The 144,179-nt window shown below is 46.0% G+C and overlaps 2 protein-coding genes and 1 non-coding gene across 5 annotated transcripts; all 3 read left to right on the forward strand.

Annotated features, from left to right (window-relative positions):
- The first annotated feature begins 53,739 nt into the window (after positions 1–53,739).
- Positions 53,740–97,963, forward strand: STK35 (serine/threonine kinase 35). 3 transcript variants are annotated; one of them, XR_003103116.3, is made up of 5 exons: positions 53,740–54,269; positions 54,861–55,461; positions 66,760–67,509; positions 89,071–89,277; positions 93,513–97,963. XR_003103116.3 is itself a non-coding variant. In XM_006042052.4 (4 exons), the coding sequence occupies exons 1-3, from the start codon at positions 53,964–53,966 to the stop codon at positions 67,470–67,472; spliced, it is 1,620 nt and encodes a 539-aa protein (XP_006042114.1). In that variant the 5' UTR covers positions 53,740–53,963; the 3' UTR covers positions 67,473–67,509; positions 93,513–97,963. The 3 variants fall into 3 exon arrangements, 2 of the variants coding, with proteins under 2 accessions (XP_006042114.1, XP_044783787.1); XM_006042052.4 differs by lacking the exon at positions 89,071–89,277; XM_044927852.2 differs by lacking the exons at positions 89,071–89,277; positions 93,513–97,963 and having other exon boundaries at positions 66,760–67,807.
- Positions 86,558–87,285, forward strand: LOC102408014 (60S ribosomal protein L10-like). The gene has a single exon (XM_006042051.4). It carries the CDS (start codon positions 86,771–86,773, stop codon positions 87,179–87,181), a length of 411 nt encoding a protein of 136 aa, XP_006042113.2. The 5' UTR covers positions 86,558–86,770; the 3' UTR covers positions 87,182–87,285.
- On the forward strand, positions 86,685–86,820 carry LOC112579010. Its single transcript, XR_003103442.1, has one exon. It is a non-coding gene; the product is annotated as a small nucleolar RNA SNORA70 (small nucleolar RNA).
- Positions 97,964–144,179: the final 46,216 nt, after the last annotated feature.

Genomic DNA, 144,179 nt, shown 5'->3' on the forward strand with positions numbered 1-144,179 from the left:
TATTTCAGAGCATGGATGCCAGATGTCTCAGTCAGCACCCTCCCTTGTCAGACATGACCCAGATTAGCTTCGGGAGAAGCAGCTGCTGGGAACTGGCATGTCTGCTGCTGCTCTGCCTTCTTAATTGGTATCCCACCAAGATAGGTCAGGTGGGTGGGAGAAAGTCTTCCTCCCTTCTGCCTCAGGCTTTGCCTCTTTGGCCCACACATGTCCCAGAGGCAGGGGCATCTCGAAGCACCTCCTTGGGGGAATGAATTTTGAACCTAGGCCTCAAGGCTTGCAGAGACGAGCGACATGGCAAGGCTCTTTGTTCTGTCAAATTAGTTCATCCAAGCACAGAAGGAATTGACATCCTGCCCACTTTCTGTCTGTCTGCCCTGGAAGACCCAAGCCATGGCTGCTCATCTTTTCCTCTTTGGGTTCTTGGTCTAGCAGGAGCAGACATGCTTAGGGTACCAGCAAAGCAGGGCACCCAGAAGACAGTAAATAGGTGCAAAGCATGGGCACTAAGCAGGAAAAGTGATTCCAATATTTGGTGTGTTTCTGACATCACAGTTTGGCCCACTCATCTCCACTGGTACATGCTTTAAGTTCAGTTCAGTTCAGTTGCTCAGTCATGTCCGACTCTTTGTGACCCCATGAATCGCAGCACACCAGGCCTCCCTGTCCATCACCAACTCCTGGAGTTCACCCAAACTCATGTGCATCGAGTCCGTGATGCCATCCAGCCATCTCATCCTCTGTCGTCCCCTTCTCCTCCTGCCCCCAATCCCTCCCAGCATCAGGGTCTTTTCCAGTGAGTCAACTTTTCGTATGAGGTGTCCAAAGTATTGGAATTTCAGCCTCAGCATCAGTCCTTCCAGTGAACACCCAGGACTGGTCTTCTTTAGGATGGACTGGTTGGATCTCCTTGCAGTCCAAGGGACTCTCAAGAGTCTTCTCCAACACCACAGTTCAAAAGCATCAATTCTTCAGTGCTCAGCTTTCTTCACAGTTCAACTTTCATATCCATACATGACTACTAGAAAAACCATAGCCTTGACTAGATGGACCTTTGTTGGCAAAGTAATGTCTCTGCATTTCAATATGCTATCTAGGTTGGTCATAACTTTCCTTCCAAGGAGTAAGCATCTTTTAATTTCATGGCTGCAGTCACCATCTGCAGTGATTTTGGAGCCCCCAGAATAAAGTCTGACACTGTTTCCACTGTTTCCCCATCTATTTCCCATGAAGTGATGGGACCAGATGCCATGATCTTAGTTTTCTGAATGTTGAGCTGTAAGCCAACTTTTTCACTCTCCACTTTCACTTTCATCAAGAGGCTTTTGAGTTCCTCTTCACTTTCTGCCATAAGGGTGGTATCATCTGCACATCTGAGGTTATTGATATTTCTCCTGGCAATCTTGATTCCAGCTTGTGTTTCTTCCAGTCCAGCGTTTCTCATGATGTACTCTGCATAGAAGTTAAATAAGCAGGGTGGCAATATACAGCCTTGACGTACTCCTTTTCCTATTTGGAACCAGTCTGTTGTTCCATGTTGAGTTCTAACTGTTGCTTCCTGACCTGCATACAGGTTTCTCAAGAGGCATGTCAGGTGGTCTGGTATTTCCATCTCTTTCAGAATATTCCACAGTTTATTGTGATCCACATAGTCAAAAGCTTTGGCATAGTCAATAAAGCAGAAATAGATGTTTTTCTGGAACTCTCTTGCTTTTTTGATGATCCAGCTGATGTTGGCAATTTGATCTCTGGTTCCTCTGTCTTTCCTAAAACCAGCTTGAACATCTGGAAGTTCATGGTTCATGTATTGCTGAAGCCTGGCTTAGAGAATTTTGAGCATTACTTTACTAGCATGTGAGATGAGTGCAATTGTGCGGTAGTTTGAGCATTCTTTGGCATTGCCTTTCTTTGGGATTGGAATGAAAACTGACCTTTTCCAGTCCTGTGGCCACTGCTGAGTTTTCCAAATTTGCTGGCATATTGAGTGCAGCACTTTCACAGCATCATCATTTAGGATTTGAAATAGCTCAACTGGAATTCCATCACCTCCACTAGCTTTGTTTGTAGTGATGCTTTCTAAGGCTCACTTGACTTCACATTCCAGGATGTGTGACTCTAGGTAAGTGATCACACCATCGTGATTATCTCGGTCATGAAGATCTTTTTTGTACAGTTCTTCTGTGTATTCTTGCCACCTCTTCTTAATATCTTCTGCTTCTGTTAGGTCCATACCATTTCTGTCCTTTATTGAGCCCATCTTTGCAGGAAATGTTCCCTTAGTATCTCTAATTTTCTTGAAGAGATCTCTAGTCTTTCCCATTCTGTTGTTTTCCTCTGTTTCTTTGCATTGATCGCTGAGGAAGGCTTTCTTATCTCTCCTTGCTATTCTTTGGAACTCTGCATTCAGATAGGAATATCTTTCCTTTCCTCCTTTGCTTTTCATTTCTCTTCTTTTCACAGCTATTTGTAAGGCCTCCTCAGACAGCCATTTTGCTTTTTTGCATTTCTTTTCCATGGGGATGGTCTTGATCCCTGTCTCCTGTACAATGTCACGAACCTCCGTCCATAGTTCATCAGGTACTCTGTCTATCAGATCTAGCCCCTTAAATCTATTTCTCATTTCCACTGTATAATCATAAGGGATTTGATTTAGGTCATACCTGAATGGTCTAGTGGTTTTCCCTACTTTCTTCAATTTAACTCTAAATTGGACAATAAGGAGTTCATGAGCCACTGTCAGCTCCCAGTCTTGTTTTTGCCGATTGTATAGAGCTTCTCCATCATTGGCTGCAAAGAATATAATCAATCTGATTTTGGTGTTGACCATCTGGTGATGTCCATGTGTAGAGTCTTCTCTTGTGTTGTTGGAAGAGGGCGTTTGCTATGACCAGTGCATTCTCTTGGCAAAACTCTACTAGCCTTTGCCTTGCTTTATTTCATATTCCAAGGACAAATTTGCCTGTTACTCCAAGTGTTCCTTGAATTCCTACTTTTGCATTCCAGTCCCCTATAATGAAAAGGACATCTTTTTTGGGTGTTAGTTCTAAAAGGTCTTGCAAGTCTTCATAGAGCCATTCAACTTCAGCTTCTTCAGTGTTACTGGTTGGGGCATAGGCTTGGATCACCATGATATTGAATGGTTTGCCTTGGAAACGAGCAGAAATCATTCTGTCATTTTTGAGATTGCATCCAAGTACTGCATTTCAGACTCTTTTGTTGACCATGATGGCTACTCCATCTCTTCTAAAGGATTCCTGCCACAGTAGTAGATATAATGGTCATCTGAGTTAAATTCACCCATTCCAGTCCATTTAAATTTGCTGATTCCTAGAATGTCAATGTTCACTATTGCCATCTCCTGTTTGACTACTTCCAATTTGCCTTGATTCATGGACCTAACATTCCAGGTCCCTAAGCAATATTGCTCTTTACAGCATAGGACCTTGCCTCTATCACCAGTCACTTCCACAACTGGGTATTGTTCTTGCTTTGGCTCCATCCCTTCATTTTTTCTGGAGTTATTTCTCCACTGATCTCCTGTAGCATATTGGGCACCTACCGACCTGGGGAGTTTCTCTTTCAGTATCCTATCATTTTGCCTTTTCATACTGTTCATGGGGTTCTCAAGGTAAGAATACTGAAGTGGTTTGCCATTCCCTTCTCCAGTGGACCACATTCTGTCAGACCTCTCCACCATGACCCATCCACCTTGGGTGGCCCCACAAGACATAGATTAGCTTCATTGAGTTAGACAAGGCTGTGGTCCATGTGATCAGATTGGCTAGTTTTCTGTAATTATGGTTTCAGTGTGTCTGCCCTCTGATGCCCTCTCACAACACCTACCGTCTTATTTGGGTTTCTCTTACCTTGGACGTGGGTTATCTCTTCACGGCTGCTCCAGCAAAGCGCAGCCACTGCTCCTTACCTTGGACGAGGTCACCCCTCCTGACCTTGAACGTGGAGTAGCTCCTCTTGGCCCTCGTGCGCCCCTGCAGCCACTGCTCCTTGGACGGAGTACATGCTTTACTGCAGACCAAAAACCTGGCAAGTTCAAGTCTACAGACTGGGTGCTTGATACACCTATCTTCCAAAAATGGATGCACTGTTGCAAAGCCAGAAGTGCAGTAGAGAATGTATTTCCGTTCTCTGCTTTGGAAGCATATGCTGTGAGCATTTGTTTTTTCCTGTAGTGGTGATAGCAGAAGTCCAGGGATGGATATTTCGTTCTGTATTACTGAGAGGAAGGTCATGCACATATGTTGTCTTGCCATCAATCAAGGCAGAGGCAGTGTGGCCCTGGAAACAACAGCAGTAACACAATTTCCTGATCTGTGCCTCTCAGCTGAGGCGACATGGTCATGGAGCCAGCAATGGGGACAGAGACTTCTTGAAATCCATCCTTCTCATCATAGAAGATTTAGAAGGTCCCTTGGTGCACCAATCTTGTTGATATATTCTGGGAGACATTCCTGAAAGTTCTTCCTAGAATTTGTTCATCCAACACGTCCAACAATCCTGCAAGCACCTAATCCCCTGTATTAAGTCTCTTTCAGCTTAACCTAGTCTGAGTTATCTGCAGCAGAATCTGACTAATACTGGGTGCTTGTGATATACCCCACCTGTGCTAAGTCTTTGTATTTAATCTTCACAGTGGCCTGAGTTCACTATAGTCCAGGACTTGGTAGCAAGCACAAGAACCAACTTTGACTAATTTAAGCAGAAAACGAACTTACTAAAAAGATATTGATTAACTCAGTGAAGTCACTAGGAAGGGGAAGCCTAGAGAACGAGGCTTGGAAACTCTGCAACCAAAAATTGTGCCGTTGAACTGGTCAAATGAGAACACGCTTCCATGTGGTTCCCGGTCCTGCACGGCACGGCACCTGACGGAACTGCTCACAGGAAACACTGCAGTCTTGGAATGCTCCACTTTCCCCAGAAACATGGCACTGTAGTCATGGCTGCCTCTGCCCCTCAGCAAGTTCGCCACCCCTCCCTCACCTCTGTGTTCCTAGCCCCTGATTCGAAGCATAGCACACATCTTATTTCTGAGCCAGTGCAGATGCTCAAACTCAGCTCCAAAGTGCCTGAGACCCAGACACCAGTCTTTCTGGCTTCCTAGGCCATTCACAAGGTAAGCCCTGCTCTCCTTTGTTCTCTTCCGCTCTACAGTGCCTCATGTATCTTCATTTAATGAGGACTGTTGTTCCCATCTGGGTTAAGCACTGCCCTTGCCTGTTGGCTCTTTAGAAATGAAAATATGCTAGATTTCCTGTTGGCAACTCAGCACCGCTCCCCCTCTTCCACGCTCTCCCCCCGTGGCAGGGACTAGATGCGTGGACGGGACATTCCCAGGACTCCCTGGCCAGCAGGTTTGTAGGTTGGATGTGCCAACAAAAGGCACTCACAGCAGTGCTGGGAGGCAGAAGAGAAGCAGAAGGCATGTGCTCCTCTGCACTAGTGGACAGAAACGTGGGCTCCAGTGATGGCCTCGCAGGGGCCTGCAGCAGCCTCTAGACTTTCTCTCACAAGTGTGGGAGCTACGGGCAGTTGTGGAGCGACAGGCAAACAGGCAACAAGGCTTACTCTGAAGGGAGTCCCGAGAAACACATACACTGCCTCAGTTAATCCTCACAACAACCTGACGAGGAAAAGGTTATTCAAAACCCCATTTTACAGGTAAGTAAGTAGGGGTTCAGAGAGGTTAAGTAGTTGCCCTAGGGCACATGCCTATGTGACAGTAGAGCTCATGGTCACTTTCTCTTATCCCTGACATTCTGCCCAGCTCACCCCCATTCCTCATTTGCAGAGCAGACAGAGGAAGGTGCAGGAAAGGCCAGGGACCAGCAGGAAGGGCGAGAGGTCTAGAGCCAGGCTGTGCTCAAAGCACAGAGTAGCTTTGGAATGTTGGAAAGTTCTACTGGAAAGTCCTTCTGAGCCTGAGGCACATTCTTCTAAAGAATTTTCTTGATTGGAAAAATCCTGTGCTTTGAGGATGGAATTAAATGTGTGGGAACAGCCAAAGGTCACTGGGGACCACAGCTGCAGAGTAAGGACGCAGATCAAGCTAAGGGATACCAACGAAGATTGAGAGACAGCTGTGTCTCATACAGACATAAGCCCAAAAGGGCAGGCAGTGCTGTCAGGGCCATTGCGGCTTCAATGGAGGAAGCCAGAGAATAAGTGGTTCAAAATCTCCCATTAGCTGTGCAACCTTGGGGAAGTCACTTCACCTCTATGAGGGGGTCTTCTCATCAACCTTCTGTCAGAGGCAAACAATTACAGTAATTGGATTGCTGGCTTTCAAATCAGGTTATTGAATCCTTGGCTCTACCACCTTCTGCATGGTTTGGGGCAAGTTCTTCCATTTCTCTGTTCCTGTATATCTGTAAAAGGAGGATAAGAATACCTATAAAAAGAGTTATTAGAACAACAAAATTAAGTGAATTGCAAAAGGATTTGGAATTGCAGTAGGCATATAGCATGCAGTCAGTAAATGTTAGCTATTGTCTTTCTTACCTTGGTGGGAAGTATGAGGATTAAAGGAGGCAGCATGTGTAAAAGGTTTCACATATAATTTGGCTTATTAGATCAGCTCAGAAAACAATGGTGTTCTGGTTATCTAATACTGCATAATAAACCATTTCAAAATGTAGCGGCTTAACATAACAATAGTCAATTACTTTGCCCACAAATCTGTGATTTGTGTGGGGATTAGCAGAGTTGGCTCATCTCTGCTCCATGAAGCATGAGCTGGAGTGGTTAGAATAGAAGTGAAGGATTCACTTCCAAGATGCCTCACTCCTGTGGGTAGCAGGTTGGTGCTGGCTGATGGTTAGGGGTTCAGCTGGGGCTACAGACCAGTGGCCCACATTATCTCTACCTGGGTCTCTCTACACGACTGCTTGGGCTTCCTCACAGCATGGCAGCTGCATTCTAAGGGCAAGTGCAAACGAATGTGCAGCTTCCAGTCTCTTGCGGTCTCGGCCTACAAACAGGCACAATTTCACTTCTACTGCATTCTGTTAGTCAAGCAATCATTGAACCTGCCAGGCTCAAGGGGAGGCACATAGATCCCTCCTCTTGAATGGAAAGAATGTCAAAGAATTTTCAGCCATCTTTAATTTATTACAAATAGTTTGTGTTTTCACTCCAGTACTGGCCCCAGGCACACGTACACAGACATAAACGGGTGAACTCTGCTTTCCTAAACCATGCTCCAACAGTGATGTAGGTGACCAAAAGGGGAAAGAGAGAGAGACACACACACACCCCCAAAAAACTGGATAAGTCCTACTTGCTCTTTAGGATTCCCCAGAAGAGAATCTGGGAGTCTCTCATTTTCCAAGAACCCTGGGTGAAGAGTCTGCTCTGCATCCCCAGTATCTCTGTCTCCCCCTCCTCAGAGCTGGTCACAGAGCCGATCATTGTATTAGGGGCTGTACGTCAGAGTAGAGAAGCTCATAGTTTATGGAACCTCTAGCTAGCTTCCTGCACTCCCTCAGCCTTAGATGTCTCACCTGGAAAATGAGCATGATAGACTCTACATCATAAAGTCTCCCTGAGGATTAATTGAGGTCACAAATAGTTAGAGTAGGGTAAATTAACAAGCCACCAATCAGGCTCATCAGGGCTTCCCTGGTAGCTCAGGAGGTAAAGAACCTGCCTGCAATGCAGAAGACCTGGGTTTGATCCCTGGGTTTGGAAGATCTCCTGGAGGAGGAAATGGCAACCTACTCCAGTATTTTTGCCTGGAGAATCCCCATGGTCAGAAGAGCCTGGCAGGCTATGGTCCCTGGGGTCACTAAAAGTAGGACACGACTGAGCGACTAAGCACAATCAGGCTCATTATTTAAAATGTGGCATGTTGTTCATTTTAGAAACAGATCTCTTACTCTCCAGGCCTTCAACCTACTAGGTGGTGTGAGTGGACAGGAGTCAGGAGACTTTTGATAGAAGTCTAAGATAGAAATTGAATATGTATGATCTCATCAAACATGGTTTGATCTCAACTATGTAAAAACACAGAGGCTAGAAGGAAATAAGGCCAAGTGTTCACAGTGGTTGATCCTGGAGGGTAGGATTATAGCTGATTTTTTTCCTGCTGTTTCTTTGTAATCTTGTTGAATGTATGTCCTCATATCTTAGGGCACCTTCCTTGGTGGCTCTTCTTGGTAAAGAATCTGTCTGCGATGCAGGAGACCTGGGTTCGACCCCTGGGTTGGGAGGGTCCCCTGGAGAAGGGAATGACAACCCACTCCAGTGTTCTTGCCTGGAGAATTCCACGGAGAGAGGAGCCTGGAGGGCTATGGTCCATGGGGTCACAAAGAGTCAGGCATTACTGAGCGACTAACACACACACAAAAAAAACATACACACACACCTAATATTTTATCAGTTTGTGTGTGACTTTTATGAATAAATATAGGATAGCACCTGTCCTACCTGCGCCGCCCCCTCCCACACACACACACTGCCACACAAGTGTGTCTTTCCGTGGAGCAGGCTTTCCACAAGGTGACGCTGTCCGAGTTTTGGGTAGACAATTCTTCCCTGAGCTGAGGTGAACCCAGCACTGTCCCTCACCCATGTTGCCTCCAGGAGCACTCTCCACTGTCATCAAAGAAGACCCCCGCATTATGCAGAAAAATGTCCTTATTTTTCAGAGATGTATTTGGGGTGAAATGTCAAACTGTTTGTAATTTACTGTAAACTACTTCAGAGAAAATAGATAAAACAATTATGGCCCCAAAAATCCCCATAACAATTGAGAGATCTAAGTGATGGATGTATATGCATTTGTTCAATTATTGTTTTTACATTTCTGTTTGAAAATTTTCAGGACAAAAAGTTGTGGGGGGTGGGAATGCTCCACCTATTTCCAAATGTCCCTTATTGGTGTGTTAACATCTCTGGTTGAAAACCTATATTTTTATTTTGTATCAGCTTCATTTTCATAAATGTTGTGGTCTGGTTTTTAATTTTAAACTGCCATGGGGCTGCTATTTTTTCTTCAAATTGTTTCCTCTTTGGCTTCCTTCTCCTGAAGACAACATCTGGATGTAGGGAAATGTCCTCATGGCAATGGGGAGAGGTGGCCCTCCTCTTGCTTTTGAGTCCTTGCTGGTTTCATGAGGTACCCCTTGCCCTGCCTGCTTGTCATGAGTTGTTACAGCCCGCAGCCACTAAAACTCGTGATCTGTTCTCACTGGCCTTGACCCAATGCCACTGCCTCTCTCCTGGGCACCTGAGCACCTCTGAGTCTCAGCTGCATCCTCCATCCAGCTCTGCCTTGGCTGGCTACCATACAGTAGCTCTTCACACTCACTGCTGTTTATGCCTCTCAGCAATCTCCTTCATTCCTCACTGTGAGCATATAAGGTCTTCCAGACCTCTTTCATGCTGTGTGCAACCTGAGATGATCCCTAACACAGGTGACAAAAGTGGGATGGGATAAGATGCAGTAACGGGGAGTCCAGCCGTCCATCCTTACCTTACATGTATATGGCGTTTTACAGACTTCAGATACACTCTCCTTTTAACACCAAACTCTTTCTGATGCCTACTCTATGCCAGACACTGTTCTGAGGGTCTAGGACTCCCCCACCCTACTACACATACACACCAAGTATCTGTTGATATATAAAAGGGCAAACAAGTCACAATGCAGCTGTATCAGTGAATATCAAGCAGATGTTAAAAAGAATGAAATTAATTGATATGTTCTAAGGAAAGATACAGAGAAGGCAATGGCAACCCACTCCAGTACTCTTGCCTGGAAAATCCCATGGGTGGAGGAGCCTGGTAGGCTGCACTCCATGGGGTCGCTAAGAGTCGGACATGACTGAGCGACTTCACTTTCACTTTTCACTTTCATGCATTGGAGAAGGAAATGGCAACCCAGTCCAGTGTTCTTGCCTGGAGAATCCCAGGGACAGGGGAGCCTGGTGAGCTGCCGTCTATGGGGTTGCACAGAGTTGGACACGACTGAAGCAACTTAGCAGCAGCAGCAGCAAGGAAAGATATCCAAGATATGTTGTTCAATGAAAAGGAACGTTTCAATGTAATGAGTTGGGAAGACTATGAGCCCTTTTCCATGAAAAAAAGTAATTAATGGGAACTGAAAGCAACACACTTTTCTGTTCCACTGTTAAATAATACTAAGACCAAGTAATAGTTTAGGGGTTTGCTCCAAGAAGTATCCATTCTTTGAAGATAAGACAGAGAAAAATTAAACACTTTACTTATCAAAACAGAAAACTTGCTCATCTAGACTCACTTTAAGTGAGTCTAGGGGGCAGTCTCCCTTGCCCTTCTGTGTTCACCAATCTGAAGCTCTTATGTCACAAATTCTGCCCAATCCCAACCAGTTACTTGCCTTGTATGACCCACCTTAAAACCATCCAGTGCAGCCTTCAAAACCCAGTAAGTATCATTCCTTAACATTTTCATTTGGAGATACTACTGAGACTTCTTTCAAGATGTTATTCTCCCTTTCTGTGGTTAAGTTTAATATACTTAGTTTTGTTCGATCATCAAGTTTTTTCTGGTGGTCTTTGAGGGAATTGGTGATCAAAAACTATAATAATTTAATATGTGCTGAGAACTAAGCTGATTGTTTTGTAGACCAATCCAACTCTGTAAGACTTTTAATATTATTCCCATTTTACAGATGAAAAAACTGAGGATTTGAATTCGAGCAACTTGCCAAATATTACACAGGGAATAAGTGACAGAGGTCACATTGAAGCCGCAAAGTCTAGTGCCACAGCCTGAGATCACAACTTTCTAATATTGCCTCTATTCTAGTTATTATTACTATGTAACAAAGCACTCAAAATCTCAGTGGCTTAGAAAACACACACAACATTTACTGTGCTCACAAACCTTCCATCTGTGATGGGCTTGATGGGGATACATGCCTTGGCCCCATGCAGCATCAGCTGAAGTGGCTCAAAGCCTGGAAGCTGGGGTCATCTAGAGGCCCATCCTTTTGCTCATCCAGCAATTAATGCTGAATGGCAGCTGGGGCCTCAGCTGGCAATCAGCCAGAATACTTGCATGTGGCATTTCATGTGCCCTGGGCTTCCTCACAACGTGGTGGTGTGTTCACGTGGTAAGCATCCCGAGAGAAAGAGATTTCCAGGTGAATCCATTTTGCCTTTTATGACCTGGCCTTTGAAGCCATGCAGCATCATTTCTGCCTCATCCCATCTGTCAAGTCCATCACAAGGCCCTCCCCAGGCTCAAAGAGAGAGCATACACATTGACTTCGTGATGGGGAGTGCCAGTATCAGAAAGACCACACAAGATCAGAAATATTGCTGTGGTAATTTTTGGAAATACAATCTTCCACAGACCCACATATTCAGTGTGCATGCTAAGTCACTTCAGTCATGTGCAACTCTTTGAGACCCCATGGACTGTAGCCCACCAGTCTTCTCTGTCCATGGGATTCTCCAGGCAAGAATACTGGAATGGGTTGCCATTCCCTTCGCCAGGGGATTTTCCCAACCCAGGGATTGAACCCTCATCTCTTATGTCTCATGCGCTGGCAGGCAGGTTCTTTAAACTAGGGCCACCTGGGAAGTGTGAATGTACATTAAGTCTGAAATGGTATATAACAAATAGGTAGCTATTGTTATTTCTCAGCATTATAAAGAAAGAAAGAGCACTAAGTTGTGTCTTTGTGACCCTATGGACTGTAGTCTGCCAGGCCCCTCTGTCCATGGGATTCTCCAGGCAAGAACACTGGAGTGGGTTGCCATTTCCTTCTCCAGGGGAACTTCCTGACCCAGGAACTGAACCCAGGTCTCTAGCATTACAGGCAGATACTTTACCGACTGAGCTATGCGGGAAGTAAGGGCCTTTTATTTTCTATGATATGTTCAGATTTTTGTTAACAGGTGTATGAAAAACTATGGCAACATTATTTTTCTGTCCTTTCTCAAGAAGCTTATGCTTAAGATGAGTATACTAATCATTACCTGTTTCATCTCCTATATCCATTCTCTGCCTCTTGCTGCTTTATTTGTGCCCCAGGAGGCTGATCTCTACAACCATATCACTTGGACTCTTTTGCCTTCTCTCTCTGGTTGGGTTGACCGAATGAGAGCTGAAGGAAATCGGAGGATGACAGAGGGGATTGGGTATTTATTCTCCCCTCTCTAACTGCCCATGGTTCTCCCAACAGCTATGTTCCCCTATAGCTCATAGCACCTGTCAGACAGCCCCTCCCCCATAGCTACAGGTCTCACTGTGTTCCAATAATACTTCCTTTATCTCAATCCTTCAGACCCAAGAATGGTAATGACTTGCCTCTGTGGCTAGTCCCTGGGGTTCCTCATCATCCCGTGTGGATTTGCTTAATCCTGTCTATTCCTCTATAATTGTCCCTTCATTAAACTCTCTTCAATTAAGCCCTTTAAGCACACCCTCTGTTCCCTGATTAGTAAGGTACTGATGGAGACAAGTACGCAAGCAATGATATTACAGTGTACTGATTGCTTTGAAAGGCATGCATAGAAAAAAATATCTAGGAAGTTTTACTGGAAGAATCAAAAGAGACATTCCAAAGAAAATGATACTTAAATTGAGACAAAAAATATGAGTCAGAATTCACTAGTTTGTGAAAAAGAGAAGAACTTTCCAACCCTATGAGATTTCCATGGATAAGGAAATAGGCCCAGAGAGGTTAGGTGGCTTACCATGGCCACACAGGGAGTAGCACTGATTCAAGCCTTCTACTTAATCAATCCATCACACCACAGAGCAAGAATGTCATATCACTTGGGATGTTTTTAGCTACAAGTAACCAGAAAAAATGCCTTAAGCAGTAATTCAAAAATATATATTACATTTATATAATCTTGTTTATAATAACAAGAAAAAGGTGAGGTAACTCCATGGTTGAGTAAATAAAATCAGATGTTCAACAAAGCCATCGAGAAGATCTAAATAAATGGATTGGAAGACAATATTGTTAGATCAGTCCTCCTTACATTGACTTGTAGATTTATTACAATCACAGTCAAATTTCCTAAGTTTATATTAGAAATTATCAAGTCAATTCTAAAACTTATATGGGAATACAAAGGACCTAGAGCAACCTATACAATCTTGAAGAAGAATATACATCACCAGATATGAATGCTTAATATCAAGCTATAATTAAACCAGGGTGGTATTGATACAAGGATAGATAAATAGACCAATGGAACAGAATTGGGAGTCCAGGAATAGAGCAAAACATGCACGTTCATTTGATTTACAGCAAGGGTGCCAGCGCAATTAGTGGTGCTAGAGAAACTGGGTATCCATACAGAAAATAATATGTATTAGAAAAATTAACCTTTACCCAACACTGTACCTAAAAATTAATGTGGTATGGATCACCAACCTAAATATGAATGTTAAAATGAATCAGGCTTGCAGAGGAAATGAGGAAACTATCTCTATGATCTTAAGAGTAAGCAAATACCTCCAAAACTGAGCACAAAAAACACCATACTAAAAACATGGATCATTTGAACTTCATTAAATATAAGAACTTATACTCATCAGAACACATTATTAAGCAACTGAAGAAGCAATCTACAGACTGAGAGAAGATATTGCATTTCGTATATATGACCAAAGACTTATATGCAGAATGTAAACAAACTCCTACAAATTGATAGCAGAAGGCAAAATTTTAAGAAGAGGAAAAGACTTAAACAGGCACCTCTTAGGAGAGGGAATGACCAAAAGGCACTTGAAAAGGTCTTCAGAGAAATGCAAACTAAAACTATAATCAGATACTACTATTCATCCACCAGAACGGACAAAATCAAAGACTGACTATACCAAGTGTTGCTAAGGTAGTAGAACAATGGAAAATCTCACACATCTGGTGGAAATGTAAATTGGTTAAATGACTCTGGAAAACTGTTTGGCTGTATCTAACTAAAGCTAAATAAATAGCTGTTTACCCCAAGTCCTAGCAATTTCACTCCCAGGTATATGCACAAGAGAAACAAGGACGTATATTCACTCAAAGACAGGTGCATAGATGTTCATTGCACCTTTAAAAAAAAATAACAGCCAAAACCTGGAAATAAATGCCCATCCACAGGAAATGGATAAATTGTGGTACCAATGGAATATCACACAGTGGTTTGATAAGCTATTGACATACATAAAAACATGAATGTACTTTATGAATCCATTCATGTGAAGTTCAAGAACAGTTAGATAATGTATGAAGACAGGAATCAGTACAGTAGGTATTGGCTATTTATTGTTGGCTGGGAAGGGGCAGGAGAGAGCTCTCTGGGGTGCTAGAAATGTTCTGAATCTTGATCTTGTAGTGGTTACATGGATGTGTACAAGCAAAATTTCACCAAACTGTACACTTAAGATTTTTGTAATTTATTGTATGAAATTATATTTAGGGTTTAAAAACGTAACCAAGGATTTTCACCCAGTTAACCCTAGCATGTGGACTTTGTCCCCACATAACCATAAGATGATGGCTGCAATATCCAGGCATCATATATAGTTAAGAATATGTTTTGGGGAAGAAGAGACCCTTTACTCCTGAGTCTTTTTGAAAAGTAAAGAAATATTTCCTAGAAACACACACCATATCCCCAGCTGATGCCTCCTGACATTTTATTGGCTACAACTGCATCATAGGTCCTGGCTTAACCCAATCACTGGCAAGGCAAATGAGGCTGTCCAGATGAGAGTTTATTTTTCTCCTGGTCAGGTAGGAAAGAGAAGTGTCCTTACTGGGTCAGTAATAAATCCTAAGCTCCTAGCAACAAGTTGTTGAACAAGAAACAGGGCTTGCTCCATAGTGGTTACCCTACAGAGGGAAAAACAGCATTTCATTCCTTACAATGGCTTTTTATTTCTTAAAAAAAAATTTTTTTTTCCCCAAAATGCATGTATCTTCATTGTTTTCCTGATTGTGATTAATGCTCATGGTAAAAGTTCAACTAAATGGAAATCAGCTGTAATTAATTCTCTCCCTTATCACACCATGATAGTAACTATTAAAAGTTTGATCCATGGTCTTCCACAATTTTTTCTTGGCATATATGTCTTATTATACATGAAATAGGAGCACACCCTAAATGTCAAACACTATCATTTGCCTACACAACAAACACTCCATCATTTTCCTTGCTAACAACCTTACTATTCTCCAGGTGTCTAATGGCCACATGCTTCAGGGAAAATACACCTTCCCTAGCTCCAGAAGGTGAATTACGTTTAGTGTAAAAGAGTGGTTCTGACCCCTGCTGCCCATCAAAAATACCTAGGGAATTAAAAATACTAATATATACAAAGCCCCAGGTCCAATCCTCAGAGGCACTACTCATAACTGGCCTGCTAGGAGCTCAGAGTACTGCTAATATGCCCCAGGCATTGAGAACTACTGGACTCATTCCCCTTGCCACTGACTGGCTTAAGAGTGGGACATACAACTCAGTTCTTGCCGTGAGCAATGACGGGAAAGCTGATGGAGGTTCTGGGGAAGTTTTCCTCAATCTCAGAGAAGGATATGCTTAAGGTTTCTGTTGCCTCTACACACTAACAGCAGAATGGCGATCTGTACAATGACAGTCATCCTGAGATCATGAGGGGAATGAAACTAAGAGGATGGCAGTGACCTGGAGATGACAGAGCAGGACTATGGAAAGATCTGAGTTCTTTATAATGTCGTTTTGTGGTGCCAGCTTAGCCAACTGCAGAAATACTCTACTTCTCAACTTCTTAAGTGAGATAATCAGTTCAGTTCAGTGCAGACAGTCATGTCAGACTCCCTGAGACCCCATGGACTCCAGCATGCCAGGCCTCCCTGTCCATCACCAACTCCCAGAGCTTACTCAAACTCATGTCCATTGAGTCAGTGATGCCATCCAACCATCTCACCCTCTCTCGTCTCCTTCTCCTCCCACCTTCAATTTTTCCCAGCATCAGGGTCTTTTCAAATAAGTCAGTTCTTCACATCAGGTGGCCAAAGTATTGGAGTTTCAGCTTCAACATCAGTCCTTCCAATGAATATTCAGGACTAGTTTCCTGTAGGATGGACTGGTTGGATCTCCTTGCAGTCCAAGGGACTCTCAAAAGTCTTCTCCAACACCACAGTTCAAAAGCATCAATTCTATGGCACTCACCTTTCTTTATAGTCCAACTCTCACATCCATACATGACTACTGAAAAACCATAGCCTTGACTAGATGGACCTTTGTTGACAAAGTAATGTCTCTGCTTTTCAATATGCTGTCTAGGTTGGTCATAACTTTCCTTCCAAGGAGTAAGCATCTTTTAATTTCATGGCTGCAATCACCATCTGCAGTGATTTTGGAGTCCCCCAAAATAAAGTCTCCCACTGTTTCCACTGTTTCCCCATCCATTTGCCATGAAGTGATGGGACCGGATGCCATGATCTTAGTTTTCTGAATGTTGAGTTTTAAGCCAACTTTTTCACTCTCCTCTTTCACTTTCATCAAGAGACTCTTTAGTTCTTCACTTTCTGCCATAAGGGTGGTGTCATCTGCACATCTGAGGTTATTGATATTTCTCCTGGCAATCTTGATTCCAGCTTGTGCTTCATCCAGCCCAGCGTTTCTCATGATGTGCTCTGCATATAAGTTAAAAAGGCAGGGTGACAGTATACAGCCTTGATGTACTCCTTTTCCTATTTGGAACCAGTCTGTTGTTCCATGTCCAGTTCTAACTGTTGCTTCCTGACCTGCATATAGGTTTCTCAAGAGGCAGGTCAGGTGGTCTGGTATTCCCATCTCTTTCAGAATTTTCCACAGTTTGTTGTGATCCACACAGTCAAAGGCTTTGGCATAGTCAATGAAGCAGAAATATATGTTTTTCCTAGAACTCTCTTTCTTTTTTGATGATCCAACAGATGTTGGCAATTTGATCTCTGGTTCCTCTGTCTTTCCTAAAACCAGCTTGAACATCTGGAAGTTCATGGTTCATGTACTGTTGAAGCCTGGCTTGGAGAATTTTGAGCATTACTTTACTAGCGTGTGAGATGACTGCAATTGTGCAGTAGTTTGAGCATTCTTTGGCATTGCCTTTCTTTGGGATTGGAATGAAAACTGACCTTTTCCAGTCCTGTGGCACTGCTGCATTTTCCAAATTTGCTGGCATATTGAGTGCAGCACTTTCACAGCATCATCTTTCAGGATTTGAAAGAGCTCAACTGGAATTCCATCATTTCCACTAGCTTCGTTTATAGTGATGCTTCCTAAAGCCCACTTGACTTCACATTCCAGGATGTCAGGCTCTAGATGAGTGGTCACACCATCGTGATTATCTGAGTTGTGAAGATCTTTTTTGTTCAGTTCTTCTGTGTATTCTTGCCACATCTTCTTAATATCTTCTGCTTCTGTTAGGTCCATACCATTTCTGTCCTTTATAGAGCCCATCTTTGCAGGAAATGTTCCCTTGGTATCGCTAATTTTCTTGAAGAGATCTCTGGTCTTTCACATTCCATTTTTTTCCTCTATTTCTTTGCACCGGTCACTGTGGAAGGCTTGTTTACCTCTCCTTGCTATTCTTTGGAATTCTTTATTCAAATGTGTATATCTTTTCTTTTCTCTTTTGCTTTTCGCTTCTCTTCTTCTCACAGCTATTTGTAAGGCCTCCTCAGGCAGCCATTTTGCTTTTTTGCATTTCTTTTTCTCGGGGATTGTCTTGATCCTTGTCTCCTGTACAATGTCACAACCCTCTGTCCATAGTTCATCAGGCACTGTGTCTATCAGATTTAATCCCATAAATCTATTTCTCACTTCCACTGTATAATCGTAAGGGATTTGATTTAGGGCATACCTGAGTGTTCTAGTGGCTTTTGCTACTTTCTTCAATTTAAGTCTGAATTTGACAATAAGGAGTTCATGATCTGAACCACAGTCAGCTCCCGGTCTTGTTTTTGCTGACTGTATAGAGTTTCTCCATCTTTGGCTGCAAAGAATATAATCAATCTGATTTTGGTGTTGACCTTCTGGTGATGTCCGTGTATAGAGTCTTCTTTTGTGTTGTTGGAAGAGGGTGTTTGCTATGACCAGTGCGTTCTCTTGGCAAAACTCTATTAGCCTTTGCCTTGCTTCTTTCTGTCCTCCAAGGCCAAATTTGCCTATTACCCCAGGTGTTTCTTGGCTTCCTACTTTTGCATTCCAGTCCCCTATAATGAAAAGGACATCTTTTTTGGCTGTTAGTTCTAGAAGGTCTTGTAGGTCTTCATAGAACCATTCAACTTCAGCTTCTTCAGCATTACTGGTCAGGACATATACTTGGATTACCATGATATTGAACATTTGCCTTGGAAATGAACAGAGATCATTCTGTCATTTTTGAGGCTGCATCCAAGTACTGCATTTTGGACTCTTGTTATGGCTACTCCATTTCTTCTAAGGGATTCTTGCCCACAGTAGTAGATATAATGGTCATCTGAGTTAAATTCACCCATTCCAGTCCATTTTAGTTCACTGATTCCAAAAATGTCAATGTTCACTCTTGCCATCTCCTGTTTGACCACTTCCAATTTGCCTTGATTCATGGACCTAACATTCCAGGTTCCTATGCAATATTGTTCTTTACAGCATCAGAATTTACTTCCTTCACCAGTCACATCCATGACTGGGTGTTCTTTTTGTTTGGCTCTGCCTCTTCATTCTTTCTGGAGTTATTTCTCCACTGATCCCCAGTAGCACATTGGGCACCTACTGACCTGGGGAGTTCATCCTTCAGTGTCCTATCTTTTTGCCTTTTCATACTGTTCATGGGGTTCTCAAGGCAAGAATACTGAAGTGGTTTGCCATTCCCTTTCCCGTGGACCACATTTTGTCAGAACTCTCCACCATGACCTGTCCATCTTGGGTGGCCCTACACGGCATGGCTCATAGTTTCATTGAGTTAGACAAGGCTGTGGTCCATGTGATCAGATTGGTTAGTTCTCTGTGATTGTGGTTTTCAGTCTGTCTGCCCTCTGATGGAGAAGGATGTGAGGGTTATGGAAGCTTCCTGATGGGAGAGACTGACTGAGGGGGTAACTGGGTCTTGTTCTGATGGGTGGGGCCATGCTCAGTAAATCTTCAATCCAATTTCCTGTTGATCAGTGGAGCTGTGTTCCCTCCCTGCTATTTACCTGGGGTGAAACTATGGTGGAGGTAATGAAGATAACCTCCTTCAAAAGATCCTATGCATGTACTGCTACACTCAGCACCCCTAACCCTGCAACAGGTCACCACTGATCCATGCCTCCACTATGAAGTGAGATAATAAGATTTCACTAATGTTTCTACCATTTTAAGTTACATACAGCCAAAAGTCCATACAGCCATACAGCCACTCGATCATTGAAAAAGCAAGAGAATACCAGAAAAAACATCTATTTCTGCTTCATTGACTATGCCAAAGCCTTTGACTGTGTGGATCACAACAAACTGGAAAATTCTGAAAGAGATGGGAATACCAGACCACCTGACCTGCCTCTTGAGAAACCTATATGCAGGTCAGGAAGCAACAGTTAGAACTGGACATGGAACAACAGACTGGTTCCAAATAGGAAAAGGAGTACATCAAGGCTGTATATTGTCACCCTGCCTTTTTAACTTATATGCAGAGCACATCATGAGAAACGCTGGGCTGGATGAAGCACAAGCTGGAATCAAGATTGCCAGGAGAAATATCAATAACCTCAGATGTGCAGATGACACCACCCTTATGGCAGAAAGTGAAGAACTAAAGAGTCTCTTGATGAAAGTGAAAGAGGAGAGTGAAAAAGTTGGCTTAAAACTCAACATTCAGAAAACTAAGATCATGGCATCCGGTCCCATCACTTCATGGCAAATGGATGGGGAAACAGTGGAAACAGTGGGAGACTTTATTTTGGGGGACTCCAAAATCACTGCAGATGGTGATTGCAGCCATGAAATTAAAAGATGCTTACTCCTTGGAAGGAAAGTTATGACCAACCTAGACAGCATATTGAAAAGCAGAGACATTACTTTGTCAACAAAGGTCCATCTAGTCAAGGCTATGGTTTTTCAGTAGTCATGTATGGATGTGAGAGTTGGACTATAAAGAAAGGTGAGTGCCATAGAATTGATGCTTTTGAACTGTGGTGTTGGAGAAGACTTTTGAGAGTCCCTTGGACTGCAAGGAGATCCAACCAGTCCATCCTACAGGAAACTAGTCCTGAATATTCATTGGAAGGACTGATGTTGAAGCTGAAACTCCAATACTTTGGCCACCTGATGTGAAGAACTGACTTATTTGAAAAGACCCTGATATTGGGAGAGATTGAGGGTGGGAGGAGAAGGTGACAGTAGAGGGTGAGATGGTTGGATGGCATCACCGACTCAATGGACATAAGTTTGGGTAAACTCCGGGAGTTGGTGATGGACAGGGAGGCCTCATGTGCTGTGGTTCATGGTGTCGCAAAGAGTCCAACTCGACTGAGAGACTGAACTGAACTGAATTGAACAGCCAAAAGCTTCCTGACTAGTTCAGTATAAAAGTTGTTTATAACGTGCTTTTTAACTTAGTTTTTACAAAACTTTTATTGCAGTTTTGCATTTCTTACTCATTTGCTCCCAGTCCCCCATTCTAAAGGAGTATTACTCAGCCATTAAAAAGAATACATTTGAATCAGTTCTAATGAGGTGGATGAAACTGGAGCGTGTTATACAGAGTGAAGTAAGCCAGAAAGAAAAACACTAATACAGTATACTAACGCATATATATGGAATTTAGAAAGATGGTAATGATAACCCTGTATGCTAGAGAGCAAAAGAGACACAGATGTATAGAACAGCCTTTTGGACTCTTGGGAAAGGGAGAGGGTGGGATGATTTGGGAGAATGGCATTGAATCATGTATAATATCATATATGAAATGAATCACCAGTCCAGGTTCGATGCACAATACAGGATGCTTGGGGCTGGTGCACTGGGACGACCCAGAGGGATGGTACAGGGAGGGTGGTGGGAAGGGGGTTCAGGACAGGGAACACGTGTACACCCGTGGCAGATTCATGTTGATGTACGGCAAAACCAATACAAAATTGTGGAGTAATTAGCCTCCAATTAAAATAAATAAATTTAAATTAAAAAAAAAAAGAAGGGAGGATTAATAACTGGTCAGGTAGGGTTCCAGTGACTAAAACTCCACACTCCCAATGCAGGGAGCCTTGGTTCTTTCCCTGGTCAGGCAACTAGATCCCACGTGGTGCAACTAAAGATCCTGCGTACTACAACTAAGGCCTGGCACAGCCAAATTAATTAATTAAAAAAACAAAAAACAAAAAACTGTTCAGGCAACTGCCGGGCTCCAGCAGGGAATCTGGAGAGTAGCTACTCTCCCCAGATTAGGGCCACTGGAGGGCAGAAGGGAGAGATCCTAGAAAGGGGAAGGCCCTGCACAGCTGTAGGAGCAAGTGCCAGATGAGGTCAGGGTCTAGAGAGAACCTGCAAAGGCCAGTAGGTAGGCAGATTCAGGGCCCTGAGGGAGGGAAAGGGTGGAAACTGGAACTGGGGACAAGAGAGCCTATGCAGATAAGAATTGGCTTCAGGGCAGCAGGGTCCCCTCCAGACCTGGCATGTCTCACTTAGTATCAGTAATCAGGTCCTTAAAAAAAGGTATTCTTAATGAAAATGCTGAAAGGAAACCTATTTCCATTATATTGAATAGGAAAAATCGTACACATATTAGCTCAAAACCCTCAGCCAATTGCCTGAAATTTTACTAAAACTCCGTAAAATGTATACACACACACACAGACACACACAGATACCACACATACACTTTTTTGAACCTTTTATTTTGTATTGGGTGCAGCCGATTAACAAAATGTGATGGTTTCAGATGAACAGTGACACATGTTTTTTTAAAACTATACACATTAGGTTGTAAGACGCGTAGCATTACTTCCAGATCATGAACAAACTTGTTGTTAGACATTTGCTAAGGGTATGGTAACATGGCCTCCCTCTCTGCTAATGACAGCCAAGGTGCACAAAATGCTTTGTTATCACTCCGTTGACTTTTAAAATTATATCTTCTTTTATTTCATTAGCCAGATATATTTATTGGTACATGATTTTTATCATCTGTTGTTAGAAAGAGAAAGAGGGAACTGAAAACAATTGTGTCGGGATTGTGTTTGGAAGTATATGATAGAAGATAAGAAAACAGAGGAACGGGGGCTTCCTTGGTGGTCCTGTGGCTAAGACTCTTGGCTCCAGTGCAGGGGGCTGGAGTCCAACCCTTGGCCAGAGAACTAGATCCCACATGCACAGCTAAGACCCAGCTCAGCCAAATAAATAAATATTAGAAAGTAAATAAATAAGGTGAAGATTTTTTAAAAAGAAAAAAAGAGGAATGAACGACTGCAGGCTTGTATGTCTCATGTAACAAGGAGCCCTGGGTATGCCTCTCTTTCTTTCTTTCCCCTCTGTCAGAGTGCAAAGACTTTCATCTTCAGCATTGTAGCCTCAGAATTATTCGATGTTTGCTGTACCTCTAGGCATCATGTCAGTGTTCCAGGCAGGAAGAATGGCCAAAGGGCTCAAGAAAGTGGGGTCTGTTCCTCTACAAAGGCCTTCCTGGGAGTCTCACCCAGTGACCTCTGCACTTATCAACCAGAATCTCCCAGTACTAGAGGTTCTGGGTCACTTGTTTAATTTTTCAATACTTCTACATGTAATTCTGAGCTATCAATTTTATTTGGGATAAAACACAAGACATTTTTCTCCCAAGTAATTTGGTTTAAAATGCTCTATTGAGTTAGAGGGATGTCAATAGATATTCTTTCCTATAAAAACATTTGCCAAAAAAAGTTGCTATGAAGAGACACATAAACCCTAAGTTTGTGTGCTATAAATGAACAGTCATTCTACTGGGCAAACATTAACCAGGAAAACGTTCTGCAGGATAAGCCTTAATACTGTGGAGGTTTCCCCTTACATACAACTCTACGTCAACTTTGGCAACAGTTCCAGAGTAAATATGTCACTGTTTATGTCATAATGGATATAAACTGTTCTCTATTGCTGGACATTTAGAATGTTTCCAATTTTTTACAATTATAAACACAACCTCATTTGAACATCTTTGTGCAAACATCCTTACCCATTTATCCAATTACTTCTTTGAGATAAATTAAATCCTTGAAATGAAATGGCTGGGCTGAAGTTTCTGCAAATTAATATTTTTGATTCATATTGCAGAACTGTCCTCCAGAAAGGTGGTACCAACTCCACTACATCTTCACTACTGGAGCAAGGAAAATGCATCACAGTGGCAGGCTGGCCCACCTAGATGGGCAAGAGGATGGGTGGCTCTTAAACACAGCATTTGGAAGCAGAGAGCTTCCTAGTTACTTGTCAATTACATTTGGAAATGAGATTAGTACATGGAATCTTCCCACTCATCTCTCTGGAGTTTCAAGGTTCCATTCCTGGGCAGATGAAACAATAAAACAAAACTGCTGGAATGAGGTTAATGTGAACCTACCACATTTACACTCATAAATGTTTCCATTTAGGACAGACTTTCAGGGCAGCTTCCTCAGCTCTGACTTGAAGAAGCATCAACATCACAGTCCCCAGTTTTTCCTGATCACTGACCCTTCCTTCTTAAAACATGTTGATCTCATCAGCTCCCTTCAAAAAGTATGTTATGATCAGTTCAGTTCAGTTCAGTGTCTCAGTCATGTCCAACTCTTGTCGACCCCATGGACTGCAGAATGCCAGGCTTCCCTGTCCACCACCATCTCCTGGAGCTTGCTCAAACTCATGTCCTTCGAGTCGGTGATGCCATCCAACCATCTCATCCTCTGTCGTCCCCTTCTCCTGCCTTCAATCTCTCCCAGCATCAATCTTTGCCAATGAGTCAGATCTTCACATCAGGTGGCCAAGGAATTGGAGCTTCAGCTTCAGCATCAGTCCTTCCAATGAATATTCAGGGTTGATTTCCTTTAGGATTGACTGGTTTGATCTGCTTGCAGTCCAAGGGAATCTCAAGAGTCTTCTCCAACACCACAGTTCAAAAGTGATCTATTCTTTCGTGCTCAGCTTTCTTTATGGTCCAACTCTCACATCCATATTAGATGGACCTTTATCGGTAATGTCATGTCTCAGCTTTCTAATATGCTCTCTAGCTTTGTCATAGCTTTTCTTTCAAGCTTTTCCATAAAGTGATGGGACCGGATGCCATGATCTTAGTTTTTTTAATGTTGAGCTCTAAGCCAGCTTTTTCATTCTCCTCTTTCACCTTCATCAAGAGGCTCTTTAGTTCCTCTTTGCTTTCTGCCATAAGAGTGGTGTCATCTGCATATCTGAGATTATTGATATTTCTCCCTGCAAACTTGATTCCAGCTTGTGCTTCATCTAGCCCAGCATTTTGCATATGTACTCTGCATATAAGTTAAATAAGCAGGGTGACAATATACAGCCTTGACATACTCCTTTCTCTATTTGGAACCAGTCTGTTGTTCCATGTCCGGTTCTAAATGTTGCTTCCTGACCTGCATACAGATTTCTCAGGAGGCAGGTAAGGTGGGTTGGTATTCCCATCTCTTTAAGTTATGATGCCCCACTCCAAATGTTCTTGAGAACGATGCCTAACAACCTAATAGAACAATTGCTGTTTCACTACATAATCTGATGAAGGTGAAAGAGGAGAGTGAAAAAGCTGGCTTAGAGCTCAACATTCAAAAAACTGAGATCATGGCATCCGGTCCCATCACTTTATGGAAAATAGGTGGGGAAATGATGGAAACATTGTAAAGTGACAGACTTTATTTTTGGGGGATCCAAAATCACTGCAGATGGTGACTGCAGCCATGAAATTAGAAGACACTCGCTCCTTGGAAGAAAAGCTATGACAAACCTAGACAGCATATTACAAAGCAAAGACATTGCTGACAAAGGTCCATAGAGTCAAAGCTATGGATTTTCCAGTAGTCACGTATGGATGTGAGAGTTGGACCATAAAAAAGGCTGAGTGCTGAAAAATTGATGCTTAAACTGTGGTATTAGAGAAGACTCTTGAGAGTCCCTTGGACTGCAAGCAGATCAAACCAGTCAATCCTAAAGGAAATCAACCCTAAATATTCTCAGAAGCACTGATGCTAAAGCTGAAGCTCCAATACTTTGGCCACCTGATGCAAAGAGCTGACTCATTGGAAAAGACCCTGATGCTGGGAAAGATTGAAGGCAGGAGGGGAGGGGGATGACAGAGAACCAGATGGTTGGATGGCATCACCGACTCGAAGGACATGAGTTTGAGCAAGCTCCAGGAGATGGTGATGGACAGGGAGGCCTGGCATGCTGCAGTCCATGGGGTCACAAAGGTCACGCTCAGACACGACTGAGCAACTGAACAACAACACTACATAATAACAACTATAGCATCAAGAATAATATAAAAGCCAGCACTTTATATAACGGGGAGTTATTGCTTAATGAAAACAGGGTTTCAGTTTGGGATGATGAGAAAGTTCTGAGGATGAATGGTGGTAACAGTTGCACAACACTGTGAATGTACTGAACGCCTCTGAATGGTTCACTTGAGAATAGTTCAAATGATAAGTTTTATGCTACGTGTTTTTTACCACAATGAAAAAAATGTAAAAAAAAAATCACTGACTTCGTTTCCAGTCTAGCACACAAGAAACTCAGAAGTTGTCACTGTCCTAACAGAAAGTAAAAAGCCAAAAAATCAACATGTCTTCTTAGGTCTGTATGAGAAATGAGGTCACAGGGAAAATTTCAGCCCCTAAAATTGAAGAGACAGGCAGATACAGAGGGTTAGACTTACTGGAGCAGAAACCTCCACAGAAACCTTTGGTAGGAAAACCTGAACTGTAATCGACAGATAGCTGGAGACTCCACGTGGATGAGACTGAGAGATACAAACTCTAGTGGAATCTAGTCATCAGGAGACCCCTCACTTTTGTGAACTTCACCTCTGGGAGCCTGACCAAGCTTTCACAGTGAATACTGGAATTTCAGTGAATGTGAGAGAGAAATTCCTTAATGCCTCTGACAGGGGAAGAGGAAATATATGGTATTTTTAAATATGCTAGAGCATTCTGTTCTTCTTAAAAAGACCTGCCTTCAGGAGAAACTATTTTACCAGAGCCTAAAGGGATTGGATCATGGAAAAGGCAAGAGAGTTCCAGAAAAGCATCTATTTCTGCTTTATTGACTATGCCAAAGCCTTTGACTGTGTGGATCACAATAAACTGGAAAATTCTGAAAGAGATGGGAATACCAGACCACCTGATCTACCTCTTGAGAAATTTGTATGCAGGTCAGGAAGCAACAGTTAGAACTGGACATGGAACAACAGACTGGTCCCAAATAGGAAAAGGAGTTCGTCAAGGCTGTATATTGTCACCCTGTTTATTTAACTTATATGCAGAGTACCTCATGAGAAACGCTGGACTGGAAGAAACACAAGCTGGAATCAAGATTGCTGGGAGAAATATAAATAACCTCAGATATGCAGATGACACCACCCTTATGGCAGAAAGTGAAGAGGAGCTCAAAAGCCTCTTGATGAAAGTGAAAGAGGAGAGTGAAAAAGTTGGCTTAAAGCTCAACATTCAGAAAATGAAGATTATGGCATCTGGTCCCATCACTTCATGGGAAATAGATGGGGAAACAGTGGAAACAGTGTCAGACTTTATTTTTCTGGGCTCCAAAATCACTACAGATGGTGACTGCAGCCATGAAATTAAAAGACACCTACTCCTTGGAAGGAAAGTTATGACCAACCTAGATAGCATATTAAAAAGCAGAGACATTACTTTGCCAACAAAGGTCCATCTAGTCAAGGCTATGGTTTTTCCAGTGGTCATGTATGGATGTAAGAGTTGGACTGTGAAGAAGGCTGGGTGCCGAAGAATTGATGCTTTTGAACTGTGGTGTTGGAGAAGACTCCTGAGAGTCCCTTGGACTGCAAGAAGATCCAACCAGTCCATTCTGAAGGAGATCAGCCCTGGGATTTCTTTGGAAGGAATGATGCTAAAGCTGAAACTCCAGTACTTTGGCCACCTCATGCGAAGAGTTGACTCATTGGAAAAGACTCTGATGCTGGGAGGGATTGGGGGCAAGAGAAGGGGACGACAGAGGATGAGATGGCTGGATGCATCACTGACTCGATGGACATGAGTCTGGGTGAACTCTGGGAGTTGGTGATGGACAGGGAGGCCTGGTGTGCTGCGATTCATGGGGTCGCAAAGAGTTGGACACGACTGAGCAAATGATCTGATCTAAAGGGATTGGGGGCAAGAGGAGAAGGGGACGACAGAGGATGAGATGACTGGATGGCATCACTGACTCGATGGACATGAGTCTGAGTGAACTCCAGGAGTTGGTGATGGACAGGGAGGCCTGGCGTGCTGCAATTCATGGGGTTGCAACAAGTCGGACATGACTGAGCGACTGAACTGAACTGAACTGAACCTATTTGGGTTTTATCAGAGCCTAATTGGCCTGGGAGAAGGAAAATACCCAACTCCAGTCCTCTCTACCCATTCTGCCCCATCTAAGGGAGGGAAAAACAGACATGTTTATGAAGCTCATGGCCCAGAGACACAGCCTCACTAGAAGACTGAGACCCATTCATAAGACTGTGGAATGCTTCCCCTCACCCTACACCTTATCACCACTTCACTATAAACCTGTTTACTAGAGTTCCTTTTATGCAGCTTGGCTTTCAACTAAAAAAACTACAAGGCATACTAAAAGGCAAAAACACAGTTTGATGATACAGGCAAAACATCAGAACCAGACTCAGAAAGAGCAGGGATATTGGAATGACCAGATTGGGAACACAAATAACTTTGATTAATATGCTAAGGATTCTAATGGGAAAAGTAGACAACCTGCAAGAATAGATGGGCAATGTAAGAAAAGAGATGGAAATTCTAAGAAAGAATGAAACAGAAACGTTAGAGATTAAAAAGTCTGTAACAGAAATGAAATGGTCTCTGCCCTCCATGAAGACTCACAACATAAGAAACTTTCCAAATAGAACAAAAGGGTTCAGATAGAGGGAAACCCCCCAATAAAATGTCTGTTCCACATATCATGTGGGTTCAGGCTGGACCAACTCAGACATGTCTCACCCTTCTCCTGACAGATGCTAGAAGGGCTGAATCAGAGGATGGAGGTATTGCCTTGACCTTGATTTTCCTTCACCAAGTTTAAGTTCATGTTCACAGTATTCAAAAGAGGCTCAGAAAGCCCAGCCTAGTAGGTAACCTAAGGACAGAGGCAAAAAGAGTTTTAATAATTGTCCTATCTTTTCCTGTTCCTTTTTCCAGTCAGCTCACTCTGCCTTCTGCTGCACTTTGAAGTGTATCACAAAGGCTGGAGCTGATTTACTCCTGAGCATCCATCCAGTCCAGCTCTCAACCCAATTAACAAGTGCTTTGCCCTGGGACTGGGCAGGTGGGTGCTGCTAGGATATTATTACTCAGCTCTCCAGCCAGGCTCTTGAGAGAAGAGCGGCCTTTGCATCCAGAAGCAGCAGACACATCTCTTTAAGGGAGATGAGGACGGTGTACAGAGGTCTGAGGAAACCCAAGGGGTTGGTCACCCAACCCAGAAGGGAGGCTAAAGTCAAGGAAGACTTCCTAGAAAACCCAATATTTCTGATAAGTCTAGAAGAAAGAATAGGAATTAACTCCATTGTGAAGGAAAAGGTACTCCATTCAAAGTACCCGTGTGTGCAGAGTTCCCAAGGTGTGAGAGGGCAAAATATACTCAAGGAATAAGTGCTGGGAGAGAGCTCAGAAATCCAGTCAATAGGTGGCTTATCACTTCTTAGTGCATCTCAGACCCCCTGGGGACCTGGTGCGTGCTACCTTAGATTTGAGCTCATACGCACACACACAGAAACTGACATCCACTGTCCAAGGATCTCCAGTTAAGAATTCTTTATGTAAGTCAATTCTTCATTCACAGATGCCCAAATAGGCCAAGAGAATGTCAAGGTGGCAGTCACAGCAAAGCATTGCCTCTGCAGCAGTATTTTCTTTGGTCTCTCTTGTTCAGACTCGAAACTCACCTTAAGTGACTAATGATCTTTATTTCAAAGCGAAGCAGGTGAAAGCTGACTGCAAGCTTGGCAAGCATGGAGACAGCTTGACAGCTGATGTGCTTCACTGCGGGGTAATTAAGTGCCAAGTTAGATTTTTCTGAGAAGTCCCAAACACCACAATAGCCAGTCTTTTCTCTGAGGCAGTTGGTTTTCTTCATACAGGGAAGCTCAAATCCCCTCCTGGTGGCAAGGGGGTGGGGGTGGGGGTGGGGGTGGGCAGGGCATGTTGCAGAATAAGCTTAGGAGTAAATATTCTGGAGCTTGTCTGGGAATGAACCCAGGGTGTCATCATTCAGGGTGCAGATTTCCAGTTAATCCCTAAGTCGCAGTCCAGCCTCTACCACACCCTCACCTTTTCCCTATGCTGTGGCCACTAAATCTGGGCCCTCGCAGATGCAGTTTCTGTAGATATTCGATCCCGGGTATCCTCTGAGGGGTGAGTGCCTGACTGCAATAGGTCAAAATGCCACAGAGGCTTGGGGTCAATCCTCTGCCTCCTCTTCACTTCCTCCACTACCTGGTTCTCCCAGCGCCTGAGCCCTCCGGGGTTCCGGGATGAATGGGCTGTTCCTGGATACACGCCCCTCCTTAGGTAGGACGGTTGACTCTCCTCCATTTTGCCAAATCGTTTGCCACTCCCCAGCCAAGTTACTGTCTCCATTTGCTGTCTCGGGGTTGGAGTGGTCTCCTGGTTTCATCAAAGATAGAGAGGGTGCTTGCACGTCCTCCCTGTGGTCTGGAATGGCTTTTATATTTTATAAAGAGAGAACAGCATAGACACAAGACTCAGCTACTCTTAAATATGCTTAACAATATTGAACTGCACACTGAAGAATGGTGAAGATGCTAAATTTAACGTTATGTGTTCTTTTGCCAAAATTAAAAACAAAACAAAACTCAGCCATCTTAAAAACAGAAGTCTCCCTGTTCGGTTTTCTATGAATTTTGAAAAACAACAAGCCATTTCCTTGAACATCTACTTACGCGTAGAATGTGGATACTTTTTTTCCTTCTATACAATTTATTGAGATAATTACAGGGAATATCTAAAGCTGTGGTTCTCCAAGTGTGGTCTTCAGACCAGCTACATCAGCATCACCTAGAAATTTGTTGAAATGCAAATTCTCTGGTTCTACTATAGACCTAATAAATCAGAAATTCTACAATCTGTGTTTTAAAAGCCTCTCCACAACTAAATATTGAGTGTTAGCTTTGTGACTGCTGATACATAGTTAAATTGTGAGAATCACTCATCTAGAGCAATATGGGGGGAAAGAATGAAATTAAGCATAGGTTGAACATCAAAGGGAGGATATAACTCCATCACATGGAGAAAAGGTAAAGGAAATCATGAAAGTGGGGTAGTAGGTAATTCATAGACTGGCAACCATGTGTCAGGCACCATGCTTGCCCATTTACATATTTATTTAATCTTCAGCTTCCTTGAAAAGAATTATTCCCCCATTTTGCAGATAAGAAAACTGAGGCTTAAGGAAGGTAACTTAGCTACTTAAGAAGGATTTCAACCAAGATCTGCCTGATTTCTTAGGTCCTTCTCTTTATTTTCCACATCTCCCTCTTTTAAAATTAACCCCAACACTGAGACTATCTCTGGATATGGGAGACAGAGAAAACCAATAACCCTATCCAGCCTTCAAAGTAGAACTCAAATGTCACCTCTTTTGGGAAGTCTTCCAATACTACCTTGCTCAAAGTTAACCTTCCCATAGCTCTTTGTACTTACCTGTTTCAGAGTATCTTATACACCTTATTGTAGAAGTTCTCAAATCTTTGGTCCCAGGATCCCTTATGAATTATTGACATTCATAGCAAATGAAGCTTCACCTAAACCCCACAACTTATGCAAAAATTAACTCAAAATGTATGAAAGATTGGATGTAAAATGTTACACTACAAAACTTTTAGAGGAAAAAAAAAGAGAATCTTGAGGACCTAGGGCTGAGTAAAGAGTTCTTAGATTTAACACCAAAAGCATGATCCATTAAGAAAAAAAAAAAGATAAATTGGATCATTCAAAATGAAAACTTTTTGTTCTGAGAAAGAGACTGTGAAGGGGATAAAAATACTAGGAGAAAATATTTGCTGATCACATAACTGAAAAGGCCTGGTATCTAGAATACATAAAGGACTCTCAAAACTCAAGAGTGAAAACAAATAATCCAACCAATTAGAAAATGAGCAAAAGACATGAACAGATATAGAAATGAAAAGGATATACAGTTGGCAAATAAACTCCTTTCTGGATCATAGCCTTGTTGTGGCAAAGGGGCTTGCATAACTCAATGAAGCTATGAGCCATGCCGTGCAGGGCCACCCAAGACAGTACCAGACCACCTTACCTGTGTCCTGAGAAACCTGTATGCAGGACAAGAAGCAACAGTTAGAACCGGATATGGAACCACAGACTAGTTCAAAATTGAGAAAGAAGCACGAGAAGGGTATATAGTGTCATCCTAATTATTTAACTCATATGTAGAGTACATCATATGAAATGCTGGACTGGATGAATCACAAACTGGAATCAAGATTGCCAGGAGAAATATCAACAACCTCAGATATGCAGATGATACCACTCTAATGGCAGAAAGTGAAGAGTAACTAGAGCCTCTTGATGAAGGTGAAAGAGGAGAGGAAAAGCTGGCTTAAAACTCAACATTCAAAAATCTAAGATCATGGCATCCAGTCCCATCATTTCATGGCAAATAGAAGGGGAAAAAGTAGAAGCAGTGACGTTTTATTTTCTTGGGCTCCAAATTCACTGAAGACAGGGATTGCAGCCATGAAAAATAACGCTTGCTCCTTGGAAGAAAAGCAATGAGCAACCTAGACAGAATATTAAAAAGCAGAGACATCACTTTGCTGACAAAGGTCCCTATAGTCAAAGCTATGAATTTTCTGGTAGTCACATATGGATGTAAGAACTGAATGTAAAGGCTGAGCACTAAAGAATTGATGTTTTCAAATTGCAGTGCTGGAGAAGACTCTTGAGAGTCCTTTGGACAGCAAGGAGATCAAATCAGTCAACCCTAAAGGAAATTAACCCTGAATATTCATTGGAAGGAGTGATGCTAAAGCTGAAGCTCCAATACTTTGGCCACCTGATGCGAAGAGCAGCCTCACTGGAAAAGACCCTGATGCTGTTGCCAAAATCTTGGCTCCCTGTCCACCAATGCCAAATTGAAATATGGAGACAGAGTTTGGAGGAAATAGAAAAGAATAGCTTTATTATTTTCACCAGGCAAAAGGGAAACACAGCAGGCTAACACCTCAAGAACTGTGCCCTCCTTTCTCAGGAAAAGGAAGAGGTTTTTTTTTTTTTTTTTGGAAGAGGTTTTATATCCTCTTGAAGGTCTTGCTTAATTTTCTCTCCTGCAAAATTTCTGAACGGCCGCAGCTGGCATCAGGCAACTCAGCAACTGGTTCTTGTGTCCCTGAAGTTATTGGCCCATGACCTTTCCAAAATGCAGAATGCTACAAGAGAGTGTAGGGGGGAAAGTATGCCAGGGGCAGAGTATAATCTATATGGAGTCAGAGTAATTAGCTTTGTGAAGGACAAGTCCAGCTACAAGTATTTGTTTGTAGTAACAGTTAAAGAATAACCAAGATTGTTTAACCCTCTTAGGCCTGTTTGACTTGTATGTGCCAAAGATTGTTCACTCATTTCTGTTTTGCTGCAACAAATTCCCCCCGTTAGTTATTGCCTCCGTATCAATGGAGGAAAGGAAACAAGCATTGTTCTTGTCTGACTACAGACAAAAACTTCAGTTTTGCTCCATTTGACAAACATCAGATGCCTGGCCCAGGGGCCCATCTATCTCCTACAACAATGCTGAGAAAGATTGAAGGCAAAAGGAGAAGGGGGAGGCAGAGAAAGAGATGGTTGGATAGCATCACTGACTCAATGGACATGAATTTGAGCAAACTTTGGAAGATAGTGAAGGACAGGAAAGCCTGGTGTGCTGCAATCTATGGGGTGGCCAGGAGCCGGACATAACTTAGGGAAGGAACAACATGTGAAGGTATTTTCAACATTATTACCATCAGGAAATACAAATTAATATCACAATGAAATATCCCTACACGACTATCAGAATGGCTAAAATAAAAAATACCGATGACACTATATGCTGGTAAGAATGCAGAGAAATCAGATCACTCATAAATTCCTGGTAGGAATGTAAATGGTATAGCCACTCAGGAAAAGTTGCTGTGCTTTGTTACAAAATTAATCATGTGCTTACCATACCACCCAGTAACTGTACTTTGGGGCATTTATCCCAGAGAAGAGAACTTATGTTCATACAAAAGTCTGTACATGAATTATGAACATTCAGGTACTTTATTCATAATAAAGCAACTTTATTCATAATAGCCAGAAATCAGAAACAACCCTAATGTAGAACAATTAAACCAACGGTGGTACTTCTGTGCCTGGAACAGTCCTAAGCTGTAGCAGGAAACACGCTATTAACACTTGCAACAACATGGATAGGTTGCAAAGGAATTATACTGAGAAGACCAACCTCAAAACGTTACATAATGTAAATGAATTATTCCATTTATATAATATTCTTGAACTGACAGAATTACAGAGTGGGAGAATAGGGGTTAGGGAGGGGAGGGAAGGAGGTGGCTGTGTCTGCAAAAGGGCACTGATGCACCCTTGTCACGGAACTGTTCTGTGTCTTGACTCTGGGGGTGGTCACACCAATCTCCACACATGATAGAGCCGCACAGTACTGAACACACTCACAAATACAAGGAAAATGGGTGAAATCTGGAAAAGATGGGTGCAGGGGCCAGTTTCCCATTTGTGATACTGTACTGAAGTTATACAAGACATTACCATTCAGGGAAACTGGAGGAAGGGTACTCAGATATCACCATATTATTTCTCATGATTGCATGTGAACCTACAATGATCTCAAAATTAAAAGTTTAAAAAAAGAACTAAAGGCCATAAGAGTCTTTTGTTTATCTAGGCTTTGCTCTGCTGTGCTTAATCGTGTCTGACTTTGTGTGACCCCGTACACTGTAGCCTGCCAGGTTTCTCTATCCATGGGATTCTCCAGGCAAGAATACTGGAATGGGTTGCCATTTCCTCCTCCAGGGGATTTTCCCAACCCAGGGATCCAACCCAGGTCTCCTACATTGCAGGCAGATTCTTTACCATCTGAGCCACCAGGGAAGTAATATTACCAAACTTCAAATTACCAAATTTGAAGTTAAAAAGGGGGACATTTTAACAGTATTTATTTAGTGACTTATCTTTGAAACAATAATATGCATAAATTTAAAATGTATAAATACATAACAAAACATTCTTGTAAAACACAAGTCTATTTTCAAAAATATTGAGAAGAATGACCGTATTTTACAAGTTGACACACAACTTAAAAGTCTGACTTCAGAGACAACTGGAATTCTCATGTCCATTTCTATATGCTGTGATATCACATATCATGCAGCTTCTGGAAAATTCCATTGTACACACATGGAAAATTGAGAGTAAAAGGGGCAAACAGAGTCAATATTCTTATGAAAATAATACAGATCCCCTAAAAGCGTCTCAGGGACCACAGCTGAGAAACCCCTGCACGTGTGTGACACATGTGTTCCTGCACAGAGTGAGGACCAGAGAACATCTTCATCTCTATGTCCAAGCACCTTGCACGGTGACTGGCACAAGGCTGACACTGAACGACTATTTGATGAACCAATGGAACGGTAACGATTTGTTAGCCCTGCAGGGTGGGGGACGGGGCGGGGAGGGGTGGGGAAGAGAGGAGGGGAAGGAGAAAGGAGTGGGCCAGGGGACAGATATCGCCAATCTGGTTGACCGTGTATTACTTCAGACATTCAGTTGAGTCAGAATAAAGGTCAGCATGTTCTGGTGTAGCTTGGCCCCATGGAACAAACATTGCTCTGAGAAATCAGTTGGCTCCCGGAGCATGAAACCTGGGTGTGCAATGACTGATTGGCCTTTTGAGAAAGGTCTCGCAGTGTCAGTTTCTCACAGTCTTGAACTTGAGGTCTCTCCACGCCGCTTAGCCTTAGCATGGTGAGGACATGGCTAAATGGGCTGTGCAGAGGCACAGTAAACGCTTCTCTCTTGCCTTCTTTCTTCCCCTCATGCCCCTGACTCCCTAGGTCACCCCCCCCCCCACCCCCACCAGCATCCTCAGTGGCCCGTCTCGGTCCACTTGGTCCACAGCTGCTCTGGGGAGAGGAAAACAGCTTCTAGTCACCAGGCTGCCGATTGTTCTCAGTCTCATCCAAGGTATTCACCAAAGCACAGTTTATCAGAGAACGTAGAAAAGGCAGAGGCTGGCTTAAAACTGCCTCTAAAAAATGTTTTTTGGTATCTGCTTTGTGCCAGACACTCAATCAGATGGTGGGATAGTTTCAGATGATGACCCTTGCCCCCACTTCAGGAAGCCCCGGCTCTAGTGGGGATATGACTTGACTCCACACTGGCTGGGAACAGGGACTCTGAAGTGAAACGAGTTCCTGCTGAGGAGAAATCACCTCTCATAGGATCCAGGAGAGAGGTGGATTGTGTCCTTGAAAGGAAAGAGAAGACTGTTGCCAGGCAGGTGGAGGAACAGCACACCAGAAAGCACTGTATTAGGGAAGATGGTCGACGGTGATCAAGCCAACCTCAGGGAACAGTGGGGTAAGTAAAATGAAAGTCTATCTCTTTCTACCATCACAGTCTAGGCTTAAGTGGTCTTCTGGCTCCGATAGTGACCCCACAGGGTCAGGGACCCAGGCCTATCCCTCCTGATGCCCCCAACACCTGAGGCCTGGCCCTCATCTGTTTTGTGGTTCAGAACCATCAAGTCAGCCAGTGGGAGTGCACAAGCAGAAGGTTAGGCATGCTCCTTCCTTCTGAAGGCACAATTCGGAAGTTGTACACTTTACTTCCCATTTGCCAGAGCGTAGTTGCAAGGGAGTCTGGGAAATGCAATTTTAAAATGCAACCGTCTATTGCTCTATAAGAAATTGGGAGACAACTAGAGTTCCTGCAGGAACAACTCTGTTCCTGCCCCAAGCACAGAGGTGAGAAAGTGGAGGGAGTTTTGAGAAGCCAATAACTAGGTGTGTTTAGAAGTTGTAGGACAGAGTAGGAACGGTACGTTTGAGTCACAAGTTAGAAAGGGGCCACTTCATTCTGTAAGTCAGGGGTTTCAAACTTGAGCTCACAGCAGCATCACCCTTGTTGGAGCTTAGCCCCTCTTCCAGAGTGTCTGATTTAGTAGGTCTGCAGAGGAGTCTGAAAATGTACATTTCCAACCAGTTCAAGGGCACTGCTGGTTCAAGAACTTTGGTAAATGTGGAGCCACGGTAAGTTTAGACAGAAGAGCAAGAGAAGAGCAAGAAGAGCAAGTCTGTATTTCAGAAAGCTGATTCTGTTACAGTGACAGGGAACAAACTGTACCAGAACTTCCCAGAGTACTAGAGCTTCTCACCCTCTTGATCCTTAATGTTCCTGAGAAATTTCATTCAAGAAAAATGGAGATGATAAAGAGCCTGCAAAGCAGAGTTCATGGAACTCCAGTGCCCAAGTGCCACTCCCACACCTAAGTTTTTCCATCAATAATAATAATGAGGACCATTTATGTGCCCAGGTTGCCAGATGAGACAGATCAAAAAGTTGGACAATGTCCCGAGGCTGTAGGGATTCGCACTCACCTATTGGAGAGAAAAGCGGTACAACTCTTGAAAGGCAGTTGACAATCAAACCAGAATTCTAAACGCCTATACTCTTTGACCCAATGGTTCCATTTCCAGGAATTGAGCATATAGATACACTCATGTTTATGTGCAAAAGACAGGTTATTTAATGCTCATTGTACTGGCAAGAGATGAAAAACAATCTGAATATCACCCACAGAAGGTTGGTTAAATAACCCATGGTGCATCTAAAAATGGAATAATGGCAACCCTTAAAAATAACATTAGGGCTTCCCTGGTGGCTCAGTGATAAAGAATCGGCCTATCAATGCAGGAGACATGGGTTCAATCCCTGCTCTGGGAAGACCCCACAAGCCACGTGGCAACTAAGCCTGTGTGCCATAACCACTGACCCTGTGGTCTAGAGCCCGTGAGCTGAAACAAGAGAAGCCACCGCGACTAGAAGCCCGTGCACTGCAATTAGAGAGGAGTCTCCCCTACTCAACGAAACTATAGAAAAGCTGGAGCAGAAATGAAGACCCAAATAAAAAAATAATTAAAAAAAAAACCAGATCTTAGAAGCCAGTTTAGAATAATCACAGTTAGAGATAAAATATATGTCTCAGTATGTGTGTCAAGGGGCAGAACACACACACATTGAGACATATATTTTATCTCTATCTGTGATTATTCTAAACTGGCTTATAGATCTACATTTGTATACCTGTCTATATGCTTATGGGCTTCCCTGGTGGCTCAGATGGTAAAGCATCTGCCTGCAATGCAGGAGACCTGGGTTCGATCCCTGGGTTGGGAAGATCCCCTGGAGAAGGAAATGGCAACCCACTCCAGTACTCTTGCCTGGAAAATTCCACGGACGGAGGAACCTGGTAGTCTACAGTCCATGGGATTGCAAAGAATTGAACACAACTGAGTGACTTCACGTTCCTTTTTCACTATATGCTTATAAATGCAGAATACATTTCTGAAAGGATTTCAAGAAACAGTCTGCCTCTCAGGATAGGAATTGGAATGGAAGTCCAGGTTGGGAAGGAAACTTACTTTTCACTGTAGCCTTTTTTGTTTGACTATTTCAACCCTGCATATGCATTATTTATCTAAATAAATAAACATAGAAGCATTGCCATGTTTTATTTCACTAAATCTTCAGAAAACCTGGAAAGAAAGTACTCTTACTATTCACAATGTACAGGGAGCTTAAATCATTTGGGGAAGGGGCAGAGGGGGAATGGAAGGACTTTCTTTGTAAGGTTTACCAATTTCCATGGTGTAAATACTCCCCTTGGCTGATTTCCAGCTACCACCCTGACATCACTGAGCAGAGCTTGGGAGAGATGTGCACGAACAGCTCTCATGAGCCTTGAGGAGACAGCTCCAGCACAGCCTTGTAGTGAAACTTGCACTCCCAAACCAGGCACCATTGACTCTTCCCACTTCATACCTGAGGTGATTATTTTACAACAACAAAACAAATGTAAGCAAATAAACCATTTCAGGACCTAAGAGCAGCTTCCAGGGATCTTTATAGACACTAGGGCATTTACTTACAATATAAACAACCTGCCTTGCACTAAATTTGAAACAGAAACCCAGAAATTAAAATTAAGCATCTGGGTTTTATATTTGCAAATTGCTTTGCCATTCTCTTTATGAAATACTGCATACAGCTATACAAACATAAGGCAATAAGAGAACAATAAATAAATCAGTGTTAGTATTCTGTCAACACAGCCCCACATTCTTACCAGGGCCAGCCATCTAAATTAGGAAGTTGGTTTAGAAACTCTCCCGGTGGCTTTATTTTTTTTTTTTCCCGGTGGCTTTAATGGGAGAAGGTGAGTGAGAGGATCAGACAGACTCTGGTTTGAGTTGTGTTCCAGTTCTGCCATTTGTGAGGTGCCTCGGGCAAGTCACCTCACCTCTGAGTCTCAGATTACTCATGTGTTAAGTGAGGATACGGAGAAGGCAATGGCACCCCACTCCAGTACTCTTGCCTGGAAAATCCCATGGATGAAGGGGCCTGGTGGGCTGCAGTCCATGGGTCGCTAGGAGTCGGACACAACTGAGCGACTTCACTTTATTTTTTCACTTTCATGCATTGGAGAAGGAAATGGCAATCCACTCCAGTGTTCTTGCCTGGAGAATCCCAGGTACAGGGGAGCCTGGTGGGCTGCCGTCTATGGGGTTGCACAGAGTCAGACATGACTGAAGTGACTTAGCAGCAAGTGAGGATAGGGCCCACTATACAGATTTGTACAGGCAAGTTTGCCAAGTTTAATAGATAAGGTTAATGTGTGGTCTACACCTGGATATAAGGCAGGTGGTTTTCCCCATAAATTATCCCTCAGAGAAAAGTGGGAATTGCTTTGTATTTCAGTTTTTACAAAGCCTCACAGTCTTTCGTATTACCTTGACTATCTCATGGAGAAGGCAATGGCACCCTACTCCAGTACTCTTGCCTGGAAAATCCCATGGACGGAGGAGCCTGGTGGGCTGCAGTCCGTGAGGTCGCTAGGAGTCGGACACGACTGAGCGACTTCACTTTCACTTTTCACTTTCATGCATTGGAGAAGGAAATGGCAACCCACTCCAGTATTCTGGCCTGGAGAATCCCAGGGACAGAGGAGCCTGGTAGGAGGCCGTCTCTGGGGTCACACAGAGTCGGACACAACTGAAGCGACTTAGCAGCAGCAGCAGCAGACTATCTCAACTACTATATTTTTTAAGTTATTTTCTATGTATTTGTTCAGCTTCACCAGGTCTTGGTTGTGGCACATAGAATCTTTAGCTGCAGCATGCGAACTCTTAGCCGTGGCAGGTGGGATCTATTTCCCTGACCAGCAAGTCTTAGCCATTGGACCATCAAGGAAGTCCCTCTTCAATTACTTTAAACAACAAAGTATTGTTTGCAAAAGGCTAATTTACAGAAGTCACCTGACGAAGGGGTTTAAAAAACGTTTTTGACACAGATGTAGTCGTTATACTGGAGAAGGCAATGGCACCCCACTCCAGTACTCTTGCCTGGAAAATCCCATGGATGGAGGAGCCTGGTGGGCTGCAGTCCATGGGGTCACTGAGAGTTGGACACAACTGAGTGACTTCACTTTCACTTTTCACTTTCATGCATTGGAGAAGGAAATGGCAACCCACTCCAGTGTTCTTACCTGGAGAATCTCAGGGATGGGGGTAACCCTAGTGGGCTGCCGTCTATGGGGTCACACAGAGTCGGACACGACTGAAGCGACTTAGCAAAGATGCAAGCCTCATAAAGAGGACTTTAAAAAGGATGTTGTGATCACAAATATAAACCAATAGGACACACACAAAAAAACAATACTGTCCTAAGATTAAGTGAACTGGGACTTTAAGTATAAAATATCTCAGTGACAACATCATACAAAGCTCAGAAAGTTCTGGATAACAAACAAATTATATAGGAGTGAAATGTATGTCTTCTAGAAAGTGAGTTGGGTGATTCAGAAGCCATCTGCCCATGAAATTTTCCAGGTAAGAATACTGGAGTGGGTTGCTATTTCCTATTCCAGGGGTAATAAAGATATGAGGTCAAAGATGCACAGGATGAGATGCGATAAAGACGTTTTGTAAAGTGTCAGATTAGGGGGAAAAAACAGTATTTCTAAATTAATATATAACATATTTAAATAACATTTAAATATATTAACAATATTAAAAACATGTACATACCTAAAATAATAAATATTATACATAGACATTTGATAATTTCATCGACAGTCTTAAGAAGTTATACATTCAAGATGGGCCTCCAAATATTTTCTTCTTTGCAAACTTCTCATTGTGAAAAATGGGAGGATCATTTTATATTGGGGATCACCTATCATGGAGACATGTATTCACAAGCACTTAAAACTCACAAAGCTCTGTGTAGTTGTGACAGGTACTATTAGGGCTGATAATACAATTTTTTTATCATGATTGTTCTCCCACACATTGGGTTCTTTAGTTGTGCTCTTCTAAGCACTTACCTGGATTGGAATTCCCTAGTCTTCAGTGGAATTTCTTAGTTGTGTGATTTTGGGCAAATTGCCTAAACTCTTTCTGCCTCAGTTTCCTCATCCGTAAAATAGAGATAAAGACAGTATCTCAGAGGGTTAAGAATTCAACAAATTGGTACATGTAAGAAATGTATGGGGAGTATGGAGCATAGGTGCAAGTTATTACACATAAAGTGGATGGACAATGAGGTCCTACTGGGAACTATAGGTCCTACAGAGAACTATATTCAGTGTCCTGGGACAAACCATAATGAAAAAGACTACAAAAAAGAATGCATCTATAACTGAGACACCATGCTATGCAACAGAAATTAGCACAACATTGTAAATCAACTATACTTCAATTAAAAAAAAAAACACCTAAAAATGTATATGAACCAGTGTCTAGTGAGTACTTCTTAAGTGTTAGTTATTATCATTATTTTCACCAGTGGGGAACTGTAACTATTTAGAAAAATAGCAGTTTTCCTCACAATACCAGATTTTGCCAGCAGAAAGTGTGCTTTATTCATAACGAGATCCTGAAAGTGTATTATGTTCAGGTCTCCACACTGTACCCGGTACCGTAAGTTGAAAGAGGCAACACTTTGAAAGTTGATACCAACGCCGCAACCTCATTGCTCTCTGGCCAACCAAAGTCTCCAGGAAAGTCTCAGTGCAATACAGCCGGAAGACTGAGGACCCAGTGCTTCTTTCTGGTCCTCCCGAGATCCTATGTTCCTCTATGACAGGAACTGGGTTTCATTCATCTCAGTCCCTAATCCAGCAGACAGTAGGAGCTTAATCAATATTCACTAAGCAAGTGAGCAAGGAAGTACAGTCTACATTATTGCACATTCTAGTGAACTGAATTTTATTTCTTTTTATAACTACAAAAAAGTACTTAAAAACGAATACCAAAGATTAAATGCATAAAAAGTTCAAATAATACAGAAATGTTGAAAGAATCACCTAGAGAGAATTCTTTTTGGCATGTAGAGTATTATTTATCCAAATGTTTCCTTTATGTATATAGAAACTAACATGAGTACATATAAGTACCACCAGCTTTGGAATCAGATATACCTCAGTTTAAAACCAAGCTCCATCACTTCTTAGTGCTATGGCTTTGAGAAAGTAACCTAACCTCTCTGAGCCTCAGTTTCTATGGAAAATGGAGATAATAATGAAAAAACCTATAGGTGTATTGGAATAAATTAATATTTATTTATTTATTTAGTATTTATTTATAGCACCTACTGCTGCTGCTACTAAGTCACTTCAGTCATGTCCGACTCTGTGCGACCCCATAGATGGCAGCCCACCAGGCTCCCCCATCCCTGGGATTCTCCAGGCAAGAATACTGGAGTGGGTTGCCATTTCCTTCTCCAATGAATAAAAGTGAAAAGTAAAAGTGAAGTCACTCAGTCATGTCCAACTCTTAGCGACCCCATGGACTGAAGCCTACCAGGCTCCTCCATCCATGGGATTTTCCAGGCAAGAGTACTGGAGTGGGGTGTCATTGCCTTCTCCCTTATAGCACAGAGGACAGTCCCAAATACAGAGAAAAACTCAGTGAAGGCTAGCAGCCATGTATATATATTTCAACAAAATTTGAGGTTATGCTAGTTTCCAGTTTATATTTGCATTTTATGTAACAATATGTTCAGTTTCCTGATAGCTCAGTTGGTAAAGAATCTGCCTGCAATGCAGGAGACCTGGGTTCTATCCCTGGGATGGGAAAATCCCCTGGAGAAGGAAAAGGCTACCCACTCAAGTATTCTGGCCTGGAGAATTCCATGGACTGTATAGTGCAAGGGGTCACAAAGAGTCAGACACAACTGACTGACTTTTCTTCTTTCTATGTTCTGTTCAGCCACTCAGTCCTGTCCAACTCTTTGCGACCCCATGGACTGCAGAATACCAGGCCTCCCTGTCCATCACCAACTCCCAGAGCTTACTCAAACTCATGTCCATTGAGTCGGTGATGCCATCTAATCATCTCATCCTCTGTCCCCGCTTCTCCTCCTGCCTTCAATCTTTCCCAGCATCAGGTGAGTCAGTTCTTCACATCAGGTGGCCCAAGTATTGGAGCTCAGCTTCAGCATCAGTCCTTCCAGTGAATGTTCAGGGTTGATTTCCTTTAGGATTGACTGGTTTGATCTGCTTGCAGTCCAAGGGACTCTCAAGAGTCTACTCCAATACCACATTTCAAAAGCATCAATTCTTTAGCACTCAATTTTCTTTATCGTTCAACTCTCACATCCATAAATGACTACTGGAAAAACCATAGCTTTGGTTAGATGGACCTTCATAGGCAAAGTAATGTGTCTGTTTTTTAATATTTTGTCTAGGTTGGTCATAGCTTTTCTTCCAAGGAGCAAGTGTCTTTTAATTTCATGGCTGCAGTCACCATCTGCAGTGATTTTGGAGCCCAATAAAGTCTCTTACTGTTTCCATTGTTCCCCCATTTATTTGGCATGAAGTGATGGGACCAGATGCCATGATCTTTGTTTTCTGAATGTTGAGTTTTAAGCCAGCTTTTTCACTCTTCTTTCACTTTCATCAAGAAGCTCTTTAGTTCCTCTTCACTTTCTGCCATAAGGGTGGTGTTATCTGCACATCTAAGGTTATTAATATTTCTCCCAGCAGTATTGATTCCAGCTCATGTTTTATCCAGCCCAGCATTTTGCATGATGTACTCTGCATATAAGTTAAATAAGCAGAGTGACAATATACAGCCTTGACATACTCCTTTCCCAATTTGGAACCAGCCTGTTGTTCCACATCCAGTTCTAACTGTTGCTTCCTGACCTGCATACAGGTTTCTCAGGAGGCAGGGAAGGTGGTCTGGTATTTCCACCTCTTGAAGAATGTTTCACAGTTTGTTATAATCCACACAGTCAAGGGCTTTGACATAGTCAATAAAAGCAGAAGTAGATGTTTTTCTGGAACTCTCTTGCTTTTGCTATGATCCATTGGATGTTGGCAATTTGATGTCTGGTTCCTCTGCCTTTTCAAATCCAGCTTGAACATCTGGAAGTTCTTAGTTTATATACTATTGAAGCCTAGCTTGGAGAATTTTAAGCATTACTTTGCTAGTGTGTAAGATAAGTGCAATTGTGCAGTAGTTTGAACATTCCTTGGCATTGCCTTTCTTTGGGACTGGAATGAAAACTGACCTTTTCCAGTCCTGTGGCCACTGCTGCATTTTCCAAATTTGCTGGCATATTGAGTGCAGCACTTTCACAGCATCATCTTTTAGGATTTGAAATTGCTCAGCTATTTGTTGTGAATTCTTATTCTGTGGCAGCATACAGGAGATAACTCATTCATTTTGGGCTACATTATATTCAAATGTGTGGCTGTATGTAACTAATCCCCTGTCTCTGGCCTTTGAATATTTCTAATATTTTACTATTACAAATGACTAGAATAAAGATCCTTGTAGCATACATACTCTTCCACGCATGGGCATGTATTTCTATAGGATAAATTCTAGAAATGAAATCCCTGGTTCAAAGTTTATGAATTTTTAAATATATTAATAAACAATGAATTTTCAAATTCCCTTCCTAAAAGGCTGTATGCTTCACACTTTGATCATTTTGTGTACTTTGGTGCCTTCCAGTCATGTGCATTTCAACTAGACTCCTCAATAGTTTATTTTGAATGTCCCATAGTAGTTATAGAATCAAGGACTTTGCCCTGCTAGCTGATTGTATTCCTTTATCTTTCGAAGAATCAAAAACAACTCCTGAGAAATTAACAGCAAATTTTCTGCAGCAAATACTCAGATGAGAGCTGAACAAAGAATTTCTATGCCATTCCCAGAAGAGAGAAGTGGAAAATCTGAACACTGATAGGAAGAACATTTGAAATGAGAACAATCCATTAAGTTTGGGAAACAGAGTGGCTGTATCTGCTTCCATCTTTGTTTTCTGACTCAGGTCCTCAATAGACAAGAGGCCTCCTCTGTTGAGTCTCACTGGATGTAAAGTCTCCAGTGTAGCATCCCCAGGGTGTGATTTGGATACTTACTGCTTGTAGCCCTCCAGATGCTTCTAGGCAATTTAAGGACAAGAGGTGGGTATTGTGGCCAGAAGCTGAACAGCGCCACCAAGCTGACAGGCTGTTTCAGTGGTGGCTAAATCCACTTTTATTTTTAATTTCAATTTTAATCTTGGTAATAAATATATATAATGTTTAAGAGTCAGTTATTGCTACAAGTTAGATAGTACTACAAGGCTTAAAACAAAAATCCCTTTCTCGCCACTGAAACCCATCCTATAAAGCAACAACTCATTCTGTGGTTACTTTCCGGAGGCGAGGAGCTGTGCTAGGTCTTAGTTGTGGTGCTTGAGGGTAGTATCTTTTGTTGAGGTGCACAGACTCTCGAGTCAAGGTGCGTGGGCTCAATAGTTTCAGTGCTCAGCTTAGTTGCCCTGTGGCATGTGGGATCTTAGTTCCCTGACCAGGGATCAAACCCAAGTCTCCTGCATTGCAGGGTATCCACCTGCCACCTGGGAAGTCCCTGCTTACTTCTTTATACCTGATTATGGTGTCACGTTAAGATTTTAAAATTTTAGACTTTTCTATTTCTTACAGCTGTAAAGAATAAAGATACAGTTTTTCTCTACACACACACACACACACACACGTGCGCACGCGTGTGCATGCACGCACTCACACGTACACATGCTCCCACTTCAATTTTCCCCAAATAATTATATCATAATTTCTGGTTAAATCAATGTACTGTTTTTACATGATAATGACAATGTAATATTATTTCCAGCTGAGTGTTATAGTTTATGATGATTATAATGTTTTTCTTAAAAATTGTTTTTATTTTCTTGGCTTCAATAATCACCTCATGACTTATTTGCTTACGTTTTCAATGTAATAGCTCCAAACCATCCCCAAATTCTTTGCCAGAACTCCAGTCCTCTACAACTGCATCATTGTTGTGTTCAGTCCAGGGGCAGTATAGTTTGCACATTAGTTTTCAAAGTGTGGTTCCTGGACCAGCAACATCAACATCAGCATCACCTGGGACCAGTGAGATGTAAATAATCAAGCCCAATCTAGGACCCACTGGTTAGTGGCTCTGGGGGTGGGGCCCAGCAATCTAGGTGATACTGAGTTGCACTCAAGCTGGAGAACCTTGGTTTGTATAACAGTTAAGAGTTTAGATGGAAACAGTGACAGACTTTATTTTCTTGGGCTCCAAAATCACTGCAGATGGTGACTGCAGCCATGAAATTAAAAGACTCTTGCTCTTTAGAAGAAAAGCTTTGACCAACCTAGACAGCATATTAAAAAGCAGAGACATTACTCTGCCTACAAAGGTCTGTTTAGTCAAAGCCATGGTTTTTCCAGTAGTCATATATGGATGTGAGAGTTGGACTATGAGGAAAGCTGAGTGCCAAAGAATTGATGCTTTTGAAGTGTGGTGTTAGAGAAGGGACTCTTGAGAGTCCCTTGGACTGCAAGCAGATCAAACCAGTCAATCCTAAAGGAAATCAACCCTGAATATTCATTGGAAGGACTGATGCTAAAGCTGAAGCTCCAATACTTGGGCTACCACGCGAAGAGCCGACTCATTAGAAAAGACCCTGGTGCTGGGAAAGATTGAAGGCAGGAGGAGAAGGGGATGACAGAGGATCAGATGGCTGGATGGCATCACCGACTCGATGGACAGGAGTTTGAGTAAGTTTCGGGAGTTGGTGATGGACAGGAAAGCCTTATATGCTGCAGTCCATGGGGTGGCAAAGAGTTGGACAGGACTGAGCAACTGAACTAAGTAACTAAGAGTTTGGATACCAAAACACAAGGCTGTTGGGGATCAGATTTCAGCCATTCAGCTTGTTTGTGATGTGACAGCTTCTGAAGCTCTGTCTTCCCATTTATAAAATGGAGTCAACCATCTTTCCCTGTAGTTGCGAGAGACTTAGTTAGAAAGCATGACAGGCTCCGGTTTTTCTTGGGGACAGAGCTCCTGGAGCCTCAGAAATACAGTTCTGTCAAGGGAGGGGAATTCAAGCCAACTGCATAGCCTTCCCCCCAGCTCTTCCCAGTGTCCCTGGCTCAGAGTACATCCTCTACCTGAGGCATCCATCTCAAGCTTCTGTCCTTCAGCACCTCCACAGTCCTCTCCCATACCCTGTATCAGCTTCTCCCCCCTTATGAAACCCCCTGAGCTGCCCTGTTACAATTTATTTCAGATAATTCTCCACCATGGCCCCCTGCCACCTCCTGCCCCCAACCCTCAACCCCCAAGCTTTCTCCTCATTCTCACTACCCTCTCACACAGCCCACTGGAGCAGCCTCAGCCTTCTGTCAGCTTCCATCCCTTCTACACTTCTCCACTCACCCAACCTTTCCCTCTCAGGCCAGAGCCTAATGCTTTCCTCACAGAATCACTCCCCACCAACTCAGGGTCGGCCGCCCCTTGGGTATTCTCAACCTTGCTTTTGAACTGTGGTGTTGGAGAAGACTCTTGAGAGTCCCTTGGACTGCAAGGAGATCCAACTAGTCCATTCTGAAGGAGATCAGCCCTGGGATTTCTTTGGAAGAAATGATGCTAAAGCTGAAACTCCAGTACTTTGGCCACCTCATGCGAAGAGTTGACTCATTGGAAAAGACCCTGATGCTGGGAGGGATTGGGGGCAGGAGGAGAAGGGGATGACAGAGGATGAGATGGCTGGATGGCATCACTGATTCAATGGACGTGAGTTTGAGTGAACTCCGGGAGTTGGTGATGGACAGGGAGGCCTGTTGTGCTGCGATTCATGGGGTCGCAAAGAGTCGGACACGACTGAGCGACTGATCTGAACTGAACTGAGCTGAAAGTTCAGGTAGGAAAACTACAGGAAGGGAGACTCCACTGGGCTTGTTCAACACATGAGGCCAGTGAGGACAGGAGTGGAGCCAGGGCTGTGCCTGAGCACGATGCAGCCATCTGCCCTTAGAAACTCTAAGTAGGACTTTCCTGGTGGTCCAGTGGTTAAGAATTTGCCAGCCAATGCAGGGGACTCAGGTTCGGTCCCTGGTCCAGGAAGATTCCACATGCTGTGGGGCAACCTAGCCTGGGCAACGCAACTACTAAGCTAAGCCCACATGCTGCAACTGCTGAAGCCAGCGCACCCTGGAGGCCACGCTCTGCAACAAGAGAAGCCATCGCAGTGAGACACCTGTGTGCTGCAGCTAGAGAAAGCCTGCTGGTAGCAACAAGGAACCAGTGCAGCCGAAAATAAAATAATCTTAAAAATAAAAATAAATTATTTAATAAAAAAGAAGCTCTAAGTAAAGATGGGTGTTCATGGTGGCACAGTCACCCAGAAAATTCCCTTGTGCCCCTAAGCAGTCAGTTCCCACCCAAAGATGACCACTGATATGATTTCTGCTACCATAGATCAGTGCAGCTTGCGTTTACATTAATGGAATTACACAGTATGTACTCTTCCCCTCCGCCCCCATTTATAAAGTAGCTTTATTTAGGTAAAGCTGTAAACTTGATGTACAAAAACTGCATTTATTTAAAGCGGACAGTTTTTTTTTTTTAAACATATTCCCCTCTTGAAAGTATAGTAAGATAATTTCATGGTCACGAATATATCCACCCCTTCAAAAAGTTTATCAAGTCCCTTTATATTCCATCTCCTCCTCCCTACTCCAACTACTAATCTGCTTTCTTAGTCACCATAAATTAGTTTGCATTTTCAAGAATTATATATAGAATTACCCAGCATATACACTTTTGTACCTGACTTCTTTCACTTGGCATAATTATTTTGGTTCAGCCATGTTGTTGTATCAATATTGCATTCCTTTTTTTCACCCAATGAACAGCATTTCTTGGTACAAGAATACAGCAATCTGGTTATTCATTCAAATATTGTTGAACATTGGAGTGCTTTCTAATTTGGGACTCTTAAAGAAAAAGCCACTATAAACACTCTTATGTAAGTGTATTAATGAATTCTTACTGGGCTATAGGGTAAATAAAAGAAACTGCTAAACTTTTTTCTCCAAAGTGGTTGTACCATTTCACATTCTCACCCACTGGCTTACATTTGACATCAATCATGTTGCTGTCTCACAGCTTCTGTACTTATTCCCTCTTCCTGAAATGCCTTTCCACGAGCACAGCTACCTCGAGGTTCCAGTTCCTGTCACTGTCAAAGATGTAATTGTGTCACTCTCCCCTCCACACACTTGCCAAACTCATGTGTGGAATTTACAGTCTCCCAGTACCTTTCTTGTTCAGTCTTTCAGTCATGTCCGACTCTCTGTGATCCCATGGACTGCAGCATGCCAGGTTTCCCTGTACTTCACCATGGAATTCACAATCCCCCAGTACCTTAGAATATTTGGAGATAAAGACTTTAATGGGGTGATTAAGCCAAATGAGCCAGTCAGGGTAGGCCCAAACACAGTATGACTGTGTCCTTTCTAGAGGACGAAAAGATAACCAACACAGAGGGATGGTCTTGTGCCTCATAGCCAGAAGGCAGCATCTACAAACTAAGGACAGAGGTTTCAGGAGAAGCCAAAATGCCCACACTTTGATCTTGGACTTTCAGTCTCCACAACTGTGAGAAAATAAATTTATTAAGCCACCCAGTCAGTGGTATTTTGTTATGGCAGCCCTAGCAAACTAAACTAGAGGCTCTCCAACCACCATTTTGTAACCATTGGAAAAACTGATTCAGGCAAGAATCATCAATGAATGGTAAAAAAAACTGGGTGAGGATCTGAGGCAGAACAGGATAGTCTCAGAATATCATCCCGTGAGATACTTAAAAACTAAAAAGGGGGAAACAGTAACTTTTCAGTGGAGTACCTTGGCAGAGACCAAGTGATCAAAGTGAACATCATCAGTACTGGGATAAAACAAGGTCACCTGACCAAGTGATCAAAGTGGACATCATCAGTACTGGGATAAAATGATGTCACGTGCCTCCTGATGCGGTCCCTGGAGGACTTGACTTCTTTTGGTACCATTCCTACCAAAAATGCATAACCTGATTCTAATCATGAGAAAATATCAGACATATCTAAATGGCACCCCACTCCAGTACTCTTGCCTGGAAAATCCCATGGACGGAGGGCCTGGTGGGCTGTAGTCCATGGGGTCGCTAAGAGTCAGACACGACTGAGCAACTTCACTTTCTCTTTTCACTTTCATGCATTGGAGAAGGAAATGGCAACCCACTCCAGTGTTCTTGCCTGGAGAATCCCAGGGACGGGGGAGCCTCGTGAGCTGCCATCTATGGGGTTGCACAGAGTCAGACATGACTGAAGCGACTTAGCAGCAGCAGCAAAAAATAACTCACCAGTCCTCTTCAAAAACGTTAAGGTCACAAAGACAAAGAAAAGCTGAGTAATTAACTGCTTTTCTGAAGAAACTGAAGAGGCATGGGGAATCCCTGGTGGCTCAGTGGTAACCTGCCAGCAATGTAGGAGACTCCGGTTCAATCCCTAGGTCGGGAAGATCCACAGGAGGAGGAAATGGACACCTACTCCAGTATTCTTGCCTGGGAAATTTCATGGACAGAAGAGCCTGGTAGGCTACAGTCCATGCAGGTTACAAAGAGTCTAATACGACTTAGCAATTAAACCACCACCACCAAAGAGGCATGACAACTAAATGTAAATATGTGATCCTGATTGGATCGCGGGAATAGCTATATTATTAGGACAAGTGGCAACATTTAATTATGGAAGATGTATTAAAAATCGTTTTATTGTCAAAATTCTTGATTTTGATAGTTGTACCAAGGTTTTGCAAGACAATATTCATGTTCTTAGGAAATACACACAGACGTATTTGGGATTAAAGGGGCATGATGTCTGAAACATAAAGTGGTGTGGGGGAAAAAGTACACCCACGTCTATATATAATACATATACAAATATACAAGTGAATACGACAATGCAAATGTAGTAAAATATAGCAAACTATTATCCTGGTTAAAAAATGTATGAGAATCTTTACCATGCTTGCAATTTATATGTAAATTTGAAATTTTACCCCCAAAATTTATTTTAGTGATCACACCAACAAAAGTGGCCTATCGCCAGCCCCCTGGCACTCCTTAGCTCATTCTTTTCATCTATCACACTTACATTGTAAAATTATTCTGTGTATTAATTTATCAAATTGCCAACATCCGCTGCATTGTAAAATGATTCTGTGTATTAATTTATCAAATTGCCAACATCCGCTGGATCATGGAAAAAGGAAGAGAGTTCCAGAAAAACATCTATTTCTGCTTTATTGACTATGCCAAAGCCTTTGACTGTGTGGATCACAATAAACTGTGGAAAATTCTGAAAGAGATGGGAATACCAGAACACCTGATCTGCCTCCTGAGAAATTTGTATGCAGGTCAGGAAGCAACAGTTAGAACTGGACATGGAACAACAGACTGGTTCCAAATAGGAAAAGGAGTTCGTCAAGGCTGCATATTGTCACCCTATTTATTTAACTTATATGCAGAGTACATCATGAGAAACGCTGGTCTGGAAGAAACACAAACTGGAATCAAGATTGCCGGGAGAAATATCAATAACCTCTGATATGCAGATGACACCACCCTTATGGCAGAAAGTGAAGAGGAACTCAAAAGCCTCTTGATGAAAGTGAAAGTGGAGAGTGAAAAAGTTGGAAATGAAGATCATGGCATCCGGTCCCACCACTTCATGGGAAATAGATGGGGAAACAGTGGAAACAGTGTCAGACTTTATTTTTCTGGGCTCCAAAATCACTGCAGATGGTGACTGCAGCCATGAAATTAAAAGACGCTTACTCCTTGGAAGGAAAGTTATGACCAACCTAGATAGCATATTCAAAAGCAGAGACATTACTTTGCCAACAAAGGTTCGTCTAGTCAAGGCTATGGTTTTTCCTGTGGTCATGTAGGGATGTGAGAGTTGGACTGTGAAGAAGGCTGAGCACCGAAGAATTGATGCTTTTGAACTGTGGTGTTGGAGAAGACTCTTGAGAGTCCCTTGGACTGCAAGGAGATCCAACTAGTCCATTCTGAAGGAGATCAGCCCTGGGATTTCTTTGGAAGGAATGATGCTAAAGCTGAAACTCCAGTACTTTGGCCACCTCATGCGAAGAGTTGACTCATTGGAAAAGACTCTGATGCTGGGAGGGATTGGGGGCAGGAGGAGAAGGGGATGACAGAGGATGAGATGGCTGGATGGCATCACTGACTCGATGGACGTGAGTCTCAGTGAACTCCGGGAGTTGGTGATGGACAGGGAGGCCTGGTGTGCTGCGATTCATGGGGTCGCAAAGAGTCGGACACGACTGAGCGACTGATCTGATCTGATCTGATTAATTTATTTAATAATATCTAACATTTAATGTGTGCGAAGGCCCTGTCCTAAGTGCTTTAACCTTCTAAACTCAGTGAATTCTCACATATTGCTCTTCTCATTTTACAGATAAGGAGGAGAGACACAAAGTGTGTTAACTAATTTGCAGTCACCCATATGATTTGATACCCACTCCAGTGTTCTTGCCTGGAGAATCCCAGGGACGGGGGAGCCTGGTGGGCTGCCATCTATGGGGTTGCACAGAGTCGGACACAACTGAAGCGACTTAGCAGCAGCAGCAGCATATGATTTGATGAGGCACAGAACCTCAACTAAGGTAGAGATTGTCTTGTTCAGTGCTCTTTCCCCGGGGAGAATGCAGTGCTAAGTCGCTTCAGTCTTGTCGAACTCTTTGCGGCCCTATGGACCCTAGACCAGCACGCTCCTCTGTCTATGGGCTTTTCCAGGCAAGAATACTGGAGTGGGTTGCGTGCCCTCCTCAATGAAGTCTTCCCCACTCAGGGATCAAACCAGCATCTCTTATGTCTCTAGCATTGGCAGGCAGGTTCTTTATCATAGCTACCTGGGAAGCAACTTAAAAAACGGGCGCCTCACGCATTATGGAAGATTCCCTGGTGGCTCAGATGGTAAAGCGTCTGCCTGCAAGGCGGCAGACCCGGGTTCAATCCCTGGGTCGGGAAGATCCTCCTCTGGAGAAGGAAATGGCAATCCACTCCAGTACTCATGCCTGTTAAATTCCATGGAGAAGCCTGGTGGGCTACAGTCTATGGGGTCGCAAAGAGCCGGACACGTCTGAGCAACTTCACTTTCACACATTATAGGCACTCCATAAATATCTGTAGATTCAGTTTACAAATACAGAGCACCTATTAGGCACCACTAGTGAACAAGAGGAGAAAGCAATGGCAATCCACTCCAGTACTCTTGCCTGGAAAATCCCATGGACGGAGGAGCCTGGTAGGCTGCAGTCAATGGGGTCGCTAAGAGTCGGACACGACTGGGTGACTTCACTTTGACTTTTCACTTTCATGCATTGGAGGAGGAAATGGCAACCCACTCCAGTGTTCTTGCCTGGAGAATCCCAGGGACGGTGGGGCCTGGTGGGCTGCCGTCTATGGGGTCGCACAGGGTAGGACACGACTGAAGCGACTTAGCAGCAGCAGCAGCAGTGAACAAGATATTTTGAAATTCCTGCCTAAACGGAGCTTACATTCAGGGCTCTCAGCCCTCCAATTAGCCACTTTCTATTTACATCTAAATATTTACATATTAACATTTTATACAAAATATACTTATTTAATTTGGGACTATCAATCCTGGGACGTAAGGGCCAGTCTACCCATTTTGCAGAAGAGGAAACGGAGGCTCCAAGTGGAGGCAATGGTTTGCCCAAGATCAACAGGTTTAATAGGAGACTGGGTATGGAGTCCAACCCAGTCCGGGCGGTTCCCAGGCAAGACCCATGAATCAATTAAACGGACCAATCCAATCGACCAATCAGTATTTATTAGGGCCTACTGCGTGCAGCTCTTCTCGCAGCGCGGACGGAGAGAGGAGGTTGCGGTGCACAAGCGGCTGCGGAGACCAGAGGCCACAGCCGAATCGCGGGAATTTGGCGCCTATTTTTTGTTGGTTGGGTGTTCTCGTCTGTGATTGGGCCCCCGCCCCGCGTGGGTGCGCCGGGCTGCGGCTGGCCGGCCGACCCTGGCAAGACGCCGGCGGCGCAGCACTCAGCCGGCCTTCCGGGGGATGGGCCACCAGGAGCCTCCGCTGGCCCGACTGAGGGCCGGACGTGCGGCTTATATAAAAAGGTTACGTAAAGGGCTCAGCTGGCGCGAACACGTGGAGAGCCGCGGGAGCCCGGACGCCCAGCTGTCCCTCGAGAGCACTGCTGCCATCACTCGTGCAGTAGCAGGCGCCGTCGCACGCCCGACTCGGGCCGCGGCCTCCCGCGCCGCTCCGTACCCGAGGCAGCCCTGTCCAGGGGCGGACCATCCCCAACCGGGGGCCTTAGGAGGGAAACGCGCTGCCCGGAAGTGGAAGGGCGCCGGCCAGGTAAGCGCGCTGTCCACGGCGTAAAAGCTAGCACCGAAGCTGGAACTACGCCTGCCGCCTCGGGGGTCTGTGAGGGCAGTTGGGCCCCAGGTTGGGCGCGTTCAGGGACGCCGAACTTTTAAGCCACCCTCTTACACCCGCAGTCCGGCGGGACTTGGGTCGGTCCGCGGGGCTCTGCTAGGGCTTAATTCAATGGACTGTTTACACCCGGGAGAACTCTGGGCGGGACGCGGGGAGGGGCATCCCAGAGGGAGCCAAGCAGCGGAAAAAGATTTCCACAGTCTGAATTGCTTCTGAAGGCTATTTTCATCAGTCATGGAAACTGCGGGTCCTTGTTTTTTGTACTGCTACACGATAAATTAACTGAAAAGGCGGGGACTTTTTGCTCTTTTCTCCGGCTCCCCCCTCTGAGCCAGTGCCCCGTGGTTTCGTCTTTCCCGCTTTCCCCTCCCCTCCCCCGTTCGCTCTGCAGCCGTGGCTTCCGTCTTAAAGGGGCCGCAACGGCCGGAGGAGGAGGTGGGACGCCCTCAGGCTTACGCTCCAGGCCTCCCCGCCTAGGCCTGGTCGTTTAACTGACTTTTTCGCCCGCAGGTCACAATCCAAGGTCCCGCTCTTCCGCGTCCCGGGGCCGGACGGAGGGATGAGGCAGGGGGGTCCCGGGCAGCACCGTTGCTGCTCCCCCCGCCGCCCGCAGCCATGGAAACGGGGGAGGAGGACGGCGCTCGCAGAGGTACACAAAGCCCCGAGCGGAAAAGGCGAAGCCCAGTGCCGCGGGCGCTCAGCGCGAAGCTGAGGCCGGCGGCGGCGGCCCAGGCCATGGATCCGGTGGCGGCCGAGGCCCCGGGCGAGGCCTACCTGGCGCGGCGGCGGCCAGAGGGCGGCGGCGGGTCGGCGCGGCCGCGCTACAGCCTGTTGGCGGAGATCGGGCGCGGCAGCTACGGCGTGGTGTACGAGGCAGTGGCCGGGCGCAGCGGGGCCCGGGTGGCGGTCAAGAAGATCCGCTGCGACGCCCCCGAGAACGTGGAGCTGGCGCTGGCCGAATTCTGGGCCCTGACCAGCCTCAAGCGGCGCCACCAGAATGTCGTGCAGTTTGAAGAGTGCGTCCTGCAGCGCAACGGGCTCGCCCAGCGCATGAGCCACGGCAACAAGAGCTCGCAGCTTTACCTGCGCCTGGTGGAGACCTCGCTCAAAGGTAGGAGCGCCGAGGGCCGCCCGGGCCACGCCGGGCCTGGGCCCAAGAGTCTGGTGGCCAGACCCAAACTGACCCCTGGACCCCTAGAACCTGGTCCCAGTCCTGTCACCCTGGACCCGACACACCCTCCTTTCTGCGCCAGGCAAAAAGTCCTCCCTCCCCTCTCCTGATCCGGAATCAGTTCCCAGCCCTAATGTTAGCTGGAATTTTCATAACAAGGGCTCATTAAGTGCTAACCATTGTGGTAATAGTGCTCCTTTAGTGTGAGCCATTATTATGAAACGTCTAGCACTTTGAAGGTCGGATTTGGAAGTGGAGGGGGTTGGGTTCAGAGTTAGTGGAAGAACTACCGAGCCCTTTTACAGGCTTGGGCCCCTTCTCTTTCCCTCCCAAAGCAAACAAAAAGAAAAAAACTCAGCTGGACCTACCCACACCCACTCCTTGTCTGGTTCCAAAAATCCCCGAACCCTCGGGCTCCACCCTGCAGACTCTGGTTCGTCTTTTTCCTCTGAGACCCCCAGCTCTTCTTCCCAGGGCACTCAAGCTAACTGGTGGTTTTTAGGCTAGGTCCTCTTGGGACCTGCAGCATAATAACCCCACAGGTGGGCCAGAACTGTCACACAACAACATCGAATATCTTTTTCCTCTTGTTTTACACGTTCTTAACTTTCTGAGGCTGACTTGTAAGTGGTTTTATTTCTAGAAAAGGTAGGGCTCAGTGAGGCAAAGGGGTTTTGCAGTCCTGGGGAGGGCAAGTCCTGGTTTGGTGGTTTTAACTGCAGTTAGGGGGTGTGTGCATCCTGAGTGCTCACGTGTCTTGTTCACACTACAAGTAGCCAGGGGTCTCTTCCTAGCCAGTGGGCTAGGAAGGCCTGAGCAGTGTTCTCAGGGGAGAGGTTGCTAATCTGAGCCCCAGCTCTGCCCTAGATCTCTTACAGTGACTGGAGGTAATAACTTTAAAAGTAAATCCTCTCCTCTTTCTATAAACAGAGAAACTAAGGATTAGAGATGAACTTGAAGGTAAGTTGATGAAGGTTAATCAGCTTGTAAGGGAGGTAGGGTTGTCCTCCTGCTTTCTTTACAATTTTTCATAGCTTAAGGGATGTGATCCCAGATTTGTCTTGATTCAAGGTCTCAATCCTTTTAAGAGGGGTAACAATTTGCTCTTCTCCCCTGAAGATGAACTAGACCTGACCTTAGGATGGGTAGAATCTGGGGTGGGGTGGGATCAGCTAGTGCATTTTGTTTGGAGCTTTTGCCTGATCTCAAGATTCTGCAAGGCCCATCTCAAGAGAACTCCTTGACCCACTTCAGATCAGTTTGATAGTGGATTGAGAACATGCTCAATATTACCTGGGGTCCTTTTTCAAAATAGGCTTCCACTTTTTATGCCCATCTCTGCCCCATCTGTCCTGAAAAGCCCACCCTCTCTCCACGGTGAATATATTTGTTTTGAAAAGACTTTCTAGGAGATTCTTCCAGCTCTTCAGTTCACTCTTAGACTGTCTTCTCTGTGGTTAATGAATGGTCTGGACTTCGTCTTACACCACTCCTTGGGATGTAGCAATTTGCTTTGCCAAAGGGTCCCCTATGTCAGTCTTGAAACTTCAGCCTGGGTTGGAAGTCTTGGCTTTGTCAACTCCACAGTAAACAGTGGCAGCCTAGCATGGGCTTTGGGGTTTAGATTTGCTTTTAGACATGGCTTGTCTAAGCTGACTGCATGAAACATGGGACAGGTTGTTTCAAATCTGTGGAGAGCAGTCCTTTATTCATAGGGAGAGGGTTCCTCTGTCATAGGGTTGCTGTGCAGCCTGGGAATGTCCACGAGTGCTCCAGATGAGAGAGCCACTGCTTCAATAAATTCAGGCTACATTGTGAACCTTCCAGTGTCATCCCCTTCAAGATTCACAAAGTTCCTGTACAAGTTTCCCCAAGTGGACCGTGGAACACTTTGTCTTTCCTGGGTTGTCTGCAGCACCAAGTTGACAGAAACAGTGATATTTTCTTCCTCCCTTTGTGACTAAAACTGAGACCTAAAAGAAATGAAATATTTTGCTTTAGGCCACATACTTAATACATCCCTTTCAGTTATTTGAAGTCTTAAATATATGAGCCTCTGCTATGGGTCAGTTAATGTTCTGGGCCCAGGGAAAGAATAGTAAAGGCAGTGTATATTGCCTCTGCTTATAGGCTGATGCTCAGAGTGTTAATTTAATAAGCAGTTAATAAGCCTGTTTTTTACTGTCAGTATTAAAGTGGAGAACAATAAGTATCCAGATTACCCCAAATTAAGTTTCCCTGACTTCAACTTCCAAAATTTAGCAGTCCTGATATACCCCGGGGCAGATTCCTTCAGTTTGCAGATAATCTGGTTCAGCTCTGTCTGTAAACAGAATGTCCTTTGTGGTCACCTCTTGACCAGTCTCCTGTAATTTAGAATAAATAACAGACTAAAAAGTGTTAATCTCCCTTAAAGTCTCAATGAACCAAACCCGCAAACTTACTGAGGTCCGTATAGTGATATTTGCAGGGGGCGCGGGGCACAACTCTTAGCCCCAAGGGAACTTAATTTGAAAAGTTTGAGGAGCTGTAGAAAACTCAAATGCTAATCAGGGTCACCCGAGGAGGAAAAGGCCGGTTGGCTCATTAACAACAGCTTTGTACTGTGTTGTGCAAATTAGCAAGACTGGGAACCGGGAGGTAGCAGGGAAGGTGGGCTTTGAAAGAAGGGAGCCTGAGAACACACGGATAGGTAGAGAGAATGTGCATTTTATTTCATAATTCGGCTGAATAGAGACTGGTTCGTCCCTGTCCCCAAGCCCCACTTCAGTGTCAACTCTACCCGAAGACGTTTCTATAGTTTTAAAAAGTTACGTATGAATAAACCAGTGTCAGAAAAGGGGTAGAGGACTTCTTAATACAGTTCTTCATCTTGTCCAACTTTGGTAGACTTCTGTGTTTTATGTCCTTCCTTTCTCTCTCTGAATATAGACCAAAAGGTCCTACCCAGAGCATTGGATAGAGAACAGAAGTTTGACAGTCAGCGGTGAGCCATCTTAGGTGTCTCATCTGGCCTTCTGTTTCACAGGGGAGGAAATTGAAGCCCAGAAAAGGGACAGGACTTACCCCAAGTGAGTTAGTGGTAGTATTCAAACCAGTCTGTCAGGCTTTTTCTTTTAAAAAAAACAAATTAACAGTCTCGTAAATTATTTGGTTGATGGGTTGGTGGCTTTGTTTAGCTTTTAAGGACTTTTCGTTAAAAAGGAGTTTACAGTTTGCTTTTTATCCCCTTGTTTTCATTGCCAAAGCACCCTGTCTTTTGCACCTAAAACTAAATTCAAGGTTACTGCCACTTAAAAGATGTCAGCCAAGCCTGAGCTCACTGTCAAACTCAGAAATTCTGATGCTGTCTCTAAGGTACACACTGATCCTTCTAAGAAATAGCAACAAAAAGGACCAAAAAGAAAATCCAGGACAAACCCTCAAGATTCATAAAACTGAAGAATTAGAAGTTTGGAAAAGCTAGGAACCTAGCTTATCCCAGCTTGGTAAAACTTGTTCCATTTGACCGATTATTTGCTGGAGAATCCCAGGGACAGCGGAGCCTGGTGGGCTGCTGTCTATGGGGTCGCACAGAGTCGGACACGACTGAAGCGACTTAGCAGCAGCAGCAGCAGCAGTGGTACTCAAGATACCTTGAGGGTCTTCAGGTGGGTGGGAATCTTGGCTCCTGGGAGGTAATCTTGTCTGCACCCTGATGCCTAGTGATGACCATGAGCCACATACTGTTCTAGAAGAAGCTATACAAAGTTTCCTCCACAAGGCATGCAGAAGACTTCCCCATAACGTCTTACTCTTAAGGGCGAAAGGTGAAAGGTCACAAATGGTGGGTTTCCTGGAAAATAGTAGAGGTTCCCTCTGGGAGCAGAGAGGCCTGAGGAAGCAAGGGAAGGAGGTGGACCTCAGTAAGCTGAGGGGGAGCCAGGATCCCCGGGGGAGGGCCCAGGATCTTAGTGGATATGTTGTCGGCCTGCAGACTCCTCTCAGGCATTGAGAACCCAGGGAAACCTTGGGTTCAGAGCTGGGTTGCCCTCTTCCAGGCCCCTAGAAAGCAGCTCTGAATTCTCTACTGCAGCTTTGGGGCCTCAGAGTATAGAGAATCCCCTAGGTAGAGGCAGAGAGCTGACTGGTAATCTTTGGCTACTCTGACATAGATAAAAAGGCGGCATTAGGGGCCCTGGAAATAAGTGGGATACAGTAGAACATTGGTATTGTCAGAAGTTGTTAGCCCCAGTTTCACCCTGTTCAACAAAACGCTAAACCTCACCGATTGCTGTGTGCGCAGAGCTGTTCTGAAGGCTTACCAATTAACTGATTTAGTCCTCACAAGTACCTTTTGAAGTGTATACTGTGATTATCCCTATTTTACAGGTAGGACAGTTGAGGCACTGAAGTTAGTGAAATTGCCCGATATAAAGCAGCTAAGCAGATAGCAAAGTCAGGCTCAAAGCCCTGGCGTTCTGGATCAAGCCTGATTTCCTTCACAAAGCTGTGCTGCACTTTGAGACAGGTGGCTTATGTCTGAGGTCTCTTATTTCTCTTGGTTGTTAAATGGGTGTAATGATATTTTACTGAAAAACTAATGACTACTGTGTATTTCAGATTCTGTATTAACCAGTACTTGTGGCACTGCTTATTTCGACTGGTGCCGCCCCTATGTCTCAGCTGCCAGGGACCCTCTACTTCCTTTCTGTTCTCTTGATTGTCTTGGGACAGCCATGCAAACTTTTATTTTCTCTTGCTACTGGCAGACTGCCTTCCTTCTGTGTGCAGTGGGGGTTTTAGATACCAGCCCCAGGAGATAGAAGCAGCCCTTACTTGAGAGGTTTGATTAATTAGGATCATGTTGGGTAGGGCCTTTTATGGCATAAATAAACTGTCAAGGAGAGCTTAGGGTCCCAATAGAACATCACTTTATTTTCAACTTGAACTTGGCTTTCAGTGGTATTTAACCAGTGGCCCTCCTCACGGACTCACAAATTCTGGATGCTTGCTTAGTTGTCTTAATCTACATATTCTGCAGGTCCTATACTAGAACGTTCTGTTATTTCTCGTTTTACGCCTTTTCAGCTAAGAGCTCTCATCTTGATTCATTTCACCCAGTTATTGATCACCTACTCAGTGTGTTGAGGTACATCGTGGGAGCCCAGAGACTTGGCCTTGTTCCACTGTGGTGCCCAGTCTAAGGGAGGAGACAGACGGGCACAGCACAGCTGGTGATACTTGACTGCAGCCCGTGAGAGGCGCTCTGGGAGGACAGCTGGCAGGAATGTGGACTAAGTTGAGAGGAGGGAAGGCTGAGTTATAAAGGGGCAAATCAGAAGGCGGCCTGGCAGGGCCCATTGCACACGGAGAGAGAAACCACCAGGGCTGCCCTGGGTTACTGGCCCGTCTTCATGGCCAATGGGATCTGCATTTTTAACAAGATCCTTGGAATGTTCCGAGTCCTAATAACTAACCTTAGATTTTCATGGTTCATCCTCTCATTTAATCCTCTCCACTTTGGGTTAGAGTTTCTGTTACCTAGTTTTACACACAAGAAAATCAAGATCCATCAAGCTGAGTAACTTACAGTATTGTAGCGTTACTTGAGTAACTTGTCATACTACTAGTAACTTGTAGCGGTGTAGGGTCAGGGTCTAGGTTTATATCCAAATGTTCTTCCAGTTCTTGACCTGCTGCTGTATGACTATCCTGCTTCTTGACACATTAACATGATTAATATTGGATAGTTATCTGCCCTGGTGTCCAGGCACCTTGCAAGATGCTTTGTGTGTCACAGTTAAGCCTTATTCCCGCCTATTGGGGTACGTGTGTCTTCCAAGTTTATGAGAAAGGAACCATTCATGGGGTCTTTTTTGGAAGTTGGCCTGGGGTGACATAGCCATGAAAGTGTCGGAGTGGGTGATTTTGACCCCAGGAGGGCCACTGGGCCAAAGACTTCAGCATTGGTCTCGTGGCCTCTGTTGGACACTGTATCTTGCCCTGGCAGCCACTCGGAGGGGGTCTGTTCTCTAGTGCACAGTGACATTTGATTAATGAAGTACTTTGAATTGAACAGAGCCTGTGGTGTTGACACTGGACCCAACCTCTTTATAGTGACACAGCTCAAGGTCATTGAGGCCGGGACCAGGGCTTGGTCTATGAGCTCATCTTGGGAGTACGTGCTGGGTGGTCCTCATCTTCAGCATCTTCTTGGGACTGATCTTCTGAGCCACTTCTTCAGTTAAAAGTTATATATTAAATTTTGTATTTAATACAAAGTAGGGATGGCTATGGTCATAACAAATTTTCAAACCTCAATTCTGGCTTCCTTTATAATGTTTTTTGAACATAACTTAAAAATTTTGTACCTTATTTCCTATTTCACATTAACTGTGCTTATGATGTGTTACATGACCTTTCTCTTTTGGCTAAGTAAATTTTGTTGAAGTAAAGCATGACCCTGTAAGCATTCAACTAAGTTGGCAATGCCATTACTAATCATTACCTACTACTCGTGGACGGTCGTTCTGCCTCCTCACTTTTACTGTGCTGTGTGGAGATCAGCTCTGCATGTTTTAGTGCTTGGTGTGCTGCTTTTTTGATGCTGGTAGATTTTTGTTTTGTCATTTTGGTTCTCTTCTCTTAGAATAAATTCCTGGAATGGGATTTTTATGTCACATTGACTGAGCATTTTGAAGACTTGTGATAAATATTGCTGAATTATCTCAGCATACTTATCAAAATCATAATTAATCCTTTATGAAAAATGCATCAGCGTGTTGTGTGATTGGCCTTGATGAATATTAAACTCCTTGGGGGCATACGTAAGAGTACTCAAGGAGCTGCATCCAAGTGGGAAATGGGACATCCAGGTGTTAACTTCTGCTGCTGGCAGCAAGAGGTGGCAGGAAAGCATCACCATTAGAAACCCAGGCTGTGGAGACGCTGAGGTCTGCCTCTGTGAGACTGCAGTGAGACCGTAGCCTCCTTTTCCTCACTTGTGAAAGGATCGTGTGAATAGATGCGAGTTTGGAGTGAGGAGAGGCTTGGCTTCTTCCTTCCTGTCACATGTGACAGACACATGATACATTGCTAAGTTCTGTTGATTCTAAATATCCAAGACCTTTTCCCATCCCCTTCTTGCCTCCTCCCTTGCGCTCGCTTCTTCTGATGTGTCTCTTGGCCGCTAGTCTATCTTCCATTTCTAACTCCTGCCTCCAGAGGGAACCTGGTTCTCAGATGTGTTCTTCCACATGTTGACATCTCTGAAATCAGCACTTAGTGGCAAGCCAGAGTGTTGCCAGCTTGGATGTCTTACCTAAATGGTATGCCTTACTTAACATTAGTGACTTCTTAATTTCAATAAGCAGCTTATTTTTCTAAAATAGTTCAAGAACATTTAGTCACTTGCCGTTTCTTAGAGTTCACATTCTTTGTCTGCCAGACGCCCTTTCTTTTGACCTGACTCCAGGCCATCTCCAGCCTCATTTCTCCCCGTCTCCTACCACATCTCTTCCGTGATTACCCCAGATTACGTGGGTCCCTCGCTGCAAGTATGCAGCCCTCTGAGCTGGGTGCTCTCACTCTCTCCATCCTGGGAGACACAATACATAAATCCACTTACTCTCAGCCTTCCTGTCTCTTATCCTAACCACCTTTCCCTACTCCTCAGGCAGAACTGCCTCCTATTTATTCACATAGCTGCAGTCATTCTGCTTCTAGGGACTGGAAGCCTTCATAAGGGCAGAGACTGCCCCTTATCACATCTCTGGTGTCTGAGAAGCAGTATGTACTCTAGTATGACCATGTACTTATACTAGAGCATAGCAGATATAAATAAATTATTATATATAGGATGGATAAACAAGTCCCTATTGTATAGAACAGGGAATTATATTCAGTCTCCTGTGATAAACTATAATAGAAAAGAATATTAAAAGAATGTATGTGTATAACAGTCACTTTGCTATATAGCAGAGATTGGCACACATTGTAAATCAACTATATTTCAATTTTTTAAAAAAAAGTCTAATTTCTGGAGGATGCTTGGAAACAGGCTCATAAAATTCTGGGTATTTTGTATCCCTTTCCAGGACGTGCTTGCCTTTCCATAGCTCATATTGATTTATCCTTATGCCTAGTCTGCTGGCCTCAAGTTTCTCGATAGAGCCCATTTTTTTGGACGATTTGAACACTACTTATGCCCATGAGTAATGAGATGTGAGACACCTTCTTGATTTTTTTTTTTTTAATTATATCCCTGTGAACTGTGGCATAGGTTATGTTTTGAAGTACAAAGTTTATCTTGTGGTCTTCTGGCTACTGGACTCGGAGGAGGTAATAAAATGCCCGTGAAAGTGGCCTGCTCTAGGTAGCATATGAGTTTTAGCTGTTAGAGCCTGAGAAATGTGATGTAATCACCACTGTCATTTTCTGGTCTCCGTTTCCTCTTTGCCTAATATGTGAGAGGTGAATTCTCTGGCCTCCAGCACTTGGGAGGACTGAAATCAGTGACTTGCGGGGCCCTGGCTGAGGTCTGCGGGGATGATGGTGCAGGAGATGGCAAGGGTGTGATTCCCCCAAAGCACTTGAAACTCTGCTGACTGTGGCTTCCCTCAGGAATATGTGGCGTGGCGTTCTCATCTCACGGATGAGAAGATGGAGGCTGAGCGGTTCAGGGACTCACCCCCAGTTCAAGCCAACTGCACATCATACTCGGTCTCAAAGTCACCCCGTAAACCACGGAGCAGAATTGGGGTCTAAGCTGGACCTTACTTCCAGCCCTCTCTTACTCTGCTGCTGCAGGCTTCTCGACAGAAATGCGCCCAACGCGTCCAGTGCCCGCCCTCCAGCTTGCTGTGATGTGAGGTCACTGAAAAGAGGCCCAGGGAGGCAGTCTGCCTAAAGGAAGGGACCAGAATTCTGACATGCCTCTCCTAGTTTTTGAGGGCAGCTGGGATTGCTGCATGAAAACATGCTGCACCTTCTCATAAAATGAGCCCAAGGCCCTTGCCTGCGCAGAGAAGTGCTTTTTGTCCCTGGGACATGTCGCCGTGTCCCCCCACCTTCCATTCCGTCACGCTCACTGATGTGTCTGCTTCCTGTCCAGCACTGGCATCTTAACAGACAGGCCCCTCCTCAGGTGTCTCCTGACCTTAGCTTATTCTCCAGAGCAAGTGCCTCAGTCTTGGGTGTCTCTACCCACCCATCCACTGACCGAGGGCACTTTTTCACCTTTTGTTTTCTTTCCCTGGATTCTCATAACCTGAACTTCACAGTTATGTAGTCATTTTTGCAGAGTTGTTTTCTTTTTACTTCAGTTGCCATAGTTACCAACTTTGTATATAAAATAATCATCCCCACCCTCTGTTACCCCACCAGAAGTCTCACTGTTTTCTGATGTGGCCTTTGCAGAAGGAATCTGATGGCTTTTTAATAGTTTCCTTTCTGGCTCTACCATCAGCAAACATTTCGTGGTCTCCTTTTTATGGATCTTTATTCTAGAGTCTAGACTGATCAGGGCTCAAATCATTGCTTTATTTTGCAGTCTTTTTAGATAGAGCCTCAAGCCGCTAGAGCTGATGACCTAGAAAGAGGATTAGGAGACGGGAAACAACTGGTTTTTAAAAAAAAAAAAAAATCCATCTGCCCTAAACTGGTTCTACCTGTATTGCTTTTGATTGTGAGCAATATAAACAAATTATATAATTACAGGGGCAATGTGGTCTGTCAGATGATGGTCAAAAACCTAAAGCTTTTGCCTTGTCCATCTAGTCACCTTCTTGCATCAACCTAAAGCTCCTAAACCGCTGGCTTTTTGTTGACTGTGTGCCTTGGTGATTTAGGGGCTTAGTGGGGTCTCATCTGAATCACCTGTTCTCCTTGTAATAAAGTAAATGGTAAAAGGAACCTTCTGGCAGAGACTTGTATGACGGGGTGCAGCCTTCATTTTTGGTAGAATGAAGACACTGTGTTAGAGGTCAGAGGACTTGTCATGAAAGATCCGTGTGACCACCCAGGGCAGGCCCAGCCTCCTCATCAGCAGGATGAGACACCTGCCTACTTAGGCTCAAGCTATCTGGGCTCTTGCAGTCATCAGATAGCTTCCTGCTAAGGTTTCAGTGAACTGTTACTGCTTTATAAAGGATATTGGGATTTGTCTGGGTGCCAGTCACCAGCTTTCCTGGAGTTTCTGTGCTTCAAAAGGAAAGACTTTCTGGAGAAGGCAGAGCTAGAATTTCAAGCCCACACAACTTGATTATATATTATACCCACTTCAGACTTCCTCATTACACCTCTCTGGTCCTTTTGTTCCTGGGCTTCATTATCCATCCCGTCTCAGCCTTGAGTTCCCATCTGGCTATTCCCCTGCTGATTTACTGCCTGTCTCTTAGGGTCACTCAAGTCCTGCCCCTTTGGACTTTTTTAGATCTGGTGACTCCTGCCCCCTCTTCGTTGTTCATAAAACTTGACCTCGATGCCAGTGCACAACTTAGGATGCTTGCTGTTTTAAAGATCTGTTCTCTTCTTCAAACTAAACTTCATAGAGATGGGCCTGTCATGTATCTAACTGGTGCTTGGTGTGTGGGGGGCTACCAGAACACACTGAGTGAAAGATATCTGAAATAACATTGTAGTGCCATTCTAGATACGTCGATGACGAGAATCCTGTGCAAAGCAGGGAGGGATGGAGGGAAGGCCTTTGGCCTCGCATGGGGTAACAGACATTTGACAGTCTTCTCACATGTTTTCACTCATCGCAGCAGCAGCCCTGGAGTATGCTACCTATTTGGACACAGTATAATGAAATGCAGTGGCTCTGCAGTCATAGATTTGAGTCTGTGCACTCTTAAGTCTCTGTGAGCCTTGGGTTCATTTCATTAGATGGGCCTATTTTTTTCCTTCTACGGTGCTGGTAAATTCTGAATGGAATGTCAGGTGCCTGTATTGGTACTGTGCCTCACACATGGCCATTGACAGGTAAAGAAGCAGAAGCGGAAACTGGGCAGGGTGCACTCCTGGCTGATCAGCGGTAAGCCCGGGTTCCCTTCTCGTGTTATCCCTGACTCCCCTGAGTGAGTAGAGGCGGGTCTTCTTGTGTAGTTAGCTCCGTGCCAGTTTCGCTGGTCCTCTTGGATCGAAGCAGCCATCAGCACTGTCGTTCCTCCTCCCATGTGCCGCATCTCTGTAGTCTGTACGTGGTGTGACTGCGTCCATCTCACTCAGGCTCTTTCTGGTCTTCCCTTGATTTAGGAGAAAGGATCCTGGGTTATGCTGAGGAACCCTGCTATCTCTGGTTTGTCATGGAGTTCTGTGAAGGTGGAGACCTGAATCAGTATGTCCTGTCCCGGAGGCCGGACCCAGCCACCAACAAGAGCTTCATGCTGCAGCTCACAAGCGCCATTGCCTTCCTGCACAAAAACCACATCGTGCACAGGGACCTAAAGCCAGACAACATCCTCATCACAGAGCGGTCTGGCACCCCCATCCTCAAGGTGGCAGACTTTGGACTAAGCAAGGTCTGTGCTGGTCTGGCCCCCCGAGGTAAAGAGGGCAATCCAGACAACAAAAATGTGAATGTGAATAAATACTGGCTGTCCTCAGCCTGTGGCTCAGACTTCTACATGGCCCCTGAAGTCTGGGAGGGACACTACACAGCCAAGGCTGACATCTTTGCCCTGGGCATTATCATCTGGGCAATGATAGAAAGAATCACTTTCATTGACTCTGAGACCAAGAAGGAGCTCCTGGGGACCTATATCAAACAGGGGACTGAGATCGTCCCTGTTGGTGAGGCGCTGCTAGAAAACCCAAAGATGGAGTTGCACATCCCCCAGAAACGCAGGACTTCCATGTCTGAGGGGATCAAGCAGCTCTTGAAAGATATGTTAGCTGCTAACCCACAGGACCGGCCTGATGCCTTTGAACTTGAAACCAGAATGGACCAGGTCACATGTGCTGCTTAAAATTCAGGGCAAAGCATCTTGGGTGTTTTTCAACTAGGTGAGTGTACCTCTGTTTGCTCTGCATGTGCACTTCCTGGACTGCTGGATTCCTCAGACTTGGCCCTGGGGGATGGGAGGAGAGATGGGGAATGGAGTTGGGGGGAAATGCAGGGTGGAAGAGAAATAAAGTGCTCGATACCACAGATTCCTCCCAAGTCTCCATGAGGAGTCATGGGATTATTTGAGTACAAATTAGAAAGTCTAGAGAAGTTTTGAGTGGACACTGCATTTGAACTGAGTCTCTTAAGATTTTTAGAAACACTTTTTCTCAATAAATGCTTACTGTAGAAAATGTACAAAAGTACAGACAATTTTTTTCAGAATAAACGCTGTCCCCAATTTGTATCCTTCTACGTGTACATCCAGTTCTGCATAGTTTAGATCATGCTGTTTTAGGTTTAGTTTTCTGTTCTTCCATTCAGTTCTAACCTGAACATTTACCCATGTCATTCCTTGAAAGCATCAGTTCAGTTCAGTCAGTTGTGTCCGACTCTCTGCAGCCCCATGCGCTGCAGCACATCAAGCTTCCCTATCCATCACCAAATCCCAGAGCTTGCTCAAACTCATGTCCATCTAGTCGGTTACGCCATCCAGCCATCTCATCCTCTTCTCCTCCTGCCGCAATCTTTCCCAGCGTCGGGGTCTTTTCCAATGAGTCAGTTCTTCATATCAGGTGGCCAAAGTATTGGAGCTTTAGCTTTAGTCCTTCCAATGAATATTCAGGACTGATTTCCTTTAGGATTGACTAGTTTGATATCCTTGCAGTCCAAGGGACTCTCAAGAGTCTTCTCCAATACCACAGTTCGAAAGCATCAATCCTTCAGCACTCAGCTTTCTTTATAGTCCAACTCTTACATCCATACATGACTACTGGAAAGTAATTGATGTTCCATTATAGGTGCCATAATGTAATTATTCTCCCACTTCAGATAGCAAATGGTTTCTCCATTTTAGGTACTATAAACTGTGGGTGAGTGAATTCTTATAGAAAAATCTTTGCTTATTTAACAGATTGGTGGTGGACTTTAATTTGTCAAGTACTGTGCTAGGCTTTGGAAAAATGATGATAAGCAAAATCGGAAACATGCCCCATCCTTGGGACTTCTGCAGCTTAGTCAGGGAGAGAATCATTAAATCATTATTTATCATAGTTGCTTTATGATGTAAGGAAATTGACCTTCCAGAGAATGGTGCCCAGAGACAAAAGTAGGGAACTGGAAGCAGAGGGGAGCATTCGGGTAAAAGGCCTAGTCTCTGCAAGGGAGCTGAAGCCAGCGGCAGCCTAGCAGTTTAGGGTAGTGAAAGATGAAGACAGGTAGTAGTTGAGGGCCTGCAAGAGCAGGAATAGAGCTGAGGTAAAAGCATACGGAAGTGTATACCAAGAACAGCAGTGGGAGTGCAGTTGGACCAGAGTCTGAGATGTGAGCAAAGGAACAAAGGTTAGAAATAAGGTGAAATATGGGACCCTGGAATCTGACCTTGACTTAGTAGGCATTTGGGAGCCATCTATAAGCTGGAGCAGAACAGTTCATTAAGAACTTCAGCATGTGCATGCTGATTTGAACTGGAGTTTAGAGGACCAGTTGGACCAATTGTTTGATTCATACCAGTAAGAAGATGTTGTTGAACCTAAATGGACAGCAATGAGGGTAGAGAAATGCCCTGGATCTTTGGGGCAGAATTAGCAAGGCAGCTGGCCAGTGTGGAAATAAGAGATACTGGGAGATTGATATACTTGCTGGCTAATGTATTGGTCAGATTTGATTTATTTTCCTTAAAGGGAAAAGAAAAGGACATTGATCACCTTGAATGCCAGGTATTTTCACATGTACCATTTTGTTTCATCTTTGCAGCCCTGCAAAAGGTTAAGTCATTTACCTAAGATCCTACTAATTTAAAAACAGGGGCTTCCTTGGTGACTCAGTGGTACAGAGGCCACTTGCCAATGCAGGAGATGCAGGTTCGAACTCTGGGTCGGGAAGATCCCCTTGGAGAAGGAAGTGGCAACCCACTCCAGTATTCCTGCCTGGGAAAGCCGTTGGACAGAAGAGCCTGGTGGGTTACAGTCCATGAGGGGTTGCAAAAAGTGTCAGACACTAACTACTTAGCGACTAAACAGCAACATCTTACTCATGCCCCCTCCTCCCCAGCCCCTGTTTTTTTTAATATCAAGACAGCAAGCTGAAAATAAGCTAGTCTTAGATTTTGCTGAAGCCTTGAGAGGAGGTGATAGGTAGAAGCTGATCCCTGTGGTCATGAGCAAGGAGCCTCAGCACCTGGGGCACAGAACCCTCCCTTACCCGGGTGGGTTCTTAGTCCCTTCTTTCCCTTTGTCACCCTTAGATTTCTGGTTGGAGTTGGTTAATGCTGAGTCAGTGAACTTCTCAAGTGAGTCACTCAAGGTTTAATTCTTCCATTCCACAAACATTTATTATCTTCCAGGTGCCAGGCCACTTTGTCCTACTGCCCAGCATTCTTAAAGCTAGGTTTGGGGTAGTACCATGTTCAAGCCTAAAAAGAGTTGGCTGGACAGTATTTTAATTGTATTTCATGCTGGCAATTCCCACCTCATCTTTTCCACTTAAAAAAAAAACTGCTTAGAATTCAAGTGTGCCCTGGGGTACGAAGAAGGTCATCATTGGAAGAGGGACCTGAATTTGGGTTAGGGTTATGGGGTTGTCCTAACTAGTTGAAACTGTGGTTCCCATTTGGACACCCACCCTTGGGATCTGTGCTGCTTTGCAGGGCAAAGTTAAAGCTAAATAGGAGTATTGTTTCAGGTAGGAGAAATAAGTGACCTTGAGAAAAGATCGGGAACATAGTTATGGCCAAGTGTCCCACACTCTGACAGCTAATGAGGACAGGGGTTGGTCAGTGGTGCCTGTCCTGCTCTGTTGAGCTGAACACTTAGAATTTGGGCCGGATTCAGGGCCCAAGTCTTTGTGACTGGGAGCTGAACCTTGTTGTGCCAAAGGTTCAGATCACTTGTGGTATAAATGAGTATCTGGCTGGTTAGAGAATCAGAGGCTTGGGCTGGGAAGATCTGTAGAGTCTAAACTCCCCTTTCTGCCAATCAAGCTTTATATATAGATGGAGAAACTAGTTCTGTATATTCATTCAACATATTTATTGAGAAACTGTTTGCCAGGGACTATTTCAGACACAAAAGATAACATTTGTGAACAAAACCAATAAATTCTTGCAACTGTAGAACTTATATTTCCTGGAGAGATGAACAGACATAAATGTTAGCTATGGGTTAGCAGGGCAGGGTCGGGGTGGAGGTGGTGTAGACCAGGATAAGTGAAATTAGAATGCAGAGAGGTGAGGGATGGGGGTGTACTTCCAAGTGGAAGAGATCGAGGTAGGTCTCCTTAAAGACGGTGACCTTTGATCAACGGTTAGAAGGAGTTGAGGGAGTAAGGCACTAGGATTTCTGGAGGAAGAAAATCTCAAAAGCAATAACCATTATAACAGCATGAAGGCTAGACAGAGTGATCAGGGAGGTGAGTATAGGAAAAGAAGCTGGAGAGATAATTAGGAGTCAACTGAGAGTCCTTGGACTGCAAGCAGATCAAAGCAGTCAATCCTAAAGAAATCAACCCTGAATATTCACTGGAAGTATTAAAGCTGAAGCTCCAATTATTTGGCCACCTGAAGCAAAGAGCCAACTCATTAGAAAAGACCCTGATGCTGGAAAAGATTGAAGGCAAGAAGAGAAGGGGACAACAGAGGATGAGATGGTTGGATGGCATCACTGACTCAATGGACATGAGTTTGAGCAAGTTCCAGGACAGGGAAGCCTGGTTTGTTGCAGTCTGTGGGGTCACAGCGTTCTTGCCTGGAGAATCCCAGGGACGGGGGAGCCTGGTGGGAGGCCGTCTGTGGGGTCGCACAGAGTCGGACACGACTGAAGCGACTTAGCAGCAGCAGTGGGGTCACAAAGACTCAGACTGAGCAACTGAACAACAGAAGAGACATTGTAGGCCACTGTAAGGATTTTGGCTTTTAATCTTCAGTAAGATGAAAGGTCATTGATGTGTTTTCAGCTGTGTGATATCTGATCTTTTGAAAGGATCACTGTAACTACTGTGCTAAAAGTAAACTGGAGGGGGGCAAGCGAGGGGATAGGATGGGAGGTTACTCTGATAACCCAGGTGAGAGATAAAGATGACTTTGAACAGTGGAGCGGGGAAGATAATGATTGGATTTGGGGTGAATTTTGAAGTCAACCGATGGATTTCATGCTAGATTGAACATAAGATGTGAGAGAAAGGAATTAAGGATGACTCCAAGTTCTTGGCTTCGTAAACCATTGGAAGGATAGAGAGGATCAAATGAGATGGGGAAGAACAGGTTTGGGTGGAGGAATTTAGGTCTTGGTCATCTGAAAGTTTGGAATGCCTGTTCAGAATCCAAGTACAGAAGTTAAGTAGGCAGGTGGAGGAGTCTGAAGTTCAGGGGAGAGAATGGTCTAGAAAAGTACAAGTGTGGAGATAGCCAAGGATGTTTTAAATGTTTCTTTCAAATGAATAATTTAGTTACATGCTATTGCACATAATTTATGAAAAACAACTTTCCAAAAACATTTAGTGAGTTGTTCAGTTGCTAAATTCTGTCCAACTTTGGTGACCCCATGGACTGTAGCCCACCAGGCTCCTCTGTTCATGGGATTTCCCAGGTGAGAATACTGGAGGGCGTTGCCTTTTCTTTCTTCAGAGAATCTTCCCAACCCAGGGATTGAACCTGCATCTCCTGTATTGCAGGCAGATTCTTTATTGCTGAGCCACTGGGGAAAGCCCATGTTTAGTCAGTAGCGTGGCATTGTTTTCTATTTTTGCAAATCAGCATCTGCTTTGATAGTCAGCTGAATTCTCATTTGCTTCCCCTGTGTACCCTGGTGCTACATCACTCATCATGTAACTTCTGGAAAACTTCACCATACACTTATAAGAGAATGAAAGTGAAAAAGACAGATAACTGAAAAGTTTTGTCTTCATGTATTGCCAAGCAGCAGAAGAGATTTTGATGCCTCTTTCTGTTACCATGATGGGGAGCTGAGAAGTAGGAGAGACTTAGAAGAAATTATTCAAAGTTCCAAATGAATGGTCAGAACTTGTGTGACCTGATTCCTGGCCAGATTTCGTACCAAACCTGTGGTCATGGATCACATTCTAGCTGCATAAAGGAAACCCGGTTGTCCCAAGTATCAGCATGATGAAAGAATGCCTCAGCAATCTAGGACTGTAGATTTCAGAGTAATGTTTAAATTGGGGCTAAATGGTTTCAGTGTTTTGCAAACCTTGAATGGAAATACACTTTGGATTGGAAACACGGGATTCCTCTTAAAGGAGTGTTGCCTCGTGGACTGTCTAGAATTGAGTCCCATCTGTGCTTTTTAGGCTGTGTGACCTCAGGCAAGTTATTTACCTCTCTGGGTTTTATTATCTGTGAAATGGAGTAGATCATATTTATCTGAGTGAGGCTGTTGGGGGGATTGCAAGAGGCTGTGAACGTGCCTTGTATAAACTGTCTAAATGAAATACTAAACGGTAGAGTTTTAGATACCCACTTGGGCTTGAGGTGGAAGCATTGTCTTATCTCTGAAGACAGTGGTCTTTAGTTGCCTTGCTTCTGAGGATTACCAAATAAGTAGCTTTCTCTTTTGAAGCAAAGCTATAGTCAAGGCAACTGTCCAATAGCTTGTTCCAGAAAAATGTATCTATTTTTTTAAAGGTTATTCAATGATGGGTCCTACTACTCCCTTATTTGTCACCTTTATTTAATAATTCCTAATGGTCCCTACCAGCCAGCCAAAAGCCTTACCCTAAGCAGGAAGCCAGCCAAACTAATGTTCCAGGTGCCACCGCCCACATGTTACCAGGGAGGGTGTTGAGGGATAAGGGACTCTGCATTCATGGCCAAGTTTGCTGTCTGATACACAGACCTCAGTTACTAGGGCCTTTTGAAGCCAAGACCTTGAATGACATTATGTGGAGTGGGCAGTTCAGGCCTGAAGAAGGAACTCAGATGTTGGTAGATCTGAGGGTCATAGAAAATGTTCTTTGTACCATATGCTATCTCGGTGGCTGCTCCACATCAGAAGGAAATTGAGCCTAATTTCTTGAAGTAATGTGTGCGTGTGCTGAGTCTCTTCAGTCATGTCCTACTCTTTGTAACCCTATGGACTGTAGTGCCCCAGGCTCCTCTGTCCATAGGATTCTCCAGGCAAGAATACTGGGATGGACTGCCCATTTCCTCCTCCAGGGGATCTTCTGCACCTGGGGATCCAACCTGGGTCTCTGACATCTCGGGCATTGGCAGGTGGGTTCTTTACCACTAGCGCCACCTGGGAAGAGTAATGTTGAAATAATAAATGATGTATTTTTCACTGGCCTGAAGTCCTAAGATGTGGCTCTGGGCTGCCATGCTGGGTATCCGGTTGGCCGCTTGACCTGGGCTTCAGGTTTCATTTCTGTTTTATGAATTTGAGGTTTTTTAACACGGCACTCGAGTTGAGCCCCTTCGCTGGAGATTCAAAAGTTTTTTCCGCTCATCTCATAGGCAGCAGCACGTGCTTACACTGAAGCTGTAGAAACCCATTCAGATTATTTTCTTCCTTTTGGCTGTAATTAAACCCAAATTATGTCACCTTATAGGTATCAAGTTCATCAAAAATAAGACTAAAAACTTTAAAATGGGGGGGGGGGGGGCGGTGCAGTATTTAATGTGGTTTGTTTTAAATGACAAAGTCTTCAAAACTTTGTCCTAGGGTAGGAGTGGGGCTATAAATTTTTGAAGGATTTTAAGTGAGTGGTTGAGAACCCAAGACTAGATTAGTGTCCAGCCTGTACCCGAGAGCGGCTTCCTGACCCAAGCATCAGAACTAACCTAGGAACTGACAGGCCTTTCCCAGGACTGCCCTCGCTGTGGGAAGAGGCAGGAGGAGACCATGGGCAATACTTAGCTTCTGAGACCTCCACTCAGAGCATCACTTCCTGAGTCTAGAAGTCTCAGGCTATGATGGAGGGTAGCAGTGCCAGAGATGATGATGATAATGACCATCCCTGGGCTGGGTGCTTTATGACCATTATTTCATTTACTTCTTTTCAAGTAACTTCCTGAAGCCCACAGAGCTTGTAAGGGTCAAAGCCTAGATTTGAACCTAGGTCTAAATCCATAGCTTTAGCCAATGTGTATGGAATTGTGTATACATCTCAAATGTTTTCAAAACTCAACAAACAACTGAGCATCACGTAGATTGCACTGCTGCGTCCCTAGCACCGCACATTCTGAGATGAGTGACCTGGTCCTGAGGTGCCTGGCACTTAGTCAGTTTCCAGTTGGGAGGTGGTTTCTTCTGCTCTGAGAAAGTTCGGAGTGTGCTGGTAAGCAACTAGGCATCCCAGAGGACAGTGAGCAAGGAAGGCTTCTCAGAGTCACTGCAACCGCCGAAGAGACCAAGGTCCGAAGTTTGGTTCTCATACCCCAGAGGCGCATCCCTTTTAGTGTCTGGGAGAATCTTGAACAGCCCCGAGAGAAGATGGGAGGAACAGAAGAGGAAAGTGCCAACCTCACCCTGAAGTAGATGATTGAAAGTGAAGTCGCTCAGTCATGTCTGACTCTTAGCGACCCCGTGGACTGTGGCCTACCACGCTCCTCCGTCCATGGGATTTTCCAGGCAAGAATACTGGAGTGGGTTGCCATTGCCTTCTCCAGGGGATCTTCCCAACCCAGGGATCGAACCCGTGTCTCTCCCACATTGTAGGCAGACGCTTTACCATCTGAGTCACCAGGGAAGTTGAAGTAGATGATTAGGTCCTTGGAAAGAATGGAAGCTTTAGTTAAAGTGGAGAGATGGAGGCAAGGGTATTTAGACAGTGACTGTTAATCTTAGGTCCAAGCAGAACTAGAACTGCTGAGCCTCTTGAGTCCCTGTCTATCAGTGGGGGCCCCAACCTTGTCCTACCCTGTCTCACTAGCTTTTACAGAGCTGTGGGAGCAGAGCGGCGTGGGTTTGCTTCTCTTTTCCCCAGGAGCGTCAAGCTCGGGGTTCACTGAAGACCTGGTAGCTCCAGGTGCCGCCAGTATGCAGTGTGCAGGCTGCCCCTGGCTCTGCGTCCATCTGCTGGTGTTTCCTGGGAGCTTCAGTCGGGGAAGGCTGGTGGTAGTAAGGCCAGGCCGCTCCCTGGGTGCCAGCTTTTGCCCCTGCTTTTGCCCTCTCTGTCTGTTGCTCCTGCTGTATCAACATGAGGAAGCCGAGCTGTCTGTTATGTAACGGGATTGGTTGCCCCCAAGGATAATCTGTCCCTTGAAGCTCTGCAGGACATCAAAGCATCCATGAGGGGACAGGCCTGCCCCAGGGCTATTGTTGCTCACTTTCTCCTCCTCCTTGGCATCCTTGGCTCCTCCTAGGCTAGGCAGCATCCCTTTGGGCAAATCAAAATAGCTCTTATAATCCTCCAGCTGTGAGCCTAGCTCCTGACGGTTGAGGTCCTTTCAATTCCCATTTCCTCTTACCCCAGGGACACAGATACTCCCCCAGCAATAGCAGCTCCTGGTTATAAAAACTTGTTTTTCAGGGGCCCTCTGACTTGTGCAGGGCAGAGGCCCCGTCCTTTTATCGCCAGTCCTGAATTAAGCACTTTACATACAGTATCTTATTTATCACATCATCTGGGCAACTATTCTGTTCTCTGCCATCATTCTGCAGATGAGGAAGCTGAGAATTCACTACAGTTCTGAGAGTCAGGATTTGAGACTAGGTACCTGACTGGAAATTCCTCTGTTCCGTCCTGCCTCCTAGAGCCTCTTTAAAAGCAGCTTTGGTGTGTTTATATTTTGAGGCAGATGCTGGATCCCCGTCCTGTTAGCTCCACACGAGAGGCCCCCAGGTATTAGTATCAGTGCTGCCCATGGGCATCCTTCATAGTCTGACGGCCTTGGCACAGCACACTGCAGCAGGGCCACCTTCTCCTTCAGGTGAGATCACCTGCGTGTTGATTCCTCTTATGTCACACTGAGCCTCAAACATGGGCAGGTGAGGCAAGACTGGCATGGTGAGGCGCCCATAGGACCAGGGGCCAGGCACCAGTAGGCAGAAAGCCACACAAGCAGACAGAGGTTAACATTGGAAAGCAGGGGACCCAAAGCATGCCCCAGGTGGGGGCAGCAGGAAAGCACAGGCACCGCGGGGACAGGACAGTCTACACACCAGGACAGGGAAGGGCTCTGACGAGACTCACAGGCATCCTGTTGTCTCTGATCCCTGGTGCCTGGAAGAAGCCCATTCTAAGTGAGCTTAGGTAAAGTTTGATGAGGATCTAAAGCAAAATGGCAAGGGTTGCTGAGTTTCTCCCTGACCCATCTTCCAGCTCATTTACTGACCAGAGTGGAGGGCTTTCATGATTTCGTCCCTGTTGATACAGCTGTCTGCAGCCCTGTGTTTAATTCTGAGGCCAAGTCAGATTGATGAGCAAGAGCCCTCTTACGGCAGACACTTGCCTAGCAGTGGTCTTGATAGCATAGACCCCACTGTTGTCCTCTAAGACTCCCAAGTTAGCCACAGACTTGAGAACACTTAATTGTAGTAGACGTGGCTGGGGAGAAATATAGGAAGCCTGCAGAGAGTGGAGGGAAAGCTTGCTGGAGAAGGTGGTGCCTTGGGCTGGTTCTTGAAGGTAGGTTTAGGGGCAGTTTGTAAGCCAGGTGGTAAGTGAGGTGATCACATCTCAGGGTTTGTCTGAAACTCGCCCTGGCACACGGTGGCCTTGTTGAGTATAGGAACTTGGCTGGTGAGAGGAGAGAGGACTGTTGTAGTGAAATCCCCAACTGGAGGGGCATTCGAGACCAGGGCCTGGAGAGAATGCCCAAGGTCTGTCTTGATAAACTAGGGCAGTGGCGTATAAGCTCTCAGCCCCTCTTTTCATTTCCGCTAGTGAGTCTTCTGTGATTTTACAGAACCAAAGGAAATGGAGACCTCCTTCAGCATTTCTAGGATTCAGAGGCATGGCAGGCCTTAAAACTGCCTGCTGAGTTTAAAATAAATCAATACCGTAAAATACTGCAATGAATTTCCTAACTTTAAAGGAATTTCACTTTCAGTTAGAGGCGCCAGGGGAAAGCTGTAACTCAGCCTGCATCGTACACAGGTCAGAATTCTGTATTTTGTTTCTTTGTAAAAGAAAGTGATGTCTGGGGACTCAGAAGGAATGGATTAGAGCCACCCAGGCACACCTTAGGGCATAATGAGGAAGATGAAAATGCTTCTATTTTCCCAGACTGCACAAAGGAGCCAGATGTGGGGCCTGGGCAGGTAATCTTATGAATGGTAGATAACCTTGGCTTTTTGTCATTCTGAGACCTGGCCCTGGAGAAGTAGTGGAAAGCAGGCGGGATATATGGTATATCATGTTGGATTTTGGTATTAACCTTCTGTTCCAATGGAAGAGTCACAGATGATGTGAGCCAGTTGACTCATTCTGTGTTTACTTCCATCCTTTTGCAAAAAGGAAGCTCTTAAATATCGTGTACAGCACCCTTTTGTGTTTTTCCTTTCTGCTTTTTTCAGACATGTCTAAGACATGTCCTCCCGGAGAGTTCCAGTCTAGGGCAGAGCTAAGGCATGGACAGAAAGAGGGGAGGGCTGTCAGATCTTGGCAGAATGCATGGCCTTTCCAGCCCAGCCCAGCCTTGTACCAGACGTAAGGAGAGCTGGAAGTCACAACCAAAGACTCATTTGTTGTTAGTAACCAGATTGCAGGCTTGGATGTGATGAATGTTTGGATGGAATCGTTGGTTTGTGTGGGACAGCAGAAATGAGTGTGAATATACCACACCCAAAACCAAACAACAGGGTGACTTTTACCTTCCTTCCTCAAAAAAAAAAAAGAAGAGTTGCTTGGGAGTTTAGGCCAGTTGCCTAACCTGAAATCCAGATGTCACCACTGACGTGATCCAGAGATCATCCTCTGTCCCCCCACCCTGAGCATCTCGGGGCACGGGCACCTACCAGGCATATCACAGAGAGCCTTCGGAAGCACGTCACTCCAGCCCGGTGTTTTGGAAGCCCTATAGCAGGAGGACAGCAGTCCCCAGAACTCCAGTTTCCCACTTAGAATTCCCACTTTAGAATTTCACTGAGATGCAATGAAATGCCGTTACAGTAGTAACAGCATAGGCAGACCCAGGTGCATCTTCAGAATCTGCAGCCTCATTCTGGACAGCCCGGGTAGAGTTCAGTGGCAGGAACTGGGAGTGTTGGGGCCAAGAAGTTTTCTGCTTAACAGATCCAGAATCTGTCCTGTGACACCTGCCTGCTCCTCCTCCCCGGCCCCCGCCATGGCCCCGCAGGAAGCTTGGATCGAGGCCTGAGAACTAGGAGGGGCTGCCGGGTTCCAATCCGGGCTCTGTCTAATATACTTACCCTAGCATGGGGCTTTGGACAGGTCACACACAGTGGGTCCTGGATGCCTCATCCAGAAAACTAGTAGTATGAAAGGACCACTCGGCCCAGCTCTGGCATGTTCAGAGCTCCACGGTGGGTGCGGTCCTAGGAGGGGAACTCCAGATTCTGGCATAGTTGCTTCCTTGTGCGTGTGTCTTGAGACTGAGGTGAAGCCCTGTGGCCTCCTGTCAGAGAGGGGGAAGGAAAGCAATTGAACTTCTCAGGCTTCCCAGACCCTGGGAAAATGGGCTTCCACGCCATAGTAACAGTGAGCGAGAGTCCTTCGGGGGAGTAACAGATCGTGTGAGGCCACTGTGGGACAGGAGGTGGCTCTTAGAAGAGGAAGGGGAAGTTGAGGGCCAGCAGGCACAGGAAAGGGAGAAGTGATGGCACTAGAGACGGGCTTCTGTCTCTTGAGTGGAATCGTAGACATAGCTTTGAACCAGACTAGGAAATTGCACTTACTTGTTCCACAGGCATGTATTAAGCACCTGCTGTGTGCCTGGCATGGGCTGTGGAGATGAAAATTTCTCCCGGCCTCAGTCCATCTAAACTGTAGACATCTGAGTCTGGGAGTCCTCACTTACCAAGTGAGGTTGCCAGCACTTGCCCATAGGTTTTTCAGGAGGAGTAAATTGAAAAATTCATGTAAAACTAGCCTGGGGGTGCTGGGCATGCAGTAGGTACTCCACAGCTGTCGAGTCCTGCTGTTTTTTCATACCGGCTCTTGCCGTGCATAATACAGTAGCAGAGAAGTATCTCGGAATGTGTGCAGGTTCTTGTCTCCCCTCTCCGCCCCCTGCCCAAAAAAACACTGAAAATGAAACACCTTCTTGGGCTCAAGGTGACCTCCATAGACCCAGGGCCGCCTTCACAGCCTTTATTTGATGACCGAGTCTTGCTGTATTGTGTTCTTCCTCCTCTTTGTAATCAGCTTCTGATTAGTTGACTGATGGATCTAGCTCTTCTGGGTCTTTATTTGCATTTTCACTCTGCTGTAATTATGTCTCAAGAACATAGCGTTTTGGTTTTGTATTTACTTTTGCTTTTCAGAGCTGAAAACTTGTGCAGTGTCCTGTCACATGGGTAGGCTGGTTGTTCTGACAAAGAGCATCTTTGTCAGCTCTGGCATCACTTTTTTTCTTTTTTAAATAGTTATACATTGGAATCATGATTGTTGGCTATGAAATTGATTTTGAGAGCCACCCAATTTCTAAATTGGGAAATACTCTGTATTGGGGGTTAAGGAAAGGAATACTGAGGAAGGAGGTGAAGAGAGAAGGTCTGTAGTCTGTTGCCTTCGGGTTTCTAAGTGCAAATATCAGAAGCAGAGGGGTGGCCCTTCCCTTAAGTTCAGCCCTTCAGCTGTCCTGTCACACCTTGGTTTGAACTCTGTATAGGCCTTGGGGTGGAGAATGGCCCCACCTGCCTTCCACAGATCTCCTTTCTGGAACCCAAGAGAGCCTGAGTCCTTTTTTGCACTTGTTTAGCAAATGCTTAAGAAGAGCTTTTGCAGCTTGTTGCTGGTCTTATTTGCACTGTGTTTGCTTCTGAATAGCATCAGGCCTGCTGCAGCCTGGAGCCTTTATCATCTGTCAGGCGTGGTGGGGGAGGTGCCAGGGAGCGCCTTCTCTCACCTAAACTTACTGAGCACAGGCTGTTTGCCAGATTCATCCCCTCCCCATTTACTGTCTTGTTAAATCCTCACATGGGCGGCTTCCTAAGTGCTGTGTCCACCCTGCTCCCACAGGGCACATGGCTAGTGCCTGCCAGCTCCAGGCTACAGCTCGGGCATCCATCGGGCTTCCAAAGATGTGGCAACACAGTGGTGTCTCAGTGCTCCCAGGAACTCAGGACCATGTGCTGGCTTTTTGTTGAAGAAGTAGTGGCAACAGTAGAATGTGTGACTTCAGGTGGCCCTTGGAGACAGCAGAGCAGGCAAGGTCTTCTGAGCAGAAGTGTGAGCAAAGACAGACCACTGGGGATCTGTGGGAGGAGCAGATTTTTGGGTTGGTCCACGCAGAGGCTCAAGTTGGAGAGGAAAGTAACGCCAGTTTGCCAAGAGCCTTGAATGTTGGTCTAAGGAGAGTGAACCTCATCCAGCAGAAAAGGTGGCAGTGGTGTGCGCTGCTCGGGTTTTGACAGGTGAGTCTGTCGCAGAGATAGAGAGGGAGATGGGATGCTGCACCCAAAAGCGCCTGTCTTCAGAAGGTACAAGGCCTGCCTTTCGAGTAGAGACCCTGTGCTCCCGTTTTTGCTTTTGAATCTGATACGCTGATACACCTAGGTTTGAATCACAGCTCTGCCTCTTATCAATTAAGTGCTTTGGGCAAGTCACCTAACTTCTCTAGGCCCCTATTTCCTTATCCATTAAATGATGCCCGTTTAACACTGATGCTTACTATATGCTGTTGGGAGGACTAAATGCACAAGAAACATGAAGTGCCCAGTGCAGTTCCTCGCTCACAGCAGGAGTTCAGTAAGTGGTGGCTGCCTCTGTATAGTTCCTTGTTGTGTTTGTTTTTGCTAAATCTCTTAGGCTAATCATTCGTTTTTGCTTCATTTCTCACTAACAATTTGCATTGCCCTTCTTTTCCCTAAGAGAGTGCCAAGCCTTTAGCAAGTGCCCTTCGTGAGTTCCCCTCGACACACTGGGCTTCAGACTTCTTGCTGTAACCAGAGTCCATATGGTCTCCTTTGGCCCAGACCACTCTGGGTACGACCTGTGCCGTTCACAACCACAAATTGTTCCATCCCCATATGGTGAGCCTCCTCTCTCCTTTAGCTCTGACAGCTCCTTAGACATCTTCCTCCTGGCTAAGGGCCCAAGAGGTGAGGAGAACTCTCCTGGGAGCCCACCCTCTCCCCTGAGCCCTTTCTCTGCTAATCACAGCAGCCACAGCTGAACCCCAGTCTCTTTAGGGGCCAATTGAGGCTGTCGGCAGCTTTCATTTCATCCTCGCACTTATTTAATAAGTTGAGGGGGCGGAATTAGGGTATCTCCCTAGCTGACTGCCAATTACCAGGGCTGTTTCTGGAGACAGAAAAGTTCCCCCTTAGTTTGTCTTGAATGAGTTCCACCTGGACCTGTTCACCACCTGAGCTGGTTTAGGGAGAGCCCCAACCCCCAGACCCTGACAGCCCAGTGAATTCTCCAGGCCAAAAAGACGGGGTTTAATTGGATCTGGGTCCTCAGACCCAGGTGGGTGACTGCACGCAGATCCATAGAGACCTCCAAATCGCAGAATCTTAGGTCTTGCCCCATGGTTCTTCTTTTCGTACATTTGGCAAACATATAAATACTAGCAGCATGCTTCAGGGAATGAGCAGGTTTAAGACAGTATCGGTCAGGTCAGCAGTGGTCACACCACAGACACTGCTGTAATATGAACGAGTCTCCACGCTACAGTTGCATGGTACTCTTGGCTGCCCTGACTGAATTTGGGATGTTCTTGAGATAAAGATGCCTTGTGTTTGCATCCACACACCATCCTGGCTTTAAGCTCTGCTCACTCCCTGTCTCCCTGTAGCTGTGCCCTTCTGTATATTGGGCCTGCCACTTGCTGCCATGAGAGCATGGGCCCTCGTTGTGCTGCATGGGGCACAGCTTGAGCTCAGCTGACTGACGTGCATAGAGCCCACCTCCTGTTAGTGACATTTGTCCACTGTAAGGGCATCTTGGGTTCCACTTGAAAGCCTGTAGGAGACGGGCCTCACCATCCCACTGCTCTGTGTGGAGGGGCCCCGGTGCAGGAGCTGGAGTCGCCCTCCCACCCTGACCCCCAGCGCACAGTGCCCAGTCCTCCTTTGCCTGAGACGCCCCCATGCTGCCTTCTAGCTAGAGGGTTTCCTCAATGGAGACGGAGCCTACAAAGCTCATCTTGGTTCTCAGTACTCCTTGGGTCCTGGACTCCTCAGACTCTGCATGTTGAGGATATTTCCCCAGAAAAATTCACATGACTCACATACTCTGAGTCCTGTGCCTTCAGGAGGATTTCTGCCCATTCTTGAGGTTAGAAGGACCCCTGGTCCCAAGCCCCTCAGCACGTGGCGAAACTGGGTCCCGAGAAAAGAGTGGCGGGGGGGCTTGATGAGACTGGGAGCCAGGTTCCCCGCCTGTACTCTCGCCGCCAGGCGGGTCGGTGTCTCAATAGACTGCCACGTGGGGGACGCTCCTCCGGTTGTGTTCGTGCTGTCACAGCCTGGGTGACAGTCTGCCTTTCGGAGAACACACGGGGCACTTGCACTGGATGCGCATCAGTAGGCGAGGAGGATGTGAAAATGGGAGGGATGGTTTCTTAGGCAAAGTGAAGACCTCTGGCTGCACCGGGGCTGCTGCTTAGTTCCGCACGGGGCTGCCCTGTCCCGCCGCCAGTTTCCACAGTCCATGTCCTCCCAGTGTGGAGAATGGGAGGCGCTAGGTATGAACCCACAGCCTCTTGAGCCATGTCAGCTAAGGGGACTTGCTGGACGTTTTTTGGCAGATGGCTGGGCCTGGAAGAAGGCTACAGCGGGACTTTAAGATCTGGGAAATATGCAGAGTTGAGGCCAAATCCAAGTCTTCCAGTCCTTCTCATTAACCTTTTACCATGACTGACTTAGACTGGGGACATTTTCTGAAGCCAGGCTGCTCCAGCTAGCCACAGCCAGGTTTCAAGCTCCCTCTCAGTTGACGCAGACTTGTTTGCAGTCTGTGGGCTGTCTTCTTCCCCGTGAGAGCCGGGGTTCTATGGCGAAGTCAGTAAGAGGGGCAGTCGTGGAGGAGCCTCCTGATTCCATCACTGATAGGCTGTTGTTGTGTCAGGAAAACCCTTCGTCCCTGTGTGCCCACTTCTCTCTGAGGGTATGGGGATACCAGACTGGGGGAGCACAGTGTAGCATGGGAGAAAAACAGCACCAGCCAAACCCCAGCTTGTCCCTTTGCAGCCGCTGGAGTCTGGAGAGGTGGCCAGCCTCCTGGTGTGGGGTGAGCATCCATCTTTGCACCTGGCTTGCTGGATGTTCAGTTGGAACTCAACCAGGGGTAGGGGTTTCAAAGCCATATTTTTATGTTAAGCTCCTGTCGTGTTGAATGAATGAGTCCATGAAGTTCGTAAATTAATTTTTTATTGCCATGTGCTAACTCCCAGTTCCTATCAATCACGCAATATTCCAGCTCCTTCTGCACTTGGCAACCTGAGAGGCTCCAGGGAAGCACGGGACTGTCCCTTTCCCCCAGGAAGCTTGTTGTTAGGGGGTGATGAGAAGATGTGGAGCATGGTTAGTGGGGGCAGGGGGTCTCTGGTCATCCTGTGCCTGCTCACCAGAGAACAGAGAAGAGTCCCTGAGGTGGCCGGGCCCCTGGGAATGCTTCCCGGAGGAGGCATGCGCCATCTGAGCTGACAGCAAAGGGGCAGGGAAGGGAGCGGTGTAACCAGACCTGCAGTTCTTGAGGACCAAAGGAAAATGGATCCTCAGAGCAGGACAGACGCTGTCGCCTCCAGAGAAGACTGACACGAGACCAGTTCGTCTTGTCTGAAGTTTTTGCCTGAGTGGATAAGAGATGTTGGTTTGGGGGATGTCTTTGAGGCTTGATTAGGTATCTCCTATGTGTCTCACTGAGCCCATCACTGGGCTTCACACCTGCAAAATAGACGTTTCCACACTAAGTTGAGAAAACTGAGACTTGACTGAGCTGGAGTGTAAACTTTAGATCTTTCTACTCTAAAACCCAGGCCCTTGACAGAGCACTGACTGCGCCAGTCTGTAACCTGTGCTCTTTGAATGGCACTCCTGCCACGCTGGGGACCTGCTCCTGGGCTTCTGCCTTGTTTTGGTCCCCTGATCAGGACTCAGAGGCCACAGAGCCCAGCACCAAGGCCTTCCAGGTTGTCTAAACCTGCTGTGAAGCTCCTGCTGGGTAGGCTTCGGTGCTCTCTGAACTTTTCCTTTCCTTGACACCGTGCCCTTTCTGGGTACCTGGAGACATCGTTATCCCATTTGTAGTGTCTGCTCCATTTTCTTTTACCCTGACAATAGGACCTCATATGCTGTGCTGTGAGGTGTCCACAGTACAGTTGTCCCTGGTTTTGCCCTGTGCTGAGCACCACTGTTGGCTTAGCCGAGCCTCAGAGAAGTGATGCCAGAAAGCTTGGCTCCCTGGCCTCAGTCCCTCTGACAGATTAGACAGTAGTCCCGGAGCCACTGACAGCCCCCCATTCTCCCCCTCCCCATTCCACCCGCCCCCGCCCCGGCCAGGGCTGGCATGTTGATATCTTTAATGAAAAGCCAGCTGTCTAGTATGTAAAACAAATGAAAATGACTCATTTTGAAGCTAATCCTGCTTAGAACGAGAGGCTAGCCCTCTGTGACCCTGAGATTACCTTGCCTCTGAGCTTCCCCAGAATGATATGCTGGAAATGAATAACCTGAGCCTCAATGCGCTTATCCATAAAATGGAGATAATTCCTACATGGTCCTTTGCCTGAACAAAAGGAAGCTTTGCGGATCAGGCCTTGCACGATGTCTGGTTTTTTCACAAACATCATTAACTGCAGTACTAAGACCACCAGCTAGGACGTTGGGAGAGCTTAGGTAAGGGTGAATTCTTGGCTTCCCACTCAATGACACCACGATTTGTGTATGCCAGTCAGGTGACTATTTTCTGATAAATACATGAGAGGCAGAGAAGAATAGAGAGAACCAGAGTTTCAATTTGAATCCCAGTCAACCCTTTACATCTTTTTGGTTTTTATTTCAAATCCTAAAAGGTGATTCTGTTAAAGTGCTGCACTCAATATGCCAGCAAGTTTTGGAAAACTCAGCATTGGCCACAGGACTGGAAAAAGTCAATTTTCTTTCCAATCCCAAAGAAGGGCAATGCCAAAGGATGCTCAAACTACTGCACAGTTGCACTCACTTCACACGCTAGCAAAGTGCTCACAGTCCTTCAAGCTAGGCTTCAATAGTACATGAACCAAGAACTTGCTGCTGCTAAGTCACTTCAGTCGTGTCCGACTCTGTGCGACCCCATAGATGGCAGCCTACCAGGCTCCCCTGTCCCTGGGATTCTCCAGGCAAGAACACTGGAGTGGGTTGCCATTTCCTTCTCCAATGCATGTAAGTGAAAAGTGAAAGTGAAGTCGCTCAGTCATGTTGGACTCTTAGCGACCCCATGGACTGCAGCCTACCAAGCTCCTCCATCCATGGGATTTTCCAGGCAAGAGTACTGGAGTGGGGTGCCATTGTTAGAAAAGGCAGAGGAACCAGAGATCAAATGCCAACATCTATTGGATCATAGAAAAAGCTAGAGAATTCCAGAAAAACATCTACTGCTTCATTGACTACATTAAAGCCTTTGACTATGTAGATCACAACCAACTGTGAAAAATTCTTAAAAAGATGGAAATACCAGACCACCTTACCTGCCTCCTGCAAAGCCTGTATGCAGGTCTAGAAAAAACAATTAGGACTGGACATGGAACAACACACTGGTTCAAAAATTGGAAAGGAGTATGTCAAGGCTGTATACTGTCACCCTGCTTATTAACTTATATGCAGAGTACATCATGCGAAATGCTGGGCTGGATGAAGCACAAGCTGGAATCAAGATTGCCGGGAGAAATATCAATAACCTCAGATATGCAGATGATACCACCCTTCTGGCAGAAAGCGAAGAGGAACTAAAGAGCCTCTTGATGAAAGTGAAAGAGGAGAGTGAAGAAGCTGGCTTAAAACTCAACATTCATTTGCAGCCAATTAAGCCGACTGTGCTCTTTTTCCCCATAGGGGCCCAGTGTGCAGTGGCTGCAAATAGCAGCCTCCTTGGTAGTGTATGCAACCTGTTGCCTGTACAGGTTGCTCTAAGGGACCTTGGAGACAACTCTTCCTAGTGGGCATTCATGACTGGCCTGCTGTTTCCCAATCTAGACTCCAGACAGGTATGCGCGGTGCCTTTGGAAAGCCCCAGGGCACAGTGGCCAGAGTAAACAGTGCCCAGGTCATAATGTCCATCCACACCAAGCTGCAGAACAAGGAACATGTGGTTGAAGCCCTCCGCTGGGCCAAGTTCAAGTTCCCTGGCCGCCAGAAGATCCACATCTCTAAGAAGTGGGGATTTACCAAGTTCAACGCGGATGAATTTGAGAACATGGTGGCAGAAAAGCAACTCATCCCAGATGGCTGTGGGGTCAAATGCATCCCTAATCGTGGTCCCCTGGACAAATGGCAGGCCCTGCACTCATGAGCATCAGGGCTGTCCCCTCCTTAATCATGCTCACCAATAAATGCTATTTCCTGTCAAAAAAAAACAAAAAAAAACCTCAACATTCAAAAAATGAAGATCACGGCATCCGGTCCCATCACTTCATGGCAAATAGATGGGGGGGAAAATGGAAGCAGTAACAGACTTTATTTTCTTGGGCTCCAGAATCACTGTGGACAGTGACTGTAGCCATGAAATTAAAAGACACTTGTTCCTTGGAAGAAATGCAATGACAAACCTAGACAGCATATTCAAAAGCAGAGACATTACTTTGCCTACAAAAGTCCATATAGTCAAAGCTATGATTTTCCAGGAGTCATGTACTGGTGTGAGAGCTGGCCATTAATAAAGACTGAGCACCAAAGAATTGATGCCTTTGAACTGAGGTGCTGGAGAAGACTCTTGAGAGTCCCTTAGACAGCAAGAAGATCAAACCAGTCAACCCTAAAGGAAATCAGCTCTGAATATTCACTGCAAGGACTGATGCTGAAGCTGAAGCCTCAACACTTTGGCTACCTGATGGAAGAGCTAACTCATTGGAAAAGACCCTGATGCTGGGGAAGATTAAAGGCAGGAGGAGAAGGGGATGACAGAGGATGAGATGGTTGGGTGGCCTCACCAACTCAATGGACGTGAGTTTGATCAAATTCTGGGAATGGTGGAGGACAGGGAAGCCTGGCGTGCTGCTGTCCATGGGGTCACAAAGAGTTGGATGCAACTGAGCAACTGAACAACAACCACCCTTTACCAACCATTTAACCTTTTACAACTTGATATGTAACCTCTTGAGACTAAAATCCCTCATCTGTAGGAGAGCCTTTTTCATGGATAGATGTGTCTGTAGAGTAGAATATTGTGAGGACTGTGGCTCAGTGTTCCCCACTCACCTTAGCAGCACAGAGCAAGGACTCTTGTGTTTCAGATTTCTAGGTCCCTGGACTTCAAAAGTCCACCTTTAGGCCTAAGCAGGTTGAAAGGTGCTGAGGATACCTTTGCCACCATCTGGCTGCCCTTGGGGCAAAGGCGTGGCCATGAAAAGCTACCCTCCCCCCTCCACCACCACCCTGCCTGCCCTTATTCTTAAATCTCCGTTTTGAAAATACAGTGAGTGAGTGAGTGATGTTGCTCAGTCGTGTCCGACTCTTTGCGACCCCTTGGACTGTAGCCTACCATGCTCCTCCGTCCATGGGATTTTCCAGGCAAGAGTACTGGAGTGGGTTGCCATTTCCTTCAGAGGATCTTCCCGACCCAGGGATTGAACCCGGATCTTCCACATTGTAGGCAGACACTTTATCGTCTGAGCTACCAGGGAAGTCCATTAAACAACTTGAAAACATAGAAAGTTCCCAAATTAAGCTTTGACTCCAGATGAGTTAGAGAGAGAAAGATAACTAATAAGGTAGAGAGCTCCCTCCATGCCCCACTGCTGGGAATCCTCACCCCTCACAGCTGACCCCAGAGGGCAAATAGATTCCCTGTTTGTTAGGAGGGAAAAAGAGGTTTGGATAATGTACGTGGCTAAGGTGAAAGTGCCGAGTTAAAGTGTAGCTGTGGCTCCCAGATAGTTTTCAATCCTGTGATTGCCAGACTTACATGTTTTGAAGGACAGTAGAGTTTAAAAGCTGAGAACTGGAGATAGGAGATGGAAGACAACTTTTTAAACCACTCCCATTTACTTTTCATTATCATTTCATCAAAGAAGTGACATTTTGACCAGCATAGGAAGGCCATACCTTTAGGATAAAGGGTAATCGTCTATTTACCCGGCTGTTCCCAGTCTGTGAGCCGAGGACTAGGGGAGGGAGTTGGCTGTGTGAGCCCGTTCTGTCCCCAGCCCCATGGCTACCTGCTCCAACCTCTGCTTTCCCCAGCTTTTGTTCTCCAGCCCGCTGATGGCCTTAATGGGAGCAGTTTGGTTCCTCAGCTTCCTCGGACAGACCAGACAACTGCTTGGCTGGCAGAGAAAGCTGCCAGAAGGCTGCTCACTGCCTGGTTGGCACCACATCCCCTTTGTGCTCTGGACCCCAGACCCATGCAGAAGAGGTACTTCAGCCAAGCCTTCCACAAGCCTTTTCTGAGTGAGTCTGTTTATAGATGAAGGGATTAAATGGCTTTTAAACTCTACTTAGGCTCTTCTTGTCTCTCTAGGGGGATATTACATGTAATAAAAAGCAGGAGCTTTGGAGTGAGTCAGAGCTAGGCTCAGCCCTTTTCTCCGCCACTTATTAGCCATGCAGATCTTCACTCTGGACTTTCATTTCCTTGTCTCTGAAACTGGGGCCACAACAGCTCCTACGTAGTACGGTGGTTGAGTGAGAGGAAGCAATGGACGTAAAACGTGTGTGTCCAGTGAGCGGGAAGCAGCGTAAGAGGGTTGACAGCCTTACTAAGTTGTTACCTATGAAAGTGGCCTATATTTATATGTCATAGAACATGCCTGGTACATAATCAGTGCTGACCAAGTGATTGCTCTTACAATCATAGAGAAATAAGTAAGTCGGATGTGCTGAGGGAACTTAGTTCTAGAGCGAACGTAAAAAGGGGAAGAATTTGCCATCACCTTCCTGGCACCTTCTCCCCAGGAGACATCTCAAATATGGACTGTTAGAGCCACTGACGGAACCCGCTCGGGAAGCACTAAACAGAGGCTCGTAGTAGAAAGGCTCTGGGCTGTGAGGCTGGAGAAGAGGGGCTGAGGGCTGGTCCTGCTGCTCTGTTGTGGGCAAGTGGCTCCATCTCTGGGTCTGTTGCCTTGTTAACTCCTCACGGGTGAGCTCATAGGGCAGGTGGGAGACGGGCGTGCACTGCCGATGGCACCTCACCTGTGGGCCAACCACGTCACCAGTTTTCACTGTGCTCAGAGGGATGGCTTCGCCTACTTGGAGGGCTCTACTATGGTCAGTGTTCCAATCGAAACGGACAAGGCAAGCCGTGACTGATGCCGAGAATCAGGCAGTCAGGCTGCAGTCCAGGCGGTCAGGGAACGGAGGGGTGGCACCTGCTAGGAGGAGTCCCAAGGGCCCACTGGGCTGGGCCCAGACCATTCATTGTTCTGGGAGAGCCTGCTGCTGCTTTACCTCGAACCATGTGGTCTGAGCCCTTCCTACTCCAGGCTGTAGCGAACCCCACCCCCACCCCCACCCCTGCTCTCTTCCAGGGAGGTTGCAGCCATGGGCTCCCTGGGGAAGGCGCACCTTCTCTCATGGGAGATGGAGAAGAGTGCAAAGCCAGCGTCCTCTCTATGGAAGAAAGGGTCGTATTTTTCTTGTCCCTGCCCACTGGGCAGAAGCAGGCAGACCTGTGGATTGTCCTGAGGTGTCCTACCAGGAGGGCCAGTGCCAAAGCTGGAGGGAGTATGGAGGAGCCTGTGGAAATGTCAGCCGTGTCCTGGCAAGGGACCCAGTGGCTACAGCAGTCATTAGGCTGGTGTCTCCGGCACTCTCACAAAGTGCTGGGCACATGGTTTGACCTTCTTCAGGCACACTCTGTTCTGCTAGTTTCTTATGTAAAAGAGACTTCTGGCTTCTGAATTTCCCTGCCGGCACTGCTTTTCAGCTGCCATGGGCCACCTTCCTGTTGTGACTGACGGTCATCCATTTGAGGTTGTCCTCAGCTTGGGTCCAGCCAGGGGAGGGAGGAAAGCAGTGTTGAAAAGGACATCACTGATTCCAAAATTATGTCAGTGTGACCGTACCACTTCCCAGGCCTTTCTTGTGTCTCACAAGGACTTAATGTCTTATATGGTGAAGTTCCCCCCAAGCCTTCCCTCCCCCATCTTCTGGTTGCTCTGCTTCATCTACTGGAAGCAGCAGGGAGAAGGCACTCGGCCTGCTGAATGAAGCTGGAATTGGGGATGGCGGCAGGACCATCCCAGGATATGCTTGTGATGACTGTATTTTTCCAAGTCAAAAACTGGCATACAAGACCCACCAGTGGAGGTTTGTTGAGGGGGATTAATAGGCAGGGCAACAGAAGCAGCAGAAAAGAAGGCTGGGGCGAAGAGGTCCCAGCTTCTCCTTCCAAGATCAGATAACTTCTCCAGTGCCTTTATCATCCAATCTCACATGACTCCACACAGGGACCCCAGGTCACGCCTCCCCTGTGCAGTGGAGGAAGGGTCCCACAGTCTAGTCTCTCATCTGAAGGTGTGGAGATTCTCCACCATCCACTGTGTGTGGAGGAGCCCAGAGAAGAGCCTGGATCTGGGCTCTGGGACCCCTCACTACTCTAGGGACCTCTCCCAGGGACCTTTCTTATTCATCAAAGGACATGGTTTTTCCCATTAAAAAGTACAGTGTGACAACATGATGTGTACTCAGTATTAAAAATACAGAGGGAGAGAGGAGGAAGAGGAAAATCCACCCGTGACAAGTACATTTTGATGTATTTTGATGTGTTTTCTTGCCAGATTTCTTATACTTGGAGGTTTTTAGCTTTTACATAGCTATGATCATACTGTATGTCACAGAACTTCATAGCCTTTTTTTTCCCACTTAACCCTTGGAAATGCTTCTGCCACACTTTGTTTAGAATGCCACATGGTTTTCTCATTTCCTCTATAATGTATCATTGAGTAGATGGATCATTTGCTTCAATCTCTCATTTTTGGATTTGTGGTTATTGCTTCAATTTAAATACTGCTTCTGTGGACATCTTTATTCATAAAGTCTTTTCCATATTTAGTATATTCAGTTAAACTAGATTTCCAGAAGTGGAATTTTAGGGTCTAAATACATTTGAAGCTCTGAAAACGTTGCCAGATTGCTTTCTAGAAGGCTTTGTCATACTCTTCCAGGGGTGTGCATGTCCTTGCCGTCATTCACGGGGCTGGAGGCAGTTAGGATGGTTCAGTGGCCAAGGGCCATGGCCTCGTAAGCCTGACACATTTGTAATTTCTGGTTGGGGACAAATGGCTGGGAGAGGATGGGCTCGTCAAGGAGTCGGGTCCTGCCGTAGGCCAGGTACTTCACACAGTTGTTATTCCACTCAAATCTCAAAAAAGAGCCCCCATTTCACAGAAGAGGAAAGGAAGGCTGACCTGGAGAAGTAAATTGTCCAATATCACCATATCCTGCCGCCTCCAGTGAGGATAGCCAGGCATCTCCCCGGGACCTGAGGATTACAGTGCTCTGAGTGTACACGTGTCAGGTAATGGGGGTCGGAGGTGGGGCTGGGACCCACGCCGTGTTGTCGGACTGCAACAGCTCACGGAGCCTTGAAGCCAGTGGGGGAGTCAAGCACCCTGGGTAAGGCTGGTCTGATTTGATCATTCAGATGGGCATTTAGAAACTGATGAGACCATGGGTTTCCACGGAACACTACCGCCCTGGGTGGCCCGCCTGCCAGGCTTAGACTATGCTTAGCTCTGTTCAGGCTCAGACTGGGAAAGTAGGGCTGGGCAGGGTGGAGACCGCCCAGAGATAATCTCTGCAGGTTGTTGTATTCTAGGCCTCCACTAGAACAGGTTCCTGAAGCATAGGCCACTGGTCTTGCCATTCCCAGATAGCTAGTAACAGTACAGCTAGGCACTGTTGTAAGCTTTCCACATATTAGTTTATTTGGGTTTCATAATACCTGTGATGTGGTACAGTGCCCAGACCAAAGAACCAGAGGACTCAGACTTGCTCACAGTCAAGTGGCAGAGCCTGTGGACTGGGCTGCAGTTCTGGCTCCAGCCTCCTTCCTAAGCACGGCAGTGTCCTGAGCACAGGGCCCAGCGGGTGGCTGGGAGACGAACAGTGCCCCTACCTGTGGGACTCTGGCCTTCCTTATGACCTGGGCGGGTAGCCTAGTGCAGGTTCTCAGAGCCCTGAGCCTCACTTTTCTTGTCTCTGAAATGGGATGAGAGGGTTGCTGTGAATGCTCAGGGCAGCCTGATTAGTCACTAGGGAAGGGGGTGTGGAGGGGATGAGGGCATCCTGGCTGCCATGGCTCAGGGACAGATGACTAGGATCCTGTTCATCTTCTCTGAGCAGGGTGGGGAAGCCAGGAGAGAGGGACTCAAATTTGTAGCCAGGGCCTCACATGTGGATTTCCAGCCGGAGCCTGCCCCTTAGGCAGTGAGGTGATCTGACGTGTGGTGCTTAGCCTGCATCACAGTTGATCTGGAATGGTGGGGATAACGTGTCCGGTACCTGGTGGCTGTAGTGAGGCTGGATTCACCCCCCAAGAGTGAAACCAACTCCCCCACCCCACCCCTGCACAGCTCCGGAATTCATCTGGGTTGGGTGCTGGCACCTAGGGAGGCATCTGGAGCTTGGAGGCACCCACACCCACTGACCCACATCCACTCTCCCTGCCTTCTGTCTTTCAGGTTGACCCTCGGGACCCACAGTCTCATCGTGTCTCGCACAGAGTTCAGCAGAGGGCACAGGTGGTGGCTTGGCCGGTTGGTGATCTCCTGACAGCCGGGTCTCCAGCAATGTGAAGCTTTCGTTTGGGTTTTCCCCCTCCTCTTACTTTTGCTTTATTTTTTATTTTTTGTCCCCCTGCCTTTGTTTTTTTTTTTTTTTTTTTTTTTTTTTTTAATTTAAATGATTAAGACTTCAGAAGAGCAGGAAGTTATGCTGTGGACAGGCACCACTTTCTTTAAAGAAACTCAATATGGACAAAGCATATGTATAAATTTCATTTTTAATTTTTATAAGGGGTTAGGGAGCTATTTTGTTTTTGTCCTTTATTTTCCCTGTCTTCTTTCTTTTACCCATCTCTTAGTTCTGCTTATAACACCTCACTTCCCCAGAGAAGGCCTACCCCTCCGTGGAGAATCTGGGGACCTCTCCTGGATCAGGGGGCATGAGGACAGAAGCAGGCCTCTGTGCCGCCTCCCCACCAGGTGCAGGAACTGCTGGACTCCCTGGTGGGCTGCTGCTGGCTGGCCCTTCGGCCTTGGAGATGATCAGAGGCCAAGAACCACCGAGAAGGGGAAGACCAGAGCTTGGCCCGGAGAACTCAAGAAAGAAGATCCCTGTTTGGAGTTTGTCTTTTTTAAGTGGTTGGAAACCCAGAGTCACACCAGGACTTACAGAGGGAATTGTTTCCCTCTACTGCCCTTCATAACCAGGGGTTCTGACAGGGGAGGGCCCGAAGGTGACCATCTCTTACTCCCCGGTAATTGAGCGGCCAGCCCACCCCAGCTCTACAGACCTACCTTTCTGTCAGTGATCTTCCTCCCAGACGATGATTCCCTGGGAAAAAATGTCGTGCCAAACCTCTGCCTAGGATACAGCAGGGTCTTCAGCTGGCATCTGTCACTCCTGTGACGTCAGCACCCACCACCTCCTGCCTCCGGGATCATCTTCCCAGATGTGCCCGCCAGATGTCCAGGGTGTCAGAGCCCCCTGAGACCCAGTTGTGACCATTGCCATAAGAACAGGGTGTCCTAAACTGGCTGTTAACTCCTCACAGTGCAGCGTGTGCCCTGTGAGCCAGGCCCCAGGCTGTCATATATGGTGACAATGCCAAGCGTCGTCTCCCTCCCCGCAGAGCCTTCCTGTTAGGTGCCCACCCTCAGTGTAAACGTGTCTAAGGGAAAGGATGGACCTGGCTGAGCGGGTGGACCACAGCCATCAGGTGACTGGGCTTGGTGGCCGTGACTCCCGACCCCACCTCCAGTGTCTGTCTGTGTAGCCTTTCTTCCATTCTCCATCCACACTCACACAGCCTCCCTCTTGGGCTTTCGAAGAGGCGTGTCCTCTCCCCTTGCCAGGAGGAGAGCTGTTCCTCTTGCCCCGTACCCAGGAGCCCCTTCAGCTGTTCCACAGGCTTCTCACCCCAGAACAGCAAGGCAAGGAAGGGAAAAGGAGTTCTTTTGTGTTTATCTTTGTTGTTTTCTCTAACCAGCGTAGAATGGATAGGGGGAGATGTTGGAGGGCATTTAAGTTGGTATGTGACCAAGGGGGGCTTCCCCCCAGAGCCACAGTCCTTCCACCCTGGGAGTCTGGAAGAGACCAGCACAGCATCAGCCCAGATTTGCAAACTCAGCAGTGTGTTTGCTCACATTCTTTCCGCCTTTTCTCAAGGCTTCTTCCTCCTTCTGGGCAGATGGCTGGCTGTGGTTAGCAGGGTCCGGCAAGGCGGCAGGTGGTGACCAGGCCCCTCACTCCCCTGGGGATGCGCTGAGCTGCAGCTGGAAGAGCGCAGCCCCTAATTGCAGTTGGTGCCCCTTCTCCGCCCCACCTCCCTGCCCTCCCCTGGGGGCAGCTGTCTGTCCACGAGCACATGGGGAAGCAGTCCCTGGACTCGGCACCCCCACCTCTCCCTGGCCACAGCCCGCACTCTGAAATCCTAGCAAGGGTTCACGTCTAACAGGATATTTACCTTTTGTTTATCTTTCCCTTCTGCCCTCCCCAGATGTCTTAGCTCTGAGTAAGGTCCCAGGTGGCCATACCTTTTGGGCGAGGTGGGTGGCCTCGGTCAGGTAGCAGCGTCCACGTACCTTGGTCTTGCAGGACTCCCAGCCCATCCTTGCTTGGTGGCAGGACCTCCTTCCCTAGCTCCTGAGGCCCAGCTTGTTAGCCCCAAGTGCCTGTCTCTCCCCCTCCCCTGCTCTCCACTTCGTCTGCCTCGGCACCCCGCAGCCAGTGGAAGGCAGCCCGAAGTCAAGGCTGGCTCTGCCTGGGTAGCTAGCTGTCTGTGGCTCAGCCACTCTGCATCTCTTCTCGCTGGGGTCAGCCACCTGTCCCTTCCTGCCTTTTCACCTGGGTCTCGGGCCTGGCAGCTGCCCTGGGGCACATCATCTCAGCACCACCAATTTGTTAGTCCTGTGCAAGTTGTAGAAATCTCTAGTCCTTAAAATAACTGTCGGTTGTTCTCTTGGGATCTGTGGAAAGGAAAGTCTTCGGAGGGAGGATCTGAGCTTCATTCTCCCTCAGTGAGAGGAATCAACAAGACAGATCATAGTGCCTTATTCCATTGCCCTCTCCGCCAGACCGTCTGGCTTAGTACATGGCTTCTGTCTCCCTGTCTGTGTCCATCTGTCCTTTAAACTCACTCCCCCACACACATAGCCACGTGGGAGGATGGCTTCCCCGCGACCTCCCCATCCCTTCCTCAGCTGTAGCCAGCCATGTGTCCCCACCCACCACAGGGCACAACTAGCAGCTTCGCCGAGGACAGAGCTGTGCTGTAGACGGGTGTGCGCTCTGCCCTCCTCCCCAGCAGATCCCCACCTCTTCCCTCCAGCCAGGAGGATGCACGTCTCTTTCTTCTAGGCCTTCAAGGCCAGCTCCATCTGACACCCTCCTGGGCACAGGGACTAAGGCCGTGGACCTTAGCCTCCTCTCATCCAGAGGCAATGGGTCAAAAGTGGAATTCTTTCCCCTAACCCGCTGTGATTCGTGCCCCCATGGCTGCCTTTCTGAGGGAGTGTATTCAATGTTTACTTAAGAAATACCCTGTTTACAGCTGGAGGAGAAACTTGCCCGTTGCTGGGTGGAGATTTGACTCTCTGTACGGCTCCTGGCCTCCTTTGTGGCACTGCCCATGGTGACCCCAGAGCGAATGAAGGCAGGGGGCCAGGGCTGGGGCACAGGCCCCACAACCCCTCTGCCCCTGACCCTGCGGTGCTAAGACCACTTGCCACCTTCCTCACAGCCTTCATTCCCCGCCTCTCATTCCCTTCTTCCAAGATCTCTCTCCTTAACATATCAGTTATTTCCTAGAAAACCAGTGTTTGGAGCAATAAGATTTTTTTTTTTTTTTTTGCTTGAGTCCTTTTCTAAAAAAAAGGAAAAGAGCAGACATTGTGGGAATCTTCTTTCTTTTCCTGCTGTTGCTGTTTACCTTTTTAGAAAACAGCTCTAACTTGGATGGATATCTGGGTTTCAGCCTCAGGTTATCCTTAGGAAGCTTGGAGAGGTAGGATCAGGCCTCCACTCCCTAACTCTCTGCTCCTGCCGCCCAGGCTCCCAGCCCTGCCTACCAAATGCGCGCCCACCTTTACTCCTCTGTGCCGACCTCTCCCTGCCTGTCTTGGCTCTGCCTCTAAGTGGGACTTTTAGGTTCTTGTCCCTTCCCCATCCTGAGCCTGGGCAGGGGGCCCAGCCGCTGGAGTCTCCAAGACCTGGTAACCTGAGAAGAGCTGAGTTGTGCGGCTCCAGGCTCCAGACCCCTGGCTTGGGGCTGAGGCGCAGCCTTAGGGACAGTGTGGGCCATTTCCGATCCTGCCCTGCCAGGCTTCAGTGGCCAGGCCATCTGGAGAGAAGGCACTGGGAGTGGAGCACCAGGATGTGTCATGAGGTTGGCTAATGTCAGCACACATAGTCAAGGGCTGAGTCCGCTGCCAGTGGCTCCCAGAGTCCCTAAGATTAGGGGGTAAACAGGAAGGAGACCCCTGCATCTTTTTCCCTGAGAGGCTTCAGGAGGAAGGGACATTTTAAAGAAGTCTTTGTTCTCCCGGTGCCTCTTTCCATCAGAGCAGGGAGGATGTTGGAGTGATTTACATTCGTGTGGGGCCAGCTTGGGTGCAAGGGAGGTTTTAACCCAGGCACAAGGTTAGTTTCAAAGACTAGTTAATCTATTTTCTTTGTTTTCTTTTTTTTTTGCACAGAAGCTGGTAATCTAGGACCTACGTGTGAACAACTTTATATATGAATATTTTTTGTACTTGGTTTACTTGGGTTGGTATGATACATTATATTTAAGTTCCTTGAACACTGTGGATCCCCCTAATGTGTATGAATGACTGAGGCTTTGTAAATTAAGGGACGTTTGTGTGAATAAAGTTATTTGATGGGGTCAAAGAAGCCATATGTGATTTGAAAAGGAGTGCCTTGTGGTTTTGTCGTCTCCTGTGCAGAGGAACTTGTGTGGGTCCTGGTGGGTGAGCAGCAAGAGAAAAGGATTCTCTGCTGCTTGGTGAGAAAATGCCTCGTGGCCTTGAGTGGTCTTCTCCCCCTCCACACCTGGGGCCGGAAGCCACCCCAGGCTTGCTGTTCTCTCCCCAGGGGTCCAAGGCCTAGCCAACTTTGCCAGCTGCCCAGACATCCAGAGACCCTTCCTTCCAGCCCCAGCTCTGTGCTTCCGCAAGTTCTGCCCCTAGGGACTTTTAGTGTAGAAATGAGAGGAGTCTCCCAACCCTGGCTACAAGGGGAAGAGGACTTTCTTGGAAAGCTCAGCCGGGAGGTGGCTGTTTAGAGGAGCAGGGCAGAACAGCCATGTGGGGGTAGCAGCCCTGTGCGGAGAGCGTCGGTTGGCCTTGGAGGTTCTGGGGAAGGGAAGAATGAGCATACAGCCCATCACCTTCTGCCTGGCCAGCACAGAGCACGTTCCACAAAGAGTGAGGACTGGCATTAAAACTCAGGTGCTTGGTTACCTGCATGGTGTGTGTGCCCCTCTGCTGAGGAGAACACTAAAGCCCAGAGAAATCCAGGCTGCAGGGTGAACGCTTGGTGAAGAGGAAAAGCCACGTGCAACGCGTCGCTGGGACAGGTGTCAGCCGGGCTGCATGTCCCTTCCTCTTCAGTGAGGGTGGTGATCGCTACCTTCAGAGAAGCTGAGGGCTCCGTAAGAACGTAGTCCTGGGCCGGGCATTTAGAAGGCTCTCAAAAAATGGGTCTCTAGTTTCCTTTTCCCAAAGGGACAGAGTTGGGATTCTCTGGGAGTCTGCTGAACTCTGGACCCTGACTCCTGGTACTGCACAGCATCTGTAAAGCTTAAAAATCAGGAAAGAATTGGTGTTTGACATGGGACCTACCACTCAGACTTTTCCTGAGGAGATCTGGTAAGCCCAGGAGTCATAGAGCTGCAGGAGGACAGAGTCAGGACTCTGGAATGTGGGTTTAGCGGAAGAGATAAGACAGGCTCCCCGCCTAATCTGAAAGTGAGCAGGCTGCATTCCAGGCCCAAGCCTTGGTGTCCAGCAGCTGCTGGGGATGAAGCTTCTAGCAAAGGACACTTCTGTGTTTAACCCGGAGCTTGAAGAAAAACAACCCGCAAGCGTTCTGGGTTTTTTGTTTTTTGTTTTTAAATAACTACTGAGATAATTCACCCTTTTGAAGGGTACATGGCTGTGGTTTTTAGTATATTGAGTTATGCAGCCATCACCTCTTAATTCCAGAACATTTTTATCACCTCAAAAAAGAAACCCATGCCCACCTGCTGTCATCCCTTCCCAAACATGCTCCTCACACCGGCCCCCCCCCCCACCCAGCACACACACCCCCGCTCCGGCCCTAGGTAACCACCGATCTGCCTTTGTGTCTGGATTTGCCTCTTTGGATATTCCATATAAATGGGATCACATAGTAGGTGGCCTTTTGTGTCTGGCTTCTTTCACTTCATAATGTTTTCAAGGCTCATCCCTGTTATTTACTTATACCAGGGTTTCCTTCCTCTTTATTGCTCAATAGTATTCCATTGTATGGAAATACCACATCTTAGATTTTATCTATCCACTCACCAATTGGTTGACGTTTGGATTGTTTCCAGTATCTTGGCTATTACACATAATGCCACAATGCAGATTCGTGTACAAGTGTTTACGCGGACCTGTGTTTTAATGCTCTTGGGCACATACATACCCGGCAGTAGACTGCATCCAATGCCTACAGCAGTTTTTGAGGATCTGCCAAACTGGTCTCCACAAGGATATACCAACACAACACTGTAAACCAATTTTTTAAAAAAGAGGGGGCACCATTTTACATTCCCACCAGTGATATCAGAGGGTTTCACTTTCTCCACTTCCTTTCCCACACTTGTTACTGTCTTTTTTTGCGGTCATCCTCGTAGGTGTTAAGAGATGTCTACACCCCTATACCACTAATGGCGGACAAGGGAGAACAGTGAATAGCTACTTTAGATTCCCTGCTGCTGCTAAGTCGCTTCAGTCGTGTCCGACTCTGTGCGACCCCATAGATGGCAGCCCACCAGGCTCCCCCGTCCCTGGGATTCTTCAGGCAAGAACACTGGAGTGGGTTGCCATTTCCTTCTCCAATGTATGAAAGTGAAAAGATAAAGTGAAGTCACTCAGTCGTGTCCAACTCCTAGCGACCCATGGACTGCAGCCACCAGGCCCTTTCATCCATGGGATTTTCCAGGCAAGAGTACTGGAGTGGGTGCCATTGCCTTCTCCGGTTTAGATTCCCATCCAGTCACTACTCCAGCAGGCATGGGGTGCAGAGTTCAGAGAACACAAACTGGCTCTGCTGTTTGTTGGCTCCTTGACCCTGAGGCAGATCACCTTTCTGACTTGATTTTCTCATCTGCAAAGTAGTAAAATCCCCTTCATGTGAGAGTTGGCAAGCCTGAAAGTTTTCATGGTGGGCACTCCAGAGCATTTCTTTCTCTCCCCGTCTCCCAGGCACTGTGGGTTCATTAGAACTGGGATCAAAGTGGAGGGGCTTTGAGAGGCTCACTGTGTGTCGGGTGTGGGTGTGGGTGTGAGTGCTGAACCTGGGCACACCACTGGGACATGGGGTCTCTGGAGAGGGGGATCTGGGCGCCCTTCACCCAAGTAAGGAGAGGTCACACATCCAGGCCTGCACTCCCCATCCCCTCCTGCCCTGCTTCCACATGTCCCTCCAATTCCAGCCTCTGGCTCAGTCATTCGGTAAGTAGCCGCTCCAGCCACCAGCACGTTGCTTATGAACCAAGTGGGGCCTGTGGGCTCCACATCTAGGGGAGGAAGGACTCAGAAAAGACAGGTGCGTCATGGCATGCCTGGCCTGAGGCAGATGGACATTCGGCTATGGAGTGGTTGTGGTGGAGACATGCTGGACGAGGTAAGGCCTGATGCCACACTTGGTCCAACCTGTGGTCTGACTTGAGCCCCCAGCTCTCTCCAGGCCACACTGCAGTCCCCAGCCCACAGTGCCCTGACAGGCTGCAGTGGGCACAGCACCCAGCCTTTGTTAGCCTTTCAACTTGGAGAGTTGCAGCATCTTCCTGCTACCCAGGAGGTCTTTGCATCGTATCCCACCCTGAGGACCCAAAGGAGAGCTTGTGGCATTGAGACCAACTGCTCAATCCAGCCTTTGCATGGCAGATTCCCCTTTAAATCATCAAAATAGCTCATGGCACAAACCCTCTGAGCTCCCACTGTACTCATGGGATCACCCAGACCTTCTCCTTGGCCTGTCAGGCCCTTCTCCATCATCCTCCCTAGACCCTTTTGCTACCAGCACCCCTCAGGCTCTACCGTCCAGCCATCTCAGCCTCACTGCTCTCCTAGAAGCACACACAGGACATTTCCATTTCAGTGCCTTTAACTTGCTATTCCTGCTGCCTGGAAGGCATCGCTTCACTGCTCTAGTTAGGTCTCTGCTCATGCCCTTGAGAGAGCTCTCCTGGTCCCCTTATCCAAAGAAACACCCAATCACTATCTCAAGCCCTTTAACCTGCTTTCTTTTTCCTTATAGAACTTAATCACTAGCAGAAAGTTTTATGTGTCACACACGTGTATAATATACAAGCGTGTGTGTGCTGCTGCTGCTGCTAAGTCGCTTCAGTCGTGTCCGACTCTGTGCAACCCCATAGACGGCAGCCCACCAGGCTCCCCCGTCCCTGGGAGTCTCCAGGCAAGAACACTGGAGTGGGTAGCGTGTGTGTGAATGTATATAAATACATTAAACAGGACCCAACATGGCCCATAATTGGTGTTCACTACATGTTTATCCCAGAAGGACGGCAAGAAGCGCAAGCGCAGTTGCAAGGAGAGCTACTCTGTGTACGTGTACAAGGTGCTGAAACAAGTCCATCCGGACACCGGCATCTTATCCAAGGCCATGGGAATCATGAACTCCTTCATCAACGACATTTTCGAGCTCATCGCTGGTGAGGCATCGCGCCTGGTGCATTACAACAAGCGCTCGACTATCACATCCAGGGAGATCCAGACCGCCATGCGCTTGCTGCTACCTGGGGAGCTGGCCAAGCACACCGTGTCTGAGGGCACTAAGGCTGTCACCAAGTATACCAGCTCCAAGTAAATATAATATGCCAGCCGCTGTTAATGGAGAAGGCAATGGCACCCCACTCCAGTACTCTTGCCTGGAAAATCCCATGGACAGAGGGCCTGGTGGGCTGTAGTCCATGGAGTCACTAAGAGTCAGACACAACTGAGCGACTTCACTTTCACTTTCACATGTTTATTAGGCTTCTCAGGTGGCACTAGTCGTAAAGAACCCAGTCCGCCAATGAAAGAGACATAAGAGACGTAAGTTTGATCCCTGGGTCAGGAAGATCCCCTGGAGGAGGGCATGGCAATCCACTCCAGTATTCTTGCCTGGAGAACCCATAGACAGAGGAGCCTGGTGGGCTAAAGTCCCTGGGGTCACAAAGAGTGGGACATGACTGAAGCAACTTAGCATGCACATGTTTATGAAGTAGATGGATGAGGGCACATCATACCTGCAGGAACATGGCCCCATGGGAGGAACCTGCTCAGGGGCCTGCAGGGTAGGGCAGGCCCCAGCCCTTGAAGCAGGGCTCCTGAGCCTAGCCACCCTTGTGGCTTGGCCTGCAACTCCTGTCTGCTCCTGAGGTTTAGTCACAGTCCACCCATTCCCACCAGTGCCTGAGAAGTAGGAAAAAAACAAGCTATGTGAGAAGGAATCACCAGTTGTGGATGATGATACTAATTTAATCTTTAAGCTTTTTCTGTCAAAGGCCAAGAGGTAAGTACTTTAGGCTTTGCAGGCCCTGGGCCCTGTTGCTGCCGCTCAGCTTCACCATGTTCCCACACGAGCAGCCACACACAGTATGTAATCAGGTGAGTGTGGCTCTGAATCAATCAGACTTTGGTCATGGACACTGAAATTTAGATTTCACATGATTTCCACTACAGTGTCACAAAATATTATTTTTCTTCAACTATTTAAAAATGTAAAACCGCATATCCAGAGCAGTCTACAGTTGGACCTGTGCAGTAGACTGCATGGCCTGGAACTGATGAGTCCAGCTCAGACTTGTGTCTCTGGGTCACGTGTTATGTCCACAGGGGTGAGTGAGAGGTCATGTAGGGTGATGGGGGAGAACCAGGCCCAGAGGCTCTGCTTCATCTCTAGCTGGTCTGTTGGCTGCAGCTTGGTTGGGGGAGGAAAGGAGAGTGCAGGGAGATGGACATATGTTCTCGAATCTAGAAAAGCATGAAATACAATTGGAACAGGAGTCCAGAAACCTGCACCCACATCCAGCGTGGCCTCTTGCCAGCTGCAGGATGTGGCAAATTCTCTCCTCTCTGGGTTGAATAGTATGGTGGATTCTGGGGCCAGACAGAAACGTTAGGATAATCACTTTACCACTGACAGTCTTGTGACCATGATGTATCATTCTCTGAGCCTCTGTTTTCTCATCTGTAAAATGGCAGTAGTATCATTACCCACTTCATAGATTTTTCTGAGGATTAATGACAGCGCATGTATATTGCAGAGTATAGCACCTGGCATGCATTAAATTAGCCATAAATAATATATATTGATAATATTTTTTTAAGAGGAGAAACATCCTGTAAGGTGCTTCTTAAAAAAAGGGAGGGGGCTCAAAGTTCAAATACCAGTAAGCAATGCACCGCTCCATGTCCTAATGCATCGTAAAGGCTCTGAGAAGTCCTGTTTCTCAAGCTTCGCGGATCATCAGCACTTCCACATCGAATGCCGATAACATCTCCTGACACCAGTGTTCTGGGAAAATGCTTTGAAGCCCACTTTGAGAGATGCTAAACAAGAGAATCTTTGCAGCTCTTAGATCCTAATTCCCTGTCCAGGGACTTTAGCCATCCTATCCTGTTTCACATGGGGCCAGAATCACTTCCCTCTTGCAAAAGACTCCAATAATTGCTTCTGCTTGGTCTACTGGCTCCTTGAGGGCAGATCAGAATGAGGAATTTAATAACCATGGTCTGGGTACCCTGCCAAAATGCTGCAGGGCCCCAGCTCAGACAACTCAAATGTGGTGAGAACACAGAGAGCAGTTCCCCCCCGCCAGCAGACCAAAGCCACTGCCAAAGCCCTCAAATTCCTGCTCCCCATGTTGGCAAAGCCCCGCCGCCCTCCAGCTAGTGTTTACCCACTTTGATGAGCATTTAGCGTTCTGCTGGGAGGCACCTGTAGTTAGTGGGGCCGCACACAGGCCCTGCCATGAGACCGGCTCGTTCAAACCAGCTGGCTCTGCCTCCTTCAGGACTCAATTTCCCTGTATGTAAAATGGAGGTGACAGCTGCATCTGTGTCTCTGAGGTTTCAGTATGGCTGCCTAGACTGGAGACCCCAAAGAACAGCAGCTGAAACAAGCATAACGGGGCGTGTGCCATCCAGGGCTATGGTGCTGGTGATATGGAGTCATCAGGGTTCCCATCTCCTGTTGACTTCCTGCTGCAACACCTTCCACAAGTAGCTTCCCAGTCAGGTTCATCTTTAAGGTAACACTTTCCAGTCCAGGAAGCCGGCTGGAGCTTCAGGCATTGTCTCCTCATCCCAAGTGATAGCAAAGAGGGAGGGAGGAAAAGAGCTCACCCTTCCTTCTCTGGAGGCTTCCCTGAAGTCCCATGTCACCACTTATATCTCACTGACTTGGCAAATTAGCACAGGGACACATCTGCTGCCAAGGAGGCTGGGACAAGAGGGGGGCAGTGGACCTGTCACTAAGGTTGAGGGAAGACTGGATACTGGGAAGGCAAGTACTGAGGATGCCTCTGGCTCATCTAATAAAGGTAAGGTATTATCATTATTGGGCTTCCCTGGTGGCTCAGATGGTAAAGAATTCACCTGCAGTGCAGGAGACACAAGAGGTGTGGGTTCAGTCCCAGGGTGGGGAAGATCTTCTGGAGAAGGAAATGGCAACCCACTCCAGTATTCTTGTCCGGAGAATTCCACAGAGAGGGGAGCCTGGTGGGCTACAGTCCATGGGGTTTCAAAGAGTCAGACTGACTGAGTGACTAACACACACACACATATTATCATTATTAATAACAGTGCTGCAGATCTGGGCTCAAAAAGGAGAGAAAACAATTAGCCAGAAGAGATACAAGGGCACCTTATTCAGAGCTGGCAGAGTGGCCACCTGTGTAGTACTGGGGAACTACCCAGGGCTGGGTATTTAGTCAATAGTTATGTATCCACTGCTATTCTGGGACTGAGGGTAGAGAAGAGATGGCTGAAGAGGCAGTATTTTATGATAATTAAGACTGGGGTCTGAAATATGCTTTCTGGATAGAGTCCCAGGTCTGCCACTTCCTGTGTGATCCTGCGCAACTTACTTAACCCCTCTGAGCTTCATTGTCTTCACCTCTAAGTTAGAGAATATAATAAACACCATCACAAGATTATTCTGAGAGTTCAATGAATTAATACAAATAAAGTGCTTTGAACACTGAATAAGAAGCACTGGGATCTCTTGAGTGGGTTGTGAAGCTCCTCAACACCTACTTGGCTTTCTTCCTGCTGCCTGGATCAGATCATTCATTGAACAGCCATTCTGCTGGGCACTGCAGATTCAAAGATGAAATCCATCTCAACCTGATTCTCTCATCACAGGGATGTTCCTGTGCCTCCAACTGTGCACCACATTGACCGTCCTGAAGATGGCTAGGCAGAGGTGTGGGGTCAGGGGAGGGGCACACAGAGGACATATTCTGAGAACTTGGTCCAGGCGAGATGGATCCAAGGGGCTAAGAGACTTGGGGTTAGCCCCAGGCCCAGGTGGGATGTGGCCTGCCCACGTCTGTGTCTCATAGTTCTGGGCAGGCAGTAGGGCCTGTGGACAGGACCCAGGGGACAAGGTCACCCAATTCCAACACAGAAAAATAATCCTCTGTTTTCCTAAGTTATCAGATGAGCAGTAATCTGAGGACAAAATGTTATCAGCCATGGATGCTGTGGAGCTGAGCTAGTTGCCTTCACCTCAGAGCCCTGCCAGTTTTCTTTTCTCAGGACCCCAGACTCAATTCCCAGGGCAGTTTCTATGACCATTTCCCTCCACCCAACCCTGTTCTTGAGACTATCACACACCCTCCCCAGCCAGCTTTGGGGAGTGATTTAAAACAGTGAGCTCTGACCACCTTTGTCAGGTATTAATTAATTGCCCCTCAGTTCTAAATGTTCCTTCAATATGTGCTCTATGGTAAGCAACAGAATTCCTTTAAGCACTTCCCTTTTAAGGTGACCATGAATTTAAGCTCTCAGTAGAAGACTCTGGAGGGACATGGCAGGAGGAAAAGTCTTCCTGTAATTCCCAGCTCAGGACAGGAGATGAATTCCAACTCCAGCGGAGGACACAGAAAGCGGTCCACATGTGACTGCAGCCTCGGCCCATTGATAACCTGTCCAGAGCCCTCTTGAAACCACGGCCCCTTCATAGTCTGTGCACACTTGCCTCTGGCCTGGAGTTTACACACCCAGTAGCGGCCCCTCCACAAGCCTATGTGCAGCCCAGGTGGTCTGAAGGCCACCTACAGTCTCCCACAGCCCATGATACTGTTGGCTAAAGACCTGATGACCACCCCAGTCTGATTCCTGGGTCAGGAAGATCTGCTGGAGAAGGGATAGGCTACCCACTCCAATCTTCTTGGACTTCCCTGGTGGCTCAGCTGGTAAAGAATCTGCCTGCAATTCAGAGACCTGGGTTCGATTCCTGAGTTGGGAAGATCCCCTGGAGGAGGGAAAGGCTACCTATTCCCTGGTAGAAGAGGTAGAAAAGTAGAAAAGGCCTGGAGAATTCCCTGGTAGAAGAGGTAGAAGAGTAGAAAAGGCCTGGAGAATTCCATGGACTGTATAGGCCATGGGGTCACAAAGAGACACGACCGAGCAACTTGACTTTTCTCTTCCCCCACATGTATCCACTCTGGAGCGATGCCTATGACTTGCTCAGAAGTTTCAGACCAGCTCCAGCTGGCTAAATCATCAAACTTCTCTGCTCTCTGGTGACTGAACTACACCTTTTCCAACACGGTCTAAACACCATACAAGTTTGTCCTTCCTTGGGAATTTATGAAAAAACTACCACTAGTACTCTTGCCTGACAAATCCCATGGACGGAGGAGCCTGGTGGGCTGCAGTCCATGGGGTCGCTAAGAGTCAGACATGACTGAGTGAATTCAGTTTCACTTTTCACTTTCATGCATTGGAGAAGGAAATGGCAACCCACTCCAGTGTTCTTGCCTGGAGAATCCCAGGGACGGCAGAGCCTGGTGGGCTGCCGTCTATGGGGTCGCACAGAGTCGCACATGACTGAAGCGACTTAGCAGCAGCAGCAACATCATTCTTAATGGTAAAAGACAGAATGCTTTCCCCCTAAGATCAGAACAAGAAAAGATATCCACTCTTACCATTCAACACTGTACTGGAGTTTTTAGCCAGTGCAAAGAGGTTCTTTAAAACTTTAAAAAAAAAAAAAAAGGCATAAGATTAGAAAGAAGTAAAACTCTTAATTAGCATGTGACATTTATATAGAAAATCCAATGGAATCTAAAATTGACTTTAGCAAAGTTCCAGGATACAAGACCAATATACAACAATCAATTGTATTTCTGTATACTAGCAATGAATAATTGAAAATTGAAATAGAAAAGTATGCCATCTACAGTATCATCAAAAAATATGAATGACTTAGGGATAAAACACGTGAACGACTTATACAGTGAACACTAGAAAACATTGCCCAAAGAAATTAAAGAAAATCTACACATGGAGAGAGATAGGTCGCTTTTCTGTATTTGTAGATTCTACATTTGCGGACTCACACGTTCTTTAAGTTCATTTGTGACCCCGAGTCAGTGGTGCCCATGCTGCTGCAGATTTGCAGGCTGCCCAGGACCGCATGACACACGTGTTCCCAGCTGAGGTCAACAAGGTGACGCTCTGCCTCTTGTTTCAGACCCTCAGCAAGTGTCCTTTTCACAGCCTATTTGAGGCTATGTTTTCACATTTGTACTATTTGTTGGTAATTTTAAAATGATCCCCCAAGAATATGGGGAAAGGCTGTCTGGTGCTTTTGTGTGCAAGAAGTCTGGGAGGTGCCTTTTTGCAAAAACTTGTTATGTCAGATAAACTTCATTCAGGCTTGAGTTATAATGTTGTTGGCTGTGAATTCATTGTTCATAAATCACCAGAAAATATGACAAAAGACATCTTTTAACAGAAACACACATACAGCAAGTTTACTTATTGATCAGTTGACAAAAATGTGATTAGACGCTCACAGGACCTAACCCTGTATTTCCCGTGGGAGCAATGGCTCAGATTCACCAATTTAGTGTTCATGGAGATTGTATAGACAATAACTACTGGGAATAAAGAGACTCAACTGTATTGGTTGGTACATGGGTCAGAGCACTCAATATTAAGATGGCAATTTGCCCTAAATTGATTTATAGATTCAAGGCAATTCCAATAAAAATCCCAGCAGAATTTTCTATAGAAACTGACAAGCTGATTTTAAAATTCATATGGAAATTCATATGGAAAGACATAAAATGGTCAAAAGAGATTGGACAAAAAATGAATTTAGAAGGCTAACACTATCTGATTTCAAGAATTATTATGAAGCTACAGTAATCAGAACAGTATGGTACTGGCAAAAATATAGACATGTAGATAAGTATAACAGAATAGAGTCCAAACACAGACCCACACATATTTGAACAACTGATTTCTGACAAAGTTATGAAGTCAGTGCCATGGAGAAAGGATAGCCTTTTAAACAAATGGTGCTGGAAGAACTGGATACACATCAAAAACAAACAAAAAAAACTTCAATGTATGCCTCACACTATGTACAAAATTTAATTCGAAATGAATCATAACCTTAAAGGTGAAATGTGAAATGATAAAACTTCTGGAAGAAAACAGGAATGTCTTTGTGATCTACAGTAGGCTAGGGAAGTACCTCTTAAAAGACATGCCACCAACTATATACGGAATCTAGAAAAATGGTACTGATGAACCTATTTGCAGGACAGGAATAGAGGCTGGGGGTGGCTGCTGTGGCTGACTGCTACAAGTCCATGGATGTACAGACCCAGAGGGGAGAGTAGAGAGTGAGATGAATTGAGAAAGTAGCATTGAAACCTATACACTACCATGTGTAAAATAGAAAGCTACTGGAAAGTTGCTGTATAACACAGGGAGCTCAGCCTGTGTTCTGTGATGACCTAGAGGGGCAGAATGGAGGGGTCGGAGGAAGGCTCAAGACGGAGTGGGTATAAGTATATTTATGGCTGATTTGGGGTATTGTACGGCAGAAGCCAACACAATATTGTAAAGCAATTATCCTCCAATTAAAAAAAAATGCCTCCAAAAGCACAATTCATAAAAGAACAAATGGATGAATTGAACTACATCAAAAGATAAAACTTCTGCATTTTAAGACACAAGAGAAAGAAGACAAAATAGACTGGGGAGAAAATTTTTACAAAGCATATATTTAATAAAGGACTGGTATCTGGACTATTTCAAGAACTCTCAAAACTGAACAATAAGAAAGCAAACAGTCTAATAAAAAATTGGCCAGAGATTTGAAAAGACATTTAACAAGAGAAAATAAATGACAAATAGCACATGAAAAGATACACAACATCACTTGTCATTAATACAATTCCAATGAGATAATCACTACACATCTAACACAGTGGCTAAAATTAAAGACTGACCATAGCAATCTCGGTGGGTATAAGGGGGAACTGGAATTTGTATACACTGCTGAAAGGAATGGAAAATGGTATCACCTCCTTGGAAACACTTTTGATAGTTTCTTAAGAATTAAACATAAACCTCCTATATGATCAAGCTATTCCACTCCTGGATATTCACCCAAGAGAAGAAGAAATACATGTCTATACGAAGACTTAAGTGAATGTTCTTAAACGTTTTATTTGTAATAGCCACAAATTGGAAACAACCCAAATCCCCATCAACATTATCAACTTACACATAAGCAAATTTTGATATATCCATGCAATGGGGTACTTCTGCTGCTGCTAAGTCGCTTCAGTCATGTCCGACTCTGTGTGACCCCATAGACGGCAGCCCACCAGGCTCCCCCGTCCCTGGGATTCTCCAGGCAAGAACACTGGAGTGGGTTGCCATTTCCTTCTCCAATGTATGAAAGTGAAAAGTGAAAGGGAAGTCGCTCAGTCGTGTCCGACTCTTAGTGACCCCATGGACTGCAGCCTACCAGGATCCTCCATCCATGGGATTTTTCCAGGCAAGAGTACTGGAGTGGGATGCCATTGCCTTCTCCGGCAATGGGGTACTACTCAGCAACAAAAACGAATGAATGCAATACACACAATAACATGGATGAATCTCATAGTACCATGCTGAGTAAAAGGAACCAGACATAAAAACAACCAGACATTTTTTAAAAAGTCATACAAAAGAGTGATTTTCTATATATTGTGGATTGAAAAAATACACAACCTAAAAGATGGTGATTGCAGCCATGAAATTAAAAGACACTTACTCCTTGGAAGGAAAGTTATGACCAACCTAGATAGCATATTCAAAAGCAGAGACATTACTTTGCCAACAAAGGTCTGTCTAGTCAAGGCTATGGTTTTTCCAGTGGTCATGTATGGATGTGAGAGTTGGACTGTGAAGAAAGCTGAATGCTGAAGAATTGATATTTTTCAACTGTGGTGTTGGAGAAGACTCTTGAGAGTCCCTTGGACTGCAAGGAGATCCAACCAGTCCATTCTGAAGGAGATCAGTCCTGGGTGTTCTTTGGAAGGACTGATGCTGAAGCTGAAACTCCAGTACTTTGGCCACCTCATGTGAAGAGCTGACTCATTGGAAAAGACTCTGATGCTGGGAGGGATTGGGGGCAGGAGGAGAAGGGGACAACAGGATGAGATGGCTGGATGGCATCACCGAAGTGATGGATGTGAGTTTGAGTGAACTCCGGGAGTTGGTGATGGACAGGGAGGCCTGGCGTGCTGCAGTTCATGGGGTCGCAAAGAGTCGGACATGACTGAGTGACTGAACTGAACTGAAAAGTTGAGAGTTGTTTTACTCGGCAGACTTTCTGAAGACTTAAGCCCAGGACCCAGCATCTCAGATAATGCTGAGAAAACTGTTCCAGAAAGGCTAGGTGGGGAGTCGGGAGATATAGAAGTTTTTTCAACAAAAGACCAGGTAGTAGGAACATCAAAGAATTACTGTTTAATAAGAGAAAAACAGACATCTCAAGTTAAGGGATGTAGTGCTTTTTTATGTATGAGTAGATGCAAGAACCTGGGCTCGCTGAAATCACTCCTTTGATGTACACCTCAGCTGTTTCCTGATAGCTCAGTTGGTAAAGAATCCACCTGCAATGCAGGAGACCCTGGTTCAATTCCTGGGTCAGAAAGATCCCCTGGAGAAGGGTTAGGCTACCCACTCCAGTATCCCTTGTGGCTTAGCTGGTAAAGAATCTGCCTGCAAAGTGGGAGACCTGGGTTCGATCCCTGGGTTGGAAAGATCCCCTGGAGAAGGGAAAGGCTACTCACTCCAGTATTCTGGCCTGGAGAATTGCATGGACTGTATAGTCCATGGGGTCGCAGAGAGTCGGACATGACTGAGCGACTTTCACTTTCACTTCAACTGTCTGGGGCTGTCATCCTGAGTTTCCTCTGGGTGCACCGCTAGGGGTGGCTTCTGTGGCTGACTGCCAGACGGGCTTGGCAGTGGGCAGCCCCTGTGTGTCTCCATTCTGAGTTCCCTCAGGGCTCACCGCTTGGGCAGCTGTAATGTGATGGCTCAATGGCTGCAACATGCATTGTTTTCTGATATGGCAGGCAGTATTTTATTTCTCATATATAAAGCTCTCAGTTCAGTTCAGTCTCTCAATCGTGTATGACTCTTTGCAACACCACGGACTGCAGCATGCCAGTCTTCCCTGTCCTTCACCTTCTCCTGGAGCTTGCTCAAACTCATGTCCATCGAGTCAGTGATACCATCCAACCATCTCATCCTCTGTTGTCCCCTTCTCCTCCTGCCTTCAATCTTTCCCAGAATCAGGGTCTTTTCCTATGAGTCGGTTCTTCGCATCAGGTGGCCAAAGTATTGGAGTTTCATCTTCAGCATCAGTCCTTCCAATGAACATTCAATCCATCCCTTTAGAGGATGGGTTTGATCTCCTTGCAGTCCAAGGAACTCTCAAGAGTCTTCTCAACACCACAGTTCAAAAGCATCAGTTGTTCAGCCCTCAGCTTTCTTTATGGTCCAAGTCTCACATTCACACATGACTACTGGAGAAACCAAAGCTTTGACTAGATGGACCTTTGTTGGCAAAGTAATGTCTCTGCTTTTTAATATGCTGTCTAGGTTTGTCAAAGCTTTTCTCCAAGGAGCAAGAGTCTTTTAATTTCCTGGCTGCAGTCATCATCTACAGTGATTTTGAAGCCCCCCAAAATAAAGTCTGACACTGTTTCCACTGTTTCCCCATCTATTTGCCATGAAGTAATGGGATCGGATGCCATGATCTTCATTTTTTGAACGTTTAGTTTTAAACCAGCTTTTTCATCTCCCCTTTCACCTTCATCAAGAGGCTCTTTAGTTCTTCTTCGCTTTCTGCCATAAGGGTGGTGTCATCTGTTCATCTGAGGTTATTGAAATTTCTCCTGGCAATCTTGACTTCAGGTTGTGCTTCATCCAACCCTTCATTTCACATGATGTGCTCTGCATATAAGTTAAATATACATGGTGACCATATACAGCCTTGACTTACTCCTTTCCCAATTTGGAACCAGTCTGTTGTTCCTTGTCCAGTTCTAACTGTTGCTTCTTGACCTATGCACAGATTTCCTAGGAGGCAAGTAAGGTGGTCTGGTGTTCCCATCTCTTTCAGAATTTTCCACAGTTTGTTGTGATCCACACAGTCAAAGGCTTTGGTGTAGTCAATAAAGCAGAAGTAGATGTTTTACTGGGACTCTCTTGCTTTTTCTATGATCCACAGGATCTATAAAGCTCTAGATAATGCAAACTCAGCAATAGTAATTGATAGCAGGATCAGTGGTTGCCTGGGGATGGTGGAGGGCTGGAGGGACGGCTATGAAATGAAAATGGGGCTGCAGCAGGTGGCTTTGGGAGTGGTGTATGCACTCTCTATCTTGACTATAAACATGACTTCATGGCTATGTACATACATCAGCAATTATTAAATTGCACATTTTGAATATGTGAAATTTACTCTGTGTCAACTATGCCTCAATAAAATTGCTATTTAAAGAAGTTGGGGGATATAAGAGTCAGCTTGAAAGGACTCCCACAGGTCAAACTTGGAACAATTTGAACATCAAAAAGAACAATGATGGTAATGGATTTTTAATACATTGAACAGTAGTAATAATAAAAGAATCCATAAATGCGTGGTAATACTACAAAGTGTTGTTTGAAAAGAGGGAGAGGAGAGGAAGGAGAGGAAAACTTTTCTTTGCAGAAAAATGTACAAAGAGTAATAGCTCAGCTCAGAGCTTTGTGCTGACTTACATGGATAGGATGATCAGGGTGGGAGGGAAGTCCGAGTGAGGGGATATGTATATATATAGCTGATTCACTTGGTTGTACAGCAGAAACTAACACTGTAAAGCAATTATACTCCAATATAGGAAAATTCCCATGTTGCAGCCACCAATGCAATAATTGATTCAGGCAAGAGATCGATAGCTGCTGAAATCACTGGGGGAAAGTTTGGGGAAAATTTGCACAGGATATTCGCAGTATCAAATATCATCATCCATTACCCAGATTAATTGTTTACAAAGTGGAAAATTAACTTTAGAGTGCAGAGATCTACATTTAACATCACTGATGACAGGACAACTGGCGTGACTCCGTCCTTACGTAACATGCCGGGGAGGACACGACCTCACCTCTGTAGTGTTATTGCCCAAAATGTTCCACCCGAATCTAATCACGAGGAAACAATCAGATGCGCTCAAATGGAGAGACATTCAACGTGACAACTGGGCTGTCTCTTTAAAACTATCAACGTCATGAAAGAAAAAATAGGCAGCGTGGGAGTTGAAGTGGACAGGATCCATTCTAGGTCAGGCGCTAAAGGAGCTAAACAAGCAAGTGATGTTCCTAATCTTGATGGAATCTAGGGTTGAAAAAAAGTCCAAATAAAACAGCTATAAAGGATATTATCAAGACATTTGGGGAATTCAGAATTGGGCTCTATGAAGTTATTATACATGCTGATTTTATTGTAACAATGGATGGTGACAATGTATTGTAAGAACATGAAACATTTTGGTTATTTTGGTGTTTGGTGTTTTGGTTGTACAGAAGAATGCCCTCGTTTCTGGGCCATACCTGGGTACACGCTGCAGTATTTAGAGGTGAAATGGTATGATAGCTCCATCTATATACCTCCATCCTAGCTGTCCTCAGCCCCCTTCAAGGAGAGAAGGAAGAAGAAAGGGAAGCAAAGAGGGGAGGGGGGGAGAGAGTGTGTGCATTGCAACAAATACTAACAACTGGTGAGTTTAGCTGAAGGGTATATGGGTGTTTGTAGCATGTTTCTTAACTTTTCTGTCAGTGTAAAGTTGAAGCTAGAGTTAAAAGTTGAAGGAGAACAGGCAGGTTAGGGGTAGCTGGCCCAGAGGGGTCCTTCCGGCTGGGTGAGTCAGCTTAGGTCTCAGATCTCTGAGCACCAGGGGTCCCTGGCACTTCTTTCTCTTCTCAGCCACAGCCCCACCTGGCCTGTCCGGCCTGGGCCACTGGTGGCAGGGTACTTGTCACTTCTTGCTCGGCTCCTCTTGCTGCCCCTGTTCTCCTGGAGCCCCCCACCCCCGGTGGAGCTCAGAATAAAGCATGGGTGAGTCTCAGGAAGGGGGCAGGTGTGGAGGAGCAGCCCAGTGGCTGAGGACATTGTCTCCAGCCCCGGCCACGGCCTCAAGAGGTGCCAGGCCACCAGTTCTTCTTGTAGTTGGGAAATCGTGTGCCTGCAGCCCGGCTCGCCCTCAGAAACCCTGCGTGCCAGCTGAGATCCTACCGTGGTACACAGGCCTTGGGTCTACCACCGTCCCCACCCTGCCAGTCTCTTCTCCTCCTGGCCTCACTCACTCTGCTCCAGCCCCACCAGCCTCTGGGCGGTTTTGAGAACACACAGCAGGGCCATGCCCCCTCAGGGCTTTGCACTGTTTCTCTCTGGAAATGTCTCCCCACTCCACTCTGGGCCAGCTCCCAGGGTCCTCCCTCTGCTCCCCTCCCATCTGGCTTTGTCTTGTCTTTCTCCTGCGCACTTCTCACCACCTCACCTGCCATCTATCTGTCCTGTTTTTTGCCCATCTCTCCCACCAGAATGCCACGTCCCCAGGGCAGTCAGTTTGTCTGTCCCATCGCTGCTGTATTCTCAGCACTTAGAAGGGTGCCTGCAACAGAGCAGGTACTCAATAAAGACTTCTGGAGTCACTGATGCCAAAGCCAGTCCCTGCTTCCCTTTGGACAGTGGTGTGTGTGTGCAAATGTATGCATGCCTGTTGGGCCAGCTGGGTACTCTCCTGAGACCCATCTCCTGGTTGTAGGCAGAGTTCTCAGAGGGTTGGGTGGGTGCCACCTGCGGCATCAACACATTACATAATCTGGCATCAGGCAGAGCGAGAGGGGCAGGCAGGGCCTTTGTTATGCATTTGCCCGGAGAAGCTTCCCCAGCCACATCCCGAGCTGCCAACCCTTCAGCTTTGTGCTCCCTAATTGCCTCGACAGGCCCCACCGCCTATTCACCGTGCCCACTGGCCCTGAAGGGAGGCTGCACAGACACCCGGGGCCTGGGAGGAACTGGGGCACTGGTATGTCCAGGGCCTCGCCCAACCTGGGCAGTGGGGATGCTGAGAGGTCAACACCTATAACCCCTGCCCACATACTCCTGGGCTGAAGGCCTCACTTGAGACTCTGCCTGTCTGCCCACTGACCTTTCCTGCACTAGGGCTCACAGCCTGAGCTGCTGGGTGAGGCACAGCCCAGGCCCAAGCCTCTGTTGCCCACAGTGTGACCCAGGCCAGGCGGGGGCTCTGCCAGCCTTGTCATCCTCTTCTGCTACTAGGCAATGGTAATGGTGACTGGCCTCATAGCACCATGCACGCATGTCAAGGGCCGGGCTCCCTCTCAGAGTCAGTGAGTGAGGGTCATGATCATGGAGGGGCCACTCCAAACCAGGCCCAGGCCAGCTGCTGGGGACCAGAGTCATCTGTGCATCCCACCGTCATCTGCCTTCTTGGCTCTGAGAGCCCAGCTCAGGGAGACAGATATAAATGAACAAACATAAGCAGGCAGCAGGAGTGAGTGCTGGGAAGGAGAGCAATCAGAACAATGAGGTGGAGGGGTCAGGGCAGCAGGACAGGTTCTGTGCAGAGGTGATCGTTGAGCAGAGGCCTGGCTGGAGTGAGGGGCGAGCCAGGTGGGTGGGTGGCTGGGGAGGGGAGCAGCAAGCGCCAAGGCCCTGAATGGGGTGTCTGGGTAGGTGGGAGGCTGGTGCTGCAGTGGAGCCAACGCCCTCTCTTGCCCATCCTCTTCCCACCCCCAGGGCGAGGAGCCAGTCTCTGCCTCAGCACTTGCCAGGTATTAGTTGACTTGCTCCCCCACATGTCTGCTCTTTAAAGCAGGCACCGCTACTGTACAGATAAGAAAATCAAAGCAAAGATCGAAATGACTTGCCTAAAATCTGCCAGCTGGTGAGGGATTTGAACCCAAGCAGTTCTGCTCCAGAGCCTAAACCTAGCCTCAACAACAGTCAGGGAGGCTGAGGCCACAGGGAGTGCTTAACTAATGTTGCTCCCTCCTCTTTGCCTCCGTACAGGGCACTGCCACCTGGAAGACCCCTTAAGATGCTGTAGTCCCTGACTCTGAGATTTGCTCTTATTGTGCCCATTTCAGAGAAGGCAATGGCACCCCACTCCAGTACTCTTGCCTGGAGAATCCCATGGACAGAGGAGCCTGGTAGGCTGTACTCCATGGGGTCGCTAAGAGTCAGACACGACTGAGTGACTTCACTTTCACTTTTCACTTTCATGCATTGGAGAAGAAAATGGCAACCCATTCCAGTGTTCTTGCCTGGAGAATCCCAGGGCAGGGGAGCCTGGTGGGCTGCCATCTATGGGGTCGCGCAGAGTCGGACACGACTGAAGCGACTTAATAGCAGCAGCAGCGGCAGTGCCCATTTTACAGACGAGAAAACCATGGTCAAGAGCTGTTAAGTCATTCAGTTCAGTTCAGTCGCTCAGTCGTGTCTGACTCTTTGCGACCCCATGAATCGCAGCACGCTAGGCCTCCCTGTCCATCACCAACTCCCAGAGTTCACTCAGACTCACTTCCATCGAGTCAGTGATGCCATCCAGCCATCTCATCTTCTGTTGTCCCCTTCTCCTCCTGCCCCCAATCCCTCCCAGCATCAGAGTCTTTTCCAATGAGTCAACTCTTCGCATGAGGTGGCCAAAGTACTGGAGTTTCAGCTTTAGCATCATTCCCTCCAAATAAATCCTAGGGCTGATCTCCTTCAGAATGGACTGGTTGGATCTCCTTGCAGTCCAAGGGACTCTCAAGAGTCTTCTCCAACACTACAGTTCAAAAGCATCAATTCTTCGGCGCTCAGCCTTCTTCACAGTCCAACTCTCACATCCATACATGACCACAGGAAAAACCATAGCCTTGACTAGACGGACCTTTGTTGGCAAAGTAATGTCTCTGCTTTTGAATATGCTATCTAGGTTGGTCATAACTTTCCTTCCAAGGAGCAAGCGTCGTTAGCCAATTTCAAACAATTAGAGGCAGAACAGGGATCAGACTTGCATCTGTCTGACAGCAGAGCTCATGCAGACCCAGAGGACCAGTAAGTGTGTGCAGAGGGGAGAGGGAAGGGGCAGCCAACCAGTCAGATGGAGGGGAACCCAATCCAAGGCTTATTTTACACTTTGGGGTTTTCATCTGGATAGAAAAAGTAGTTCATTGTTGAGGGGACCACTGCGTTCCACCACCTGAAACATCAATAGCCAAGGTAATTGGGGACCTCTGTCTGGCCACTCAGTCCCTGAAAAGAATTTTCAGGTAGGTTTCAGCCGGGAGCGCTGGGTTCTACTTAGAATGTAAAATGCGTGTGTGAAGTGTTTTCTCTGAAGTGGGAATAGGTAATTGATTTTTTAAGCAAAGTGACCTTTCTGGGCCCTGGAAAGCGATCTCAGGTCCCTTTCTTATTTTTCTGTGCATAAAGGCAATTATTCCAGGTCAGCTCTCCATACAGGAAATGGGACTCACTAATTTTGCACAACAAATGTCTCACTGTAGCTTTTCTTTATTGCAAGAAGGATTATTGTATCAGCTTGTTTCACATCAGAGAGAAAAAAGCAGGCCCTGCTTTAACCAGAGGATCTAAGGGAGAGATTCCAGGAGGCTGAGAAATCCTTGCTCTGCTGGTTCCCAGGGCGGCTGAGTGTCACTCTGCTGCTCTGCGCCTTGGTTTCTTCCTCTGGACAATGGTGATCACCACCGCTAACAATCCTCTCCGGCAGCAGATGCTGAGAATGAAACACGGTTTCCCTCCCTCTGTCCATGCTCACCATGTGACTTGTTATGGCCAGCAGGACAATTGCAAGCACAACACAAGCGGAGGCTTCACTCTCTTTGAGACTCTGAGACCACCCTGTGAAGAGCCTGAGCTAGCCCACTGGAGGAGACAGAACCCGGCCAGACCAGCCGAAGCCCTAGACCAGCCGAAGCCCAGACCAACCAGTCTGTCAACAGCTGGACTGGTGATGGAGGCCATTCTAGACCAATAAGCCCCAAGGAGCTGGTTCAGATCAGAAGTCTCCAGTAGACCCACAGGATTGTGAGAAATAAATGCTTGTTTTAATCCACTCAATTCAGGAGCTGTTTTGTTCCACAACAGAAGCTAACTGATAGATCTCCTCTTGGTCTTGAATCTGCTAAGTTTTTTGGTGCTTGGGTTAAAAATGACTATATTGGGAGATTATTGGGGATCACAGAATTGAAGTGAAGGCTAAAGAGCCAGGTTTGGAATCAGGCAGGAACCAGACTGTCAGGGCCCTGCCTATAGAAGGGATCATTCCACCAAAGCCTTCATGCTTGCATGCCAGGACGCAAAGAGTTAAAGGCTCTGCACATGATCGTGTGTCCAACCTTGGCTGTACCATGAAGCAGGTAAGAAGCAGGACCTGAGGGAAAGACACACACAGGGAAGTGAGAAAGCAAGAAGCCTCTGGAGCAAGCCTATCTCAGTTCATTCCCCAGACTGCTGTGTCTGAGCAAGTTACTCTTTGAGCTTGCTTTGGCCCTGTGTAAATGTCGGGGGAGCTGCCTCTGCGTACTGGATTTACTGCAAACATGAAATGAAGTGATATGTGCAAACCAATTAGAATAGGACCTGACACTCAGAAAGCACTCAGCAAGTGCTAGTTGCCATTTTTATAATTATATTCTGGGAGGGGAGAGTTCAGCAATGATCTTCCATGACTTGTCAAATCACCAGGACTCTACACAGGGTGGGGAAGGTAATTCTCCCCAAAGAAATTGAGGTTCTTCTAGGAAGGATACTGGGTGACCAAAAATGACAAATGTCTTGCTTGAGGTGTTGCGAGGACTTGACTTCATCATTTCTGGTAACTGAACCAAGCACTGCACAGGGAGGTGGAGCTTGTCCCTGTCCCCAGGCCCACCTTCTGGTGGTGGAGAGGTTGTACTGAATAAGTGAGTTGATTGATAACAGGATGACTCCTGAGGACACCAAATACCAAGGTGAATGGGAAAGAAATGGACAAAGGGTGCTTAGGTAATGTGATGGGGTGAAAGAAAATACTTGTGTACTGGTGTAAAGAGAGTATTTAGTGTCTTATTAGCTGCTGCTTGGTGTATACAAAGACCCTTTGTACTCCATCCGTGTCACTTCCTGTCCCCGGCCCCCTAGGAAGCCTCTGGCTGAGGGCTCAGTAACCCTGGCTCCTGCTGTGCTCCATGAAGTCCCCTTTGCCTCCGTGAGCCTTGGTCTTCACATTGATGTGATTAAGGTGCTGAATCAGTCAGCAATTTTTCAAAAATTTTAGCCTTCCTGTATTGCTTGCGACATCCCAAAAAAGTAGATGAAAGTGGGAGAAGAGTTCGACATGAGTCAGCTTCTCTGTCACATCCCCCTCACCCTGAGGCCCCAAGACACTTCTGCAGACACCTGAGGTGCCAAGAAGTCCCAGCTGCAAACCACAAGGTACATAAATGATGTCTTGGAACAGAGGAGGGCGGAGGGAATCCTCCCTGTGCTCCTTACTTGCTGTGTGATCTTGGGTTGGTCACTTGACCTCTCTGAACCACCTGCATCATCTCTCAGTGGGGATGGAAGTTAGGAGATAGCTCTGGGTTCTAGAACCCATGCTCCACCAATGACTTGCTCTGTATCTTGGCAAGCTCCTTCTCTTTGGTGGGCCCCAAACGTGATGGGATTTCTTATTTTCCAGCACCCCTACCTGAGTTTGCCTCTCAAGAGGCATGGCAACTTAAGGAGTCCCCAGAGCACAGCTCGCCATCTCCTCCCTCCCAGGCTGGATAGAGGAGAGAGAGCTAGCAGTACAGACAGCCCCACAGCCCGGAAATAGCAGGCCGGTCAGTGGGCTGCTGACCCCGAGACACAGAACCTGAGCTGAGCCCTGTTGCCTGGCAACAGGCACCGTCACACACCGTGGGTGGCCACAGGTTCCGGTGGTTGTCCACATCACCAGCCCAGACCAGACCTGCTGGGCGCTGGAGAGGGCAGGTAGAGTGTCGGTGGAGGCTTGGCAGCAAAGCTTCCAGCTGCTGGGCCTTTGCCTGTGGCCCTCGTAGAAGCGCACAGATGCTCCTGTTGTTATTATCATCCTAAATCCCGATGAGAACCAGCAAATGGAGATTGTCATCCCCTCTGCACAGGTGAGGAAACAAATGGCCTGGCCGAGGGTGCCGCCCGGGAGCTTATGGTGGGTCGGCAGGCAGCATCCCCCGGCCCCCCACCACAACTGTGACCTGAGGAGACAGAGGACAGAGGGGTCAGAGGTCATGGGGAGGTTTCAGACTGGGTTTCGTGGGAGAGGAGGAAGATGGGGAGTGCTTGTGGGCCTAATGCAGGTCAAGAAGTGACAGTTAGAACTGGATATGGAACAACAGACTGGTTCCAAATCAGGAAAGGAGTACATCAAGGCTGTATATTGTCACCCTGCTTATTTAACTTACATGCAGAGTACATATGCAAAATGCTGGGCTGGATGAAGCACAAGCTGGAATCAAGGTTGCTGGGAGAAATATCAATAACCTCAGATATACAGATGACACAGCCCTTATGGCAGAAAGTGAAGAACTAAAGAGCCTCTGATGAAAGTGAAAGAGGAGAGTGAAAAAGTTGACTTAAAACTCAACATTCAGATAACTAAGATCATGGCATCTGGTCCCATCACTTCATGGCAAATAGATGGGGAAACAATGGAAACAGTGACAGACTTTATTTTGGGGGGCTCCAAAATCACTGTAGATGGTGACTACAGCCATGAAATTAAAAGATGCTTGCTCCTTGGAAGAAAAGCTATGACCAACCTAGATAGCATATTAAAAAGCAGAGACATTACTTTACCAAAAAATGTCTGTCTAGTCAAAGCTATGGTTTTTCCAGTAGTCTTATATGGATGTGGGAGTTGGACTATAAAGTAAGCTGAGCGCTGAAGAATTGATGCTTTTGAACTGTGGTGTTGGAGGAGACTCTTGAGAGTCCCTTGGACTGCAAGGAGATCCAACCAGTCAATTCTAAAGGAAATCAGTTCTGAATATTCATTGGAAGGACTGATGCTGAAGCTGAAACTCCAATACTTGGCTACCTGATGTGAAGAACTGACTCATTAGAAAAGACCCTGATGTTGGGAAAGAATGAAGGCAGGAGGAGAAGGGGACAACAGAGGATGAAATGGTTGGATGGCATCACTGAAGTGATGGACATGAGTTTGAATAGGTTCTGAGACTTGGTGATGGACAGGGAAGCCTGGCGTGTTGCAGTCCATGGGGTCACAGGGAGTCAGACACAACTGAGCAACTGAACTGAACTGTGGGCCTAATACCTCCCAAGCCCTGGTGATGTAAGGTCCAGCATTCCTGCAGTGTAAGTGAAGGCTCCAGAGGTCAAGTGGTCAAGGCCCTAGACTACCTGGAGTGGGAGGGGCCTATGTGGCACCTGAGCAGTGGCTCCAGCAGGCAGGCCCCTCCATGGACACACTGAGGTCACAGACCTAGAGGCGCTGAGTCTCTGGATGCTGACCCTTCTTCAGACACCACCTCGCTCCTTCGGTGGCCAGCCCAGCTTGGGTCTCTAGGGGTTGCTTCAGGGTGTGGCACAGAAACTCAGCAGTACAGGCAGCACGGGCCTCAGGCCAGGCGTCCTTGTCTCTGCTTACTGTCTGTGTGACCCTCCACAGATGAGGGTCACGTGAGGTGTCATGCTATGAAGGTCACATGAGGTATCTGAGGAGCATGTGAGGTGTCATGTGACGAGGGTCTCGTGAGTGTTATGATCCTTCTGGGTATGATGAGGATTTCTCCTGGGAACACCTCATAATGAGTGTCCTTGTTTTCAGTCAAAAACTGAGACTCAAGAGAGCTTAGGCTTTTGCCCAAGCCCACACAGCTAGTTGGGTAGGGCCGGGATTCTGGGTTATTTATTCAGGTATCTGAATACCTGTTTGCTGTGTGACAAACTACACATTTTAAGTAATGACTTAAAACAGCAGCCTTTTTGTGTACCTGAATGTGCAGTTTGGCAGGGCCTGGCAGAGACCACTCAGCTCTCTCCTGTAGGCATTAGATGAGTAACTTGGGGGCTGGGCTCCAGTCCCCGAAAAGGTGTTTTCACTCCTGGGCTGGGTGGGCTGAGACTAGTTGAGTGGCTCTCCCTGGGGCCTTGGAGCAAGAGTACTGGGAGAGTCTCTCTGTTTCCAAAGCCTATTCTGAGCTGACGCCCCCACCCCGCCCCGCCCCCAGTGGATGGAGTGTGTGGGTAATAAAGCGTAGCAAGGAAGGGAGAGATCTGCCTGGAGCTGGCAGGTCCCTCCACACAGGATCCAAGTGGAATGCTGTGTCCTGGAGCCTGGGTAAGCCTGGAGGGCAGGGGTGGAACAGAGGAGGCAGGAGGGACTGGCCCCAGGGGGTCTGAGCTGGTCAGACAGGCCAGGGAGCCAGACATAGAGGCTGCAGGCAGAAACAGGCCTTTAAAATACAAAGTGGGCTTCCCCGATAGCTAGTGCCTGCTATGCAGGAGATGCGGGTTTGATCCCTAGGTCAGGAAGAGTCCCTGGAGAAGGAAATGGAAACCTACTCCAGTATTCTTGCCTGGAGAATTTTATGGACTGAGGAGTCTGGTGGGCTACAGTCCATGGGGTTGCAAAGGGTCAGACACAGCTGAGTGACTAAGCATGCACGCATGCAAAATGCAAAGCAGCCCCTGACACAGCTGCTCCCACTTAGAAGCCCAGCCGTTCAGGCCCAGAGCCCAGGGATGCCCTTGCTTTCTTTTCTCGCCCACCGTCGGGTCACCTCCACAATGTGGGGTCCACATTCGTCCCCCCAGCTCCACAGTCACACTGGGGTGCAGCCACTGTCCGCTCATGCCTGGATCCTTGCAGGAGGTTCCTCACTGTCTACCCTGTCCAGTTTTCAACCATTTTCTACTCAAGAACCAGAGAGTTTTAAAAACTGTAAATCAACATCACATCACCCCCAGTTTAAAAAGTCCAAGGACTTTCCTTAGAATAAAGTTCAAGCTCTTTAAGCTCAGATTTCTACAGATGCTGTCAACTCTTTACCCTCTTCACTCCCTCTGCCAGGGGCGATCTCCCACTTTGCTTGGCTGATTCCTTCTGGTCCTTCTAGTTTCAGCTCCAACGTCACTTCCCTGGAGAGGTGCTCTATGCCCACTTGGCCTGAGGTCATCTTTCCCATCCTGTGACATCACTGATTTGTTGGCCTGCTTTCTTCCTTGTCTCCTCTCTGCCCAGCCCTGGCTTCATAAGGGCAGGGACCACATTCATTGTGCTCACTGCTGTGTCCTAGACATCTGAGCAGGGCTTGGGGAGGAGTGGACACTTAATAAACACTTGTGAATGAGCGACAGAGTTGAATGAATACATGCACTCATGAAACATATTCTCAGTCAGGGCACTCAGTCACACACTTGGACCCTCTCCCACACTTGCAAACACATGCACTCATCCACGCCTGGCTCACATATTCAGATGTTCCCAGCTGCATCATACTCAGAAGCTAGAGGTGGTTTTTGTACCTGTAAGCTGGGACACTGCCGCCCCCTCCTGGCCCAATCTGGGAAGTGGAGCCAGGTTCATGGCGCCCACTAGAGGCTCACTTGCAGATCCCTGGGATTCCTGCCAGCCTTCCAGGTGGGATCTCTCTAACATTCTGGGCTTTCCCTCTCTACCCAGGCTTTTGACCCTGGGCCTGAACCTTAAGATGTTCCAACCAGCTATGCAGAAGGAAGGAGGAGAGAAGTGGGAAAAAGACAAGTCAGCTCACCTCTTCTCTGCAAGCCCAGTTCCAGGATCATTGTCACAGGCCTGGCATAGTAGGATGTAAGCACTGTTTATACTTCATACACTCAGAATCAGTTGTGAAAGGCTTTGAATGCCAGAATGAAACCCTGGGTTTTATCCTGTGTTCATATGGAGCCACCACAAGTTTTCAAGCAAGGAAGGGACAGGATCTAAATAGACCAGACCACGTGTGTCCATTTGTTCCTTCATCCATTCATCCAACAGTCTGTGGGAATCCAGCAGCAACGAGACAGAGGTGATGTTGGCCTTCACGAAGCATGGTCGGGGGTGACGTGTAGGATGGGGATTTGGGCTCAGAAGGGCATCACCCTGGTCTTAGGCATGGTGAGTCCTGGGATGAGAAGAGACTCGGGACAGCGCTCCAGCTCCTGCCAAGGTAGCCTTGTGGGGAAAGCAGAGGTGGGGGTCTGCTCAGCCCCTGATTAGTGCAGCCTTAGGCGCAGCCCCTTTCCAGCCTACCTGACTCAAGAGCTACATCTGTTGATTTTTTCCCAATCCAATCAAATAGATGCAAATAGCATGCAAATATATGCAAGAGGTCCTAATTCAAGGTATGTTAAATAAATGTATTATGATCTGCCTACTGCAATTATAGTCAAACTCAGCATTCAGGATGTGACCGACCTGAAATGGTGAGCTGATTTTAGTATCAGGCAGCAGAAACATGTGGGAGACAAGATGAGGCCGAACTCGGAGACCCAGACACACCATGTGGGGAGAGGCGCACACAGGCTGGAGTTTGTAGAAGATCCACTGTTCTCAGGAGGTAAGAAAAGAGGAAGGGACAAATTCCATTTCTCACCTGGGGCTGGAGTTTCCCTCCTTCCTTTGAAGGAATGTGGATGAGGAGTTAAAAGTCCTGGGTACTCGTCCCTGCCTGGACCCCCTGGTAGCTCTGTAACTTCCAGCTAGTCCCTTCGCCAATCTGTTCTCTCCTGTGTATAATGGGTACAATGGCAAGAAAGCATGAAGGAAACAATGGCAGGTGACCCTGAGACAAAGATTCCAGAGAGTAAAGATTACATATAAAAGAAGGTGATATGATACAGGATGATGACTGTGGAGCGTTCCTAGGAAAGAGAACGGGAAGTCATGAGAGAGGATGGACAACAGCCAAACAAGGACGAGTTATCTCAAAGTCCACTTTGGATCAATCCTGCAGCAAAGATCTGGAGATACTTCTGGTGGCATCTCAGAGCTGTTGCATCTGGAAAGCAAGGGAGCTGGAGTATCTATTCTTCTGTACTCATCAGTGATCAGAGGAAGTAAGTTCCTTGGGGGAGGACATACTTCTCCAGGCACTTCCCTCTCCATAAGCGCTGGCTAAGGGCTGTCCTCTGAAAGACGTGGGTGCTGGATGCTGGGCGTGAAATCACACTGGGAGTTGGCACCAAGGGACCTCCTGCTGTAGGAGGGAAGTGCTCTGGAGACCATGAAGGCCTGCACCAGGCCTCATCTCATTCTCATCTGCGCTCACTGATCACCTGCAGGCAGGTCAGCTCACCTCTTCTGGGTAGGTGAGAGCAATGAACCCTGTGAATTGTTGTGAGGGGAGGAGGACTTGAGAGACACTAACTGTGGTAGTGAGACTGGGTGGAAGGAGCCCCCTCACATGCTGCTGGTGGGAGAGTAAATTGGCATAACTGCCGAGAAGGGCCATGTCGCAGAATCCATCAAAACTACAAATACAGTAATCCTTCAACCCAGCAATTTTATTCCTAGGATGTTGTCCAGCGTATATCCTCACCCATACATAAAACAACACATTCACAAGGTCATCTATTGCAGCTCTATTTGTAACAGCCAAGAAATTAAAATAACCTTATATGCACACCCATATAATGAAATAGCCTGCCAACAAACTAACAAAAAAGAGAACGAATAAGTCCCATCTGTACTATTACTGGATGATTCTTAACTCTTAATAGTTAGGTTATTAAAAAATATGATAAGTAAAAATCAGAATAAAGAACTATCTGTACGTTTATTTAACAAACTGTTGTATAGCCAATTGTCTTACGTGCTTTTTAAATTATAAATTCACTTAGTCTTCCTAAGAATTCTATGAGATGGGGTTATTGTTATACCCATTTTGCAGATGAGGAAACTGAGAAACAGAGGTTAAGTAACTTGACCGAGGTCATAAAATGAGTAAACGGCAGAGCCAGGATTTCGAGGGTGGAAGAGCCAGAGAATCCGTGCTTTTTATTATATTTCTTTTCTATAGCTGGCGATTACCCCTAACCAATCATAAGAATTCTGTTTTCTTGATCAGTGATTGGTGTGAGAAGAGCATGCTGCACTTTTGGCCCATGAGATGTGAGAGAATGTCTGGCAGGGGCATGTGTGTGTGTGTGTAGGGGTACGGATAGGTTTTCTTATTAATTAAAACAGATGTCCAGGGAGTTTCCTGGTGGTGTTGTGTTAGGATTCGGAGTTTTCATTGCTGTGGCTGGAGTTCAATCACTGGGGAACTGAGATCCCACAAGCCCCATGGCATGGCAAAAAATAAAGGGGAGGGGGATGTCCAGAGAATATGGTCTCTGCTCTTCCCAATATTTTCTTGTGAAGCTGTCAATGGAGGCAGCCACCAAGCGACCAGGAGGGGCCAAGTCTGAAGACAGGCCCATGCAGTGATGGGCATCAAGCTACTGAAATAACCAGCTCTGGGCATCCAGCTTTGTGAGTTAACAAACATTTTTACTGCTTTAGGTTCTCAAACTTGAGCAGCACTAACATCACAGTTAAATCACAGATGGCTGGACCCCACCCCTAGCATTTCTGATTCAGTAGGCAAAGCCAAAACTTTGCATTTCTAACAAGTTCCCTGTGATGCTGATGCTGGCTGGTCTGAGGACTACACTTTGAGAACCACTCGTTAAAGCATTTTGAGTTAAGCTTCTGTTCCATGAAACCAAACGCATCTTGAGGCATTCTGTGACTGGAGCTTTGTGCCTCTCAGATCCTCTGGGTGGGGCAGGGGTCATGGGTCAGGGAGGCAACACAGATGATGGCATGAGCGCCAGATGGCAGTCAGGAGCCTGGGACACTCCATCCCTCCCTTGTGACCTTGAGCAATTTGTTTCTTCTCTGCAGGGTCTGTTTCCCCATCTATTTAATGGGAAGGAGTTTGGATGAGATTATGGCTAACCTTCCTTCTGGCTTTGATATTCTGTGTTTCAGAATTCACTAATCTTAGGGACTCAAGCCACTGATCCTGGTATCAAGCCAGGCCCCTCACACCATCAGTTCCTCTCGCTTCCTCTCCCCAGGGAGTCTGTGGCTTCGGCAGCATCAGGTGCTGGGAGGCAAAGGCAGCGCCACAGTCATTTTTAACGTATTAAAGTTCCAGGAGAAAGCTCATTTGGAGCCTGTGTTAGAGCTGGGAGGAGAGGCCGGAGCCAAGTCTCCCCACTCAGGGCCTCCCCCGGCTCTCTGCCCTGCTTGAGCTGCAATGTGTCGCAAACCAGCATCTGAAAGGCACAATGCCCGGGCCCGTGGGAGCCACTCCCCAGGGACTCTCACTTTGAAGGTTTTGGGTAAACACACACTGGCACAGTTTCTCCTTCCATACCCAATCCATCACTGAGAACTGGCTTCCACCTCCTAAATATCATTCAGATCTGCCATGCTCTCCTTGTCTCTCTGGCCCGGATCCTTGGAAGCAGCTCCAGCTGGGCTCTCTGCCTCTGGTCCTGCCCCCAAGCCCTCCTGACCCACAGTGAACACCTCTGGATAAAGTCTACGCCCCCGAGCATGGGACACCCACATGGCCTTTCACATCTGGCTCCCACCACCTTCTCTGGCACCCCGTGCCCTCTATACTCCAGCTGGACTAAAGTTTCCAGAATGTTCTGGGCTCCCTCTCACCTCTGAGCCTGGAACATGACCTTTGCAGTCCCCTTCACCCCCACTCTCCGTGCACCCTCTCCGGTCTCAGGGTGGATCCCACACCAGCAAGTACTGCATATGTGATTTCCTATTGTTCAGTTGCTCAGTTGTGTCTGACTCTTTGCGACCCCATGGACTGCAGCACGCCAGGCTTCCCTGTCCTTCACCTTCTCCCAGAGCTTGCTCAAACCCATGTCCATCGAGTCGGTGATGCCATCCAACCATCTCATCCTCTGTCGTCATCTTCCCCTCCTGCTCTAAATCTTTCCCAGCATCAGGGTCTTTTCTGATGAGTCCTGGGCCTGATGCAAAATGAAAACATGGGGGTTCCTGTTCAACATATATTCAGAATTTCAAGATGCAACAGCAAAGCATTAAACCACGTTTGTGGCCCTGTGTGATTGTACATGCTGCATATCACTGAAGCCCACTCTGCTGCAGGCTGGAACCCCAGTGTCTTCACTTGCTGTCTCCTCTGTAATCCACAGCCCTCTGTATGTCCCGCCTTGGTAATGACCACTTATAGTGACTCTTTTTCTCTTCCCGCTAGACTGTGAGCACAGGGGGCAGGATTTGCATCTATCTTGCTCCCGGAATGTCCCAGATGCCTGGTGCCAAGCTTGGCAGAGTAGGCACTCCTTAAAGATCTGTTGAATGTCATTCAATGTATAAACAATCTGTTCAACAAATATTTTGGCAGAGCCTCTGATGTGTCAGGCATGATTCTACGTGCGGGAGCTGAATTCCTGAGTCAAAGAGACCCTTGCTCTTGTAGAGTTTGCATTCTAGCATTGAAGATACATACTGTCTTAGGTCGGTCCAGGCAAGAGCAGACCCTGAGCTAGGAGCTGAGTCCTAACGGGATGTTTGTGAGGGACAGAAAGCACCTGGAGGGGACCAGGCAAGTGAAACAGGAAAGGGAGAGAAGCCACACAAGGAAGCGAACCAGCAGCTGACTGCGGCACAGGGGCTCACCTCCAGCAGGACTCTGGGAAGCAGTCTCCCACCCGAAGGACGAGGACAATGGGGGGACTGGTCCTCCACCTCCCGTACTCGAGCATCACTCGGATCCCCTGGCCTGGACTGGGTGCAGGCTGAGCTGCTCCTGTGGGAGGGGTTCTTCAGGCCGGATCTTCGGTGTTACAGCTACTGGCAGGGAGCTGGCTGGGAGGGCAGTGAGGGAGATGGGCAGGCTGGACACGCAATAAGCAATGACAGAGAGATAAGTAAAGTAAGGGAGTGACCTCTCCTCCCTTTCCCTTCCCCAGTGCAATGGTGTTTTTCTTTTTAGCCCTTAATTTGGACCATATATTACAATTTCATAGGCACCAATGGCATGAGAGATGAGGCTCTAAATTGCTAGAGACTTTTAATTCGGCTTCTGACAATCCCCGCACTGGCCCGCTGGCCTGGAGAGCCCTTTGGTTGGCTGTCTCCCGCCCTCTGAGAGGAACTGCTAATGAAAGGAGTGGGAGGAGGCACCCGCCCGCCCCCTGGCAGTATTGCGAAGTCCTAGTGGGCTGCAAGGGAGACTGAGGCCGGTGTGTCTGCGGGGCAGTCTCTACAGAGTCCCCCCCCCCCCCCCCCTCACAATAGTTCAAGAAAGGAGAACTGTGAGCCCTGCGTGGGAAGCACATAACTCATATATTCCATTGTCTTCAAAGTTTGTTCACACCCATGATCTCATTTGCTCCAGTGCAATCTTATGGATTCAAGACAAGTATGACTCTCCCTCTTTCAGGAAGAGGGCAGTGGACCCTGAGGCAGGTTAAGACAAAGTGACGAGCTGGTCTACAGCCTCAGTGCCTGAGCCCTGACCCAGTGCCTTGTCCATCACAGCAGGTTCTGTCCACCTTCCGTGAGCCTCTGGTGAGGATGAGATCTGGGAGAAGTGGTTTTTATTTTTTTGTTTTTTTTTTTTTTTCCATTGAAATATAAAGATTTAAAAACAAGCAAACACGGGTCATGCCTGCACATCTCAAACTCAGTGAATTTCACAAAATTTTACCATAGGTTGAATTCAGGTCAAGAAACAGAACATTTCCCCAGGCTCTTCAGGCTTTGCTGTCGCTGCCCAGTCACAAACCCTGGGGAACACTTTCACTTTCAGCTGGACCTTTAGTGGCTGTTTTACCCTTGGGGCTTCCCTGGTGGCTCAGATGGTAAAGAATCCACCCACAATGTGGGAGACCTGGGTTCAGTCCCTAGATTGGGAAGATCCCCTGGAGAAGGAAATGGCAACCCACTCCAGTATTCTTGCCTGGAGAATCCCATGGACAGAGGAGCCTGGCAGGCTACAGTCTATGGGGTCACAAAGAGTCGGACACAACTGAGCCACTTTCACTTTCACTTTACCCTCAGGGTAAATTTCCATTCTTGGTGGGGAAAACCCCACTGTTTCCAGGAAGACAGAGTTTAATGACATAAGAACCCTGGGCTGGGGTCTGGAGGTTTGGGTTCTGTGACTTTGGCTGTGTCACTTCTTTTCCCTGGACTTCAGATTCCCCATCTGAAAAATTTAATGATTTCCCCTAAGCCTAACCCCTCTCTGTGAGCCTGAAGTTATCAGCATCCTTGATTTTAGGTTCTCTATTGGAGAAGGAAATGGCAACCCACTCCAGTGTTCTTGCCTGGAGAATCCCAGGGACGGGGGAGCCTGGTGGGCTGCAGTCCTTGGGGTCGCACAGAGTCGGACACGACTGAAGTGACTTAGCAGCAGCAGCAGCATGGTACACCCGGAGAAGGCAAGGCATTCCACTCCAGTACTCTTGCCTGGAAAATCCCATGAACAGAGGAGCCTGGTAGGCTGCAGTCCATGGGGTTGCTAAGAGTCAGACATGACTGAATGACTTCACTTTCACTTTTCACTTTCATGCATTGGAGAAGGAAATGGCAACCCACTCCAGTGTTCTTGCCTGGAGAATCCCAGGGATGGGGGAGCCTGTTGGGCTGCCATCTATGGGGTCGCACAGAGTCGGACACGACTGAAGTGACTTAGCAGCAGCAGCAGCATGGGACACCAGCTCTCTAAAGTAGCTGGCAGCTGATTGCCATACTGACCCCTAGTAACTGGCCTGTGGGGCCCAGGCTCAGTGTATGTGTTTCCCCTTTGGTGGCTACGAATTAAAAAAGCCCATAATGGGAATGGCTTGTGTTTAGGATGTACACTGAGAATGGTTTTTAATTGAAATACCTTCTAACTCATACTGCATGCTTACCCGCCAAGTGCTTTACACGCATACAGACCTCATTTCATCTCCCAGAGGTCCAATGAGTGTATATTCTTCTTCCCTCTAATATATAAGCTAGAGGTTCCTTTGGCTGCAAGAAAAAAGCTACCTTTTTTTAACAAAGGAAATCCCTCCCCCACCCCCGAAAAAAGGAAATCTCCCTATATCATATAGTCAAGGAAGGCATTGGTGAGTAGCTCACAGGCATTGTCTCTGACCAGACCTGTTCTGTCTTTCTGTCCAATCATCCTTGTCTGTTCCAGCCAATTCCAAATGGCCCTGTGAAGAGTTGGAGGGTTTTCACAGCTCCTAAGTCTGGGCCAGCCTGTCTTTGATCCATAGAATACAATGAAAGTGAGGGTGAGAGAGTTCTAAGCCTAGGCCCCAGGGGACCTTGAGCCTTCTTCTCATCCCCTTAAAATGCTGCTGCCCTGTAAACAAGCTTGGACCAACCTCCACTTCATGGTGAGAGACTCAGCAATCCCAGTGGAGGCCCTGGTCATAAAGATATTGCCCCAGGCAATACCATGTGGGGCAGACACAAAGCATCCCTGCTGAGCCCAGCCCACATTTTGACCCACAAGTAAATGATGGTTGTTTTGAGCCACTACATTTGAGGGTTTTTTTCCAGTCATCAAAAGCTAACTGACGCAGCTGTGTTGGGCTTTTGTCCTTAGTTTGTCATCGCTCTCGTGGTTACAAAATAGCTGCATAAAACCAAAGTCAAGGCAGGAGGAAGGGGATGGATCCAAAAGGGACCATTTTCTCTAAATGTTCTTTTTTCCTGGGACAAAAATCTTACTGAAAGCCCCCGTGGTTGCCAGGCACCTCATTAGAGCTTGGTCTTACATTCACTCCACTAATCATTTGCAAAGCGACACAAGCACCATGATAAATGTTGCCACCCATGTGGCTGCAGGTCCCACCCTCAGGGAGCTCAGTCTCAGAAAAGTGAGCTCACAGTACAAGGCAACGAGCAAATACGGATGAAAAGCCCAGATGGGCAAGGCTGCAGGAGCTCAGATAAGGGGCTCTGTGAGTAATCCAGGAAAGCTTCCTGGAGGAGGCAACTCCAGAGTCTGAATCTGAAAGATTATGTATTGGTCAGTTTCAGGGTACAGAATTGCTCTTACTAAACTAGGGGTTCTAGTGGTAAAAAAAACCTGCCTGCCAATGCAGGAGATATAAGAGACACAGATTCAGTCCCTGGGTCAGGAAGATCCCCTGGAGAAGGGAATGGTAACCCACTCCAGCATTCTTGCCTGGAGAATCCCATGGACAGAGGAGCCTGGTGGACTACGGTCCATAGGATAGCAAAGAGTCAGACATGATTGAAGTGACTTAACACACATGCACAACTTGTATAGAAAGGAATCTACACCAGAGTAGTGAGTGGCTTACAGAATTGTTGTAAGGATTGAAGAATCGACCTCTGTGCTTACCTTCCAGAAGTGACTCCTAGAGTCACACTGCAGAACTGGGCCGCCAAGCGAGTGACTGTCCCTACCACAGTGAGGAAGCTGCCTGCAGAAGCGAGGAACAGCTACCCTGCTTCCTGACTCCAGAACCACATCGCCTTTGCTGTGATCCACACGGGCAAAGTAAATGCCTGTGTCCCGCTCCCCTCCCCACCTCATTCAGTTCTACATTTAAAATGCATCTGATTGGTCAGATGAAATTATATCCAAGCCCCTAGCTGCACAGCAGTCTGAGAAATGCATTCCTAGTTTTCCATTCACTGCAGTAGAGAAAGTCACACAGGAAGTAGGCTCAACTAGATATTGTTAGAATTCACCAGAGAAACTACTTGAGGCATAGTACTCTTGGTGGGAAGATCTGTGGTGACAGACTCAACGTCTTTAACAGCTATGGAGCTACTCATATCTTCTGTTTTGCCTTGTGTCAGTTTTGCTGTTTTTGTTCATTTTGGAATTTGTTCATGTCATCCAAATTGTTAAATTTGTTAGCGAGTTTTGATTATAATCAAGCCACTCCCCTATGTCCACCACGGATGAATAAACTTTGCTCTCCTTAGAACTGGGAGATGTGGGGATGGTTTTCACATGTTTGGGCTGGAGCTAAGTCGGCTGCTTAGATGTTGATGAGGTGGAGAGGGGTAAGAGGACACACCAGAACCATCTCTGTGGCCAGGCTGGCTCCTTAGGTGGAGATGAAAAGCCCCACGTCTGTCCATCCACAACTATAGAAGCTAAAATATCTGATGTGTTAGGGATGGGGAAGACGAGAGGCTTTGTGTTTCTTGAGTACAGAGGACACTTCTGAGAATACCTTGACTAACTTTCTCTGGAAACTGTTCACCCAAACCATAGGATAGGACCCAGGCTGTCATGTTTAAGCAGTGTGACCCAGCCAACTCCCATAACTAATTGGACCAAGGGTAGACTCTTGATCTTGGATGAACCAATCTCTTTTTTGGAAATAGAGATTTGGGACCAAGAGTTTAGTTTGGACCAATGTCTTAAATGGAGGAGCTCTAAAAATATTATGGTTCTTGACAGCCATGGCAGAGAAGAACAAGTATAGCAGAGACACATTAAGTAACATGGAGTCAAAGTTTCTTGAAGGACTGGAACCCAAATCTGTGCCATACCTTTGCCTTGGGAGCTCCAGGAGAAAGGTCTCTATCTCTGCAATTCTTTTCCCTTAAGCTATGTTGGAGAGGGGCAGGATCACTGTTATTTACAGCCAAGAATCCTAACTATTGTTGCTGGATTCTCTAAGATTGAGGGTTGGAACTCAAAGACCTCTGGGCCCCCAAACCACCCTCATCCTCTTCCTTAGTTCAGCTGATTAGAATAAAGTGGTATGAGGACATTAGCAGAGAGAGGAGAACTATATTTTGAAATATGTGTGTGTGTGGGTGTAGATACACACAAATTAGTGTGCTTATTTATTCAAGTTCATTGCATGTAAGCGAAAAGAAGATGAAAACCCTCTATAATCTCATCCTGAATAGGTATATTCATAAAGAACATTTTGACAAAAGGGGCATGGTAAGCCTTTACGATTAACTGAGCTTTGCCATAAATATCAGCAAAGAGAACCTAGTGAGTGATGTGGATTAGGGTAAGCCACTCCTTTCTTAAGGTGTTCAAGACAAAATAGCTTCAAACCAGTGTGTTCTGATCTGGTCTTGCCTGATCCCCATTAACACTGAGCATGTAACGAAATAAAATTGTATTCATATTTGGCATCAGAATTTCTCTGGTGGGGATAGGAGGGTGGAAAATACCTCAGGAAATCACTAAGGGTAGAAAGTGAGGGCTTAGGTGTTGGCAGGGTCATGACACCAATGAGGAAAAGGCAAACTGCCCTGACTGAGATGTGTACTTTCCCCAGCAAGGGACAGGAAAGGAGAGAAAAGAAAGCAGAGGAGGGGAGGGGATTCCCTGCAGAGATACTTGGGCCTGGACTGCAGAAGGCAAAGGACCTGCAGGAAACCCCTGGTGACGGGAGACCAGGTAGCTTTGGAGAACAATGTTGGATACCACAGATGCGATGTTGCTTATGGAATGGTGTACAGTGCACCATGCACACATCCTCATGACCCCTGCCCTTGATTAAGGTCTGCTATTTTCAACAGAGGCTTTGTGTGGATTGCTTTTCTTTTCTTTGGCAGGGGATGGTGGTGGTGGTACACAGGTTGGAGCAGTTATGGGATCATTTGAAGGGACCCAGAGGGAAACAGAGATAACGCTTCGGGAAGCAAGAATCCAAAGCTGGAATTGACATTGAGGGCATCAGCCATATTCCTACCTTACCCTGGAAATTCACAGATACCATAAGGAAATCTTTAACAGGGCTCAGAGCCAAGGTTTCCAGCTGATTTTATTACTATCTCAAGAGGGAGGGAGGCCCAGCTAATACAGGATTTCGATAAAAGCAGTAAAAATTGCAACCACAAGCACCGTCCCCCAAATACAGCAGCAGTAGCATCTGGAGGCTGAGGTAACCACACCCAGGAAGACTGTGTATCCAGACCCATGGCTTGGATCACAAGTGATCTAAGCCAATTGCAACAGTCCTGTTCCCCACTTTCCCAATTAAGGGTGGCTTCATGTCCCAATTCTGGTGAATGCTGCTGCTGCTGCTGCTAAGTTGCTTCAGTCATGTCCGACTCTGTGCGACCCCATAGATGGCAGCCCAACAGGCTCCCCTGTCCCTGGGATTCTCCAGGCAAGAATACTGTAGTGGGTTGCCATTTCCTTCTCCAATGCATGAAAGTGAAAAGTGAAAGTGAAGTTGCTCAGTCGTGTCTGACTCTTAGTGACCCCATGGACTGCAGCCCACCAGGCTCCTCCGTCCATGGAATTTTCCAGGCAAGAGTACTGGAGTGCGGTGCCATTGCCTTCTCCGCTGGTGAATGAGACCTAAGCAAAATTCTGCTGACTTGAGTGTAGTGTGGGTTTAGGGGTTCTTAAAGCTTTTGCTTTCTTTTTCTGCCTTGAACATAGACATGATGGTTGGTGTAGTGGCAGCCATCTTGTTACTACGAGGGGAAGGTGAAGAGAATCACAAAAGCAGGTGCCCTGACATAGTTGAGCTAGTGAACCAAAATCAACAGCCACCTATCTCTGGTCTCATTATATTAGAAAAACAAACCTCTGTTGGATTATAGCCTCTGGGGTCAGATTTTCTGTTTCTTGTACTAAACACATTTCTAACAGTACAGAGGTGGCTGAAGGAAACTGCTCCCCAAATGACTGGATTTTACTCATGTTTGAGAATTAAAGACAAATTCAGAGGACAATTTAATCAGATGCCTGGAACCAAAAGGCACAGCTCCAGCTCCAGTGAGAACAGAAGAGAACTGCCAAATCTCATTACCGAAGGCACAGAACAGCCCTCCAGTGAAGCATCAAAGTTAATAGTGTATCTCAAACTCATCCACAAGCAAAGCCAAGGCAGCAAAATGAAGCCGGTGATGGATGCTGCCATATCAGCTGTTCACTTGCTATGGTTTCAGTCCCTTCATCATCGACAGCTTCAGGATCCCACTGGAGAAAGACATGATCAAACAGGAGAGCTGGGAAAGGGCATGGCACTTCTAGCTTGCAGGAACAGGAGCAGGCACTCATGCGCAGGAAAAATCAACCAAGAATAGGCAGCTATTGTCACTATTTTATTTATGAGAAAGCAGACAGGATGAGAGTTTTAAGGGCTCTGTTTGGGTATAAATGAATTGACTTATTCATGAAGTACTTATTAAGTACCTCCTGCATACCAGCTCCCAGGCTGCTTGTCAGCAAGATACTCTTGAGTGTAGTAGAGTTAATAAACCAAGGACACAAATAATTACAAAATGAAACAAAGGGATCTCTGGAGTTTTGGTGAAGGAATGACATGTGTTAGAGTCCTGGGAAATGAGGTAACTGTATCCAGCAGACGGGAGGAAGAGATTCAGTTCAACTGCCCAGTTACTGTTGAAGGTACATATGATATGAGCATACAAAAATAAAAGGGAAAGGAAGAAAAGATGCAGTGCTCTGCATTGGTCCCCAACAAATGCAACATGTTAAATGAGCATACTTCCTAGTCACCTGCAGTGTTTGAGAGGCACTATGCTGGAAACCTTTGGTATATAGGTAAAGGGGTTACTGCCACTTTTCAAAAGGTGACTGAGACTCAGAAAAGTATTGTCTGTGGATGATATGTCAGGGTTTGAACCCAGATCTACTTGAATCAGCTTCCCAGGTGGTGCTAGTGGTAAAGAACCCACCTGCCAATGCAGGAGACTCAGGTTCAGTCCCTGGATCAGGAAGATCCCCTGGAGGAAGGCATGGTAATCCACTCCAGTATTCTTGCTGGAGAATCCCATGGACAGAGGAGCCTGATGGGCTACAGTCCATAGGGGTTGCAAAGAGTTGGATACGACTGAAGTGCCTTAGCATGCACGAATACTTGAATCCAAATCCAGGCTCAATACACAAGATTCAGTTCAGTTCAGTTGCTCAGTTGTGTCCGACTCTTTGCGACCCCATGAATTGCAGCATGCCAGGCCTCCCTGTCCATCACTAACTCCCGGAGTTCACCCAAACTCATGTCAATCGAGTCAGTGATGCCATCCAGCCATCTCATCCTCTGTCACCCCCTTCTCCTGCCCCCAATCCCTCCCAGCATCAGAGTCTTTTCCAATGAGTCAGCTCTTTGCATGAGGTGGCCAAAGTATTGGAGTTTCAGCTTTAGCATCAGTCCTTCCAAAGAACACCCAGGACTGATCTCCTTTAGAATGGACTGGTTGGATCTCCTTGCAGTCCAAGGGACTCTCAAGAGTCTTCTCCAACACCACAGTTCAAAAGCATCAATTCTTCGGTGCTCAGCCTTCTTCACAGTCCAACTCTCACATCCATACATGACCACTGGAAAACCATAGCCTTGACTAGATGGACCTTTGTTGGCAAAGCAATGTCTCTGCTTTTGAATATGCTATCTAGGTTGGTCATAACTTTGCTTCCAAGGAGTAAGCATATTTTAATTTCATGGCTGCAGTCACCATCTGCAGTGATTTTGGAGCCCAGAAAAATAAAGTCTGACACTGTTTCCACTGTTTCCCCATCTATTTGCCATGAAGTGATGGGACCAGATGCCATGATCTTCGATTTCTGAATGTTGAGCTTTAAGCCAACTTTTTCACTCTCCTCTTTCACTTTCATCAAGAGGCTTTTTAGTTCCTCTTCACTTTCTGCCATAAGGGTGGTGTCATCTGCATATCTGAGGTTATTGATATTTCTCATGGAAATCTTGATTCCAGCTTGTGCTTCTTCCAGCCCAGCATTTCTCATGATGTACTCTGCATGTAAGTTAAATAAGCAGGGTGACACTATACAGGCTTGATGTACTCTTTTTCCTATTTGGAACTGGTCTGTTGTTCCATGTCCAGTTCTAACTGTTGCTTCCTGACCTGCATATAGGTTTCTCGAGAGGCAGGTCAGGTGATCTGGTATTCCCATCTCTTTCAGAATTTTCCACAGTTTATTGTGATCCACACAGTCAAAGGCTTTGGAATAGTCAATAAAGCAGAAATAGATGTTTTTCTGGAACTCTCTTCCTTTTTCCATGATCCAGTGGATGTTGGCAATTTGATCTACCCAGTTATGGATGTGACTGGTGATAGAAGCAAGGTCCGATGCTGTAAGGAGCAATATTGCATAGGAACCTGGAATGTTAGGTCCATGAATCAAGGCAAATTGGAAGTAGTCAAACAGGAGATGGCAAGAGTGAACGTCGACATTCTAGCAATCAGCTAACTAAAATGGACTGGAAAGGGTGAATTTAACTCAGATGACCATTATATCTACTACTGTGGGCAGGAATCCCTTAGAAGAAATGGAGTAGCCATTATGGTCAACAAAAGAGTCCGAAATGCAGTACTTGGATGCAATCTCAAAAACGATAGAATGATCTCTGTTCATTTCCAAGGCAAACCATTCAATATCACAGTAATCCAAGTCTATGCCCCAACCAGTAACGCTGAAGAAGCTGAAGGTGAACGGTTCTATGAAGACCTACAAGACCTTTTAGAACTAACACCCAAAAAAGATGTCCTTTTCATTATAGGGGACTGGAATGCAAAAGTCAGAAGTCAAGAAACATCTGGAGTAACAGGCAAATTTGGCCTTGGAATACAGAATGAAGCAGGGCAAAGGCTAATAGAGTTTTGCCAAGAGAATGCACTGGTCATAGCAAACACCCTCTTCCAACAGCACAAGAGAAGACTCTACATATGGACATCACCAGATGGTCAACACCGAAATCAGATTGATTATATTCTTTGCAGCCAAAGATGGAGAAGCTCTATACAGTCAGCAAAAACAAGACTGGGAGTGGACTGTGGCTCAGATCATGAACTCCTTATTGCCAAATTCAGACTGAAATTGAAGAAAGTATGGAAAACCACTAGACCATTCAGGTATGACCTAAATCAATATACAAGATTATACTGACTCATTTTACTGTTAGGGCACCTTCAGAAAATCCAACTGAATCTGTCTTTGACGGAAAAGGGGATTTACAGGACCATGTAACCAAAGAGTCTAGTGTGGATTCAGGTGTTGATCTAGTAGTTCAAATGAATTCACCAAAGGCCTAATTTCTTTTGATCTCAAAGTGCTTTGTTGCTTAGCTTTTTCCTCTGGCTCCACATTTGCCCCATCACAAAATAGGTCTAGATTCTTCTGTGTACACCATGGTCCCATTGTTCCATATTTCATATCACCTACACTATTAACTGAAGAAAGAGAGAAGATATATTCTGGTACCCCTTGTTGAAAGGAGAGGAAACCAGCTTCACCTTTCCAGAAATTCTAGCAAGCATTTGCTTACATGTCATTGGCTCTGGTGGGTCATGTGCCTGCTCCCAAAAATATCAGTGTGGGCTCCCTGAGGATGTCTTTTATAAACAGCAAATACTATTTTTTATTACATTAACTTTACATTTAACATTAAACACATTAAGCTTAGCAAGTAAAAACCTAGTTCTCTAAACTATTAATTCATAAATCTCATAAATCTTTATTCTACTTCTAGATCTAGAATAATCAGTTTCAGGGGGCCTTTGCAATTAATAAATATATCAAGCTGCACTATTAAATTTAATATAGTTGATTTTATTTTTGAGTCCTTTAATTGCTTGTTTAATAAATAAAAACTTTGAAATATTTGAGTAACACTTGCAATATGGTGACTTTTAAGTCTTCTTACACATTTCAAATCAGTTTACAAACTTAATAAAATCACATGCTATTTAATGTAAAATCATAAATCTAAATCAATTACTCAATTACATTTTTAATTGGAATCATAAATTGATCTCTTATATACTTCAATATGCCAAGTAACTTTAAACATTACAAGTACTTTTAAAAATATCAAATATACATAAATTTTCCTAAAGCAAACACACAAAAATATATTCAAACTGTGAGTATGGTTTGCATCATTCTTTCTATTAACAATGCTGAAACTTCTTGGGGTTGAAAGACTCTTAGCTGCTTAGGAAACATGGCTTTCCAAGCGAGGCAGACCCCTGTTTCAGAGCAAAGGGTACAGATGGACTTGCAAAGATTGGGCTGAGGTCTAAGCAGGCCACTCATCAGGCCTGAGCACTGATGGGGTGAGCTAAAATTCCATAATTTCTAGAGACGCAGTAGTAGAGCAGTAATGATTGGGGGAGGAGGAGGATATCCTCCAGAATATTTTGGACCATCATAAGGACTTTGACTCTCTGAGGGGAAACACTTAAGAGTTTGGAGTGGGGAAGTGGTAGTCTCTTTATTTTAATGGTGAACTTGAGATCCAGTTTGTGCCAATGGATTGTGAGAGGAAGTCTGCCTGAGTGTTTCTGGGAAAGATTTCCCAGATCTTGAAAGAAAGCATGAGAAAGAATACCACCGCCCGCCCAACTCCCACAGACACACACACACATGTTTATTATCTTCTAGATATTGTCCCATGAAAATGCGATGCCTGGAGTCATGGCAGTCATTTTGTGATGATTAAGAAGCTACCTGAAAACAAGCTGACTCTAAACATGGCAAAGATGAAACTTCTTTTTTAACAGCTTGAGATATAATTCAGGTACCATACAATTAGCTCATTTAAATTCAATGGTTTTAAATATATTCACAGCATTGTGCAACCATCCCCTCAAATAATTTGGGACCTTTTACCACCACAAATATAAACCCTTTACCCATTAGCACTCTTCATTTCTTCATATCACTCTTCATTTCCACTCAACCTCCTCAACTCTAACCAACCATTAAATTACTTTCTGTCTCTATAGATTTGCCTATTCTGGACACTGTATAAATGGAATCATAGAGTATGTGGTCATTGGTGACTGGCTTCTTTAAGTTAGCATGTTTTAAAGTCTCATACATGTTAGGACCTGCATAAATATTTCACTCCTTTTTATCACTGAGTTTTATTCCATTATACAGCTGTACTACATTTTAAAAAAATCCATTTATTAGGTAATGGACATTTGGCTTTGACTACTATGAATAATGCTGCTGTGAGCATTTGTGCACAATTTTTGTGTGTGTGAGGACATGTTTTAATCTCTCTTGGATATATAACTATATATATGGGCCATATGGCAACTTTGTTTAATCTTTTGAGGAGCTGCTTGACTGCTTTGCAAGGTGGCAGCACATTTTACATTCAAATTGTCAATATCTGAGAGTAACAATTTCACCACCTCCTTGCTAGTTCTTGCTATTCTGTCTTTTTATTATAGCCAACCTGATGGTGGGAAGTGATATCTCATGGTTTTGATTTGTAGTTTCCTAATGTGAATGATGCACTGGAGAAGGAAATGGCAACCCACTCCAGTGTTCTTGCCTGGAGAATCCCAGGGACGGGGGAGCCTGGTGGGCTGCCATCTATGGGGTCGCACAGAGTCGGACACGACTAAAGCGACTTAGCAGCAGCAGCAGCAATGTGAATGATGTGATAGTGGCCATTTGTTTATCTTCTTTACAGAAATGTCTGTTCATTCATATCCTTAGCCCATTTTTAAATTGGGTTATTTATCTTTTATTTCTGAGTGGAAGAGTGCTTTATAATATATTCTGGATACAACTCCTTTTTATTATATATATGTGATTTGCATATACTTTCTCTCATCCCTTGTGTTGTCTTTTCCACTTTCTTGATGATGTCCTTTGTAGCACAAAAGTTGTTAATTTTTGTGAAATCCTATTTATCTCTTTTTTCCTCTACCAAACATTTTTGGTGTTATGTATAAGACGTTGCCCAACTTTAAGTCATGAAGATTTACTCCGATTTTTTTTTCTGAGCTTTATACTCTTAACTCTTACATTTAAGTCTATTATCACTTTTGAATTAATTTTGGTAGATGATGTGAGGTAGAGGTCCAACATCATTCCTTTGCCTGAGGCTACCCACTTGTCTCAGTACCGTTTGTGGAAAAGACTCTTCTTTCCTTATTAAGTTATCTTGGGACCACTGTTGAAAATCAATTGATAATCAGTGTCAGAGTTTATTTCTGACTTCTCAATTTTGACCTGTCTATCCTATGCCACTACTGCCCTGTCTTGATCACTGTGGCTTTGAAGTAAATTTTGATTTTGGGAAGCACAAATCCTCAACTTTGTTTTTCTTCAAGGTTTTTTTTTTGCTATTTGGCATCCCATGAGACCCCATAATGTATTTTAACATAACCTTGTCAATATCTGGAAGACAGATAACTTGGATTTGATAGGGATTGTATGTGTGTGCTGACTTAGCACACACACATACTGATTCTATAGATCAATTGAGGATTGTTTCCTTCTTAATGATATTAAGTCTTCTAGTTCGGCAACATGAAATATTGTTGCATTTATTTAAGAATTTAGAGCAAAAGTCTTATAACATTTACTTCTAAGTATTTCTCCATTTGACATCGTAAATGAAATTGTTTTATTAATTTTATCTCATATTGTTCATTGCTAGTGTATATAGAAATACAATTGATTTATATACCTTGTATCTTAAAAAGTTGCCAAAATCATTCATTTGTTGTAATTGATTTAATGGGTTTCTTAGGATTTTCTTTATACAAAATTATGTCATGTACAAATATAGTTTTACTTGATACAGAATTCTCTTTTTAACCCCCAGCACTTTAAATATGTCATCCCACTGCTTTCTGAACTTCATAGTTTCTGATGAAAAATAAACTATTTATGTTATTGAAGTTTCCATATAAGTGATGAATTGCTTTTTTGTTGCTGCTTTCAAGATTCCTTGTCTTCACTGTTCAACAGTTTGATTATGGTATGTCTAATGTAGATCTTTTTGAGTTTATCTTATTTGGAATCTACTGATATTTTTACACATTTTAAAAAAAAACAAATTTGGAAAGTTTTTGGCGACTCTTTCTTTAGATATTGTTTTGGCTTTTGTGTCCCCTTTTTATCTCTCTTATCCTTCTGGAACTCCCATTATGTGTACATTCATAGGCTTGGTGGTATTTCATACGTCTCTGAGCAACTCTTCATTTTTATTTATTGGTTTCTGTTTGTTCTTCATTGTATAGTCTCTATCAATCTATATTCGAATTCACTAATTATTTTTTTCTGCCAGCACAAATATACTGCTGAGTCCTGCTAGTAGGTTTTTTCAATTCAGTTATTGTATATTAAACTCTAGAATTTCCATTTGTCTTTTTTTGATAATTCTTATCTCTTAATTGATATGCTCTGTTCGATGAGACATTATCATTATACCTTCCTTTTTCTTTTTTAAAATAAAACCAAAACATATTTATCTAGGGCTGTTATTAAATTACAACTTCAATGTTTATTTTTAATATCAAATATATCTCTGATCTCATTTTT

Source organism: Bubalus bubalis, chromosome 14 (genome assembly GCF_019923935.1).
Source record: "Bubalus bubalis isolate 160015118507 breed Murrah chromosome 14, NDDB_SH_1, whole genome shotgun sequence".
Lineage (NCBI taxonomy): Eukaryota > Metazoa > Chordata > Mammalia > Artiodactyla > Bovidae > Bubalus > Bubalus bubalis.

Bases quoted from the DNA above. Each gene is read 5' to 3' on its own strand.
- STK35 (XM_006042052.4), top strand. From the start codon at position 53,964: ATGGGCCACCAGGAGCCTCCGCTGGCCCGACTGAGGGCCGGACGTGCG. The intron at 54,270-54,860 runs GTAAGCGCGCTG...TTTCGCCCGCAG, and splicing joins AGTGGAAGGGCGCCGGCCAG to GTCACAATCCAAGGTCCCGC. The intron at 55,462-66,759 runs GTAGGAGCGCCG...CCCTTGATTTAG, and splicing joins GGTGGAGACCTCGCTCAAAG to GAGAAAGGATCCTGGGTTAT.
- LOC102408014 (XM_006042051.4), top strand. From the start codon at position 86,771: ATGCAACCTGTTGCCTGTACAGGTTGCTCTAAGGGACCTTGGAGACAA.